Source organism: Bos indicus, chromosome 10 (genome assembly GCF_029378745.1).
Source record: "Bos indicus isolate NIAB-ARS_2022 breed Sahiwal x Tharparkar chromosome 10, NIAB-ARS_B.indTharparkar_mat_pri_1.0, whole genome shotgun sequence".
In the NCBI taxonomy this organism is placed as follows: domain Eukaryota; kingdom Metazoa; phylum Chordata; class Mammalia; order Artiodactyla; family Bovidae; genus Bos; species Bos indicus.
In genome coordinates, this window is record NC_091769.1 from 100220748 (window position 1) to 100364926 (window position 144179).

Below are 144179 nucleotides of genomic sequence, written 5' to 3' on the forward strand. Positions count from 1 at the left end.
AGCAAACTTAGGTGCAAAGTATTAAGTCTTAAGCTAATTTTAATATAGGAGGACATTTCTTAGGTAAATATAGCCAGTTATAGACACATCAGTTTTAGAAAAAGTAGATATGATAATTGAAGCTAAGAGAAGATAAAACTGGGACATATAAAAGACAGGACAGTAATAAAATGCCATATATATTTTAAAGTTAGAAACTTTACTATACTGGGAAAGTCTTTTGGTCAACAAATGGACACCATGTATAAGTAATGTCTTAACTCTGCACCTCCACTTCAAGGATTAGAGATCTTGAAACTGAACCATTAGAAAGTGTCCAAAATGAAGCATAAAGAGAAGACAGTAAAGAAAACGGAGCATGTAAGAGCTGTGAGGTGATGTCAAATTGTCAAGCACACGTGAGATTGGAGTCTCATAAGTAAGAAAAGAGTGAAAACAGGGATGAAGACACATTTGAAGAAACAATGTTCATAATTAATGAAAAATTACAAACCGTTGATCCAAGAAACTCAGAGAATCTCAAGAAGGGTATTAGAACTTACACACACGTACTCCTGGACAGATCACAGACAAACGACTGAAAAGAGAAAAGACAAAGAGAAAATTTCTGGAAAAAAAATGACATTCAGAAGAACAAAGATCCTAAAGAGTCTACCCCCCAAAAACTACCAGAGCTAATAAGTGAATTTAGAAGGGTTACATAAACAAGGTCAATATCTCAGCATTCTTTTTTACTAATGGCTATTGTAATTTAAAAATGGTTTGTTAAACTTCTTTGATGAAACATTAAAAGCAATGTGCAAGTAAATAGTCAACTTTGCAGAGGCATAATTCCTCTAAGACACTATAAAAGTTTTATGTACTCTAATCTGGATGACAATAATAAATGATTTAAAGCAGTATTTCTCATTCTGGGGCCTTGGATCATGAGAAGCCTGTGAAAGTAATACAATTTCAATTATAGAAAGGCCATTGTCTACTTTCCAGCACAAGCTAAAGTATCAACTCGTTTTGAACTAGACCTCACTTTGGATACAATGGTTACTTAATTTGAATATGAAGTCTTTGTGTTCTTCTCATTTTTAATTTTAACCTTGACATAGTTTTAGATGGTTAGAAATGATAAAAGAATTTCTCTATATTTTAATCTTTATCCATATTCCTGATGCCCTGAATATTAGCACTTACATTTTCCTTACCATTCTCTCTCCCCGTATGTGTGTATGGAAATATGTATATACACATACAGGTATATATATATGCATATGTGTGTGTGTAAACTCTCTCAGAGTAATCTGCAGACATAACTCCCTTTTTTAGTGTGTATTATTTTCCAAAATGACATTCTCTTCCATAATTATAGGATAATTATTAAAATCACCAAATAAACATTGATACAATACTATTGTTTAAACTATGAATATTATTTGAATTTTGCTTATTGTCCAGTTAATAGCCTTTATAGGAAAACTTTTAAAATCTGACCCAGGATTCTATTTACATGCTGTATTAAATTTTCAAGTCTCTTTAAATCTGGAAAAAGTTTCTGAATATTTTTCCATCATCTTGACACTGTGAAGAACACAGATGATTTATTTTGCTCAGTTGGTTTTATCTGATGTTTTCTCTTTACTAGATTCAGGTTATACATTCTTGGGAGTAACACAGAAAGCAGTGTTGTATCCATCTCAGTGCATCGTATGCAGAGGAAAAATGCTAACTCTGCATTCCATTTCTGGTTGACTTTGATGGCTTGGTTAAGGTGGTGGCTGCTGGGTTTCTCCTCTTTAAAGTAACAATTAATTAATTCCCAAGATATTAGTATCTTTGGAATAATAAAGAAATTGTAATATAAAATGTTTATTCATAAGCATTGACAAATAGAAAAATAATAACTATAGTTTGGTACACATAATTTCTCAAGGCATGCCTTGGATGAGGGGTGATTGAGGGGGTAATAAAAAGATTATACACTATTGCCTTATAATGTTATTTTAATCTCTGATTAACAAAAGCTTGTGGCAGCATCTTTAGTCTGTTTATGATGTTTATTAAATTCTGTAGACCATTCTCTATGAATGCACAGAATAAAAATCTCATTCATAGTAATCAACTTTGTTCAAAGGACAATCAGCTAATCGGTTACAGGTTGAAATTTTTTTTAAAAGGTCACAATGAAGTATTTTGAATACTCGCACATCTTAAAACACATTCATTCCTGCAAATTAATTTTTGCTGCTGAGAGGTTTTTTTTTTAATCCTTTTGTATTAATTTTTAAAGATCAGGCAATATGCAGGACTGTAAATAAAAATTTGGTTATAAAAAGTAACCATTAAGAATGTCTGATTGTTTCTGTTGACAAATATTTCAACAGGGTTCACACAGTGGAAGCTGTAGAGTCAGGGAGTTTTAGAAGCTGACAGGGTAAACAGGCTCCTTGAATTCATCATTCAGTGAGTCCTTTTTTTGTTTTTCCCTTTCTTTCCTGAGCAGGTCTGTGAAGAGGAAACTTTTTCATGTTGCTTTTTCTAATTGGAGGATAACAGCTTTACTGTGCTGTGTTGGTTTCTGCCATCCATCACCACGAATCCGCGGTGAATGTGTACACACGTGTACACACCCCCACCTCCCTGGGCCTCCGTCCCACCCTACACCTCTAGGTCATCACAGAGCACGCGGCTGAGCTTCCTGCTACAAGGCTGTGAAGAAATTTCAAGTTACAACGTGAACAAGGTTGAACAGTTACTCGGAGCATTAGCCTAAAAGCGGGGCTTCCCGGGCAGCTCAGCTGTAAAGAACCCCACACACCAGCAGCAGCCTAAAGAAATGGGCCCAGACTAGATCCCAGGGTGTGCAACAGTGTTAAAGCTGTTGTTGTTCAGCTGCTCAGTCGTGTCTGTTTTTTGACCCCACAGACTGAAGCCCGCCGAGCTGCTCTGCCCACGGGATTCTCCAGGCAAGAAGACTGGAGCGAGCTGCCATGCCCTTCTCCCAGGGATCTTCCGGACCCAGGGATCAAACCCATGGCTCCTGCATTGCAGGCGGATTCTTTATCACAGAGCCATCTGGGAAGCCCAGGGTTAAATTTGGGATATAAAAAATGCTGTGTAAGGTAGGACGGCAAGTATCCTCTAGAGGAATGTTAAGATTTAGTGAATAGACACAGTTTAAGCTGGGCCTAAATTTTGGTATGTAGATAACTGGTAAAGGAGAAGGAGGACATTCCTGGAATGTGTGAGGCTATTAAAAAGAATGGAGATGCACACGGGGTGGATGGAGACCAGAAGGCTGATACTAAATTTTAAAATTTACATTGTAAAAGTAGTACATTGATTTTCACTATAAAAATTGAAGATATATTAAAGGCATGCTCTTTTTCTCCTTGAAAGCTAAGTTTCTAAAACTGAGATTAAAAAAAATAAACATATAAGTAAAAGTGAGATCAAAGGTTTTCTGTATTTCAATCTTTAGATTATTTTCTAAAGAAACTGTCAGAATCTCCAGTAATTCTATAGGGCATGAAAGGGTTTCTTTGTATTCTAACCGACACAGTTTTTTATCTTTCTAACTTTTCCTAATCTACTGAGTGAAAAAGAAGTGCTGCTTTTGTTTTTATTTCTCTGATTAATAGGGAGGTGGATCAACTCCAAATATGTTTATACTTTATCTCCTACAGTTTTTTAGGAAAATGTTATTCTTAGTTTCTTTTGTTTTATAGGAGTTTAAAATGGGTTTTATAGTCAAATAAACCTATCATTTCAATGGAAATTTTTGGGTTTTGGGGCCTGTTTGGTAAAGATTTCGTCTACCCAAGATTAAAAAAAAAAAAATCTTCCTAACTTTTTTTCTTTTACTTTTGGAGTTTGTTTTAACCAAGAGATCTTTATTTTTGTACACTGGTGAGTTGACTCATTTTTTTTCCCCAAACGGAAAGCTAACTATCCCCTACACAATCTGCCGGAAAGGCTATCTTTTCCTTACTGTTTTGAAATACCATGTTTGTCATATGTTAAGCTGTCACATATCTGTAACCATATCTGGCTTCTCTATTTTGTTCCATTGATCTCTTTGTGAACCTGTTCAGATACATCCTTGCTGTAATTACTATAGCTTTACTGTAGGTTTTTGGGGTCTTGTAACGCAAATCCCCCTTATAATTATTCTTTCTCACTTTTGGGGGTGGGAAGATACTCTTCCTGATGATTGTCAGATTCAACTATTCTAGTTATTAAAAAAACACAGAATTTACAGGGTAATTTGAAGAGAACTGAAACATCAGTATCTGATCTTTCAATCTAGGACCAGGGTATTTATTTATGTTTCTTTTTTATATGACTTTCAGTAAAATTTAGTAGTGTCATTCATGTGGGAGTTAGTGATATCTTGCTAATTAGTATAAGTAGATGTCCAAAATCCAATTATGGGAGACAAAGAAATGAGGATGAAGGTATCAGTGTTCGTCAGCTTTGCTGCTGTAACAAATGATCCAAACGTCTCAGTAACTTTCAACAATCACCTTTCTTTCTGGTTCACATCGCACGTTGGCAGTTGTACAGAGCTGTGGCTTGGCTGCGCTTGGCTCCATCCGTCTTTTCACCCTAAAACTCAGGCTGAAGAAGTAGAGGAGAAAGAGTAAGAGACAACCATAAAGGCTCTAGAAGATTCTGATAGAACACAGAGTGTGTTTTTTTCTTCTCATAATCCATTGACCGCAGCAAGTCACGTGGCCAACCCCAATGTCAATGGGGCCAGGGCAGTCACGTGGCGGTGCTGGGTGGATGTTTAGCCTTCCTGCAAAGGAGGGGGTACATGGATAACCGGGGACAATAATACAATCTGCCACAGTATCCTCAGGAAAAGGAATTATGTAAGGGAATTCAACACTCTATAAATGCTTAAAACTTTGGAACGTCCAGAGTAAAGTGGAAAATTTTTCAGAATATGAGGGAGGGAAAAGGGGAATGCCAGGAAGTATAAATATGAGACTTTCACGAGAAGACAAAAATATGTTCCACCGTGCAGGAAAAGTTAACTCACTGCTCGACCTTCTCAGGTTCCAGCAGAGACTCAGGGATGGGCGGTCAGGCTGGGAACGAGAGTGGGTGTGCTGGGCAGATGACTCCTCTGGATTCCCTCTCATCGCCTTTCTCTCTGAATTCCATCTGGGAAGGACGCCATAGGGTAGCACTCTGTTACTGACTCAGGGCCAAGGCCAAGCATTGTGAAGAGATTGGCATAAAGGTGCAGAAATTCTTGAGATGACTGTTTTATGTTTGGTTTGATGATAAGGTATTATGTTCAGTTAAATAATCTATACTACCAAGTCTTAACGTTTATCAACATGCTAATTAATAGTTAGATCTTAAAACTTAAGTAGTAAACCAGAACTTGTATTACTTAGTATAATATTATAGGAAGGAAAGCTATTTATTCAGAAATTTGGTTTTTTTTTTTTGAGCACGTATTATGTGCAAACACTATTCTAGGCACTGAGGATGCAGTCAACTTTCTACTTTAGGTGCTTGCTTTCTGGGGAAGAGTGCGTAAGGGTAGAGAGAGAGGTAAATATATACATGCATACATGTAAAATATATCAGGTGGTTACAGATGCTACAAAGAAAAAAGTGGCAGGGAGATGAAATGGGAATGGTTTTCAGGGAGGACCTCTTTAATAAAGTGATATATCAGTGGGGAGTTTTATGAACGGACAGCGTGATGTAGATGGCTACCTCGAGGCAAATATACAGTGGCTGTCAGCAAACACTACCCTAAGCCCAGACAAGCACCAGCAAGGAGGCCAGTGAACCGAGTAAGCAAGTCAGAGGGGCTGACATACGGCCAGAGAAGCAGGCAGGAGCTAGGACCTGCAGGACCTTCAGATCTTGGTAGAGAGTTTGGATGGTGGTGTTAGAGCCTTTTAGAACTTGTTTTTTTTTTAAAAAGAGCAGTACTCTGGCCAAATCAAAGATACTGCCTTACTCACTGCCCTTCTGTCATAAGTGTATATAAGTGTCCTTGTGGTAGACCAAAGTAGCGAGCAGGGACGTAAGAATATAGTGCATATTGCACTTTAAAAACCAGTACTTTCAGTTTGCATTTAAACTTTTTATACCAGGATTCCCTGTAGATTTTGGTTTGATCAAAATGCCATTATTTTAGCTAAAAAAAAAACTAGGTTTATTTTTCTTTTTAAAAATAATTTAAAAAGGATCCTCATGACCCCTTCCCAATGAGTAGAAATAAGGCACTCTTTCAGATCATGTTCAATTGAATGAGGATGAGATGGAGCCAGAAGTGGTTGTCACATAAATAGAATTTATACCAACAGAGTTGTAAGCTTACTTCAATTGTTTAAATTAATTTGTTTTCAGACTTCAGAATCTGATTTTTGGAGTACAAGAAGCTTGATGGAAAAAGCAATTGAATGCAATCAGCCTGTCTTTATGTGCTTAGTTTAAAACTGTTTAGGCTGTCGTGTGTGATATGAATCAGAGAGACTCGGTAAACGTTCCTAAGAACACCTAGATGCTCACCTTCAGGGATGTGTAACTGCCTGCAAAATTCAGACTGAAACAAGCAAATTTAGAATAAAAGGGAACACTGAATCGTTGCATTTTCACGTTTCTGAGGCTTTGGCCAGGTGATGGCTTCACTGGAGAGTCACGAGAGAGAAGAAAACAGGTCTTGGCAGATGGTCAGTTATTTGAGGTCAATGTAAGGTCGCTCATGTACAGGAATCGAGAAGCATTTTATTTATTTTCAGGGAAGTCACTAGTTTTACAGTGTTTTTCAACTTGGACATTATAATGGCAGTAACAGAGTGAAGAGAATACATCCCATCAGTTTATGAAAAATTATCATTCAAGTATTTGAAATGCCAGTAATATTTGATTGTGACTAACTTCATGGTATAAAATAGCTTTTCTGCAAATAAAGGCTAAAATAGGCTTGAAGACGTGAGAAAATGTGAAGATTTATAAAGAGAGCTTTAGTAATTAAAGCTGTGATACACTTTCTTAAATATTGACCTTCATATCACTAGCCTTAAATAGACAATCCAGAAACAGCATTCATTCTATGCTATAATTTGCAATATAATTAAGGTAGCATTCAAAAATCACCGAATCAGTGTCTAGTAAACTATGGAATACAAAATACACATAAAAAAAAAAAAAAAAAAAACACCAAGAGCTTTCCTACATAACAACATTTCCTAGAAAGGCAATTATCTGCATTTGGCAAATAATAACTTTGGCTCTGCCCTTCCAATAGCCAAATGTATTATTATGTTCATGGCATTGACTATAATTTTCTGCACAATCTTAAATAATAGTGGTGCTAGCCTGTCTTGTCCCATCTTCTAATGGAGATGTATCTAAGGTTGTTCTGTGGAGTGTGGTTTAAGATAGGATACTCTAACAAGCCAAGGGGACTTCCTGGTGGCTCAGATGGTAAAAAACTGCCTGGAGATGCAGGAGACCTGGGATCTCTGAGTTGGGAAGATCCCCTGGAGAAGGGAACACCAACTCATTCCAGTATTCTTGACTGGACAAGACCATGGACAGAGGAGCCTGGCAAGCTGTAGTCCATGGGACTCCAAAGAGTCGGCCATGACTGAGCAACTAACACTTCCACTTTGACAACATGCCAAGGGAAAATCCTTATATTCCTGGTTTGTGGTGGTGGTTTAGTTTCTTAGTCATGTCGAACCTCATCACCTTATGGTGGGCAGACCGCCAGGCTCCTCTATCCAAGTTTACCAACAGCTATAATTTTCTCTCCCTTCCATGAGAGAGGAGAGTCTTTGCTACATCCCCATAGTTTAGAAAGTGTCTGGTACAGGTGGGCACTCAATAAATGCTTGGTGAGTAAATGAGAAGTTATTAAGAGGATTGAGTCAAGAAGACATGTGATGTGTCTATAAAATTATCTGGAAAAAGTTTGAGATCTTAAGAATAATTTATCTAACAATATTGGAATTATACCTATATCAAAGTTGTATTAGAAAAAATATATCCATTTTCTTAAAAGTAAGTGAATATTTTGATAGTTTGTACAATTAAGTTGCCTTTAAAATGCATAAAGATCTTTAAACTGTTTTTTTTGGCTGTTCTGGGTCTTCATTGCTGCGCGGGGACTACTCTTTCCTGCTGTGTGTGGGCGTCTCGTTGTGGTGGCTTTTCTTGCTGCGAAGCACAGGCTCTAGGGCATGTGGGCTTCGGTCCTCGTAGCATTTGGGCCCAGCACTGGTTCTGTGCAGACCCTAGCGTATGCAGGCTTTAGTCCCTGTAGCATGCGGGCCCAGCACTGGCTCTGTGCAGGCTCTGGGGCGTGCAGGCTTCAGTAGCTGTGGTGCACCGGCTTAGTTGCTCCATGGCGTGTGGTATCTCCCCAAACCAGGGATAGAACCCACGTCTCCTTAATTGGCAGGCAGATTCCCATCCACTGTAACCCCTGAGAAGTCCTAAACTGATCATTTTGAAAAATAAAGACAAAAAACCAACTTGTCTGATTTTTATCCCCTTCAAGAGAAAAATAACTTTCAAATTGCCTTAGGAAAACTATACTTACATAGACTAATCTTCAAAGGCTTTGGTATTTTAATGAAAAAAGTTATATAGCACTAAGTTTTTGAAATGGTTAAAATGAGCTCCTTAAATTGGAGAAGGCAATGGCACCCCACTCTAGTACTCTTGCCTGGAAAATCCCACGGACGGAAGAGCCTGGTAGGCTGCAGTCCATGGGGTCGCTAAGAGTTGGACACGACTGAGCGACTTGACTTTCACTTTTCACTTTCATGCATTGGAGAAGGAAATGGCAACCCACTCCAGTGTTCTTGCCTGGAGAATCCCAGGGACGGGGGAGCCTGATAGGCTGCAGTCTATGGGGTCGCACAGAGTTGGACACGACTGAAGTGACTTAGCAGCAGTAGCAGCAAACATTTAAATAGATGCCAAAGTGCATATTAAAGCATTAAATTATTTATTTCAAAATGTAACTCTTAGTTTTGCATTTAGTAAGAAAAGTATAGCATCTATTGAACTTAGCTAGTCATTCAACAAACATCTATGAGATTTTGTAAGGTTGAATAATATGAAAGTCTACTAGGAAGACACAAGCATTACCATGTAGCACAATAAGTTTTATAGGAAGAGTACTGAGAATATTTGCAGAGAGGTCTTTGGAGAATTGGAGTTCAAATAAAGTTGACATTTGGCTTGGATCTATACCAACCAGACAACAGGCATGGGGAAAGGACATAAAGACATCGCAGGTACAGACTAACAAGTGCAAAGGCACTAAATCCTGAAAGTGCATGAAGAGTACAGACGGTGCTATGTGCCAGAGTATCTTCTGCTTCCAAAAGTACACGTTGCACATTTGGTTGAGGGTGTAGGATCTTGGGGCCTCCCTGGTGGCTCAGATGGTGAAGAATCTGCCTGCAATGCAGGAGACCTGGGTTCAATGACTTGAATTCAAATTTGATTCTGCCACTTATGAGCTGAGCAAACAACAAAGTCTAATTCTCAGTTCTTTTCCCTGTAAAATTGAGATAATACCAAACTTGCAGGGTTAGTTAGAAGATTTAAGGGCAGATGTAGAACCTAATTCACCTACAGTAAGACTGAGTAAGTGTTAGTGATCATTATATTGGTATATAGATAAATGTCAGTGACTTCTTATTAAAGTAATACCAAGTGGTGATTTGCTTATAGATTGCTGAGAATTATTTATCTCGTGGCTTTTGTTTTAGCTTAAAAAGCAGAGTAAGTCCTATGCTAGTGCTAATAATGAGCCACCTTTTCCATATAGAGTCCGAGGGTATCACAGTATCACTTCTTCCTGAACAACAGGAAAAAAAACTGTATACCTGTTACCTCAGATAATATCCATGTTAGAAAAAGATTTCTACCCCAGAATCAGTGGTTTATGCAACTGCCAGTAATAGAACTCTATAACTTTAAAATTCCAAAAGAACATCTTTTGTTGTTCAGTTGCTAAATCCTGTCTGACTTCCTGTGACTCCATGGACTGCAGCACACCAGGCTTCCCTGTCCTTCACAGTCTCCCAGAGCTTGTTCAAACTCACGTCCATCGAGTCAGTGATGCCATCCAACCATCTCATCCTCTGTCGTCCCCTTCTCCTCCTGCCCTCACTCTTTCCCAGCATCAGGGTCTTTTCCAATGAGTCAGCTTGTTAGGAAGCATAGTACAAAATAGCCGTATTAGGAGAAAGTCCGTGGGAAAATGGCGAAGGGCCAGAAGTACCCCGGCTTTGTGTACTGCGGACAGAAAAACATCTCCTGCCTTTGGTTATGCTCGGTGCCAAGATTTAATAATAAATAGGGATGTTACTTGAGAAAACAGGTTATGGGATAAGCACAGGAGTCACTTAGAACACACTGTCCTTGAAATGTTTTTACTGATTGTGTTAACCCCATATGCGCTCTGCTGGCCGTATACTCTAAGCTCTTTGTTCCTGCTTCTGTAAAAAGGCTTGACTGCAGAAATAAACCGGTCAGTCCTTGCAAGAGACTGTCCTAGTGTCATTCTTTCAGGTTCATCGCTTCCAAGTCCCGGGTAAAATTCCCAACAAGTGGCGCCCGAACAGCGACTTGAAAGGAAGGCTGAACAAAGCGACGAGCCCTGCAGAAAGAGGCAAGCAGGATGGGACAACATAGCAGTAAGATTCCTTTCATTTCTATAATGCATCATTTTTTGAAACAAAATGGTATGTTTCAAGAGATCAATTGAACGACTGCTATCATATTTTACTGGAACAATTTATGGTTCCCAGAAGAGGGGACACTCAATCTAGACATATAGAAAAGGGTTAAAAATAATGTTTTGCGAGCATATCGGCAAGGGTTACATGGTCACTCATATGGGCTATCATAGAACAAATTGAAGGGCATAACGTTGATTTGGAAGCAAAAACTATTCAATCTTTACATAAACATGAGCTTAAAGAACAAGATATGCAAGGTGCTTTGAAATATAAGAATGTTATGCTCAATCAGACACAATCCTTAGAAAAACAACTTAGAGACATATATATACAGGATGTGTCAAAACTGAAGCCACTTAGAACGGAGATCATTTCATTCAACGGACAGCCCAAATCTGAGGCTTTTCCTTCTGCTCTGCCTGTAACAGCAGTTGCTAACCTTGCTCGTACTAACCACTTCACTCCTCCTCCAGAGATGCCTGCTTGTGCTTTCGCTTTCCCAAAACAATTTGATCAACCCATCCAAGGTCAAAATTCTTGGGACGGTGTAGATTTTTGGCATGCTGTCTAACTTTAAGAAAGCCTGTACTCTGTATGGACCTACTTCTCCTTACTGTATAGAATTTCTCAGAGGATGGGCTGACCATTGGACACCATATGATTTTTTTCAAGTAGCAAAGATGGCTTTAAATCCTCAACAGTTACTGCAATGGCAAATATGGGTTAATGATGAGGCCCAACAGCTGATGATTGACCAGAAACCTCATGGTAACCCTGCCAATTTAACTTATGGTATACTGACTGGAACAAAGACTATGGCCGATGTAATGGCGCAATTAGCTGAGATATTACATTTCATTAAAGAAACTGCCTGCAAGGCATGGGCAAAGGTTGATAGTGCTAACTCTGATGGTTCATTTGTTAAGATTATTCAAGGACATGAGGAGGAATATTCTCAATTTATAGTAAAATTAAATGATGCAATTGAAAAATCTATTAAGGATGTAACTTTACAAAATATTATTTTAAAACAACTTGTTTTTGAAAACGCTAATGAGGAATATCAATCCATGCTTAGACCAATTCGAGAGACTAACTCTCTTATGGAATATTCGAAAGCTTATAAGGATATCAGCTCTAATTCCCATAGAGCAAAATTGGCGACACTGGAAACCTTTGATGTACAAAAAACTGCTAATGCCAAATGTTTTAACTGTGGGAAGCCCAACCATATGAAAAAACAATGCCACATACCAACACAGGCCAGAAAAAATAATACTACTTCTAATAAGAAGAAACCCCCAAGAGTATATCCAAGATGTAAAAAGGGGTACCACTGGCTGAATGAATGTCATTCTAAATTTGATAAGGATGGAAACACCTCGACCCCCGGTGCACAACAAAAACAACAGGGAAACTAATAAAGGGGCCGTCCTCTAGCCCCGCTACAAAAGGAGGACCTAGCGTTATGATGCTACAAGCAGCCCTCTAGCCCCGCTACAAAAGGAGGACCTAATGTTATGACGCTACAAGCAGCCCTCTAGCCCCGCTACAAAAGGAGGACCTAGCGTTATGACGCTACAAGCAGCTACATCTAAGAGTGCTTGCATTGATATACCTAGTCCTTATAATATGGAACTAATAGAATTATACAACCCCCACAAAATTCCCACTGGATATTATGGCCCGATTCCACCCAGGACAATGGGACTAATTTTGGGACATAATAGCTGCACAATGAGAGGTTTAATGGTATTGATCGGTGTTATGGACAAAGATTATGAAGGGGAAATACATATTATGGTAAATGTTATGAAAATGGGAAATATATACTTACAAAAAGGGGAACATTTCGCACAATTATTACTTTTACCATATGTCAAACCAATGAAGGCATCTAATAAATTTCGGCAGGGAGGCTTTGGCAGTACCAACCTTACTGCTGCACTATCCACCTTATTAAAGGAACATCAGAAACCCATGCTTACTTTACGCATACAGAGAAAAAATTTCACAGGCATGTTAGATACCGGAGCTAACATTTCAATCATTAGAGCTACAGAATGGCCCCTTGATTGGGGTAAGGTTATGGCTCCTTCTAGACTATTAGGAATAAATAAAGCTAATGCCACACAAACTTTTGTCAACACATCCTATTTACAAATGTATGGCCCTAATCAAATTGTAGCTTATCTTAAACCATATATTACTAATATCCCAATCAATTTATGGGGACAGAATTTTCTCGAACAAACAAAAGCCACAATTTCTTTAAATGAACCTTTTTAATGGGGGCCATTGAGTTAACACCGCTACCCCTCGACTGGGAATCTAATATCCCAATATGGACACCTCAATGGCCCCTAACTAAAGAAAAATTGGCAACTCTTATGCAATTAGTTAATGAACAATTACAAAAAGCTCATATAGAACCTTCATTTTCCCCATGGAATTCCCCTGTTTTTGTAATAAAAAGGAAATCAAGAAAATGGCGAATGTTGGTAGATTTAAGAAATGTTAATAATACCATGTTACCTATGGGGCCCTTACAACCCGGATTGCCCTCCCCTTCTATGGTACCAAAAGGATGGTCTGTAATTATTATTGACTTACAAGACTGCTTTTTTACTATACCTCTGCACCCTAAAGATAGAAAACGTTTTGCCTTTTCAGTTCCTTCTTTCTATAAATCACATGGCTCCTGTTAAAAGATTTCAATGGAAGATGCTACCTCCGGGAATGATGAACTCTCCTACCATTTGCCAATATCTCATATCTGTTTTATTACAACCCATTAGAGATAAATATCCTACTACATTTATAATTCATTACATGGATGATATACTTCTGTCTATGGAATCTGAACTCTATTTGCAACAATTATACAATGAAATTACTACTACTCTTCAAAATCATGGCCTGCTTGTTGCGCCAGATAAAATTCAATGGAAAGCACCCTTTAATTATTTAGGACATGTTATGGAAGAATCTAAAATCAAACCTCAAAAAAATCAAATTGCTATGCAGTCTCTACACACGTTAAATGATTTTCAAAAATTGCTAGGAGGTATTAATTGGCTACAGCCATCTGTCAGCATCCCCACCTATGCCTTACAAAATCTATTTAAAATTTTAGAGGGATCCCCTGACCGTAATGGCCCTAGGCAACTAAAAAAAGAGGCCAAAGAAGAACTGGCCTTAATGGAAACACATTCAACAATCGTCTTCAACTCAGCTAGATTATGATCAACCAGTTTCTTTATATATATTCCCCACTGAACATTCGCCTGCTGCAATTATAGCTCAGCATAGCCCAATAGAATGGGTATATTTACACACTAAACAGTCTAAAAAATTTGGATCATATATTGAAAAAATAGGGCAATTAATTATGTCAGGAAAAAGCCATATACAAACTTTGACTGGCTTTAATCCATATGCAATACACGTCCCCTTGACAAAAAAGGTTGCAAATTGCCTTACAATATAACTTGACCATGCAAATGGCATTAAATGATTTTCAAAATGTTATCTCATTTCATTTGCCGAAAGGAAAATTATGGGACTTTCTACAATGTACTAAATTCATTATAACTAATATCATTGCATCCCAGCCTATTTCCAATGCACCCACCTATTTCATTGATGGCAACAAAAAAGGCCTGACAGGGATTGTCAGCCCTGATATCAAAGAGAAATTACCCACTACCTATTCTTCAATACAAAGAGTTGAGTTGTATGCTTTATATGGTCTTTTATCACTTCAACCATTATCCTTCAATGTATATACTGATTCCAAATACCTTGCTTCCCTTTTTCCTGATTTTGTTACTGCCTTTTTATACAACCTAGATGAAGAATTATATACTCTGTTTTCACAGACTCACTCACATACGGAACCTTTCTTATTGCACATATATGTGCTCATTCAGGTTTACCTGGCCCTCTGGTTGCAGGAAATGATGCCCTTGACAGGCTCATAGCTCCCATTTTTACGTCTGCCAGTGATGAACATGCTAATCTTCATACCAATGCCAACAGATTGCACTCTAAATACCATATTCCTCTCACTAAAACACGGCATATTATTAAAACCTATGATGTCTGCACCCCTCTGCATTTACGGACTACAATTTAAAGAATTAATCCCTGGGGGCAACAACCTAATTCCCTTTGGCAATCTGACTTCACTCACTGCTCCTTAGGAAAATTTTGTTTACTTTTTGTCTCAATAGATACATTTTCCAACTTTATCTGGACAGTACCTGTCTCTTCAGAATCCAGTAAACACACCATTTTCGCACTCTTACTCACCTTCCCCATTATGGGGATTCCTTCTGTCTTGAAAACAGACAATGGACCTACATTCGCCTCGCATTCGTTTCGTTCATTTTTATCAGAATGGAACATAACACACATTACAGGAATACCCTATAATCCTCAGGATCAAGCCATTATTGAAAGAGCCCACTGCACCCTAAAAACTCATTTATTAAAACAGAAAGGGGGAATATGGAAGAGGAGATACACTTCTTATCCCATGAACCCTGAATTACTATTATCTTTAACTCTTTATTCCCTAAATTTTTTAAACTTAACAAAAAATAATTCTAATACTCGTGCAGATAGACATTTTGCAGAAGACAAAAACAGCAAATTAGAAATCAATACACCAATATGATATAAGCAATTTAATCAATGGCTACCAGGAATCTTACAACTCCTAGGCAAGGGTTATGGTCTTGTCATTGCAGATGGAGAGGAAATCTGGGTTCCCCTTCGCCATGTCTGTTACCGAGAGGGGCCCCAAGACCGGACTCCCTTGGGAAGTGACGAAGTTGACGAAAAGGGTCTCATCAATGACCTTGGAGGAGCCAATGAGGAAACGCCACCGTCTGAATCCTTACCCAACATGGGCTCAAGTGAAAAACATGACTCGTCAGGCTGAGCAGACACTGAAGAACACTGGAACTCCTATGACTCCAGAGAAGCTGTTTCTGGCAATGTTAGCTGTTCTTTCCTGTTCCTCTGGGGTAAGTGCAAAATATGTTTATTGGGCATACATACCCAACCCACCACTTCTCCCCATAGTGGATTGGGTAGATGAAGCCCCTGTGATCTTTACCAATGATAGCATGCATTTTCCAAGTCCCTCGTCCATAAAGCGACCAATCCATGAAGAAGGTGAGGGAAAGCCAATCGATATTTCTGTGGGATTCAGAACCTTGCCTATCTGTTTCGGATCTCATCCCCTTTGCATGACTATCTTCCCACAGTTGGTGGGCATACTCTGCCAACAATGGGACTGCTTTACGTCTGGGAATGTTTGCTGTGGCATCTTTGTTACTTAATGGCTCCAAGCGACATTATCCAGGCCAGACAGCCAACTATTCGAACTCACTTTTTCAACCAGAGGAACCTACATGTCATACTGTATCTTGGAAAAGAAAACAGGAGATACAACCGTTACATTGGTCTGATTGTTGAGGCCAATTTGGGAAAGTTTCTATAATTCAGCAAAATCATACTAATCATACACTTATATTTGTTGACTGGGGACCTCACGGGTTGTTTGTGAACTGTTCTCAAGAGCAGGAGGAACATCATAACTGCTCCTGGTTTAATAGATCAAGCATTGGAGGCTTTCATAAATCTAAGACAAGTTTCTGGACTGATAAGGACATATTGCTGAACTGGTATAATGGGGGCTTATCACCCTCATGACCCAGGATTGTCATCCCCATTGTAGGGCCAGAACAATGGCACATTTGGAAAATTCCAGTAGCTTTAGAGCACTTTGTTAATGTTTATGGGACTATGGGTGTGTTTCGTCCTTCTAATTATACCTTCCTATACAATAGTACTGGCTATATTCAATCATGTATTCACCTTCCGTACTTATTTATTGTAGGGCATTTTGATATCGACTTATCGGCCAAGATTGTCAATCGTACTGCATGTGCGTTGTATACCTGCCTTAATCACACCATTTCATATCACAATGCTAGCATTGCACTAGTTAAACAAAAATCTGAGTTATGGCTTCCCGTAAACTTAACTGAACCTTGGACTGATTCTGTATTTCTTTCTGTATTGTTGAAAACTGGGCTTAGGCGATCTAAGCACATCATTGGGTGGATTATTGCAGGCATCTTAAGCCTTATCTCCATTGTGACTGTAGGAACTTTGTCTGTATGGCTTTACATAATTCTATACAAAATCATGATTTTATCACTGCTTGGCACAAAGACTCTCATGATCTGTGGACTCGACAAGCTCAAATAGGTCAGCAATTACAAACACGAATTAATGAGTTACAAACTATGTTTATCCACTTAGGAGATCAAGTGCAGCAACTGACTTTCCAAACACGTATACGCTGTCACTGGAATTTTACTTCTTTTTGTCTGACTAACATGCCCTATAATAGCACTGAATATCCTTGGGATAAAGTTAAAGCGCATTTGCAGGATCTCACAGATGACTCAAGTTTAGACATCAATTTGTTGAAACAACAAGTTGCTAATTTTCAAGTTAGGGTACCTAAAGAATTATATAGCACTCAATTCTATGATACCTTAACCAAAACCCTATCGTCTCTAGACCCTAGAGCTTGGTTTTCAGGAAGCAATATTTTTATATATGTATTAATCACCCTGCTCTTTTTGTCATTGCTTGTAGGATACAGAAGTCTCTACTTAAGACTCCATGCTTCCCACAATGGAGTCCAACTAGCAGCCGCTATGCTTAAATTAAAAACAAAAGGAGGATATGTTAGGAAGCATAGTACAAAATAGCCATATTAGGAGAAAGTCCTTGGGAAAATGGTGATGGGCTAGAAGTACCCTGGCTTTGTGTACTGTGGACAGAAAAACATCTCCTGCCTTTGGTTATGCTCGGCGCCAAGATTTAATAATAAATAGGGATGTTACTTGAGAAAACAGGTTATGGGATAAGCACATGAATCACTTAGAACACACTGTCCTTGAAATGTTTTTACTGACTAGGTGTTAACCCCATATGCGCTCTGCTGGCCATATACTCTAAGCTCTTTGTTCCTGCTTCTATAAAAAGGCTTGACTGCAGAAATAAACTTGTCAGTCCTTGCAAGAGACTGTCCTAGTGTCATTCTTTCAGGTTCATCGCTTCCAAGTCCCAGGGAGAAAATCCCCAACACACCTCTTTGCATCAGATGGCCAAAGTATTGGAGTTTCAGCTTCAGTCCTTCCAATGAATATTCAGGACTGATTTCCTTTAGGATGGACTGGTTGAATCTTCTTGCAGACCAAGGGACTCTCAAGAATGTTCTCCAGCACCACAGTTCAAAGGCATCAATTCTTTGGTGCTCAGCCTTCTTTATGGCCCAACTCTCACATCTGTACATGACTACTGGAAAACCATAGCTTTAACTAAATGGACCTTTGTTGGCAAAGTGGTGTCTCTGCTTTTCAATATGCTATGTAGGTTTGTCATAGCTTTTCTTTCAAGGAGCAAGCGTCTTTTAATTTCATGACTATCTATTATGTGGTAAATTGCCATAAAGTATAACACATCTTTGAATTCATGCATGTGCCTGTGGATTTACAAGTATTTTAAAATCATGTGCACAACTGTCCCTTGAAAGAGTAAATTGTATTTATATATCTATTTCTTTAGGTCTGTGTTTTGCTTGACTTTCTGGGACAGCCAGGTAGAGATGTTCTGCTGATAACTGGAGACAGATACATGTCAGAAACCATAGAAAGAGATCAAGGAAAGATAAAATTTGAGACTCATCTCATCATATATCTGCTCATTGAAGGCAATGGATGAGACCCCATGGAGAGTCTGTGGAATGAGAAGAGAAGAAAGCCAAAGAGAGAACCCTGCAGGCCTGTGATATCCAGGGGCAGGTAATTAAAAGACGAAGGATGAAACATATCAAGGAGAAACAGATGCAAGAGAGCAGATGTTGATCGAAACGATATCTCATTTTACACTTTGCTTTTGTTTTGGGTTAAGTTTAAATGGCCTGCTGCTGCCGCTGCTGCTAAGTCACTTCAGTCGTGTCCAACTCTGTGTGACCCCATAGACGGCAGCCCACCAGGCTCCCCCATCCCTGGGATTCTCCAGGCAAGAACACTGGAGTGGGTTGCCATTTCCTTCTCCAATGCATGAAAGTAAAAAGTGAAAGTGAAGTCGCTCAGTCGTGTCTGACTCTTAGCGACCCCATGGACTGCAGCCTACCAGGCTCCTCCGTCCATGGGATTTTCCAGGCAAGAGTGCTGGAATAGGGTGCCATTGCCTTCTATGTTAAATGGCCTGAGTGATTTCAATTTAACATTTAAGAAAATTTAACCTTTCACATTTAAAGTTACACTGACCTCGGTATCTGATTAACTGAATTAACCTAAAGAGATACCCAGTTGCTAGAGAGCAAAAAATAAGGATCCCTGAACTGAAATCTAGCTCTCATTGTGAAACTGACCTTTCAAAAGAGATTAAGTTTTTTCTCCAGATTTAGGTCCAGGAATGGGGTCGCAGGATCATATGGAAGCTCTATTTTTAGTTTTTTAAGGAACCTCCACCTGGGTTCGATCCCTGGGTTGGGAAGATCCCCTGGAGAAGGGCAAAGATACCCACTCCAGTATTCTGGCCTGGAGAACTCCATGGGCTATACACTCCATGTGGTCGCAAAGAGTGGGACACAACTGAGAGACTTTCACTTTCACACTGTCCTTCATAATGACTGTGCCAGTTTCCATTCCTGCCAACAGAGTAGGAGGGGTCCCTCCTCCTCCACCCTTTCCAGCACTTTTTGTGGATTTTCGATAGCTATTTTGACTGGTGTGAGGTGATATCTCGTTGTAGTTTTGACTTGCAGTTGTCTAATAACTAGCGATGTTGAAAATCTTTTCACGTGCCTCTTGCCCATCAGTATGTCTTTCTTGGAGAAATGTCTGTTTAGGTCCTCTGACCATTTTTTGATTGGGTTGTTTTGTTTTGATGATATTAAGCTGCATGAGCTGTTTGTTAATTTTGGAGACTAATCCCTTGTTAGTCACATCATTTGCAAATATTTTCTCCCATTCTGTGGGTTGTCTTTTCATTTTGTTTATAGTTTCTTTGCTGCGCAAAAGCTTTTGAGTTTAATTAGGTTCCATTTGTTTTTATTTCCCCTTCTCTGGGAGACTGATGGGAAAAGATATTGCTGTGATTCATGTCAGAGAGAGTTCTGCCAAAGTTCTCCTCTGAGAATTTTATAGTGTCCGGTCTCACATTTAGGTCTCTTTAACCTGTTTGGGTTTATTTTTGTGTGGTCCAAAAGGATATATGCAACCTCAGTGTTCAGTGCAGCACTGTGTACAAGAGCCAAGACATGGAAGCAACCTAAATGTCCACAGAGGAATGGATAAAAAAGACGTGGTACGTATACACAAGGGAATATTACCCAGCCATTAAAAAGAATGAAATAATGCCATTTACATCAATATGGATGGACCTAAAATGAGAGTAGGAGGATGAGGTGGTTGGATGCCATCACTGAGTCAACAGACATGAGTTTGAGCAAATGCCAGGAGATAGTGAAGGACAAGGAAGTCTGGCATGCTGCAGTCCATGGGGTCACAAAGAGTGACTGTGACTGAGTAATTGAAGAACAACTGAAATCTGAATAAATTGTGGAGTTAATAGTAATATTCTAATATAGGTTCCTTCTTTGTGTCATATGAGCCATCCGTTCAGTTTAGTCGCTCAGCTGTGACCGACTCCTTGTGACCCCATGGACTGCAGCATGCCAGGCTTCCCTGTCCATCACCAACTCCTGGAGCTTGCTCAAACTCATGTCCATTGAGTTTGTGATGCTATCTAACCATTTCATCCTCTGTCGTCCCCTTCTCCTCCTGCCTTCAATCTTTCCCAGCAGCAGGGTATTTTCCAATGAGTCAGTTCTTCGCATCAGGTGGCCAAAGTATTAGAGTTTCAGCTTCAGTATAAGTCCCTCCAATGACTATTCAGGACTGATTTCTTTTAGGATTGACTGGTTTGATCTTGCAGTCCAAGGGATCTAGTTTCCCCACCAGCTATTGAACCAGGGTGCCCTGCATTAGGAGTATGCAATCTTAGCCACTGGACTGCCAGGGAAGTTCCCATATGAGCCATAGTAACGTCATTAACAGCAGGGGAACCTGAGTGAAGAGGATACAGGAACTCTCTGTATTATCTTTGTAACTTTTCCATGAATCTGAATATATCCTAAGGAAAGACTGAAGGTGAGAGGAGAAGGAGATGACAGAGGATGAGATGGTTGGATGGCATCACCAACTCAATGGACATGAGTTTGAGTAAACTCTGGGAGTTGGTGATGGACAGGGAGGCCTGGTGCCCAGCAGTCCATGGGGTCACAAAGAATCAGACATGACTGAGTGACTGAACTGAACTGAGTGTTTAGAAAATCTGTCTAAAGTGGAACAAGGGTTGAGAATCAGTTGTAGAGAAACCACTTACATTGCACCAGAAAAAAAAAAAAGTGCCCCATGAAATACTGAGTCCAACTGCCAATTCCAGCATACACAGTCCTAAAAACCTGAACCCTAGAAGCAATGGGCTTCTGCTTTGGAACAGGTTACATTTCTAGAGGCACTTCCAGGGAAACAAAAATGGAGTAATTGCAATAAACATAACTGGAATAATCACAGTTCTGATAATTAATTGCCTCTAAGATACAGAAATTCAAGAAACACTGCTTAGTAAAGGAGAAAAAAACTACCCACAACCCATTCCTGAGTTTAGAAAGGTGTCATTTTGATATATATGAAAGGTATATATATCTGGATTCAATATAATGTCATTGTGGTACCCTCATGCTTTGAGAAAATTATCATTTATCTTTGCTAAAAGCTGTTGTCAGTTTGCTTTTGATCTCTAAAGGAGATTTAGATCTGGTCAGAAAGTTCTTCAATATTGAGTTACCATTTCTTCTCCTGCCTCACCCATTGTGGTAGGAAGAAGGCAAGGAAAAAAGATCCCCTGGCCCTACATAATGAAGTTAACCTGGATTTAGCTTGGTCTCACACCTCTTTTCCTAATCATTAAAGATATTTGTCATCTGTGTAAATTTCTAGAGGAAAGTTAGAACTGTATAAAGAAATCATTGTGCACAAGTAAACATTTGACAAACAAGTGCTTGGAGATGGCATTTCTAAAAGCTCCTTAAAAAATTTATTTTTTGCATACATTATTTTGTTTAGTAAAAATATCTGATTTATAAATCCAGAACCCCAAGGCATCTTCAAATTAACAAATGGTATTAGCAGTTTGTAATGATCCAGATAACAATCCAGCTCCTTAACTCCATGTGACAGCACATTAATAATTTCTCTGAGCCCATCTCAGTTTCTCATCTGTAAAATGAAAGATTTGAGAATACATTGAGAATAAGCAGTTCTTCTCCTTTTCGGAGAAGGCAACGGCACCCCACTCCAGTACTCTTGCCTGGAAAATCCCACGGACGGAGGAGCCTTGTAGGCTGCAGTCCATGGGGTCGCGAAGAGTCGGACACGACTGCGCGACTTCACTTTCACTTTTCGCTTTCATGCATTGAAGGAAATGGCAACCCACTCCAGTGTTCTTGCCTGGAGAATCCCAGGGACGGGGGAGCCTGGTGGGCTGCCGTCTATGGGGTCGCACAGAGTCGGACACGACTGAAGCGACTTAGCAGCAGCAGCAGCAATGTACCTTTTCATTGGGACACAAGAGACTCGGCGAGGACTTAAAGAAACAGACTGGAGTGTTTGCGGATTTAGGGCTTAGAGTTCTGGTGGGCGGGATAGTGCTGAAGAAAGGTGTTCCCTGTGTTTCTGAAGTCGGAGGGGTAAGTGACAGAGGTATAGGAATTACTGAAGTGGAAGAGCAGGACAGCTACTGCTGGACGATCAGTTCCCGGGACGTTTCTGGCACGGGCGGAGGACGCGCGTTAGGTTGCTAAGCAACCGGGGGTCCTCGGGGCGGGTGGAGGACCCCAGTAGAGGTGTCTCAGTCAATGCCTGCCCGTTTGGGCGCGGTACCGGCCTCGAAACTAACGAAGTAGGTCGTCTTTTCAAAGGTGCACGGTTTCTGGAGCCAAGACTTGGCAAGCCCCAGGGCCGAGTTCCGCCCGCGGCGCGTTCCTCTGACCCCGTCCTCGGGCGCGAGGCGGGGCGCCGCTCGGGCGAGGTCCCCGCCGCCGAGCGTTGCTGGGCGGGACCCGACGCCGCCGCCCGCGCCCTCCGCCCGCCCGGGTCCGGGCCCGAGCCCCCCGCGCCTGCCGGCCCGAGCCCTGCGCCTCCCCGGCCGCCCCGGTCCCGGCCCCCGCGCCCCCCGCGTCTCCCGCCGGCCCGAGCACCCCGCTCGCAGGCCCGTCCCCCACCAGCCCCCCGCCCACCGGCCCCGCGCCCCGCACCCGCCCTGGCCCCTGGCCCAGGCCCCGGCCCCGGCCCCGCGCCCCCGCCCGCGGGCGCGCCGGCCTCGGACATGGAGCCGCTGCTCCTGGCCTGGAGCTACTTCAGGCGCAGGAGGTTCCAGCTCTGCGCTGATCTGTGCACGCAGATGCTGGAGAAGTCCCCTTGTGACCAGGTACCGGCCGGACCCCGCCGGGCCTGCGGGTCTTGGCAAGAGGGCTCCCGGGGCTCCCCGGGACCCCATCGGGAGGGGGCTGCAGGGAGGAGGACGCAGGGCGAGGGTGACCCTGTGGTCAGCACGGACGCGTGGAGCCCAGATCCTCTGGGACCGCGGCCGCTGGGTCCTGACTGCGGTGGCCGCGCCCTCTGCTAACTTCGGCCGTTGAAAGATGCTGAAAGACAGCAGCTAGGAGACCAGCCTCAGATGTCGCTGAAAAGATGATGAACTCTGTTAGGTCCTGTATTCTTGCGTATCAGTTCAGTCCAGTCGCTCAGTCGTGTCCGACTCTTTGCGACCCCATGGACTGCAGCACGCCAGGCCTCCCTGAACATCAACTCCCGGCCATCGAGTCGGTGATGGGTATATTCTTGCGCAGGGGTGGGCTTTTAAGCTCGCTGCCTGTTACCTCTTAATTTCCAAAAGAGTTATGTATAAACTTAAAAATCTGTAACTCCCCGCTCCCCGCCCCTCCCCCCATTGAAATAGCTGCCTTTTTTTCTTTTGGATCAAACGTATAACCCTTCCAGTTCATCTTAAGACGGTTGTCCAAAAGTGGGGAGCTTTGGATTCTGAGCCTTGAGTGCAGCTTGAGGCAAACAATTCAAGTTAGAGGAATGAGAACCTAGGAAGGGAAAAGATACATTTATTATTGGGAGGGAAGGGTGAGAAAAATAATCCCCCTAAAAGAAGGCAATGATGGCATTGATTGTAGCTTACTAATGCTCTCTTAAATAAAGTACAGTGTTAAATAAGTGAGTGAAAACAGTAATATGCTGCTCGTGAGAGGGGCACCACTGCGGTGGTCAGGTAGTTCTGGAGGAGACCTAAAAAGGAGAAAAGTGCCTCTAGTAAATGCAAAATGTACTCGTGGAGTTCGAGTTCCCCAGCTTTTCCTCTAGTGCTGTTGGCTTGCGGGTGTTAGAGAGAAAAGGAAAATTGATGAGAGTTACATTCACGGAGCTGTGACAGTTGTTGCTCCGCTCTGCCTTAGCTCCCAGCAAGCTTAGCACATCTCCCTCAGAACAGTCTACCTTAGTGAGAATGCTAAACTAGGTTCTGTTTGGGTTAGTTCCTATTGGTTAATAAGACTCTCATTTCCATAGGCAAGCATTTTTCCAAGTGTGTTTCTTAGCACAGTCGTCCCACAAATGCTGCTAAAAAAAAAAGATTCCACCCTCAGGTTTGTTTGGGAACCATGACAAAATATGGACCCCTTTACAGTTTGTACAACCAGAGTTTGTTACACACCAGTGGTGTACCAGACATTGTTTTTCCGTTGAGTCAGGGTAGTTTCCATTCCACAGAACAACAGTCCCCGGAGGAAGAAAATTTCCTCATTAAATGCATTTGGGAAACGTGTATTCCCTACTTAGAGATTCATTCTAAAGGCTCTGAGAATTTCTGCAGAAAGAGACTTAACTTTGCCTGATTCTGATGAATACAATATTTATGAAATTTAATTGACCACCGATTCCTTTTGTGGCTGTGGGCAAGGGTCAGATCACCCTAGAGAGATGTCGCATTGGGAAATGTGTTATAGGCAAAGCAGCGGTGTTTTCTATTAATAGTTAAGACATTGTAATCTTATAAAAACCATTTTTGTGTTAGTTTCAGATGTTAGAGTGAAGTGATTCATATGTATATATTTTTCAGCTTCTTTCCTATTGTATAGTTTGTTACAAGATATTGAATATAGTTCCCTGTGCTATATAGAAGGTCTTTGTTGGTTATTTATGTATAGCAGTGGGTATATGCTACTGCTTAAATCCTAACTTATCCAACTCCCAGCCCACTTCCCCTTTGGTAACCATAGTTTGCTTTCTGTGTCTCTCGTCTTAATGACATAGTCACAGTGAGGTTCAGTATTGCAATTCAGGTTTCGTTTGTGCTGGGCACTGTGGTTGGGTCTTTACAGTGTTCAGTGACCTTTTGTAGAGTGCTTACTACTTGCCAGGGATAAATTCTATAAATCATGTTTATTTCTTTGCTGAGAATAGCCTTGCAAAGTAGGTAACAAATCGCTAAAGTTTATTGAGTATTCATTGAGCCTCTGTCAGGCTTGATTCAGAGGGTTTTCTGTTATCTCATTTAATCCTCAGCTAGTTTAGGAAGTTGGCGCTTTTTGCACCATTTTGCAGGTTGAGCCCAGTGAAGCACAAGGCCTTGGGCCAGCCTTTCAGTGCTGTGCTATCTCCCTCTGCGCTTTCCTTAGCACCGATTTGTGCATGTTGTATCCAATTGTTATTTCGTTTTGGAAATATCTTCCAGTATGATTTTCCCCACGCTTAAAGAAAACGTGCTTTTTTTTCTTAATTCATTAAAAAGAATTTAAATATTTATGTTAGAGTGCTGATGGAATTAATGAAGAGCCTTAGGAAGCTTAAGGAGGTTTTCCTATGATTAAAAGCCCCCAGAATTCTTCCTTCCTCTTAGCATGAGTCCAGGATGGCAGGTCTGCGTGTGGAATGGCAAGGAGTCTGGCACACGGGTGCCCTCATTACTTGATATTTGCTGAACGAGCGCAGCAGTCGTACTCATACGTGCATTTGGTGCATGCGTTTGGTGTGTGCCAGCTTCCGCTGTGTTTACCAAGATCACCCTAGTTGCCTGATGGCCTCTGCCTCTCTCTCTCTGCCCCCATCTTAATTCTCAGCACCATAGGCCCCCCTTTTTTTTTCTCTTAATACTTATTTTTACTTATTTAATTATTTGGCTGCACCGAGTCTCAGTTTGCGGCACGTGGGATCTAGTTCCCTGACCAGGGATCAAACCCAGGCCCCCTACATCAGGAGCTTGGAGCCTTAGCTTGGACCACCAGGGAAGTCCCACTGGAGTTTCTTAAATGCATTCACCTTTTCAAATAAGTGTGATTGCATTATGGGGCATTCTTACTTCATTTCTTGTTTCAAGGATGAATTTTTTTTTTTTTAAACCAGTTGAGCAGTTTCTTCCTGGGTCCTTACAGGAGAGTATTTCTGGTAGTAATTATCACTGGTATTTCTTACGACTCTCTCGTTGTTCCACTGGAGGAAGTTCAGAGACTGGCAGTCAGTGAAGGGCTAATAGAAATACATGATCAGAGCAGAAGCAGATGGTCCTCAGCCCGAAGTTAGTGGGTTTATCTTCGCCTGTCGCTTTAGCCTCATGGGCTTTGTTTTTGTTTTTTGAGGCATCTATATTTTAGACTATTTTTCCTGTGCAGCTCCTTGAAGTACCATTTCTATGCCACCCAACTGATTTTAGTACAAACGAGTGACTCTGAAGCAGTGCTTGGACACATGGAAGAGAAAGGAAATTAAAATATTTCTCCTGAGTGCCAAATGGATTCATTTTTGCTCTTGCTTTTATTTTTTTCCTCCCAGAACAAAAATAGCTTTTGTTTTTTATGTTAATTTTCACTTTTTAGCTTTGCTTATTTTTCTCCCGGATGAGGAAAACCTCTCTAAAGTGATTTTCTCTTTGTTAATCTTTTTATAAGCTGGTCCAGGGAGCTTCATGAAGATAACATTTCAGTCGTGATACATTATTAATCTTTGGAGATGAAGCCCACCTCTAAGACTATTTCTTCTACATTTAGTTGTCCTTTAAGAGATAACATTTTGGTGTCATCTCAGAAATAATGAGTACTTTGTACTTTTTGTTAGGGCTTTCCAGGTACTCAGTGGTAAAGATTCCACCTGCCAATGCAGGAGGCATGGGTTCCATCCCTGGTTCAGGAAGATCCCCTGGAGGAGGAAATGGCCACCCATTCCACTATTCTTGCCTGGGAAATCCCATGGACAGAGGAGCCTAGTGGGCTACAGCTCATGGGGTCACAGCGAGTTGGACACAACTGAGCGGCTGAGCATGCACACATACTTTCTATTAGCATGTATGTATTTAGTTTTGATTCTTGCTAACGTCAGAGTAGTCAGGTTGGCTGGAGAGGTATGATATGCTATGGACTAGCTTGTTTCCTTAGAGTAAAACGTTTGTATTTGGATACAGAAGGCCTGAAGGGTAGGTTGAAGATGATAAAGTGATGTTTGGCAGTGTGGAAGGGCTCCTGAAAAAGATGGATTCTGAACTGCTTTTCCAGATGCAGAGTGGTGAGGGATAGAGGATAGGGTCCGTAAGCACGAAGGACTAAGGTGCTGACCAGTTAAGAATAAAAAAGGACAACCGATGAATTCATCAGACTTTTCCCATTTGACAAAAGACAGTAAGAACAATCAGTTCATAGGGAAGTGTTGTCTTTTTTCAGAGTTTTTTTCTAAATCATAACTGGGAAAGTGGTTAAAAGTCGTAAGATATAAAAAAGAGAAATGCAAAATGGCCTTCCATGCAGCAACATGACCTAGAGGGAATGCTTGCATTTACAGCTCATGTCGGTCATCCTGATTAGTTGCTTAATCTGATTACTGTTCTTTGTGTTCCATATGTCAGATTCATGGCTTTTAAAAAGGCAGCCCCGATTTTAGCTCCAGTATAATTCAGCAGTTATGAAACATACAGGTTTTTCAGGTAGTGGTTTTTTTTTTTTTAAAGATAATATACTTTTCTTAATGGGGTAGATTTCCAATAAAGTTTTAAAGTATTAGAATCAGTGATTCTGGGAGTGGGCGGGTGAGCTGTGATCAGAATGGGGGTAAGTCACATTTTCCTTCCCCACCACCAATCTCTGCTTATAATGAGAGATGTTGCAGCGGAGAGTTATGACTGTAAATGGTCCGAATGTGGAGAAAAGGCCGAAAGCCGCTGGCTTAGATGAACGGGAGGGAAGGAGGGGTCCCCAGTGAGATGTATGTGAGTAGTTGGTTGAGACAAGGATCTGGTGCTCCAAGCCAAATAAACATCTTTCTGTGTGATTACCTAATTTACTTCCTCACTGGGGCCATGGAGACTTACAGCCAGACAATCTTTTGATTCGAGACACTGCAGAGCAGTTCACTTTGCTGAGTTTTACAGATTACACTCGCACTTGGCTCCCTGGTCACTAAATCTCGCTAAACCTTCTGAAATCCGTTCATTTCTCTCTTACATTCTTTCCCTTCCTGTTATTGCTAAATTCTGAATGATGACCCCGTGGTTTATGAGTAGAGCTGGTTAGACTCATTAGCCAGAGTAGGTATTGATGGCAATTAGGAAGTCACATTCAGAACTAGCTGGAGATTTTAATTCCCTAAAGTAATAGCAACAACCTAGGGAAAGCTGTACCCTCGGGAGGAAGGAAGCCGCTGCTGTGAGTTGAGGTTTATGCTCATGAGTTTGCCCAGGTTCTAGGCAGAGCCCCTCCATTCTCCGTCTTCTTACTCACTCACTTCGAAGGAGATTCAAAGGGAAGCTTTGATTTGATGCGCCATAAATTGGGAGTCAGTTCTGAGTTCTGAAGAAGGAAGTAATAGAGAGCTGGCTGCTTTCCTGCTCATTAGATACATGTTTTTATAAGGAAATTCTGTGTGGTTGATACTTGTTGAAAGTGCTACCACCTTATACCTCATGAACTAAGATAGTATATGTAAAAGAACTCTGAAAACTATGAAATGGTCTTTAAGATGCCAGGTTTTATTTTTCAAGCTCTCCTATAAAGTAGGCGCTAGGGCTCTTGAGAGGGGTCTGAGTCATGGAAGTCGCCCGACTTGTTCAAGGTCCTGTAGCTGAGTGGCTCCCTGGGGGTCAAGCTGAGGTCTTCTGACGCTGGTGCTGCTGCTTTCTACTCAGCTGTGCTGACACCCCTGGGAATAATCCGCTAGACCAAGTGAACCTAACTTGTGGTTCCTTATGTGAGTGGGTTAATTTAAACCATAAAACTATAATTGACAGAGACCCAAAGATCAAGGTCTCAGTGATTTACAAAGAGTTTTGCCCTATCTCTAAATTAAAATATCCTGACTCTTTTCCTGCATTGTCCTGCCATTCCTGATGGGTCTGCAGACTAGCCTTTGTCTTCCACACCCTACAGTAGTCTGCTTTCCAGCCTTGCTATGATCTCAATACAAAGCTAAGTGCATGCTCTTGACTGACAGTGTCTAGGCTCATTGGAGAAGGGAATGGCAATCCACTCCAGTATTCTTGCCTGGAGAATTCCATGGACAGAGAAGCCTGGCGGGCTACAGTCTGGGGTCGCAAAGAGTCGGACACGACTGAGTGACTAACACAACAACACAGGCTCAAATATTCCCTGTACACTTTGACCTCTGAGTTTTCTCATCCATCAAATGGCCATGTTAATATGCCTGTCTCAAAGGACTGTTGTGTGGGCTAAGTTCATCAACACGTGTAAGTGAGCTCTTATTCTCTCTATACAGCTAGAGATAGGGAGAAGGAAATGGCAGTCCACTCCAGTATTCTTGCCTAGAGACTTCCATGGACAGAGGAGCCTGGTGGGCTGCTGTCCACAGGGTCGCACAGAGTCGGATGCAACTGAAGCAACTTAGCATGCGTGCATGCATTGGAGAAGGCATTGGCAACCCACTCCAGTGTTCTTGCCTGGAGAATCCTAGGGATGGAGGAGCCTAGTGGGCTGCCGTCTATGGGGTTGCACGGAGTCGGACACGACTGAAGCGACTTAGCAGCAGCTAGAAATATTTGCAGGCAGGATTCTGCCATTTGTATTTGTCTTAAAGGATTGTTGGTAATCTGGAAACCATCTGTGAGGAAAGTGCTCAGTGAAATGGTGATAAAATGATGAATATAGCTCATAGATCATTGGCACTCAGTAAACTTCCAGAATCATCTCTCTCTTCTCTGATCTCCTTGTCTCTCTTGTCGTGCTTTTCTCTCATCCTTCTAAGGCATCAACAGTTGGTTCAGGGTTGAGTATAGCATTTACCACATTGTACTGTAGTCTATTTAATTGTGTGCCTTCCCCCATAGGAAGTTTTCAGCGCCTGTCCAGGGAAGCCAGGAGAATGTGGAATCAATGTTTTCTCTGCCTCCCTTGTGGTTCAGCCTCGTCTCCATCTTCAGCCACGTCACCTGGACCAGCTCTGCGCCTTTCCAGCCTCCAGGCCTCTGATTTTCTTCTCCTTTCGCGTCGTTTCCCTAATGTCCTTTACTCGCACAGGAAATCGTCCTTGTGATCCCCAGAGACAGAGAGGCCCCGGAGGCCTTCATCAGTGAGCAGAGCGCTCAGGCTGGGCTGCTGGCGCCAGTTTGGGCTGCTGGAGGAATCTTCGTGCCCTTGGCTGAATAGCAGGCATCCCGCATTTACTTCCTCTCCATGGTCCTTTTTCCTTTAACTTTTCTTTTCCTTGTCAGACGTTGTCTGCAATCACCTCTAGCGAACATTTTTACCCCTTTCTATACGGAACTTATCTTGTACCTCTCCTTCACTTTACCTTTCAATCCTGCCTGGTTATATCCAGCTCATTTTTTATCTCTAAGGTGGACTGGCAATTATGAGCTCTGGCTTCTTTGTGAGACCTTGAGCAAATTACATGACATCTCTGAATTTGTTTCCTTATCTGTAAAATGGATAGTAACACTTACCCGCCTCCCTGAGATGGTGGTGGGACTCATGAGGGAATGGGTCATTTAGCCATGTACACCAATAAATAAAAGGAAGAATAGAGGGGTTATTTCTTCTGTCATCTCATTGCTTGTATTGGTATCTTTCTCTAAATACGGACTGTGAGATCTAGGAAATCTGTTCTTTTTCCAGTTCTTTCTTATGCACACTGGCATTCAGTTCAGTCGCTCAGTCGTGTCCGACTCTTTGCGACCCCGTGGACTGCAGCACGTCAGGCTTCCCTGTCCTTCACTGTCTCCCGGTGTCTGCTCAAACCCATGCCCATCGAGTCGGTGATGCCATCCAACCATCTCATCCTCTGTCGTCCCCGTCTCCTCCCGCCTTCAGTCTTCCCCAGCATCGGGGTCTTTTCCAGTGAGTCAGTTCTTCACATCAGGTGGCCAAAGTGTTAGAGTATGAAAGAGTATGAAAGGCACTGGCATTGAAAAGCTGCAGTTGCTGTGTCTTATAAGTTGCTGTTTTGTGTTTGGTTCAGCTAATTGCCAGTGTTAGTCGCTCAGTCGTGCCCGACTCTGCGACCCCATGGACTGTAGCCCACCAGGCTCCTCTGTCCATGGAATTCTCCAGGCAAGAATACTGGAGTGGGTTGTCATTTCCTTCTCCAGGGGATCTTCCTGACCCAAGGGTCGAACCGAGGTCTCCTGCATCGCAGGTAGATTCTTTACCGTCTGAACCACCAGGGCCTCACTGGACTCTCCCTTTCTGGCCTAGTTTAGCCTTTTCCTCTCATGTTGCTGTTGCGTGTCATCCTAAGGAAATTGCTTATCCTTGCCTGGTGACCAGATGGTTTACACATTGCTTCCACACATATTCTTAAATATTTTAGGGTATTCTTTTTGGATTTTAGAGCTGTCGAAAGCAAGGTTCTTTTTTTTCCTTTCTTTCCTTTTTCTGTTTCTTAGTAACTTTCCTGGTAAAACATGCTGCAGATTGAGTGTTCAGAGGTTGCTGACTATAAACATGTGAGTGTAGATCTTTTATAAATAAATTTGTTATGAATCTGTTTTTTTTTTTTTAAACCAGTGGACTTCTATTTAATTTGGGATAGAAAAAACCCCGAGTTTTTCAGCACCTGGCACCAATATATATTACATAGTCTATTTACAAACATTTCTCAGAGGACATTACAGTCAGAATTAATTTCTTATCTTCAGCCACTAATCCTATTATGTTTATGCAGAGCAGAAGGGTTTATAGTATGTGGATTTTCCTCCTCCCCAAGTGATTAAAATCTGAATGTTTTAACCACCATCAACTATTTTTGAATATAAAAAAATATTTACTTGGTATAGTTGTAAAATTATTTTTAATTCCTAAGATACTGAGACTTCATTAAATACATAGATATCTTCTCTGTGCTCTAAGTGAGGTTAATTAGAATTTTCTGATAATAGAAAATTTAGCACTCCTCCCTGGATATTAGTTATACGGAACTCTTGAGTGCACTTTTGGGGAAGGATTAGAGTTAATGTTTGGGTTTTTATTGAATGATTTTTTTTGTTTTTACATTTTTTTTAACTTTTTTTAATTTTAATTTTTAATTTATTTATTTTTTTACTTTACAATATTGTATTGGTTTTGCCATACATCAACATGCATCTGCCACGGGTGTGCACGTGTTCCCCATCATGAACCCCCCTCCCACCTCCCTCCCCATACCATCCCTCTGGGTCATCCCAGTGCACCAGCCCCAAGCTTCCTGTATCCTGCATCAAACCTGGACTGGCGATTTGTTTCTTATATGATATTATACATGTTTTAATGCCATATTGAATGATTTTTAGTCTACCTACAAATACTTGGTTAATCATTAAGACTTTTTATTTTAGAAACTGTATTATCCTAAAGATGTTTACTACCTTCTTAATGCTTTCCAGGAACCAGATCCTGCATTGCCAGTATCTCAGGTAAAGGTTTAGCTGCAATATTTAGTTCAGAGCATAGTTTAATCGCTATTACTTAGTTGTTGCTATAGATTAGTAAGTTTGCTGCCTATCTATTGTGCTGTTATAAAATTAGCTAAATCTACCAGGCATTCTGTACCTTTGTACATAAATATAAACTTGTATTTCCAATACTTTTGTGTCTATAGGTGTAAAACTAGGGCACTCTACTCGTGAAGACTTGGAGCTTAAATAGAAATGACCAGTACTGACCCAGAGGATGAGATGCACAAGAGGAGGCAAGGGGAGCCAGGGGCTTAGAAAGGGAGCCAGAACATCCGCAGAGCCAGGAGTGTCCGGAAAGACTGATGGATGGGATTGTCGGTCCTGAGTAAGGACGAGGCTGACTCTGCTTGGAAAGATCTTGTCTTTTAGAGAGAGGTGCCTGCCACCATGAGGAGGAAAGGAAGACTTGGCCAGACAGCCGCATCTCCTGAATCAGCTTTGTTAGAAGTGGAGAGGCAGCTAGAAAGAGCTGCTGACTGGGTGGGACGGTGGGTGGGTCGGAAGGGAACCGAGGAAGAGGAGGTCTGGGTCGGGGGCTCCTGGCCAGTGAAGTTTTTAGCCCAAGAGTGTTTCTAGTAAGTCTGGGAATAGGAGAGGGGATGAGAGAGCTGTAAATCAGAGAACTTAAACATTACCAGGTGTTTGCCCTGCCAAGCGAGAGAAAACTCTGTCTTTTAGGTAAATAAACAGTTTGAATCTCATGGGGTTCAAATGTGTAATCATCAGACCTTTTTAGAAGAAAGTGGTATACAAAATACTCTGCAGGAGGCCTGTGTGGTATCAAACAAAGACGGTAAATAGGTTAAAATGTTGTACTCTCTTCTTTAAAAGAATGACATTTGTCATTGACTATTCATTATAGTTTCTGTATTGATAGATGTGCAAAACTATTTTTTTGCATAATATATGTACAAGTCATAAGAGGTACCTAAAGTATAATAAGCAGAGTAAGTAATGTGCCTTTTGTTTTCAGTAATTTTGCAAGATTTTGATTAAAATTAAGATTAAATTAAAACATCAACCGTTTGCATTGTTGGTCTGGTTTTAAAACTTTACGTGGGATTTGAAAGTTTCAAAACCAGCACAAGGACTTGGTGAAGGACCTGCATTTGGTATGTCCTGTCCTGTTCCTGTTGACTTAATTGGACCGTGATCTAAAAGAATCAGAAGGGAGCAGGGCTGACTGGATTCTTTTGAGCTCACTATTCAGACTTTGCGCCTTTGCGCTCTCTCAGGTTTTAACCAGTTCAAAGTGAATGAGGCTTTACAATAACAACTCAACATTTTGTGCCTGAGTTTTCATTCTCATAGAGTAGGCAGAGTGTCAGTTGTTACTGATTGTCGTGATGTCTAAGTGAGGTTAGACAGACCGTTCTTTTGGTGGCTTTATCCTAAGAATAACTTAGGAGAATTGTTTGTCACCAGCCTTAGGCCTTACACGGCTTTGCGTTCTGTATGAAGAGGAACAGAACAATTTAAACATGTTTTACTCAGTCAGTAGAGTTTTAACCTTTTCATTTGTCTATTTTTATCACTAAAATTGGGTTAACCTCCCAGAATGCAGTACAAGTAAGTCAATATTTTCCTGATGTTAGCAGGCAGATATTTGCCTCTAGAGTAATGTCCTGTAGACTAACTCAGTAGGTGAATGAGTTGGGATTATGTTTCACAGATAAAAAGGGAAATAATTGATGTGATAATTACTCATTTATCAAGGAGAATCTCTGTTTTTCTATGAAAAAACTCCTAAGCATCTGTTATTTTATCAATTTCACAGTACTTCCAATTTATCATCAGTATTCAAATTTATTTGCATAAACCACACAACCCTATCATTTATTAACGAGTTAAGTGTATCTGATAAAAACAATTTGCAATTTTATTTAGATTCTAGTGGTAGTGTAGGATTACCAATTTGCTTTGTTATGCATTTTATTTCACCAGTTAGTTTTGAACTTAAAAATTTAAACAGGCAGAGGAATTCAGAGTTGTAAAACGTACGTGGCTTTCCTCCAAAATAAGATGTTTTCATTAAAATTGCATGAATTGTTCCTATTGCCCAGAGCAGTTCCTTGAATACAATCTGATGTTTAATCAAGCAGTGATATATATGATTTTCAAGGGCATTTTTTGTCAGGATAGAAGTAAAGTTAGGAATATTAATATTCTCAAATACTGATAAAATTTAAAATTAATTGTTTAAGATTTTATTGCAGATATTTAAATATCAAGAATTCACATGATTATTTCTACTTAAGAATGAGATTTAGGAAAATGAAACAAATATAAATCTATTTACTTTTTGGAAAAAATGAATTCTTATGGAATAAAAATTTAAAAAATAAATCTTCCTATTTGGCTTCTGAAGCATATATTCATTTGCTGAGGGGGGAATAGTGGATTTACTTTCCTATCCTTATATAAAAAAAGCTGCCCTTAATATTTGAGAGTTTAGTAGGAGGATGGAGGTCAAGAAGCCTGATGGATTGGACTCTGAGGTGACAGTATGCGTATGAAAATGGTTTTACAAAATATGTGTATTGATAATTAATATCCAACTGTCTCAATGATAGTACACTAATAAAAACTTGACTTTTAGAAAGTTAATTTAACTCGGGTTCCAAATCATATGTTATGCCCCCTACACACGAGCCTTTGGGTTGTGAACCTGCAGACGTGCCATCGGGCGCATGTGTGTTCAGTTGCGTCAGTGTGAGTGACGCTGCGTGAGCGTGACGCTGCGTGAGCGTGACGCTGCGTGAGCGTGAGTGACGTCAGCATAGGTGATGCTGCGCCGCCGCAGCTCCCGCCCTGACGAGCCTTTCAGCTCCGCCCTCTTCCGCTTCGTCTACCTCCTCCGGGTGGTAACTCCACTTGCCTGTTGACTCGCTGCCGGCCCTTGAGTGCCAGCTGCTGTACTACTGTCCTTTTCAAGGTCCTGTACTGTAAGATTAAAGCTGCTTTGTTTTTTTACGTGTTATTTGTGTGAACAGCATCATAAAGCTACGTAACAGCACAGTACTTTATAGCCGGTTGTGTTCGCTGGGTACCTAGGCTAACTTGTGGGACGTAGGAACAGATTGGACCTCTGTGCTCTTGGGACTAAACTCCTTCGTACGTAGGGGACTCCCTGTCCTCCTGAAATTTTACTAGCCCCTCCTCAGGGGGGAAGTCCGCACCCCTCTCCGCGCACACAGGGTCCCGCGTTTGCCCTTGACTCTCCCTCCAGCTTCTTGCCAAGCAGCTTCTCCTCAGCTGAGCCCGGCCCTTTACTTTGTCCAGATCAGCTCCAAAGTGGGGCTTCCTCCTCTTCCTCACCTGTGTCGCCTGGCACTCGCTCTCGTGTCTTGGCCTGGGTGCCGAACTCTTCACCTTTCCCCCCACCCCAAAGCATCCGGTCCCATCACTTCATGGCAAATAGATGGGGAAACAGTGGCAGACTTCATTTTTTGGACTCCAAAATCACTGCAGATGGTGACTACAGCCATGACATTAAAAGACGCTTGCTCCTTGAAAGAAAAGTTATGACCAACCTAGACACCATATTAAAAACCAGAGACATTACTTTGCTAACAAAGGTCCGTCTAGTCAATGCTATGGTTTTTCCAATAGTCATGTATGGATGTGAGAGTTGGACTATAAAGAAAGCTGAGTGCAGAAGAATTGATGCTTTTGAACTGTGGTGTTGGAGAAGACTCTTGAGAATCCCTTGGACTGCAAGGAGATCAAACCAGTCCATCCTAAAGGAAATCAAGCCTGGGTGTTCATTGGAAGGACTGATACTGAAGCTGAAGCGCCAATACTTTGGCCACCTGATGCGAAGAACAGACTCATTTGAAAAGACCCTGATGCTGGGAAAGACTGAAGGCGGGAGGAGAAGGGGACAACAGAGGATGAGATGGTTGGATGGCATCACCAACTCAATGGACATGAGTTTGAGTAAACTCCGGGAATTGGTGATGGACAGGGAGGCTTGTTGTGCTGCACTCCATGAGGTTGCAAAGAGTTGGACGTGACTGAACGACTGAACTGAACTGACAAGGCATTTGGGTGCCTTTCTCTGCCATGTTCCAGATTTTTGTTTTTATACCCTGCCTGTAACACTGATATCAATAACCTCAGATATGCAGATGATACCACCCTTATAGTAGAAAGTGAAGAGGAACTAAAAAGCCTCTTGATGAAAGTAAAAGAGAGTGAAAAAGTGGGCTTAAAGCTCAACATTTAGAAAACTAAGATCATGGCATCTGGTCCCATCACTTCCTGGGAAATAGATGTGGAAATAGTGGCAGACTTTATTTTTGGGGGGGCTCCAAAGTCACTGCAGATGGTGATTGCAGCCATGAAATTAAAAGATGCTTACTCCTTGGAAGGAAAGTTATGACCAACCTAGATAGCATATTCAAAAGCAGAGACATTACTTTGCCCACAAAGGTCTGTCTAGTCAAGGCTATGGTTTTTCCAGTGGTCATGTACGGATGTGAGAGATGGACTATAAAGAAAGCTGAGTGCAGAAGAATTGATGCTTTTGAACTGTGGTGTTGGAGAAGACTCTTGAGAGTCCCTTGGACTGCAAGGAGATCCAACCAGTCCACCCTGAAGGACATCAGCCCTGGGTGTTCATTGGAAGGACTCATGATGAAGCTGAAACTCCAGTACTTTGGCCACCTGATGTGAAGAGTTGACTCACTGGAAAAGACCTTGATGCTGGGAGGGATTGGGGGCAGGAGGAGAAGGGGATGACAGAGGATGAGATGGCTGGATGGCATCACCGACTTGATGGACATGAGTTTGGGTAAACTCCCGGAGTTGGTGATGGACAGGGAGGCCTGGCGTGCTGTGATTCATGGGGTCGCAAAGAGTCGGACACAACTGAGTGACTGAACTGAACTGAACTGTAACACTGAAATTCTTAGAAGCTAGAACCTGGGCTGTGGCCTACCCAGCTCAGTTCTTAGGACCTTGGGTGCAGTGTGTGCCCCCTGGGAATGTGAGAAGGAACCAGTGAGGCCCGTGTCTTGCTTTCCTGTGTGAAGAGAAAGTGCCGCAGTCCTTCCCGTCTGCCAGAGGGTGCTGAGCGAAGAATACCCTTTTGAAAAAAAGCCTTCCGATACTTGGAGAGCAGCATAAACTGTGAGGACTTAAAGATAAATCAGGATTACTTTCTTTCATCCTCAAAGTTAAACCATAAGTCCAAGCCATCAACAACTTCTGTGACCCCTGCGGACAGCTGTATAGATCTGGCAACTTTCCTCATCTTTTTTGTGTGTGAAAATCTCAGGTTTCTACCCTTTGGTGGCTCTCACAGTTAGATGCAGTTCCAACTGAAACTGACTTTTTCTAACAAACAAATCAGTTCTTTGGGCCCATGTTTTGCCCATTTAATTGTGCTGAATTTATGCATAACATTTGAAATATTTTATTCTAAGTTATCTGATAAGAATCCAGTAAACCTCAGCCAGAAAAGTACGAGCCCCAAATCCCACAATCTAGTTACATGTAATTTCACTCAAGGAGCCTAAATATGTTGTGAAGTCAGCCTTCTTTGTTCCCATTAAAATGAAAGCCTGAGGAGTTTCTTTTATTCTTTAAAAATTGAAAAAAAAAAAAAAATTCCAGTTCCTTCAGCCCACAAGAGCAGCTCTGCTTTCTAATTCTTGTAAAACTATTTTCCATGTCGCACATTTGTCACATGTCATGCGCTCCTTGGCCCTGTTGTTTAATCCAGTAGGTGATACCTTCAGGGAAATTAGGATCCATGTTTGAAGGTGCTTGTGTTTCCTTCTCGGAACCTGTAGCACAATGCTATGTAATGAGGCGCTCCATCAGTACACGCTGATGACTGAGCACATCTCGAGGTCTTGATAAGGGCCCTTTGGACATCTCATTGCCTCTGTCTGTTCCTCTCTCTGTCCCTTTGTCCGCCTGCAGCATGCTTCACAGCCCGGTTCCTAGGGTGATGAGGAGTAACCCCTCTCCTTGCTGCTACCTCCTCTCCACTTTATTTTTTCTTTTTTTTAATTTTTCCTTTCCACTTGAGAGTCTGTCCTGTACTGCTGCTTCAAGGGTGCCCTTCTCCCCACAGCTTCCACAGGGTACCAAGCTTTACTGCTCTCTGCTTCTATTGAGGCAGAAAGGCAAACTTTTCTGCTGAAGCAGTTTTAAGTGTTTAATAAATGTTTGGGCTTCCCTGGTGGCTCAGACGGTAAAGAATCTGCTCTCAATGCAGGAGACCCGGGTTCAATCCCTGGGTCAGGAAGATCCCTGGAGGAGGGCATGGCAACCCACTCCAGTACTCTTGCCTGGAGAATCCCATGGACAGAGGAGCCTGGTGGGCTACAGTCTATGGGGGTCCCAAAGAGTCATGATTGAGTGACTTTCACTTTCACTTTTCTATTGAGGCAGAAAGATAAACTTTTGTGTTCAGGCAGTTTTAAATGTTTAGTAAGGTATTCAGTTGTGCACAGCTTTACGTCTGATTTCTCAAGGTAAAGCAAAGCTGGTAAGATATTTTCTAAACTCCTTAATTATCTTTTCAATTTTTTTTTCTTCCACTCTCTAGCAGGGTTTCTACTGACTAGATCACAAAACAACTGAGATTGTGTTGATTAGTTACTAAAAAGTGGCAAAAATTGATCTTAGTTCAAGTCAACAGTTTTGAAACACCTATTATGTACAAAAACCATAGGTGTTACGGAAAATTCAAAGTGAACAAGGTAAAAAAGCTTGTGTTCTGGGGAAAGGGAGGGCAAACAGATGCCCAGGGAATTAGAGTGTTTGTCAAATACGGTACATACATAATAATATAAGTATCAAGAGACTGCTTTATGAGAAAGGTAAGAGGGAAGTAGGTTTAGAGTTCAACCATCAGGAAAGTTTTCGTGAAGGGTGTAGCTCTGGAGGGGGAAGACAGGACCCTGTGGTTGTAGCTTTATTCATTTGTTCTGAAGTTACTATTCTAGTAAAGCTTTCTATAAAGCTCTTCTTTCACTTCTAAAAAGGCGTGTTAGAAGAGCGCCAGGCAGTCGCCTCCCTGCCGTGTTTTAGGTAGTTGATACATACAGGTTGTTTCTTGGTGAATAATGACCCTGTCTTCTTGTGTTAGCCTCTCGACATCGCCCTTTAAATCAGTATTATGCACTGTGTGGTAAATATGCTTGGTAAAATTAGACAATGATGAAGGGTGGTTAGCTTCCCAGGCTTTGCACTACTTCCAGTGCGAGTTAAGATATGCTCTGTCTTATCCATGCTTATTAGGCAGCCTGGATTTTGAAAGCACGAGCACTGACTGAAATGGTGTACGTGGATGAAATCGACGTAGATGAGGAAGGAATCGCAGAAATGATACTGGATGAGAATGCTATTGCTCAAGTTCCCCGTAAGTATTGATTTTTCAGTTAAGTAAATGAAATGCCATTAGGAGGCGCAAAATGCTCTGTATATGCTTTTGTTTTTGGTAATAAAAATAAGACATTATATACATGAAGTGTGTATATGTGAAAAAATACTACCTCAAGTAAATGGCCTCTATTCTGCCTAAACAGTACAAAAGCACAATTCAATTGTATTATCTCAAAGTATGAGACTGATGTTTAACTATTTTTCAATAGAAATTATACGTTTTAAAAATGTTTTATAAAAATGCATTCAGTCTGATCTAATATAACGAAAGATTGTTTATCCAAGAGTCTGTAAACACAGGAAAGCATCCAAACAACAGCAGTGTTCTAAAAGGATTTTTAAACATTGACCATATGAAAGCATCACTTCCTTGTAGTAACTGAAGATGCTTTGCTGTGATGCATGATGTGAGGTGGTGGAGTGATTGATTGGCTTGGCAGAGAATGCCCATCACGACTGTCACAGTGGCCTAGTCCCAGCCCGCAGGTGTGCTGCTGTGAATGGCATTGGGTGATTACCATGACATCTGGGGGTCTTGCTAGGAATTTCTTAGTTGTGACAGTGGTCAGTCATTTATACATGTTTGGAAGGTAATAGCTGTTTTAAAGTGTCTCTTTTCCCTATCATTTGGTCTTTTGGAGTTAAAATATCTAAATTCTAGATATTGGGGGTAAATGATCTTTTCCTGGGAGAAGAAGTTTGCATGAAAAATAAACAATGAGTATGCTGCTGCTAAGTCGCTTCAGTCGTGTCCGGCTCCATGTGACCCTGTGGACTTCAGCCTGCTAGACTTCTCTGTCCATGGGCTTCTCCAGGCAAGAATATTGGAGTAGGTTGCTGTTTCCTTCTCCAGGGGATCTTCCCAACCCAGGGATTGAAGCAGGGTCTCTTATGTCTTACCTTCTTTGGCAGGCAGGATCTTTACCATGAGCACCACCTGGGAGTATAGAACTCTCTTTTTAATGCGTCAGAGCTTTGGACCCCGTCTTATCTTGAGTGTGAATGCTGGCTCTGCTAACAGGTTGACCTGTTTACCTAAGTCTCTAAGCCTTTGCTAAATGGGTTAGTACTATGTACCCTACAGAATTAGTGTGAAGATTAAATGTGATAACAAAAGTAACATAGGTACTCAGTAAATATGAACCAAACACATCTTACTAGGTTCAGTTCTTGTTGTTAAGGTCTTTTCCGTCAGGCCAGCGCACTCGTGAAAATTGCATTAGCGGACAGTTTTTACAGATTTATAAATAATACGTGAATTGAACTTGCCGTCTGATCTCCTAGGCCCTGGAACGTCTCTGAAACTCCCCGGGACTAATCAGACAGGAGGGCCGAGCCCGGCTGTCAGGTACGGCAGTGCACTCCTGTTTCATCCACCCCCGCCGCCACCGCCAAATACCGGCCAGACTGTGTGAGAGCCTTCCTCTCTAGATCTTCGTCGGACACTAACGATTTACAATCTTCGCAGGCCAGTCACTCAAGCTGGAAGACCCATTACAGGTTTCCTGAGGCCCAGCACGCAAAGCGGAAGGCCAGGCACTATAGAGCAGGCCATCAAAACGCCGAGGACCGCCTACACCGCCCGCCCCATCGCCAGCTCGTCCGGGAGGTTTGTCAGGCTGGGAACGGTAAGTTCCGGCAGCTGCACCGTAGCCTTGGATGACCAAAGTAATTTATGTAATGTTGCATCATTTTCCACTCTTTTTATAGTAGGGAATTATATGGAAGATTTTTGAAGGTGATTCTTTTTTACCTGTGTTGGATTTATAATTTTATGAATGTTAAATTCAATTTTTGTTTCAAGAGAAAGTTTCAGTTTTTCTTGTTCTGTCATTTCTCCCCACAGGCTTCCATGCTTACAAGTCCTGATGGACCTTTCATAAATTTATCTAGACTGAATTTAGCAAAATATGCCCAGAAACCTAAATTGGCAAAGGTATGTACTTAAAGTTATTTTATGTTATGAAGTGATGTTCAAAGTGAAAGTTAAAGTCGCGTCACTCAGTCGTGTCCGACTCTTTGCAACCCCATGGACTATACAGTCCATAATTCTCCAGGCCAGAATACTGGAGTGGGTAACCTTTCCCTTCTCCAAGGGATCTTCCCAACCCAGAGATTGAAACCAGGTCTCCTGCATTGCAGGTGGATTCTTTACCAGTTGAGCCACAGGGGCACCCCAAGAATACTGGAGTGGGTATAGCCTATCCCTTCTCCAGCTGATCTTCCTGGCCCAGGAATAGAACCAGGGTCTCCTGCATTGCAGGTGGATTCTTTACCAACTGAACTATGAGGGACTTATCATAATAGCATTGCAGGAAATGGATAAAAATTTGTGAAGAAAAAAGACTTTGCCTTGATTGAAATGGAAATGTTTAATTAATATCTGAACTTTCTTTTAGTATTAAGGAAAGTCAATCAGAAATAAAGCATATATACTATCATAATAGGAAGTTCATTTTCTCCTAATAAAGAATAGCAATTCGTAACAAAGCAGATACACAGCACCATCTTTGGGTAATGACGTTTAGGGTGTCATCTGTATGTGTGTGTATTTTTCTTTTTTAGCTTGGACTATTCTCAGAAAAATAATTTTCTATCCTTGTAGGATTTTAGAACTGTCAAAAAGAAGATAGAAAAATGTTCTCTTTCTAATTAGTAATTAATCTGACATCTCAATAAAGATTACTTAAGCCAGACAATGGCAAGCCAACTAACTATTAAATTCTTTTCTAAATTAAAGACAAAGAGTAATAGAAAGAAAGGGGAGGGGGAGGAATATAAAGAAGGATGTTCCTGACCTTTCCAGTAGAAAAGAATTTGAAGGTGAGCATAGAATAATTCAGAGCCAGGAGCAGTTAGTTTCCAGAAACTGGTATAAGCCTAGCTCAGGTTTTTAGCTGTAATTCTGTGAATTCTGTGCATGAGTGCTGAGCTTGTTCCTATTATTAGTTCTACTGGCGTTTAACATTTACTAAATGTTAAACATTCTAGGGACTTTCCTTGTGGCTGGTAAAGAATCCGCCTGCAAGGCAGGAGACCTGGGTTTGATCCCTGGGTTGGGAAGATCCCCTGGAGAAGGGAAAGGCTACCCACTCCAGTGTTCTGGCCTGGAGAATTCCATAGACTGAGTAGTCCATGGGCTCACAAAGAGTTGGACACGACTGAGCGACTTTCACACACAAACATTCTAGGGAAGGCGAAAAAGAACTCTAGCCATACAGACTTGAAACTTAAGTCAGAAAAAAGAATGCTAGCTGGTAAACAGGAAATCAGATGGTAACAATGCCAATGATATTTTTCTTCATTTCTTATTTGATAGTGGTCTAGTCAACTTGATTTAGTAGTCATAAAGTTTTACTTATTTCTTTTACCTTTATGAGGAATATCTGATTGCTTATCTTTTCAGGCCATTTATTAGAGGTGGCTCATTGGCTACTTGATACCATTGCTGTTTTCTAACCAGGGATTGTAGTCAATGGAGGCATTTCCCTCAATTAAATTAGGATGCTTCCAGGACAGACCTGGTTTATGTTATGAAATTCAAACTGAACTAGATTTTGCACTTATTTAATGTGTTGTGGAAATAATGCCAAGTTTCTCTGTCTTTGGTCTCCAACTTGCCTTGACTTAACTTATCAGGACGCAAGCTGTACTCATAACCTTTTAAAAAATAATTGAACAAATGGAGAATTAGGAATAGATTTTTTAAAGAGGGCTTTATCTTGATTTATTTATTCTTTTTTTGGTTGCTTTCAAGTGATCTCTCTTAATAACCTTGATATTTTCCGGGGGTAGAAGTGTACGCTTTGCAAGTGTGAAATAATGGTATTTATGGATAAATATAGTACCACCAAGAGGCAGTCCGGTAGATGCTTATTTATCCAGATGAGTTGGGGGCAGTATTAGGATAATGGTTCTCAGCCTTGCTGCACATAGAGACATCTGCATATCAGGAAAAACATCTTACTTTGCAGTTAAACTCTGCTTTGTTTCAGAAAGAGCTTCCAGATTTTCCCATGTCTGAGGTGTCATTATTAATATCACAATGACTGTATAATACATGCAGTTTTATGACACTCCTAAGGTTGGTCTTTTCATTTGTCTGTTTCTGATAAAATAGCATGTGTAATATGAAAAAAACTGGTGAGCTGTCCAGTTCGTATTCTTGAACTTTCCAGTTCCTATTTTTAAAAACAGGCATCAGTTGTAAGTAGCCTTGTTTTAAAATGAGTGATTGTAACAAATGTATGGATATACCCTTTACTTATAAATTCCAGGCACTTTAGAGGACTTTGTTATTTTGGTTCAATCCAGCTGCTATCAAAATAGCCTTTGGGTTTTGCTATAACAATAGAGCACCTTCATTAAAATAAAATGTAATGTATTTTTTTTATTCTTTCTTCACAGGCTCTGTTTGAATATATCTTTCATCATGAAAATGATGTTAAGACTGTAAGTTTTGAATTTGCACTATTTTTTAATGTAATTTTTCTGATTTGGGGGATTTAGATTTGGAAATGTCCTATTTATTACCGTATAAACAGCTGGAATTATTAAAGATTGGAGAATTACTCATACTTTCAAATCCGTTGTTCGTTTCAGCAGGAAAGTTTGTATAACTATAGAAGTAGTAAGACTTATGCCTGATCGGTGGAGCAATCGATCTCCATTAAAGGGCAAGGTATGGGTAATCGAGAACGCTGCATAATATGTTTTCGTTAAAGTTTATTTTTACCCTAATAGCATGGTGGGTCCCTTTTCCTCTTTGGTGTGAATAGTGATTATAGTTTCCTGACACCTGTATTGGACGTCCTGGCGGCGTAGTGGTAAAGAATCTGCCTATTGATGCTGTGTTTCTGGGTTTTTTTGGTAATGTTCCCATCTCTCCCGTTTAACACTTTGTGATAGAAAATTTCAAACATGTGCAGGTAGAATGTATAATGCGAGTGTAATGAACTCGCATCAATCATCACCCAAATTCAACAGTAATCAATAATCAGTCATCTTGGTAGCCTTTGAACAGAGAATTTCAAGGTTATGTGCATATGACTTCTCCATTTGTGGTAATTTTTACATGCTAATATGCAAACGAGTAGTAACTGCACAGATTTTGTGAGATCAAATGTAGTTAATTCTATACTGTCTAATGATAGTGTTTTTTGTCATTCTTTATTCACAGAAAAAGCTTTATACCTATGTATTTAGTATGCAGGGAGACAAAAGCGTTTTTCTCAGTTGTGTTTTCTATGTGTCAACCATTATGCTATATAAAAATACGTTTTTTCCTGCCTCTTCTAAGCCATGTAATCTAGCTGAGGAAATAAAATTGACACAATGAAACAGTTAGAAAGGTAATTGTGAGGTTCTGATATTATTACCAGATATCAAGGGGAAAAATCAGGGGATGATATTAGTAAAAATCCAGTAAGATTTTTTTGGAAAGGGAGGGAGAAAATGTAAAAGAAGGGTAAAAACATGAAGAGGATATGGAATGAGAAATAAATAAGCCATATCCTAAATAGTGGGAGCATTTTGAGGCATTGTCAGAAAGAAGTGACAGAATGTGATGCTGGATTTGGTGTGGAAGATGCTGTGAGAGCGATTGTTTTACTAACAGACATGGGATTGTTAGGGAAGGAGGTTAGATTGTAAAGAAGCTGAAAGGCATTTTCAGTTTGAAATTGTGAAAGCCGATCCAAGTGGAGATGCCACTGCATGTATCAGAAGCTGTGCCCCTAAAATGTAGGTGAGAGCCCGGGCCAGATATACTGAGTGTGGTGGTTATCTGTAAGGGAGTGATGGTGGATGTGGTCACATAGAGAAAAGAGAAACTAAGGCTGGAATGACTGAGAAACTGGGCACGTTGCTGTAAATAAAAGTAAGTACAGTTCATGCCATTTTCACTCAGTATAAAGCTGGTCAGAGCATTATAGAGTGATATATGAAATCACATAGTTACATTGTCAGTAAAAAGAAACATTCACATACCATCCCCTTTTATAAATGAGTAAATGTTTGTAATTACTAGATCATAAGTTTCTTGACTTGTTGAAGATTGATTCATTTATTGCAGAGATGTTTATTTTTTCTTCCTGCACATTCTCAGCCGCCACAGTGTGCCAGGCACTGTTCCAGGCCCTGAGACCACAGGGTGAAGCGAACAGACAAAATCTCTGCTCTTTTGGAAATTACGTTCCGGTTGGGCAAGGAACGGAGACAGTTAGCAAATTTTAAAAATATATAAAATGTCATGGGATAAGTAATATAAAAATAAAGCAGGGAAACCAGGGAAGGGAATAGATGATGACATTGAGGATGATATTATTTTAGATGAGGTAGAAGGCGGCTGCTTTCCTGGTGGGTCAGATGGTAAAGCATCTGCCTGCAATGTGGGAGACCTGGGTTCGATCCCTGGGTTGGGAAGACCCCCCTGAAGAAGGAAATGGCAACCCACTCCAGTATTATTGCCTGGAAAATCCCAGAGACAGAGGAGCCTGCTGCGCTACAGTCCACGGGGTCGCAAAGAGTTGGACACAACTGAGTGACTTCACTTTCACTTAGAAGGCGGTTGATAAAGTTCACTTTGAAAAGATGTTTAAACAGAGGCCTAAAGGAAGGAAGACGAACCACGTGGTTCGGTGGAAGAAGAGCACGTTAAGTCAGAAAGACTGACCGCAGAGGCCCTGGGTATCAGCATTCTTGGGTCGTTTAAGGAACGTTGAGGAGGCCAGTGTGGCTGGAGTGAAGTCTGAGAGGGGAGAAGTTGTAGGCGGTGGGTTCAGAAAACTGATAGATCATATGCCAGTTATGGGTCATGATGATGATATCCTCATGAATAGCTTCATCTTGAAGATGTTCTACATCTTGACATTTACATAATAGTGAGAAAAGGAGGTACATTGAAAAAAACGATTTGTTTTATGGAAAAATGTCTTTTTGCTTTTGGGTTCTTAATAAGTCTTTCCCTTCCTCTCCCTTTTTGGGGCAGTGTTGGCAATATTGACAGAACTGAAGTGGCATGTGGATTGGGGATTCTGAGATCTTTATCTCCATAAGCTGTTGAATTTCATCATGCTGACGTTGTCACAGCTCTCACAGTAGTGAATGGAAGACTGTTTGTTTAAACTTCGGTGGTTGGGGGCACTGTGTCCAGCTATCACTAGGAGCGTCTCTGGGACACCTAGTTGGACGTATTCACAGGTGTTTTGTTGTCTGGATCTGCCAAGGCTCCCTGTTCATAGGGACTTTTATGAACTTATTTATAACCTTGCAGGTCTTTATTAAAAACCAGATATTGGATTGATTAGTTTATTCAAAGATCCTAAGATATAAGTATCTAGTCATTTATTTTAAAAAGCTGGCAAAGACTTTAAAAAAATACAGCTCTTCGGTCACCTCTTTAAAATTTAAAAATGTTAACAGCCTTTAATTGTGCATCTTATTACGATGGCAGTTGTGTTTGATTCCTAAGCTATTTTCAGCATAAATCAGAAGTAAAGAATGAAATTAATTCCTGAGGGACTCAACAACACGGCACCATTCGCGAACAGCAAAGCCGCTTAAGAAGCGGGCGCCTGTTCCCAGGGGATGCAGGGTCCATTTCGAATCATAATGGTGGTTTTGCCTAGTGCAGCCTCAGTCATCGAATGAAGAGTGATCATTAACATGTAATTTTTGCCATTTTTATTCTATATCTGTAATTCATATTAATTTCCTTGATTGGCTTAGACAAATATGTGGGCATGTGAGTCATATACGGGAACCATATCTGAAAGCAAAATCAACAGCCTGTAGTCAGCACTAAATCTAATCTTGGAAAAATTAGAATATGTAAAAAAAATTCAGAATGACATATTTTTATGAAAAATAGAATGTTATATTAAGTCTGAAAGTGAATCTGATCTGTTTGCTTTAACAGGTCTAAAAGATTAAGTTAAAAGGAATATGACTCAGATATTTACAATGTACTCCTGAACTGAGCTGATTGAAATATGGTTTTCTGGTATTTCTAGAGATAATTGAAATGATGCCTTTTTTCCCCCTCATTTTTCACTTCCACTTTTATCTCTGGATTCTTTTTAATTTCCATAGCTTTCAAGTAGAGATGTTGATTTTTCAAGTCCATTAGAACCTCAGCATGTGACACCATTCCTTTATAAATAGTTTGCATATTTAGAAGTCTCCCCTGGAGTGAGGGAAGATGGGAAACACAAGGAAAGTTATTAATTTTGCAGCAGGAGCTTCAAGGAACTCTTTTGGCGTTCATTTCAGATAAGAGTTAATATGAAGAAATGAACAATGATATGGGATACATTCTGAGATTATGGGCGTCCCTGGTGGCTCAGACGGTAAAGAATCTGCCTGCAATGCGGGAAACCTGGGTTTGATCCCTGGGTTGGGAAGATCCCCTGGAGAAGGGAACAGCTACGCACTCCAGTATTCTGGCCTGGAGAATTCCATGGACAGAGGAGCCTGGCGGGCTACAGTCCATGGGGTCACAAAGAGTCGGATATGACTGAGGGACTTTCATTTCACTTCTGAGATTATAGAACTGAAAATCTAAGAGTTACTGTAACTGAGCTATTGGATATTGTGATAATGTTAACACTGACTAAAGCATAAAAGGTTTTCAGCCTTAATAGAAAGGATAGTAAGTATTATAAAAAATCAGAATTCTTTTAAAACTAATAACCAAATCTTTACATGAGTTTCAGATTCCTGTGAACTTTACATTTGTATAAAGATTGATTTGCTTCCTCTCTGTCCAAATGGTTTCTGCTTTTTGAGTATAGAATCCTAATTGTTAATTAGGTATTTTTGTCTAATCTTGAATAATCACTAGAAGGAACAAACTAGAAGACAGAGGGAAAGGGATAAGCACACATAAAATACGAAAGCAGTTAGCTCTTTTTCAGTCCATCGCAAGCAAAGCCTGACCTTTAGGATTACTGGAACGTAAGGTGACATCAGAATAACTTAACAGTGGTTGTTAAAGATGGCAGTCACCCAAGCAATCAGTTCTTCTTCATGACCCTGTTTTTAAACCTTTTTCTGCCTCCATACTTGATCTTTCCCTGTTTCTCGACCTCTGTCTTTAAAGTGGGGCCTGAGCTTGGGCCTACTTTACACAGTAAAGGCTGGACTGCCACTAAGTTTGGAAGCATTTTGGTGGGGTAAAAACTTACAAATTTTTAATACCAGTTTTGTACTTTGTATATTAAAGCTGTATTCAGATAGACTGTACATCTGCTTCCCTTTGATCAGTGTTTGCTTCTCATCTGCTGTCAGCCCTCTGGTCTGGAACTGATTATTTAGGGAAAATTGGTGGGGCCATCTGGAGACATGAGCAACTCGAGTTTCTATCTGATTTCTAATGCATGTTTTGATTGATGCTAATTATATGGTTTATTTCATTATTTATTGTTTCTGCTTATTGTCAGAAGAGAAAATCCTAATTGAAGATGAATTGTTTTTCAAAGGCTTTGGATTTGGCTGCCCTTTCCACGGAACATTCGCAGTACAAGGACTGGTGGTGGAAAGTGCAGATTGGAAAATGTTACTACAGGTAAAATTCAGATTCTTTTCAAAGGCTGAGAAACGGCAATGTATTTTAGGGCCTCAAATCCAGTAACTTTTTCTGGGGGATGGATTTCCTCATGAAGAAGAGAGCAAGGTATCGCTGGCTTACTTGAGAGAGCATTTGCTTAGCAATCACGTGATGGCTTCCTGCGAGTGGTAAAGAATCAGCCTGCCAGTGCAGGAGACTCAAGAGACACGTGTTCGATCCCTGGGTTGGGAAGATCCCCTGGAGTAGGAATGGCAACTCATTCCAGTATTCTTGCCTGGAAAATTCCACAGACAGAGGAGCTTGGAGGGCTACAGTCCATGGGGCCACAGAGAGTTGGACATGACTGAGTGACTGACTACACACATACACGATGGCAGTAAGACACCTTTACAATAGTGAAATTTTAGATGTGGGAAGGGGAAGCTTTGAGACCATCACACCCTTCTCAGATGAAGAAGCTGAGGCCAGAGAAACTGATTTGTATCAGGAACCAGTTAGTAACAGACCTGGGATTAGAATCGGGTCTGTTGGTTCTCTGCTCCTCTTGACTCACATCTTTATTTCTTCTTCTGCCTCACATCTGCAAAGTGCTTTACAGTTAAGCGAGAACTGGTCCACACATCACCTTACCTCAGTTAAATCTTACGGCATTTTGGAGGTAGTTGCTATTAGTAGCCCTTTGTCCAGATGAGAAAATGTGAGCCTCAGAAGGATAAAGTGACTTTCCCAACTTCATGGAGCCTGTAAGCGGCAGAACTAGCCTTTGAGCTCAGCTTTCTGATGCCAGTTCTTTTACTGTTTGCACAATCTCCTACTGTTTCCCTAGGATCTGAACATTCTTACACAGTTCACTTAACCTTTAAACACATTTTTAAGCCAATTGAGAGATTTAAAAAGTTATAATGAATATTATGAATATTATACAACAACTGGTAAACAGGATCTGAAATGATTGCTTAATATGGAAATGCACTTGGGGCATTTGAAAAATAGAAACAAATGAATAGTTATATTTTATAAAGATAAATGTATTTTATTATTCAAAAACAAGGTAGACTAGTCACTGTGAACATCATTCTGTAGTTAACTAACTTTAGTTATTGAACACTGAGGAAAAGGAAATATATAAATAGAATAAAAAGGATGCTTATTTTTCTACTGTTGAAATTAAGACTATTTTCCATTTAGATATTTCACATAGAACTCTAAAGTATTTTTTCCTACTGTTAGATTGAGGAAGTATTTTCTGATAAAAGGTAGTTCTGGATCATTATAACATTAAGGTTTTATGAATGTAATTTCTGAGGACAAGCTTGGAATCTTGAGGTTCTAAGCAAAACTCTCAGAAATCTGTAATAATGAAAGAAAAGCATAACTTGATTCCTTGTTTCCTTCATGTAAGATGGTATTTAAATGAATGTATTTTGTTATATCAATTATTATTCTCCTCTGTTTCCTTGGTCGCTTCTCATCTTTGTGTATTGAGCATTCATTCATTTGTCCACTCACTCACAGTAAAATGTTTAATGAGAAGCTCCTTTAAACGGTTGACAACTGAATGGAAGAGAGCGGACAGGAATCATTTGCAAATGTGGGTCCCGTTTTGATAGAAGCAAGTGCAGGGCTCAGGGGGAGCCCAGAGAAAGAGCCCCTTCCTCTCGGTGATGAGGTCAGGGATGGGTACCAGAGGGAGCACCCAGGGCAACTTCACTCTCTCTGCTCCTGACAGTTAAGGCCTCATGGTTCTTCCTGGGCAGTGGCTTTTACAGTTGCTCCCTTACTAGCCATCCCCACTCCAGTGCCCTGTTCCTGGCTTTTCGTGTCATTTGTTTGAATTGCTACGTTAGTTTCTTACCGAGGTTTTCTGCCTCCATTTTCTTGCCTGATCAATCCTTCCTGTGTACTACTGTCAGAGGGACTGTTGCAAATATTCTTTGGTTGATCTCCATTACCTCTAAAGTGAAATCTGTATTTTACATGTGGCATCCATGAGCCTGTCCAAGTCTGTAGCTTTGCCCATGTGTCTCACTTCTCCCATTCTGTCTCGTGTTTTCCTTTTTGGTTAAACCTAACTACTCGGCATCCCCCTAACATGCTGTGGACTTTCCTTCTTGTGTGCTTGTGCACCCCAGCCCACCCTACCTCACTGTCGAAATCTTGCCCATTCCTTCCTCGCTGGAACTTAGTTCGTTCCTCCTTTGTGCTCTCAAAGTACGTTTTTTCCTCATTGGCCATAATGCAATTAGATTTATTTTAAAATATGTTTTGTTTCAGTCTTAATTGGTGCCTTCAGTACATGGTTGTTATCTTCATTTTTGCAACTCCTTAACATCATTAAATGTGCATGCGGTTGGTCCTTGACAATGTTTATTGAATTAAATTGGAGAGAAAAACTTGGCAGTTGGTGGAAATTATCTCTGGACTCTGACTCTTTGATATTGTCCTATGTTTATGAACTTGACTGATGTTTTCATTATCCCTAGACGTTCTTTATACATGGCGCCCACTCCATTTCCTTTGCACAAGAACCCATGTGGTGAATTCCTTTTTGATAGGATTAGAGGAAATGATCTCTTAAGGATATAGTAATAAAACACATATGACTCATCCTTCTTTCCTTTCTTTGGTTTCCAGGTACTTCAGTAGCTCTGATTGCTTGTTTTTTAATTTCTTTATTCTTCATTGTTTTTTCTAAAATCTAGTTCTGTTTTCATATTCTTTTTTTATATGTATCTTTTTATTGTAATCCCTATAAAATTATTTTTTGCAAGAGACAACTTATTAGTTAAAAATATGCAAACTAAATAGGTGTTTATGGAATTCAGTGATTGAACTTCAGCCATGTATTTAAGACTTAAATGTTCAGTTGAAACTCTGTATAAATATGCTGTTCTTCAGAACTTCAGAGTTCTCTGATAACATTTTATGAACATTCCTTGTAAAAGTTGCAGGGCTTTTGAAGCAATAGGGGCTTGTACCACATCATACATCTGCTAACTTTAGGCCAGACTGTAGGGTCAGTTTAACTTCTTTGTCCCACATTGTCCAACATCTCTTTGGGTATAGTTATACCAGTGCTTAAGGTTTAGGTTAGGAAAAAAGAACACAGCTATTCTTTCAAGCCTTTAAATGAAAGTAACATAATAGACCATATTGTATACTGTTTTGTCTTTATTTCATAAATAAAAGCATTATCATAAAGTGCCTAAGTAGCTCCCACATGTCTGGGATGAGTAGTTATGAGAAAGCCCAACAGATCTATTAAGGACAGGCTGAAGTGTGCTTTAGCAATTGATTTCATGGTAATAAAATGTTCCCTGGGCAGAAGTGGGTGTTGACATCAGGACAGTTGTATTTAAGCAAGGAACAAATCTCAGATTCATAGACTAGGACAATCAGTATCAGAGACAAAAAAAGGGAAAGAAAATGTTGTGGAATAATAAAATGGTATAGCTATATTACTCAAGTGGAAGTTAACTGATTACCTCAAAATTGTTTAGAGTTTAAAAATGGGCTTATGCAGAGTCAAAAAAGGTAACTTGAAACAAGTGAAAACTGAAATTATAACACATCAAAACTTATGGAATGCAGCAAAAACTGCATCCTAAGAGAGAAGTACCGAGCAATAAATGCCTACTCAGGAAACAAGAAAATTCTCAAATAAGCAACCTAACTTTGCATCTCAAGTAACTAGAAAAAGAAGAACAGATAAAGCTCAAAGTTAGTAGAAGGAAGGAAATAACAAAGATCAGAATGGAAATAAATGAAATAGGACCATGAGAAGGATCATGATTATGAGTAAGTGGGATTATTCCAGGTCTGTAAGGATGGTTCAGCATATGCAAATCAATGTAATATATCACATTAACAAAAACGTATAAAAATCATACAATTATCTCAATGGATGCAGAGAGAGCATTTGACAAAGTCCAGCATCAGTTATGATAAAAACTCCTAACAAAGTGGGTGTAGAAGGAATGTACCTCCACACAGTAAAGGCCGTGAATGACAAGCCTGTAGCTGAAGTCGCACTCACTGGCATTGAAAGCTTTTGCTCTGTAAGATGAAGGGTAAGATAAGGATGCCCACTGGCTCTGTTTTTACTGAACATACTATTGGAAGTCCTAGACAGAGGAGTTAGGCAAGAAGAAGAAATAAAAGGCATCCACATCGGAAAAGAAGTAAAACTGTCTGTTTATAGCAAGTGTGATGCTATATATAGAATATCCTAAAGACTCCACCAAAAAACTGTTGGAAATAATAAGTAAATTCAGTAAACTTGTAGGATACAAAATCTGTTGCTTTCTATACCTTAATAACAATGAAATTAAGAAAATAGGCCCATTTACAATTCCATCAAAAAATAAAACACCTAGGAATAAATTTAACCAAAGAGATGAAAATACTTGTACACCAAAAACTAAAATATTAATGAAAGAAATTGATGAAGCCGTAAGTAAATTGAAAGATATTTCACATTCTTGGATTAGAAGAATTATTATTATTAAAATGCCCATAGTGCATGAAGCAATCTACAGATTCAGTGCAATCATTATCAAAATTATAGTGGCATTTTTCACAGAAGTAGAGCAAGCAGTTCTAAAACTTGTATGGAACCACAGCAGACCCTGAAGAGCCAAAACAATCTTGAGAAAGAAAAACAAAGCTGGAGGCATTACATTCCCTGATTTCAAACCAATTACAGAGCTATAGGGACCAAAACATCACTACGAACAAAGTTAGTGGAGGTGATGGAATTCCAGTTGAGCTATTTCATATGCTAACAGATGATGCTATGAAAGTGCGGCACTCAATATGCCACCAAATTTGGAAAACTCAGCAGTGGCCATAGGACTGGAAAATGTCAGTTTTCATTCCAGTCCCAAAGAAAGGCAATGCCAACGAATGTTCAAATTACTGCAAAATTGCACTCATCTCACATGCTAGCAAAGTAATGCTCAAAATTCTCCAAGCCAGGCCTCAGCAATACATGAACCGTGAACTTCCAGATGTTCAAGCTGGTTTTAGAAAAGGCAGAGGAACCAGAGATCAAATGGCCAACATCCGCTGGATCACTGAAAAGGCAAGAGAGTTCCAGAAAAACATCTATTTCTGCTTTATTGACTATGCCAAAGCCTTTGACTGTGTGGATCATAATAAACTGGAAAATTCTGAAAGAGATGGGAATACCAGACCACCTGACCTGCCTCCTGAGGAATCTGTATGCAGGTCAGGAAGCAACAGTTAGAACTGGGCATGGAGCAACAGACTGGTTCCAAATAGGAAAAGGAGTATGTCAAGGCTGTATATTGTTACCCTGCTTATTTAACTTATATGCAGAGTACATCAGGAGAAACGCTGGGCTGGAAGAAGCACAAGCTGGAATCAAGATTGCCAGGAGAAATATCAATAACCTCAGATACGCAGATGATACCACCCTTATGGCAGAAAGTGAAGAAAAACTAAAAAGCCTCTTGATGAAAGTGAAAGAGGAGAGTGAAAAAGTTGGCTTAAGACTCAACATTCAGAAAACGAAGATCATGGCATTCAGTCCCATCACTTAATGCAAATAGATGGAAACAATGAGAGACTTTATTTTGGGGGGCTCCAAAATCACTGCAGATGATGACTACAGCCATGAAATTAAAAGACTCTTGCTCCTTGAAAGAAAAGCTATCATCAACCTAGAAACCATGTTAAAAAGCAAAGACATTACTTTGCCAGCAAAGGTCCATCCAGTCAAAGCTATGGTTTTTCCAGTAGTCATGTATGGATGTGAGAGTTGGGCTATAAAGAAAGCTGAGCACCAAAGAATTGATGCTTTTGAAATGTGCAAGGAGATCCAGCCAGTCTATCCTAAGGGAGATCAGTCCTGGGTGTTCATTGGAAGGACTGATATTGAAGCTGAAACTCCGATACTTTGGCCACCTCATGCGAAGAGTTGACTCATTGGAAAAGACTCTGATGCTGGGAGGGATTGGGGGCAGGAGTAGAAGGGGCCGACAGAGGATGAGATGGTTGGATGGCATCACCAACTTGATGGACATGAGTTTGGGTAAACTCTGGCAGTTAGTGAGGGACAGGGAGGCCTGGTGTGCTGTGATTCATGGGGTCGCAAAGAGTTGGACACAACTGAGTGACAACTGAACTGAACATATACAAAAAGTGTTAACATACACAAAACATATATCACGAACTCACGAAAATTAATAGAAAAAAAAAACAAAACTAGAGCACTGTCATTAAAAAATGGGCAGAGGCTCTGAAAAGACTTTTTTTCTAAAAAAGACAAGAGGCCCAACAGGTACATGAAAAGGTGCTCCACAACTAATCCTCGGAGAAACGCAAGTCAAAACCACAGTGAGATTGTCATCTCACATCGGTTAGAATGACTGTTACTGAAAAGACTAGAAATCACAAGTGTTGGCAGGATGTGAGGGAAAGAGAACCCTCATGAGCTGGTGGTGGAAGTGTGAATGAGTGCAGCCACAAGGAACACAGTATGGAGGTTCCCGAAAACATGAAAAATGTGCTTGAAATTAACATTTTAAATTAATTAAATTTTAAAATTAATTTTAAGTTAATTAAAAATTGCTGTACCATGTGCTTCAGCAGTTCTCATTCTGAATATCTGTCTGAATAATGAAAACACTGACTTGAAGAAAAGATACCCGCATCACCATGTTCATTGCAGCATTAATAGCCAAGATATGGAAACAATCTAGTGCCCATGAAATCTTGCTGTTCGAGATGGCATGGATGGGTTTGGAGGGCATTATGCTAAGTAAACTAAGTCTCGTAGAGAAAGACAAATACCCTATGATCTCCCTTATATGAGGAACCAAAAATAATTAACAAAGTTTATAGATACAGAGGACAGATTGGTAGTTGCCTGCGGTTGAGACTAGAGGTGGGCAGATGGGTAGCAGAAGTCAAAAGGTTCAAACATCAATTATAAAATAAATAAGTTGTGGGAATGTCACATAGAGCATGGCAGCCTTGTTAATAATGCTGTATTGTGTGTGCAAAATTTTCTAACCAAGTAAAACTTAAACGTTCTTATCACAAGAAAAAAAATTCTGTAACTGTGTGTGGTGATGGATGTTAATTAGACTTATTGTGATCATCTTGCAATATGTACAAATATCAGATTATTATGTTACATGCCTGAAAAGTTGATATAATGTTATATGGCAATTATATTGAGTTGGCCAAAAAGTTCCTTCTGTTTTTTAAATTAAAAATAAAAGACACATTTTTCAAGACCAAAATAAATGGAAATCCGAAGGTGGAATGTCTGGTCAATATGGCAGAGAAATCAGAACTACTCAGCCACGCTGTAACAATTTTTGCCTGGTCATCAAACAAACGTGGTCTTGCACGATCTTGATGAAAGACTGCATTTTCTGTTGACTAATTCTGCACGCTTTTTGTCGAGTGCTGCTTTTAGTTGGTCTAATTGGGAGCAGTACTTGTTGGAATTAATCATTAGGTTTTCCAGAAACAGCTCATAATACAGGACTCCTTTCCAATCCCAGCATATACACAACATCAGCTTCTTTGGATGAAGACTGGCTTTTGGTGTGGTTGGTGGTGGTACATTTCACTTGCCCCACAATCTCTATCATCCCACACGATTGTACAGTATCCACTTTTCATCACCTGCCACAATTTGTTTTAAAAATGGAGCATTTTCCTTATGTGTAAGTAGAGAAGCACATCAGAAATCCAGTCAAGATTTTTTTCTGCTCAACTTATTTGGAACCCAAACATCAAAATGATTAACATACCACACTGGTATAAATGATTTTCAGCACTTGGTTTCAGCATGTCCTGTGAGAAATCTCCAGCACGTAACTTCAGAAACCACTTTTGACTCATTTGATCAGTCACAGCACCTTCTCTACATGCTGCTTTTTTTTTTTCTGCATTTCAGTTGCATTTTTTTTATCTTTCTTGAAATAATAAAGCATAGTATTCTGAAAATGTTGCTTTTTTTCTTCTATCTTTAGTATTAAAATGACTGTACAAAAATTCACCAGTTTTGATTTTTTTTTTTTAATGCACACAGATATGACAGCTGTCACAACCTAACAAAATTGTTTTGAATGAAGTTAAAGGATGAGATGGCTGGATGACATCACTGACTCCAGGGACATGAGTCTGGGTGAACTCTGGGAGTTGGTGATGGACAGGGAGGCCTGGCGTGCTGCGATTCATGGGGTCGCAAAGAGTCGGACACGACTGAGCGACTGATCTGATCTGATCTGAAAGACAATTAAGCAAATGGCACTCCATTCCAGTACTCTTTCCTGGAAAATCCCACGGACGGAGGAGCCTGGTGGGCTGCAGTCCATGGGGTCACTAAGAGTCGGACCCGACTGAGCGACTTCACTTTCACTTTTCACTTTCAGGCATTGGAGAAGGAAATGGCACCCCACTCCAGTGTTCTTGCCTGGAGAATCCAGGGACGGGGGAGCCTGGTGGGCTGCCATCTATGGGGTCGCACAGAGTCGGACACAACTGAAGCTACTTAGCAGCAGCAGCAGCAGAGCCATCTTAACGAAAAAAACCGAATGAACCTTTTGGCCAACCCAGTACCTCAGTTTTTAAAAATGGGCTTTTATTCTGGGAGGTGGGTCATAGAGGATCCTGCTGTGATGTATGTCAGAGAGTGTTTTGCCTATGTTCTCCTCTAGGAGTTTTATAGTTTCTGGTCTTATGTTTAGACCTTTAATCCATTTTGAGTTTATTTTTGTGTATGGTGTTAGAAAGTGTTCTAGTTTCATTCTTTTACAAGTGGTTGACCAGTTTTCCCAGCACCACTTGTTAAAGAGATTGTCTTTAATCCATTGTATATTCTTGCCTCCTTTTCAAAGATAAGGTGTCCATACGTGCGTGGATTTATCTCTGGGCTTTCTATTTTGTTCCATTGATCTATATTTCTGTCTTTGTGCCAGTACCATACTGTCTTGATAACTGTGGCTTTGTAGTAGAGCCTGAAGTCAGGTAGGTTGATTCCTCCAGTTCCATTCTTCTTTCTCAAGATCGCTTTGGCTATTCGAGGTTTTTTGTATTTCCATACAAATTGTGAAATTATTTGTTCTAGCTCTGTGAAGAATACTGTTGGTAGCTTGATAGGGATTGCATTGAATCTATAAATTGCTTTGGGTAGTATACTCATTTTCACTATATTGATTCTTCCAATCCATGAACATGGTATATTTCTCCATCTATTAGTGTCCTCTTTGATTTCTTTCACCAGTGTTTTATAGTTTTCTATATATAGGTCTTTAGTTTCTTTAGGTAGATATATTCCTAAGTATTTTATTCTTTCCGTTGCAATGGTGAATGGAATTGTTTCCTGAATTTCTCTTTCTGTTTTCTCATTATTAGTGTATAGGAATGCAAGGGATTTCTGTGTGTTGATTTTATATTCTGCAACTTTACTATAGTCATTGATTAGTTCTAGTAATTTTCTAGTGGAGTCTTTAGGGTTTTCTATGTAGAGGATCATGTCATCTGCAAATAGTGAGAGTTTTACTTCTTCTTTTCCAATTTGGATTCCTTTTATTTCTTTTTCTGCTCTGATTGCTGTGGCCAAAACTTCCAAAACTATGTTGAATAGTAATGGTGAAAGTGGGCACCCTTGTCTTGTTCCTGACTTTAGAGGAAATGCTTTCAATTTTTCACCATTGAGGATAATGTTTGCTGTGGGTTTGTCATATATAGCTTTTATTATGTTGAGGTATGTTCCTTCTATTCCTGCTTTCTGGAGAGTTTGGAAATAAAAGCAAAAATAAACAAATGGGACCTAATTAACCTTAAAAGCTTCTGCACATCAAAGGAAACTATCAGCAAGGTGAAAAGACAGCCTTCAGAATGGGAGAAAATAATAGCAAATGAAGCAACTGACAAACAACTAATCTCAAAAATATACAAGCAACTCCTACAGCTCAACTCCAGAAAAATAAATGACCCAATTAAAAAATGGGCCAAAGAACTAAATAGACATTTCTCTAAAGAAGACATACAGATGGCTAAAAAACACATGAAAAGATGCTCAACATCACTCATTATCAGAGAAATGCAAATCAAGACCACTATGAGGTACCATTTCACACCAGTCAGAATGGCTGCGATCCAAAAGTCTACAAATAATAAATGTTGGAGAGGGTGTGGAGAAAAGGGAACCCTCTTACACTGTTGGTGGGAATGCAAACTAGTACAGCCACTATGGAGGACAGTGTGGAGATTCCTTAAAAAACTGGAAATAGAACTGCCTTATGATCCAGCAATCCTACTGCTGGGCATACACACTGAGGAAACCAGAAGGGAAAGAGACACGTGTACCCCAATGTTCATTGCAGCACTGTTTATAATAGCCAGGACATGGAAGCAACCTAGATGTCCATCAGCAGATGAATGGATAAGAAAGCTGTGGTACATATACACAATGGAGTATTACTCAGCCATTAAAAAGAATACATTTGAATCAGTTCTAATGAGGTGGATGAAACTGGAGCCTATTATACAGAGTGAAGTAAGCCAGAAGGAAAAACACCAATACAGTATACTAACGCATATATATGGAATTTAGAAAGATGATAACAATAACCCTGTGTACGAGACAGCAAAAGAGACACTGATGTATGGAACAATCTTATGAACTCTGTGGGAGAGGGAGAGGGTGGGAAGATTTGGGAGAATGGCATTGAAACATGTAGAATATCATGTATGAAACGAGAAACCAGTCCAGGTTCAACGCACGATACTGGATGCTTGGGGCTAGTGCACGGGGACGACCCAGAGGGATGGTATGGGGAGGGAGGAGGGAGGAGGGTTCAGGATGGGGAGCACATGTATACCTGTGATGGATTCATTTTGATATTTGGCAAAACTAATACAATTATGTAAAGTTTAAAAATAAAATTAAAAAATAAATAAATAAAAATGGGCTTTTATCTCAAAGTAGATGTTTTTCAAAAAAATGTCATCTTCAGTTCTTCCAATAAAATGGAGGCTCTGAGCATTTCTTTTTTTTTTTTTTTTTTTATTTTATTTTTAAACTTTACATAATCGTGTGACATGTCAGCTGACACAAGCAATTTGGTTGGTGACTCACTGGCATCCTGCTCTGATTAGGCTTCAGACAGACTCTACACCCCATTTAAGTGTTCAGACAGTGAATATGGGAATGCCGGCATCTTTTGTCTAACCTGTATAAACATGCATGTGTGCATATAACATTGCCTTCATGGTACATGCTTACTCTTAAACAGATGTACTTTGTCTCTAATTCATATCCTCGGTATGAATGAATGCTGGTAGTATTTGTTTTAAATTGATTGTCTAATTTTTAAAATGGTTGTTCTTAGGTTAGGATTGTATCGGGAAGCAGAGAAACAGTTTAAATCAGCCCTGAAGCAGCAAGAAATGGTAGATACATTTCTCTACTTGGCAAAAGTAAGTATTCTTAAATTGAGTGGAATTTGTCTTCTCTGGATAAATGTTTAAATTCCAACCAGCACATGGGGAGAGTTGCCAGTTTCTGTAAGAACAGTTGGCAAGTTAATGTGTTCGGACTTAACATTTTTTTTTTTTAATGGTAAGGGAAAAGGTGAGAACATTCGGAGGATAACCATCTCAGGAAGAATCGGTTGCCAGGGAAAGTAAGACAGCCTCTTTGAAATATTACCCGTTCGATTGGGAGAACATACTACAGGCCTACTATCCCCAGGGGTCACAAGCCCTAGAGAGGTGTTTTTCTACAACACATTTGTTTCCCGTGTCAGCAGACTATAGAGAACAGGATTGTTTTTATGTAGGTCTTTCACTTTTTGGCTCTGTCATTATAACAAAAACAGTATTTCCCCTTTATTGAGCACCTACTCAGTGTAAGGTATTTTATCAAGTCTTTTCCACATGTAATTTAATTAAACTTTCTTAGCAACACTGCTTTAACATTTCCTTTGTACTGTTGAGGAAAAGGAGACTTAAGAGGATAAGTGAAGATTTTCAGTCTCACTTGCCTGTTAAGAGCCAGCATTCAAACCCAGGGGGCTTCCCCAGTGGCTCAGCAGTAAAGAGTCTGCCTTTCATTGCCGGAGACTCGGGAGATGGGAGTTCAGTCCCTGAGTCGGGAAGATCCCCTGGAGATGGAAATGGCAACCCACTCCAGTATTCTTGCCAGGAAAATCCCATGGACAGAGGAGCCTGGCGGGCTACAGTCCACAGAGTCACAGAAGAGTCAGACACGACTGAGAGACTAAACAACAACAATTCAAACCCAGGACTTTCTGATTCTAGAGCCTGAGTGCCACCCACAGCCACAATAGAAGTGAAGGACCACCTGGAATTTTCAGTATTGGAATAAGTGACTACTTTACCCTCACCAAGGCTACTTTAGAAGAAGCATTTGATGAAGTGGTGGTTAGGACATCATCTTGTATTAATATATCTTTAAGAATTTCTTAAATTTAAAAAGTGTTGTAAAGGAGGTTGAAAAGAAGGCAGAAAAGGAAGTGCATCTGCTGCTGCTGCTGCTAAGTCACTTCAGTCCATGGGATTTTCCAGGCAAGAGCACTGGAGTGGGGTGCCATTGCCTTCTCCAAAGGAAGTGCTACTATTTTCCAAATATGGTATTAATGTTAGCATACTAACAGAATCAAAGGGAAGTTCTGCCATATAAACTTACTGTGCTGGCTTAGTATGTTTATAGTAGTTTTTAAAAAATGTTTGAAACTCTAATATCTAAGTGTCTTTATACATTATATGTTAAATTCTAAAAAGGTTTCTAAACATCACAGTAAAGTTTTCTGACAGCTTGAAATTATAATTCAGGTTACAGTATTTGACTATTATCTTCTTAATTGATAATTACTTGCCATGTGGTTAAAAATGTACTTTTTATTTTAACTATTGTTAAATACATGGTTTGATTATTTTTTCATAAATTGATTTGCTTAACTCTGTTGTTGCCTATGTGACTATATAGGGTTACAATTTACTTGTTTTTTTTAATATGTGAAGGAATTATTGCTAAGTAATTGGAGACCAAGCAGATTTTAGGAACCACGTTATTTCTTATAATTTAAGCTTGTTAATTTAAGAATTATTAAATATTTTATATTACTTCACATATGGAATTATATTACTTATTATATTTTAAAAAGCAATTCAGAAGCATGTAAGGTAAAAATTGAAAAGTTTTCATCCATACCCTTTCCTCTAGTCTCATTGTTTATCAGTAAACACTGCAGGCAGTTTTGTGTGTCTCCATTTGGGCTTCTTCAAAGCACAGTCTAAATGTTTAGGAAGAAATGGAGGATCCAAGATCATGAAGAAAATAAAATGTCATCATCTTATGTTTCTATACACAGAACTGTAGTTCTCCTTTTAGAAGTTCCTAATAGGTTGTGGTTTATCCACGCTGAATATCTCATTGCTAATTAAGTGGTGGAAACTGTTAAACGGGAGTATCGAGTGCTAACCCTCTCAACTCCCTGCCCCTCTACCCTGCACATGTGTTTCCTTCTACTTCTCAGGGTCCTTCTCCCCAACTCCTCCAGAGGCTTCCCCAGCTGCTGCTCCTCAGACTTTCCCCTGGGGCATGCCCTCTTTCTCCAGCATCTTCAAAATCAGCCTCACAATTGGCCCTTCGTGCCTGCCTGTAGACACACTTAGGTCTGTCCTATCCTAAAAAAGATTTTCCCCTGATCCTCTCTTTTTTAAAAATCAATGTATTTTAATTGCAGGATAATTGTTTTACAGCATGTGATAGTATTGGGCGTACATCAGCATCCTTTTCTAGTTACTCTCTAGTCTGTGTGACGGTAGTAAGCCCACAGTAAGTGTTTGCTGAAGGAATAAATGAATAAATGTGTCACACACAGCATGAGGAGATATAACTATACATCATTATTGGAAATTAATCCTACGCATTTCTGAAAAATGTTTACTGTAATATCTAGGAGATAATTTGTTACTAAGCAATAATTTTAAGTTTGTCATAATGAAAAAAATAATAATAAATTTGTCATAATGAATACTGTTATTTTAAGTCCTTTTGTTGAAGTGTATCCTGGTTTTAGGTTTACATCTCATTGGATCAGCCCTTGACTGCTTTAAATCTTTTCAAACAAGGCTTAGACAAGTTTCCAGGAGAGGTAACCCTACTTTGTGGAATTGCCAGGATCTATGAGGTAAGGTTCCTATCTTTCAAAAAGTTGACATACAATTGAGGTTATATGCTACTTAAGTAAGTTCATAGTCCCTTGGGGTCTTATAAAATGTAACATTTTGTAAAATTATGATTGTTGGCCAGTGATTTACGAACAGAATAAGAGATTTTAGTGTATACATTAAACAAACTTAACTTTTTATGATGAAGTATTTCAAACACACAGAGGGTATAGAGAATGGTATGAGATAGGAATTTGAATTAGTGCCTCCCTCTGCATAGTTGGTTGTCCCAGCACATTAACTGATCCTCCTCTCAGGTCTGTACTGTCAAGCAGCAGGGTTTTTTTCTGTGTATGTGGTAGATATGTTTTGGGTTTTCTATTCTGTTCTGTTGGTCTGCTCGTCTATCCTTACACCAATATTATACCATCTTAACTCCTGTAGCTTTATTATACTTACTCTTTGGGAGGGCTTTGTTCATCTTCATTAGGAATGTCTTGGCTATTTTGGACTTTTGTTTATTCTGGTAAATTTTAGAGCCATTTTTGTCAAATTTCATGAAAAGCCCCATTGAGTTGTTCTCGCTGCTGCCTAATTAAGGTAGCTTCATAATAATTCTTGATGTCAGGTGGGGAAATTCTACCACCTGTTGTTCCCAGTTGGTTATGCTTGGCCCTTTGCTCTTCCATATTAAAAAACCCTGTTGGCATGTGGATTGGAATTGCATTGAATGTAAGAATGATGGGGGTGGAGGGTCTGCTTTTCTTCCCAAGGGGGATCATGATATAACTTTCCATTTACTTTAGGCCTTTTGTTGTTGTTGTTGTCTTTCAATGAATATCTTGTAATTATCTTCATAAATGTTTTGTTGAGAGTCCCCAAAACCACTGTGAGGTTCAGTGATTTATTAGGTCTCGGGACTCGGCACACAGTTGTACTCATAGCCATGATTTTTTGTAGCAAAAGGATACAAAGCAAAATCAGTAAAGGGAAAAGGCATGTGGGGCAAAGTTCAGAGGAAACCAGACACAGGCTTTCAAGAGTTCCCCTCTCACCCACCCCGACCCCTGGTGGTTAGGGTTACAGAGGACACATTTGATCTTCCTGCAAGTTGTGGCAACATGTGTGAAGCACTGTCTGCCAGAGAAGCTCATCAGAGACCTGGGATCCATCACATAAAGAAGGCTGAGCGCTGATGCTTTCGAACTGTGGTGCTGCAGAAGACTTGAGAGTCCCTTGGACCGCAAGGAGAGCAAACCAGTCCATCCTAAAGGAAGTCAGTCCTGAATATTCACTAGAAGGGCTGATACTGAAGCTCCACCTGATGGGAAGACCCGACTCATTGGAAAAGACCCTGATGCTGGGAAAGATTGAAGGCAGGAGGAGAAAGGGATGACAGAAGATGAGATGGTAGGATGGCATCACCACCTCAATGGACATGAGTTTGAGCAAACTCCGGGAGATAGTGAAGAACAGGGAAGCCTGGTGTGCTGCAGTTCTTGGGGTCTCAGAGAGTCGGACACGACTTAGCGACTGAACAACAACAATCTGTTACTGGGGGCTGGCCATAGAGGGAGGCACCGTCTGCCTATCACGTACCAGGACCCCAGACTCCAAGAAGTGAAGCAGGTGTTTGTACACCACATGCAGGTGTAGTGAGCCACGCTATCATTTGGGGAAAGTTATATAAGCATAGGGCACTAGCTGGGCTTCCCAGGTGGCGCCAACGGTAAAGAATCCGTGTGCCAGTGCAGGAGATGTAAGAGACACAGGTTCAGGCCCTGGGTTGGGAGGATCCCATGGAGGAAGGCGTGACGACCCAGTCCAGCGTTCTTGCCTGGAGGATCCCAAGGACTGAGGGGCCTGGTGGGCTGTAGTCCATAGGGTGGCAAAGAGTCAGACACGATTGAAGCGACTTAGCACTCACGCACGCACACACGCACAGGGCGCTAGCCAGGTTCTAAGTTACTGACCAGGGGCCAGCCTTTCAAGCAGGCCTTTCTAAGAGTAGCAGTCCCAGGCTTACTGTGTTAACTCTTTTCTGCACAGATGTATTTGTGGGAAAATTGTGAATGAACTGCTCTTTTTTTCTCTTGTGTTTTCTATGGTCATTTCTGGTGAGTGGTAATGTAGTAATTTAAGTTGATTTGATACTAAAACTTGGCTAAATAGTCTTTTTAATAACATCATAGATTCTCTTAGATTTTCTAAGTAAATAAAACAATCATCTGCAAATGTACATAGTTTTATCTCTTAATTTCAGTTATTTTACTTAAAAAAACTTAATTTAACAGAAGCATCTTTGTTCTCTTTTAAATTTCTTGAAATGCTGGGTATGATCTTTTAAAATTATTTTGTTAGAAAAAAGAATGGAAAGTATTAATAGTTTCCATACCTGGGTAGTAGTGTGTGAATGGTTTTTATTTTATTTTCCAGATTTTCTGTAATTAACATGTATTACTTGTAATATGAAAACAACAAATATTTTCCTTAAATTGTTTAGAAATAGCTTCTCCTTGTGAAATGTAATTTTGATAAGCATATAAATAGAAACGTTTGACCATTCTCTAAAAAAGCAATATCAGTATCTCTGTATCTTTAGTTGTGTAACCTTAAATTGAACATGAACAAGATTTTGACCAAGAAGCTTAGGAAGGAAATAGAGTCCATTCTGAAAGCTGCAAAATTCATGGTGGTGACTGTCTTGATGCAGTTGGAATTGTTTGTGCCTTTTGTTCCTTCTGCCCTTCTCAGGTGGAAGCTGCTGTTAGAAGGAACTGGTGGGAAGGATTCCTTCCACGCTCCCATTACAGTGATCGTTGCTATGGCTGGGACAGGGAGCGGGTCTGGAGTGGATTCTTTAACCGGCTACCTTCTTCCTTCCCCTGCTCTGGGTCTGGCCGGGACTTGGAGGAGCACATTCTTTTATAAGGGTGACAGGGGAAGGCTTTGTGAGAAAAAGTAGAATCTGAATTTTTACTCAAAAGAAGAAAGAAGTGAAAAGAGAGCATCCTAGTTTTGAGGATGACATCGTGTACAAATAGGGTGTCCGAGGACTGAGCACAGACTTGGAACAGCTGGACGCAGCACTTCCCCTTGAATTTACATGGTTAATTTCACTTATGGCAAAGTTTGCCTTACAAAGATTTCCATTGTGTTCCTTTTCTCCTTATGTAACAGTGGATTGAGGGTTAATTAGTAAAGTTTGGTTCTTAGCCTTGGAGCTTACACAGCATATGCCTTTAGGGATTTTTGTATATCATACTTTTCTCTGGAGGGAGTTTTTTCCTTTATGTTCTTTTTATTTTTTATCACTTTCATTTTGATCTTGTTTTTTTTAAATGAGCATGTTGTGCTGCCTATTATTTATTGATTGTTCTGTACAGAATCTTGTTTTAAATGATTTATCCTTGCTAAATTTATTTGGTTGTGGTTTTACTTTTTCTTGGGGCCTTTTGTTTATTCATTTGAAAGGCAGGCCTTTATTTGAACTATTCTGTGTTAAAAGGTTCAAATAAAGGCCTGTCTTGCTTCCCTGGTGGCTCAGACGGTAAAGAATCCGCCTGCAATGCGGGAGAGCTGGTTTGATCCCTGGGTTGGGAAGATCCCCTGGAGGAGGGCATGGCAACCCACTCCAGTATTCTTGCCTGGAGAATTCAATGGACAGAGGAGCCTGGCAGGTTACAGTTCAAGGAGTCGCAAAGAGTTGGACACGACTGAGTGGCTAAGCACAGCACGCTGCAAATGTTAAAAGGTGTTTGAAACTGAATAATTACCCTAGGAAATATTGTTCTCATGGTCCTTGAACTTTATTGTATATAGAAATGACTTTGGGAGTGTTTGAGAGTGAGGCCCATCTTCCTCCTCCTGACTCACACGTCCTGGAAAGTGGGATACAGGCTTTTGTCTGCTGAGCAAGCTCACAAGGTGATTCTGATATATAACAGAGTTTGAGAATCATAGCAAAATTCACTTCCCTAAGTTATTTACAGTTTTGTTTTAAATAACTAAAACCCAGTGTTGATATTCTGTTCAGTTCAGTCACTCAGTCATGTCCAACTCTTTGCAACCCCATGGACTGCAGCATGCTAGGCCTCCCTGTCCATCACCAATTCCCAGAGTTGACTCAAACTCATGTCCATCAAGTTGGTGATGCCATCCAACCATCTCATCCTCTGTTGTCCCCTTCTCCTCCCGCCTTCAATCTTTCCCAGCATCAGGGTCTTTTCAGATGAGTCAGTTCTTTAATTTAACTCAGATGATATTCTGTGGATTAGTTTGAAAAATAACCACTAATAACTACTGTAATAATCACTTAAATGATAGTTGAAGTGATATTTGTATGTTTGAAAATATTATTTTAAATCTACATTTATAAAATTTATTCTTAAGCTACTATAAACAGTTCTAATGCTGGAATAGATTAAAGAAAGGACAGAAATAGAATCTGTGTGTATTCATACATATGAAAATTTATGTGATAAAGACTGTCAATTAAACCAACTGGATTATTGGATTTTTTAATAACTTCAGAATAGAGCTGGATGAGTAATGAGTTCTTATCCTGAAAGAACACATTGCTGGGACTTCCCTGGTGATCCACACTCCAAATGCAGGGGGACTGTGTTTGATCCCTGGTCAGGGAACTAGATCTCACCTGCCTCAACTGAAGAGTTCAGGTGCCGCAACCAAAGACTCTGCATGCCACTATGAAGACCTGGGGCAGCCAAATAAATAAATACTTAAAAAAAAAAAAAAAAAAAAGAACCCATTGCTACCAGGTGACTAGAAGATTTAAAACCATGAATGTTTCAGAAGAAATACAGATGAATTATTTATATAAACTTGAATTGGGGAAGACCTTTCTAAACATGATACTAATTCAGAAAGCCATAATAGAAAAAATTTATCAATATGAGAACATAAAGGTTAAATTTTCTATGCTGTAAAAACGAAAATACAAATAAAAGCAAACCCTAACAAAACAGGTAAAAATATCAAACAGGGAACATATTTGCCATACCTGGGACAGGGAAGAAAAGGGTACTTTTACTCTCTTCACTTTATATGTTGCTCAACAATTGCTGGGTTTCAGGTGGTTTATAGATTGATGGGAGAATTACACACCGACACATAAGTGTGCACATCCACGCTTATAAATTCTCATTTTGGTCAAGAACATAAGCATGGAAACCAGAACAGGTATTTCCTCAGAGCACTGGTGGGGGTGAGACCATGGTGTGGCCCTTGTCTTTGCAGCCCACACGGTGACCTGGCCCCTCTCCATGCACGTGGTCGCTCCAGAGCTGAGACAGCAGCCAGACTCCGGCCGCAGTTCAGCTACACCAGCGCCCTTTCGTCCTGGTGTTGACTGACACACGCCTGGAAGGACTCAAGCAAACCACCTGTGCTTTCCCTGTGAAGGGAATGTTCACGAACACGTGGCCTTCCTGGGTTGTGAGCGCAAGTCCGCGTCAGCACGCGTTCATCGTCAGGGAGGAGAAAGCAGGCAGTGCCCAGTGACCCTGGAGCCACAGCTGTGTCTCCAGCTCTCCTGAGCCCCAAGGGCAGTTTCCCACCCGAGCCCCTCACACAAACCAACAATGAGAAGACAAGAGCTGGGACCGCAAAGCTGACAAAAGGCGTGAATCCGCAGTTCGCAGGGAACAAGATGTGTGGTGTGTCGAGTGCTAACCTCAGTGATAATTAAGGAAATGAAAGCTGAAACAACAGTGTCACTTTTTACTTAAGGATGACTAAGTTTCATGGCATTTAAGGTTGTCGAGGGCGTAGAGGAACAGATGTCACATATGAACATTATTGCTGGGCGCGTACACTGGTACAACCCATTTGGAGGCTATTTGCAGTTACTTATGAGATTTTTAAATGTGCATTTAAGTTTATTTAATATCAGCACATATTTTATAACAACTTTGAGAAATTTCATATAAGGTTGTCAAAGACATGTGTGTCTGTTCAGTCGCTAAGTCGTGTCCAGCACTTTTGCAGCCCCTTTGAATGTAGCCCGCCAGGCTCTTCTGTCCGTGGGATTCTCCAGGCCAGAATAGTGGAGTGGGTTGCCATGTCCTTCTCCAGGACATCTTCCCGACCCAGGGATCGAACCCTCATCTCCTGCACTGGCAGGCAGATGTTCTTCACCACTAAGCTGGTGGGGAAGCCCCAAAGACATGTTAGTTTCAGTCTAAAATTCCTAGAGATTACATAAGTTAAGTCCATGACCATCAATCAAGCATGCAGACATTCTAAGGCATTTTTTAAAAACTGAAGTATAATTGTTTATAGAAGTGTCTTAATTTCAGGTATGCAAAGTGGAAACAGACTTACAGACATAGGAGACAAACTTAATGGTTACCAGAGGGAAGAGGGGGTGGTGTGGGTGGCAGATATAGACTTCTGAGGTAGTTTTATTGAACCAAAGCCTTGAAACGGCTGACCACTAGGGCTGGAGTCTTTTTTGAATTGGGTGTTACCACCTGTGGCAGACTGAATTTTCTGCCTCCCTACCCACGCACAGTCTTAGGTTGAAGCCCCAGCCCCCTGTGGAGGGTGTCTAGAGACAGGGCCTTGGGGAGATAATTAGGGTTAGATGAGCTCATGAGGGTGGGTCCTCATGATGGGATTAGTGCCCCTATATGGCCAGACACCATTCCTTCCCCACAAATGGGTCTGGATTCCATATATATGCGTTAATATATGAGATTTGTTTTTCTGACTTATTTCACTCTGTATAACGGGCTCTAGGTTTATCCACCTCACTAGAAGTGACTCAAACTTGTTGTTTTTTATGCTAAGTAATTCTCCATTGTGTATACATACCCACACGCACGTATCGCAGATGTAGAGAATGGACTGTGAACACAGTGGGGAGGGAGAGCGTGGGACAAACGGGGAAGTGGTGTCAACATTTATACAGTACCATGTGTAAAAGGGGTAGCTGGTGAGAGGCTGCTGTATGACACAGGAAGCCCAGCCTGAGGCTCTGTGATGACCTCGAGGGCTGGGATGAGGGGAGGGGTGGAAGGTTTGGGAGGGAGGGGATAGATATATAATTATGGCTGATTTGTGTTTTATGCAGAAACAAAAACACAACATTGTAAAGATATTTTTTAAAAGACCCCAGAAAGCAGTTGAGTGCTCTCTCTCTCTCACACAAGGACACAGTGAGAAGGTGGCCCTCTGAGCCAGGAAGAAAGTCCTCACTAAAACGCTATGACGTCAGCTCTGTGACCTTGGACTTCAAGCCTCCAGAACTGTGAGGACAGAAATTCCTGTTGTTTAAGCCACTCCGTCTATGGTAGTTTGTTACGGCAGCCTGAGTAGACGAGCACACCAAGTTCGGCACCTCTGACACTGAATGAAGCCTTGCGCTGTGGAGTGCTGTTGCTGTCTGAATGTCCTCTTTGGAAAAAAAACCTATTCAGGTCTTCTGTCTGCTTTTTAATTGGGTTATTTGTTTTTTGATATTGCGTTGTATGAGCTGTTTATATGTTTTGGATACTAACCACTCATCAGTCATCTAATTCGCATATATTTTCACCCATTCATTAGGTTGTTTCTATTCTGTCAATGGTTTTCTTTGCTGTGCAGAAGCTTTTAAGTCTATTTAGGTCCCATTTGGTTATTTTTGCTTTTTCTTCCTTTGCTTTAGGAGACAGATCCAGAAAAAGTAGTGCTATGATATATGTCAGAGACTATTCTGCCTGTGTTTTCTTCTAGGAGTTTTATGGTTTCTGGTCTTACGTTTTGGTCTTTAGTCCATTTTGAGTTGCAGCCAGCAGGGGCTGCTCATCCTCACCGTGTACAGGCTCCTCAAGTGGTGGCTTCTCTTGTCGTGGAGCAAGGGCTCCAGGCACGCGGGCACAGGAGCTGTGGGACGTGGGCTCAGGAGCTGTGGCGCGCGGGCTCAGTAATGGTGACACACGGGCTTAGTTGCCCTGAAGCATATGGAATCTTCCCAGACCAGGGATCGACCCCCTGTCCTCTGTATAAGTAGGCAGATTCTTAACCGCTGGACCACCAGTGGTTAAATCCTTGACTTTATTTTTGAATATAGTGTGAGAGAATTTTCCAACTTCATTCTTTTACATGTAGTGCACCAGTTATTGAAGACACTGTCTTTTCTCCACTGTATATTCTTGCCTCCTTTGTGGTAGATTAATTGACCATAATAAGTACGTGGTTTTACTTCTGGGCTCTCTGTTCCAATGATCTATTAATATACGTCTCTTTTTGTGCCAGCACCATACTGTTTTGATTATTGTAGCTTTGTAGTGCAGTCTCAAATCAGGAAGCATGATTCCTCCAGCTTCTTCTTCTTCTTTCTTCATATTGTTTTGACTATTCAGGGTCTTTCTTGTCTCCATACAAATTTTAAAATTATTTGTTCCAGTTCTGTGAAAAATGCCATTGCTAGTTTGATAGAGCGGAGAAGGCAATGGCACCCCACTCCAGTACTCTTGCCTGGAAAATCCCATGGACGGAGGAGCCTGGTAGGCTGCAGTCCATGGAGTCGCTAAGAGTCAGACACGACTGAGCGACTTCACTTTCACTTTTCACTTTCATGCATTGGAGAAGGAAATGGCAACCCACTTCAGTGTTCTTGCCTGGAGAATCCCAGGGACGGGGGAGCCTGGTGGGCTGCCGTCTATGGCGTCACACAGAGTGAGACAGGACTGAAGCAACAGCAGCAGCAGCAGTTTGATAGAGATTGAATTGAATCTGTAGATTGCCTTGGGTGGTATAGTCATTTTAACTGTATTGATTCTTCAAATCTAAGAATATGCTGTATCTTTCCATCTGTTTGTTTTGTCTTCAGTTTCTTTCATTAGTGTCTTAAAGTTTTCCAGGTATAGGTCTTTTACCTCCTTAAGGTAGGTTTGTTCCTAGTATTTTGTTCTTTTTTATGTGATGGTAAATAGGATGTTTCCTTAATTTCTCTTTCTGATAGTTTGTTGTTAATGCATAGAAATGCAATAGATTTCTATATATATGTTTGTATCCTGAAGTGTTACCAACTTCATTGATGAGCTCCAGTAGTTTTCTGGTGGTATCTTTAGGAATTTCTATGTATAATATCATGTCATCTGTAAATAGTGATAGTTTTATTTCTTCCTTTCCAATTTGGATTCCTTTTATTTCTTTTTCTTCTCTGGTTGCTGTGGCTAGGACTTCCAATACTAAGTTGAATAAAAGTGGTGAGAGTGGGCCTCCTTGTCTTATTCCTGATCTTAGAAAAAATGCAGAAATCCTCAACAAAATATTAACTGAATCTGACAATACGTTAAAAGGATCATACACCATCATCAAGCAGGATTTATCTCAGGGATGCAAGGATTTTTCAATATTTGCAAATCAATCAATGTGATATCCATCTTTACAAATTGAAGAATAAAAACCATATCTTAATAGATGCAGAAAAGCTTTTGAGAAAATTCAACATCCATTTATGATAAGAATTCTCCAGAAAGAGGTCATAGAGGAATCATACCTCATCATAATAAAGTCCACGTATGACAGATCCACAGCTGACATCAGACTTAATGATGAAAAGCTGAAAGGCCTTCTTCTAAGACAGCAAGTGTTCACGTGCTTGTCTTCCTACCAGATGTAACCTCCTTGAGGACAGTGCCGCTGTCTTTCTGTGTCCAAGGGGGATTGGTCCCAGGATACCCCTGGGTTGTCAAGATCTGTGGATGCTCCAGTCCCTTATATAATGTGGCAGAGTATTTGCATATAACCTGCCCACATCTATCTGTATACTTCATTTATTTAAAAATTTTTATCTGTCTGTGTTGGGTGTTAGTTACTTCACATGGGATCTTTCACTGTGGTGCGTGGGTTCTCTCGTTGCAGCACATGGCCGTTGTTGCTGCACAGCCTGTGGGGTCTCCCTGCATTCCCTGCATTGCAAGGAGGATTCGTAACCCCTGGGCCTCCGGGAAGTCCCCATGTGTATACTTTAAATCACCTCTAGATCGCTTATGATGCCTAATGCAATACAAATGCTATGTAAATAGCTGGAGATGCAAAGTAAATGGTATATAAATAATTTCCAGTGCAGCAAACTCAAGTTTTGCTTTTTGGAACTTTCTGGAATTTTTTTCTAAATATTTTTGATCTGTGGCTCACCGAACTCATGAAAGCGAAACTACAGATGCGGGGCGGGGGTGGGTGGTGACTGTAATTTTATCCTTTTGTTCACATTGTGTCCCCAGGGCCTAGAACAGAGTCTGGCTGTGGTAGGCTCTTACTGAATATTGAATTGGAAAAAATACTGAATTGAATAAAATAATGTAAGCCAGTCATCACTAACAATTTCTTGTTGAATATTAATACAGTATTGCTCTTCCCTCTTGATGGAGAATAGGAGATGAACAATATTTCATCAGCTACTGAATACTACAAAGAGGTTTTGAAACAAGACAATACTCATGTGGAAGCCATTGCGTGCATTGGAAGCAACCACTTCTACACTGATCAGCCAGAAGTAGCGCTCCGGTTTTACAGGTGCACTCTACGTTCAGTTTGTAAAACTGCTTTCCTGTGAAATAGTGATGCAAAAAGTGATACAGATGGACGAAGATGCAGGGAAATAATGTGTGGGCCATGTTTATATGAGACTAAGAAGTGATACAGATGAACGAAGACGCAGGGAAATAATGTGTGGGCCATGCTTATATGAGACTAAAAAGTGATACAGATGAACGAAGACGCAGGGAAGTAATGTGTGGGCCATGTTTATATGAGACTAAAAATTCAGGCACCCAGATGGGAAATAATGTGTGGGCCATGTTTATATGAGACTAAAAAGTGATACAGATGAACGAAGATGCAGGGAAATAACGTGTGGGCCATGCTTATATGAGACTAAAAAGTGATACAGATGAACGAAGACGCAGGGAAATAATGTGTGGGCCATGCTTATATGAGACTAAACATTCAGGCACCCAGGTGTTTTATGACTACTGAACCTATTTCTAAATAATTTGGAAATGCAGAAGTATTTAGCATCTTGCAGAAACACACCTGGATAAATGCCTACGTTTAACACCATGTCCGTGTATGTGAATTGGCCATTTTGTCATCAACCAATAGCAACAGTTACCAGAAGCTTCCACGTCACTGCCTCCACTGATATCACTGTTCAGTTCAGTTCAGTTCAGTACCACTGTCCATAGTGTCAAAACCTCAAAGGTGAAATAATAATGTGATTTGTGAAGAGTAGTGGACCCCAGGCTCTAAAGTTGTGATGAGCACCTTAAAACAGAATCCCACAAATACGTTTGCAAAATCTAAATAAGTTATGTTCACTGGTTCTTTGAGCACATACTTATTTTATCCTATAGATGGTTTCTGAGATTAATTTTTAAATTATGACTTCCTCTTCAGCCCTTGGGTAATAAACAGGGAGGTAACTGGCAGCTGACAGGAGTTCTTTCTAAGTATATGTTGGAGCACAAAAGAGAATAATGTGAATCCCAGCCTGTGCCCACACAGCCGTCTCTACTCCCCTACCCCCGGAGCGGGTCACGGGTTCCTCAGGGCAGCTGGGATGATTTTGACATGCTTGTCGGAACTCTCTCATCCTTCGGGATTAATGATGAATAGAAGCAAAATAGGGTTCTTGAGCTGCAGCGTGAAAGCTAAACGGGGAACATCGGGATCCCCCGACAGTCTTGTCTTCCTGAGTGGGAGCTCACTGGAGGTCACTGGATGTAGCTGAACCACACAACACAACCAGAATCCAACTCAGCCGAAAACTCGGGAGGCTAAACAGAGGCCTCGAGCTTGGTTAGAAGGTCTTAGAAATTTCCCTTCCGAGCCTGAGGACAGAGTGTGCAGGGGTTTTACTTTATGTGACTATTTATTTATTATTTTGATACTCTAGCAAAGCTTTTGGGGGGGAAAAAAAAGTCAGTTATTTCTGACTTTGCCTCTGGATACATTTCTCATGACTGGAACCATTACAAAAGACATGCTTTTGAATTTGCTTTAAACTCTTTTTCATTTACTATAATACTTTTTGTTCTTTGGAGGCTATTAAAAACGTATAAAATGAATTCATTTCTAACTTTGTAAAAAATATGTCAATATCTGTAAAGTTGATCTGACGCCAGAGAGTGTGTGTTCTTTTCAAAAAGGCGACTCCTCCAGATGGGTGTTTACAACTGCCAGCTTTTTAACAACCTGGGGCTGTGTTGCTTCTACGCCCAGCAGTACGATATGACTCTGACCTCGTTTGAACGTGCCCTTTCTCTGGCTGAAAATGAAGAAGAGGTAGCTGACGTCTGGTACAACTTGGGACACGTCGCTGTGGTACGTTGTTTCCCTGATATAGTTTCTGTTCTAGAAAAGGTAGCCACACGTTAGTCTTGAAGACATTTTCGTGTACTGGAAATCCAGGTTTGGTTACAGTCCTTATACCAATTTATAGAGATTTCTGGGAGTCACCCAAAGTCGTTTTACATCCCCAGGTTAATCCCCTTACGTACAAGTCACAGCCGACTCCTGTGCCGGGATGTGTCGTTTTCTCTGCGGTGGCAGGAGAGATGTGTGTGGGGTGAGGAGGTCGGAGGCGGCGGGAGCAAGTGGCCGGATTTGTGTGTGCGAGTTTGCGCTCTTCTCTTACAGGGAACAGGGGACACGAACCTGGCCCACCAGTGCTTCCGGCTGGCTCTGGTGAGCAACAACCAGCACGCAGAGGCCTACAACAACCTGGCCGTGCTGGAGATGCGGAGGGGCCACGTGGAGCAGGTCAGCCAGCCCTGTGGGCTGCACACAGCCTGCTTGCTCCCCAGAGCAGCAGCCGCGTGCAGCCGTCTTCACACGTGACAGTTTCAAATGAGCTCTGGGGTCTGACTGCCCAGGGTTTGAGTCCCAGTATGGGCAGCGTGACCTTGGACAAGTCACTTAACCTTTCAGTGTCCAAAACAGAACGCTCGAGTTTACTGGGGCAAAACTGCACCTCCCTAGCCTGTCCTGTGGTCGTGAACCGCTGCACCGTCCACAGCCCCCCGACCGCCACCCCGCTGCTCAGGCCCGCGTCCTAGGACCACCCCCTACATATCCTAGGACCCCCTCCCACCCCCCACCCAGAAACTTCTCTTTTCCAACTGCCCCTTCCCCACCACCCGCTGCCTCTAGTGAACCCCGTCCGTGCCACGCACACATCCTCCACTCTCTGCCCCTCGCCCCCTCCTCCAGGCCGCTGTCATTTCCTGCCCGGGTAAGTACGAGTCTCCTAGGCATGGTCTTTGTTTCCGCTTCCATCAGCAAGGAAGTGCACCCTGTAATGTGTTTTCCTCAGGACAGCCTTAAGGGTATGTTTTTAAAACAGGATTATTTCATCACTGCTTTGCTTAGCATCCTCCAAAGGCTCCTCCCTGCAACTCAGAATATGTGAATAGTTTGAGCTTCAAACCTTAGCCTTCAGGGCCCCACATGGTCTGGCCTCGGGGCCCCCCTCAGACCAGGCTTTGCCACCAATCCTTCCCCCACCCCACCCCGGCCATCAGACGCGTGAGCTGCTGGCTGCTGGGCGGGCCCGTTCCTACTGTGGGGCCTTTGGACTCCTTTCAGATCCGACAGGACCCTTTTCTTTTTATCGTTCGGGTCTTCACTTAATTACCACCTCTTCAGAAAGACCCACTGGACTGTCAGTCTAAAGGAGCCCTCAGTATTGTCTCCTGGTGTTGTCTCCTTCACAGTACTTGCCATTTTATCAGATACTTTCAGTCTGTGTGTAGAATGCAGAATGCTAGCTGTGTGAAAGCAGGGACCTTCTCTGCCTTCTGACTGCTGTATTTTCAACATCAGAACCATTGCCCGACCCTGGGGAGGTGCTTAGTGTGGGTAGACTGAGCAGATGATAAACAAAATAGAGTCATCACAGCAGCTGACCTGAAGGGGTTCTTGTGAAGGTGAGCCGCTTGTGCGTGTAAAGCACTTGGAATAGTAAAGTCACATGATAGATGCTTAATACATTATATTTTGCTGTTATCATTTACCTAACAGGAAGTTTAAAAGCTAAATACACGCATACCATATTAAATGACAATCAAGACAAATAGCTGTTCCATTCCCTGTGTTAGAGATGAGGAAACAGACTAGAGGAGGGTAAGTAGCTAACCAAGGTCACAGACCCTGTGCGCACACGCCAGGACGGTGACCTCCAGCCTGGCCTCCGAAGCGCGTTGCTGAACCTGAGAAAACAAGCAGAGAGGCCTCAGTGGGTGCTGCTCTCGCTGCACAACATTTTCCCAACGAAATAAAGTGGCTGTGTGTTTGTAAACAAAAGCTAACTGCTCTAAAGTGGGAACTTGTTCTGTCCTGGAACTTTGTATCCATTTGAAGCAAGTGCTTTTTATGATTTTCTCTGTTTGCATGTTGGTGATTTTCTTTCCCTCCTACTTATTGTCCTTTCTATAGTATGCAGTTGATTTGAAATGTTTTGGTGAAAGGTCTCACTGTTATTAAAAATTATACTTCAATTTCCCTGGAGAAGGACATGGCAACCCACTCCAGTATTCTTGCCTGGAAAATCCCATGGACAGAGGAGCCTGGCGGGCTGTGGTCCACGGGGTCACAAAGAGTCGGACACGACTGAGCACACACACACACATACTTCAATTAAAAGAAACTAGCAAATCATAACATTAATATCTACCATCTTATATAAACTGTTGTTTTCCTTTAAAAAAAAGATTTAAGAATTTGTCCTCGGGGTCATACGTAGAAGTTTAGCTACACGTTGAAAGGCTGTTTTGGCAGCTTAGGAATGCTGAGTTTGTGGTCTTAACAGTGAGTGTACAGGCTACTCATGTCTCTCTGTGGTCTCTGCAACGAGTGATCCTGTGAGCCTGCAGGCGACAAAGCATGATGTGAGTTTTGTCTTTTGAGTGCTTTAGAGAGCGGAAAGCTTGTCATTTTCAGTTGCCTTCAGCTGTCATTTTCAGGTCAGCAGTATACTAAGTGCTTGCTCATTGTCGTCCAGCACAGAACATGGCGATCTGAATTTGCAGTGGTTTTTTGATGGCTTTGGTTGTTGCATTACAGAAGGTAGTTGAAAGCCTACTAAATCAATCAACACCAACAGAAACTGGATTGATAAAACTTTTCTCTTTAGCATTGAGAGGACTATGTTTTGAGTTGTACATCATATTGAAATATAAACGATAAGAACAGTGGTTCTCACATAACTTTCAATTCTATTCTTTTCTCCATATTTTGAAGCATTTTATTTTTAATATAATTTTGACAAGATATAAGTAGTTAATTGTATATCTGTAAATTGTATTTCACAGAAATTCATCCATGTTTATCACAGAGTCATGTTTTTTAAAGTCCTTTCCTGGGTAAAGTATTCTTCTACCAAAAAAAAAATCACCAGTATAATGCTAATATATGCTCATATGCCTTTGGTCTCTCTCCTTTTTTTCTTTTCTAAACAGGCAAAAGCACTGTTACAAACCGCATCATCTTTAGCACCCCATATGTACGAGCCACATTTTAATTTCGCAACAATTTCTGATAAGGTATCCTCTTTCTTTCTCAGTTTACCATCTGACCTGTTTGTTTTCTTCTTTTGTGTGTGTGTGTTCTTCCTTGGTTTTAAAAATTGTACAGATAAATAAGGACGTTCTAACCATAACTTGCTGAGAGAAATGATTTTTTAAACACTTGATTATTTACACCTATGTCTTCATTTTAAGGGAACGTTTAATATACTTTAAGTGTATGTATCACTGAATATTAGCTAAGCTTAATACCGTTATGGATTGCAGAAGAATTATTTTATGTTTTAAAAGACATTTAATCATTGAAAAACTGCTCATTAACTCCTGGTTTGGGGAGGATTTAGTAATCAGTGTTTTTTTACAGGGAAATCCTGTATATCATTTATAGATCATATAGTCACCAAGTCTAGCATGATGCTATAAAATTGGGGATATTAGTGAAAGCCATTTCAGCAATGAGCAATATAGGAAAGAAGCAACTGTTAATACTGTGTTACAAGTCAATTAACATCCAAGAGCTAAAAGAAATTGTGTGTCCTTTTACAATAAGAAGAAAGAAAGAAAAGTCATCTAATAACTTTTACTTGCAAAACTTCCTTTAACATGGAAGATGAGTTTTGAGGATAAGGAAATGGCTAAAAATCTTTGCTGATGTAAAGACTCTTTCTTTGTAGACCCAAAAAGTTATAAAAATCATTTTTCATAACATGAATGTGAGCTTCTCTCTCTTGGGTTTTGAAAATAAAATATGCTGTTTTTTATAAATTGTCATTTTTGAGAGCTTTTTAAGTGCTAGTCACTGTTCCGGGTACTCTCCACACCTCTAATTCGCTCAACACCCCTGCAATGTAGGTAACCCTTACCTTCCCTATGCGTTTTTTCATACAACTGATGTTCCGTTTGTTGAACTTGTATGAACAGCTGCTACATACCAGGCACTGCTGTAGGCACAGAAGATGTTAGTAGTGAATAAATCAGGCAGAAACTTCTGCCTCATGCAGCTTACATTCTAATGGAAGCCAAGGCTTTGGAACTTGAAAGCCTTGTCTGGAGCTCCATGGCAGTGGCCGATTCAGATCCATGCCCGGCTCCCACGTGTTTCCCCATGCGCTGTGCTGCCACCGGGCGTCCCTGGCGGCTCAGACGGTAAAGGACCTGCCTGCAGGCAGGAGACCCTGGTCCAGTCCTGGGTCAGGAAGACCCCCTGGAGGAGGGGATGGCTACCCACTCCAGTATTCTTGCCTGGAAAATTCCATGGACAGAGGAGCCTGGCGGGTTACAGTCCATGGGGTTACAAAGACTCGGACACAACCGAGGAGCTAAGCATGCAGGCACATGCTGCCAGTTAGTTAAACCACAGAGGAGCCTTGATTACTTTCTTTCAGGAGTGTTACTAAATTTTAATAATATTTAATGCAAATGGAATATTTCTGTTAGCAAAAGTCTACACTTCCATAAAAGAAAATACTATGTTAAAAAGAAATGCTATGATTTAAAAAATAAAAGTTTTCAGTTCATATGTGTGTTACAAAAAAACTACCAGAAGTGAATGATCTGTATTTGTGTGTGTGTGTGTGTGTGTGTGTGCACTGCAAAGCTCTCTCCTTTTAGAAGTGTATACATGAATCAAGGTACATTCAGATGGATTCAGATACTGTATGTGTTTTTCTTTGGGACTGGATTTTAACAAAAAGTTTATTGAAAATCAAAGATACCCTCAATGAATTTTAAAAACTGGATATCTTCCCAACATTACTATGTTAGCAACCTTTTAAAAGCTCCCAGAGCATGTTATTATATCTTAAATACAATAGTTTTTACTTGTTTCCTGTCTTAAGAGATATTACCATAACCAAAACATCATTGTCTGTGGTAAATTACAGACTGAACTGAGTTGGCTGTTTTAGCATGTAGATGTCAATTTATTTTTATGAGACTATCAGTGACAGGAAAAGAAAGCAGGTTTCTGAGTTCATAACTAGACAACCATAATGGAGCAGAAATTATTTACATGACTGGTTATTTTTCTCATACTTTTTCATGACTGAATTGTAATCTAGGTGAAAAAAATTTTTATATCAAAGTAACACAGTCAAGTAATTTACCTTGGGTTTTTATGTTTTGCAGATACTATGTTTTTTTTTTTTTTAATTCATTTCTTATTTTTTATGGTCCTCATTCTGTGGTCTTATTCTGGTCTGCTTTCCTTACAGATTGGAGATCTACAGAGGAGTTATGCTGCTGCTAAGAAGTCTGAAGCAGCATTTCCAGATCACGTGGACACTCAACACTTAATTAAGCAGTTAGAGCAGCATTTTGCTATGCTCTGATTTTTCCTCAGTTAAATATATGTGTGTGTGTATTTAGGGAAAAAGTAGTATTATATATGTATATATTTGTAATACAAACCTGTGCCTGCTATTAGTGAAAGTGACGTAGCGGGATTTAAACCAGAATGTTTAAAACTGTATAATAATAACTTTATAAGACAATATCATAAAAGACAAGATTTAATCTCTTGTAAGCAGATCATGAACTCTCCCACAGTATATGGTAGATGTTTGTTTACAATGTTTACAAAAAATTTTCATGAATTTCTTCAAATTCTTAAAAATACACATTGTTAATGTCCTTTAGTTGGCCATTAGCTAGCATGTAGCTTAAGAGGTGTGAAATCTGCCTTTAAAGTTGCACTTTTATGGCTAAAAATTATATACTTACCCTTGGTACAGACTTTAGAAATTAAAGGTTGTATTTCAAACTATTTTTTATGAAATGCTTTGTGAGACATTCTACATTTTCTTATATATTATGCTTTAAATAAATGTGTATGAAACACCATCCTTCTGTTGCTTTTCATGAGTCTTTGTTTCAATCATCTCAGATGAAACAAGTTTTCCAGAAATGAAGTCTTAGAAATCAAGTCATTATCCTAATTTTATTTTAAATGATGTACCATCAATTTTGCTTTTTCCTGAGAAGCTATTTATGGGATATCACGTTGTCAGCCTAAGAATATCAGGATTAGGAGTGGAGTCATAAGCCACAAGTCCCTCGTGGTCAGCCCCAAGAAGGTTAGGGGGCATCCGGTACCGTGAGTGGTAACATCCTAGGAAGGTCTGCTCCAGTGTTTCCTGGACCGCTCACTGACAGCTTCTCACAAGGAAGTGCGTTCACGGGCCTGCTTTGGAATCTGTCCACGGTACTTCTCAGCGTTTTAACTTTGAGAAAACCGTTTCACGGGTATTTTGTTCTGTTCCATGCATATAAATTGTACTGCTGAGCTGATGGAACACAAAAGGTGTGGATGCAGAGAATAAGATTGGTAGAGGCTGGAAGTAACTTCAGAGAATGTGTCAATGAATCTCCTCGCGGGGAGGAGGCCAGGCCCTGCCCTTCAGGCTGGAACCTCCCCTGGTTCTCCATGAGAGGCTACCACTTGTTGGGCTTGCGAGAAATTGCTCAAGTACTGTCAAACTTCCTAACACTATTCAGTATTTAGGTTCAAATTTTATATTGGGAATTGTTTTCTTAGTTAATTTAAAATAAGCACTGGTAACAGAGGCTAGCATTTACCAAGGATGTTGTGTGTACTGAGCACTGCTCAGACCCTGGGTGAGGAGTGACATTTCATCCCCGTTGCAGTCCTGTGAAACGCTGTTATTCCCATTTTTCTTGTGAGAAAAATGAAGTGCAGAGCAATCAAATAGCTTGCCCACGTTGTCAGGCTCAGCAAGTGGCAGAGCTGGGATTCAAATGCACATTTACTCTAGTGGTTAAGAGCACATACCCGGGAGCCAGGTGCACAGTATTGGTAAAGAAATGGGCATAAGGCAGACCACAGACTTGCATGTGGCCTCTGAGTATGTGTTTTTAACTACTGTGTCAAATCTCTTAGTGTCTCTTCTGTAAATAAAGCTATCATTTAAAATGAATGGTATATGCATTAGTAAAATTGAATAAGGGGATATTAACCACTGTGATGAACAGTATTGCATAGGAACCTGGAATGTTAGGTCCATGAATCAACATAAATTGGACGTTATCAAGCAGGAGATGGTGAGAATAAACATTGACATCTTAGGAAGCAGTGAACTAAAATGGACAGGAATGGGCGAATTTAATTCAGATGACCATTATACCTACTACTGTGGGCAAGAATCCTATAGAAGAAATGGAGTAGCCCTCATAATCAGCAGAAGAGTCCAAAATGCGGTAGTTGGGTGCAACCTCAAAGATGACAGAATGATCCTGGTTCATTTCCAAGGCAGGTCATTCAGCATCACAGCAACCCAAGTCTACGTCCCTACCACCGATGCCGAAGAAACTGGAGTTGATCAGTTCTGTGAAGACCTAGAAGACCTCCTGGAACTAACACCAAAAACAGATGTTCTATTCATCACTGGGGGCTGGAATGCAAAAGTAGGAAGTCAAGAGATACCTGGAGTAACAAGCAAGTTTGGCCTTGGAGAATAAAATAAAGCGGAGCAAAGGCTAACTGAATCTTCCAAGAGAATGCTTTGGTCATAGAAAATACACTTTCTTAACAGCATAAGAGAAGACTTTACACAAAGACATCACCAAATGGCCAATACCGAAATCAGTTTGACTACATTCTTTGTAGCCAAAGATGGAGAAGCTGTTTACAGTCAGCAAAAACAAGATCTGGAACTGACTATGGCTCGGATCATCAGCCTCTCATAGCAAAATTCAGGCTTAAACTAAAGAAACAGGGAAAAACCACTAGGCCAGCCAGATACGACTTTAATCTCCTATGAATATGCAGTGAAGGTAATGAATAGATTCAAGGAATTAGACCTTGTAAACAGTGTGCCTGAAGATCTATGGAGGGGGGACTGTAATATTGTACAGGAGGCAGCAAACACAACCATCCCAGAGAAAAGCAAGAAGGTAATGTGGTTATCAGAGGAGGCCTTACAAACAGCTAAAGAAAAAAGAGAACCAAAAAAAAAAAAAGCAAGGGAGAAAGGGAAAGATATATCCAACTAAATGCAGATTTCCAAAGGACAGCAGGGAGATACAAGAAGGTCTTCTTCAATGACCAGTGTGTAAAACTAGAAGAAGACAACAGAAGGGGAAAGACTAGAGATGTCTTCAGGAAAATTGGAGACACCAAGGCAACATTTTGCCCAAAGATGGGCACAATAAAGGACATAAAAGGTAGAGACCTAGTAGACACTGAAGAGATCAAGAAGAGATGGAAAGAATACATGGAAGAACTGTATGAAAACGTCCAGATGAACTGATGACTATGAAGGTGTGGTCAGCCACCCAGAGCCAGACATTCTGGAGGGCGAAGTCTACTGGGCCCTAGGAAGCACTGCTGTTAAAGCTAGTGGATGTGGTGGAATTCCAGTAGAACTATTCAAAATCTTAAAAGATGATGCCATCAAGGTGTTGCATTCAATATGTGAGCAAATTTGGAAGACCCAGTAGTGGCCTCAGGACTGGAAAAGGTCAATCCTCATCCAGTTCCCAAGAACAGTAGTACTAAAGAATGTGCTAACCATCGGACAGTTGCACTCATCTCCCATGCTAGTAAGGTCATGCTTAAAATCTTGCATGCTAGACTTTAGCATTATGTGAACCAAGAACTTCCAGATGTCCAAGCTGGAGTTAGAAAAGGAAGAGGAACCAGAGATCGAATCGCCAGCATTCACTGGATCATAGAGAAAGCTAGGGAATTCTAGAAAAACATCTACTTCTGTTTCATCGACTACGTCAAAGCCTTTGAGTGTGTGGATCATAATAAACTGTGAAAAGCTGTTAAAGAGCTGGGAATACCAGACCATCTACATGTCTCTTGAGAAACCCATATGCAGGTCAAGAAGCAACAGTTAGAACCCCGTATAGAACAACTGATTGGTTCAAGATTGAGAAAGGAGCATGACAGGCTATCTGCTGTCACCCCGTTTGTTTAACCTATACACTGAGCACGTCATGAGAAATGCCAGGCTGGATGAGCGACAGGCTGGAATCAAGACTGCTGGGAGAAACATCGACAGCCTCAGATATGCGGATGATACCACTCTAATGGCAGAAAGTGAAGAGGAACTAAAGAGTCTCCTGATAAGCGTGAAGGAGGAGAGTGAAAGAGCGGGCTTAAAACTAAGTATTAAAAAACCTAAGATCACAGCATCCGGCACCACTACCGCATGGCAAACAGAGGGGGCAGATGTGGAAGTTGTGACAGATTCCCTCTTCTCCGGCTCCAAAATCACTGCAGATGCTGACTGCAGCCCTGAAATCGAAGATGACTGCTTCTTGGCAGGAAAGATAGCTTGTTATAGGACAAACCTAGACAGTGTGTTGAAAAGCAGAGACATTGCTCTGGTGACAAAAGTCTGCATAGTCAAGGCATGGTCTTCCCGGTGGTCACATACAGTTGTGAGAGCTGGACTGTAAAGAAGGCAGAGCACCAGAGAATCGATGCCTTCGGTTTGTGGTGCTGGAGAAGACTCCTGAGAGCCCCTTGGGCAGCAAGGAGATAAAACCAGTCAATCTTAAGGGAGATCAACCCTGAATACTCATTGGAAGGATGGATGCTGAAGCTGAAACTCCAGTATTTTGGTTTTTGGATGCGAACAGCTGACTCGTTGGAAAAGTCCCTGATGCTGGAAAAAACAGAGGGCAGAAGAAGAAGGCATCAGAGGATGAGATGGCTGGATTCAATGGACATGATGCAATGGACATGAACTTAGGCAAACTTTGGGAGATGGTGAGGGAGGGGAGGCCTGGTGTGCTGCAGTCCATGGGGTCACAAAGAGACACGACTGGGTGACTGAACAGCAAATTAACACAGCAAAAAATGAATGCGTCAGTATTCCTGAAGTGATACGGAGAGATTTTTTTGTCTTGAATTTATGTTAATTCAATGTGAACACCAGTGCAAAGAATGACTCAGGACGGCTAAGGGCAGAATGATGACATAACACTGCATCAGGGGTTACATACATCTTTGTAACAAAATTACCTCAGGGATGCATAACTTCTGGCTTCCATGCCAACACTGCTATATAAGGAAGGTTAACAACTGTCCTCTACCGTGATTAAAAACATGTCCAATCCATGTATAAATTGTTCAGCCAAAATTAACATGATTGAGCTTCCAGCTGATGAAAATGAGATATGGCAAGAAGACCGCCTGCACTGAAGGATGGCTGAAGTTACAAGTCCTTCCTTCTCGGTGGGTCCCGTCTGAACCAGCCCCTGTGGCTCTGCGGCTCTGTTACGTTTCTGACGTGTTCGCCAGGATCGGAGCCCCATCAGGATATAACTTATGGCCTAGACATAGGAAAATTAATAAAGATAGCTCATTACTTTTATTTTATTTTCTGGCAATAGTGACAATGTTTTTATTTATTTATTCATTTTTCTATTTGCACTGGTGATTTCTCCTGGGAATTTTCCTTTTTTTTAAATTTTATTTTATTTTTAAACTTTACAATATTGTATTAGTTTTGCCAAATATCGAAATGAATCTGCCACAGGTATACCTGTGTTCCCCATCCTGAACCCTCCTCCCTCCTCCCTCCCCATACCCTCCCTCTGGGTCGTCCCAGTGCACCAGCCCCTAGCATCCAGTACCGTGCATCGAACCTGGACTGGCATCTCGTTTCATACATGATATTACACATGTTTTAATGCCATTCTCCCAAATCTCCCCACCCTCTCCCTCTCCCACAGAGTCCATAACACTCATCTATACATCAGTGTCTCTTTTGCCGTCTCATACACAGGGTTATTGTTACCATCTTTCTAAATTCCATATATATGCGTTAGTATACTGTATTGGTGTTTTTCTTTCTGGCTTACTTCACTCTGTATAATAGGCTCCAGTTTCATCCACCTCATTAGAACTGATTCAAATGTATTCTTTTTAATGGCTGTGGTACATATACACAATGGAGTATTACTCAGCCATTAAAAAGATAGCTCATTACTTTTAATGTACCACCAACTCTTTATTAAAATGAGGGATTTCTATTAAGAGCTTTCAACTGGGATTGATTTTAAGCATTCAGAAAAACAGCAAAGATTTTAGAACTGATGCAAGAGGACTCAACCTTGGAAAAAAATGAATGCAGAAATTAGGGAAAATGCCACTCCTGGATGGTTTCAAATTCTAGGGAGCAGGCGGATTGAAATGGTCCATGGAGATGTTCCAGAGTTCCAGAATAGTTACCTAGGCTCAGATATCAGGGGGAAAGTTTATCAGTTTGAAAATAACTGCAGTTTTACATCCTTCCATGTTGATGGCATTAGTCCTATTTTTGGCTGACTAAAAATTTGACATTTTTGACAGATGCTGCCTTTTCACATCCTTGATATTAAAGCCCAACTCTTGAGATTAAAGAATAAGGATTAAAGATGAAATCGTAATCCTTAAGGACTCAGTTGGTAAAGAATCTGCCTGCAATGCAGGAGACCTCGGTTCAATTCCTGGGTAGGGAAGATCCACTGGAAAGGGATAGGCTGCCCACTCCAGTGTTCCTGGGCTTCCCTGGTGACTTAACTGGGCTCTGTTTCTTACAGTGGACTCTATTCCTTACAGCGTGATAAAACGTGAATAGAGGACTGTATTTCTTATAACGTGACCCTTTCCCTTACCCGAATCCTGACTGATAAGGAGGAGGTGATTGGTGTCATGTCAACAGCGCTAGTGATAAAGAACCTGCCGCCCAGGCGGGAGACAGAAGAGACTCGGGTTCCATTCCTGGGTCAGAAGATCCCCTGGAGGAGGCATGGCAACCCACTCCAGTGTTCTTGCCTGGAGAACCCCATGGACAGAGGAGCTTGGTGGACTTCGGTCCACGGGGTCATAAACAGCTGGACACAACTGAAGTGACTCAGCACAGAACACAGCACAGATGACAGGAACTCTTGCAGAAAGCAGCCATGCTATCTTAGTGAAGAAAAAGTCACACTTAGATACTGGGAAGAACAATCTTTCCTGCTTTAAATCAGAGAAGATAGACCCTCTTCCAGTGTTTGAAACTCAAGTTTCAAATGCCGGGCACCAGCATTTTCTCTCTACTGAAGTGTGTCTCTCATTCCCCGTTTAAAACAAGCAAAACCAGCGCCTTTAAGCCCGCCCCTTTATAGCACTGCCTTACTCCCTTTGTCGGAACAGCGTCACAGGGCAGATGATGCTTGTTGCCTGCTTCCTCATCGTCCCTGTGTTTCCTGACCCTCTTCAGTCTGGCTTCAACTCCCACCCCTACTAAGCAGCTCTTGCTGAGGTCACTAACGACTCTCATTAGCAAATCCAGAGTTGTGTTTTTTTTACAGTTATTTATTTTTTATTGGAGTGTAATTGCTTTACAATGTCGTGTCCATTTCTGCTTTGCAGAGTGAATCAGCTACATGGATATATATATGCCCTCCCTCCTGCATTTCCCTCCCACCTCACCACCCCCATCCCACCCACCGAAGTCATCACAGAGCAACTAGCTGAGCTCCCTGTGCTCTACAGCGGCTCCCCACCAGCTTTCGATTTTACACACTGTTGCTGCTGTTGTTCAGTCACTTACGTCGTGTCTGAACCTCTGAGACCCTATGGACTGCAGCACGCCAGGCCTCCCTGTCTTTCACTATCTCCCGGAGTTTTCTCAAATGCATGTCCATTGAGTTGGTGATGCTAACCATCTCATCCTCTGCCACCCTCATCTCCTTTTGCCTTCAATCTTTCCCAGCGTCAGGGTCTTTTCCAACGAGTCAGCTCTTCACATCAGGCGGCCAAAGTATTGGTACTTCACCTTCCGCAACAGTCCTTCCAATGGATATTCTGGGTTGATTTCCTTTAGGATGGACTGGTTGGATCTCCTTGGGGATTCTTGTGGCTTGTGAAGTTGCTCAGTCGTGTCCAACTCTTTGTAACCCATGGACTGTAGCCCACCAGACTCCTCTGTCCATGGAATTTTCCAGGCAAGAGTACTGGAGTGGGTTGCCATTTCCTTCTCCAGAGGATCTTCCCAACCCAGAGATCTAACCTGGGTATCCCACATTGCAGGCAGACGCTTTACCATCTGAGCCACCAGGGAAGCTCTGGGGATTCTGACGTCCCCTAAATTTTGACTGGTTTGATCTCATTTTGCACATGGTGGTATATATATGTCAATCCTAGACAAGGACTGAGAGCGAATGGAAAAAATCCCTGCATGAAGGGTCAGTAGGATTTTGAGAGCCAGAGAGGAGAGAGAGGCTGTGGCAAGACATCCCAGGCCGGGCCTTGGGGGCCATGAGAACGTGAACTTGGCTGGATGGGAGCTGGGCAGTAGCATGCTGGTCATGAGAGCTGGGTTTGGAGGCTCAGGAAGGACCAGCATGTAGAAAGCTCTGAATCGCAAGTTAAGGAGTGTAAGTTTCACCTGAGGGTTGCCAAGCAAGCAGGTGTTTTGTAGGAATTGATTTGGAGACAATGTTTAGGATCAGTTGGAGAACACAGAGTTGGATGTAGATTTTATTTATTTATTTTGGATATAGATTTTAAATCAAGTTTTCTAGGAAGAGTGTGAAAATGAATATATTGACACTAGATAATAGATACAACTTTCTCGGCTGCACCACATATGCAACCGATCAGATAGTTCACGCCACACTTCTGCTTGGTTTCACCCTTTCCTCTTTCCCATCTGTCCCCCAAAGCAGAAAAAATGGCCTAGTCACAGCTCGTGCAAAGAACACTGAATGTCACAGATGGTGCTTTATTAATTACACATTTCAACAAATAGTTTTCTTAACAAGATTTCTGTCTTTTCACCAAAGTGGGTCTATGAGTTAAGTGACATTTTTATACTTCATGAAATAGGAATTTGGAGGAAAGAAAAATATTAATACTGTGTACAATTTTCTCCACTATAATCTTTGTTTCAACAGTGTCTGTGGCTAGGCTATGGGGATTCTGATGTCCCCTAAATTTTGAGAACCATTTTGCTACATGTTTTCTAAGAGTATTTTCACCACTAAATTCCTCAAGAAGAAATGTGTGTGTTACTCGCCCAGTCGTGTCCGATTCTTTGTGACCCCATGGACTGTAGCCCACCAGGCTCCTCTGTCCATGGGATTCTCCAGGCCAGAATACTGGAGTGGGTTGCCATGCCCTCCTCCAGAGGACCTTTCTGACCCAGAGATCAAACCCACGTGTCTCTTGCATTACAGGCAGATTCTTTACCACTGAGCCACTGGGGAAGCCCTCAAGATGAAACAGATAACCTGAATAGTCCTGTATCTATGAAAGAGTCTGCCTGTTAATACCATTTGAATACAGTGCCAATGGGAGGTGTCCCAGATCCCTTGAGAGAGGGCTTTAAATTGCAGGATTCAGGCCATCTTTTGAGACCCTCATGAAATACCTGTGAACAGAGGTGGAGAGAAAGGGCATCCAAATAATAAGTAATTATGTTACTATTGTTATTATATATTAAGTGCCTGCTGCTTGTCATCTTTGCAACTCTACACTATTATGATTCCCATTTTCCTGGTGACAACCTCAGAAAGGTTACATCATGGTCCAAGGTTGCTAGATAGTAAAAAGCATAGCTGGGAGTCACAGCGTCTGGACATGCTATCTTCCTTCAACCAGTTAAGAATAGGCAAGCTAGCGAAAGTAGGAGACGAAGCGGTAGCTCTCAACGAGTTTGGGAAATGAGATGGGATGGAAACACGTGGGTCACAAACAATGAGGTCTCACCTATCAGAATGGGTCCTGATGTTCCCACGGGTTCTGTGGGTCATGATCTCGTCTGATCCTTTCAGCAGCCCTATGGGACTAGTGACCCAGCAGTTCGTATCCCCATCCTCTAAATGAGAAAAACAAAATTCCGAGAGAGAATCCGATCCATTTACAGTCACCATTTACAGCTGCCAAGAGACACATTAAGGGACTTAACAACAGGTCTTCTAACCCCTTCTACACCATGTATTTCCACTTTCCCAACCACGAAGCCTTTGAATAGCAGAAAGAGGAACTGAAAGACAAAATTGCATGCGTTAAACTTTCCAGGCAAAGGAGAGCTGTGTTTAGAAACAGTTAGCTCAAATACTTCTGAGCACGTCTTTAGATACGTTATACTGAGTAAGCATGGACGATGTCCAGCACTTCCGAAAGAAGAAGCGGAAGATTCCAAACGGCTCTGACAGAGGTGGGTTGTGTTCCAAGCCCCGCATTCAGACCTGTGCGAGCTCACAGTGGGCTTCCTGTGGTTTTATAATCCCTGCTAAGGTTTCGATCAGAAAAAAACGTCTGAAGAGCTTCGATCGAAAAGCACCTGTGTTAGCACTGAGCTGTGTTCTGATCCTGATTTCCCAACACAAGGCTTCTTGGTTTCCTATCCATGAAGCTCACCGGCAAGCAGCTTTTCCAGGTGTTACAGTGACTCGCAATAGGAGGAGAGGAGGTGACCGAGCTGAGAAAATCCGAGTCCAGGTCACCACCCAGGAGGCCCATCGCAAGCAGAACATTTGCAATTGGAGTCTCCCTTTGAAATAGTGGATGCAGAGATGATGATACTGCTGCTGCTACTGCTGCTGCTGCTGCTGCTAAGTCGCTTCAGTTGTGTCCGACTCCGTGCGACCCCATAGACGGCAGCCCACCAGGCTCCCCCGTCCCTGGGATTCTCCAGGCAAGAACACTGGAGTGGGTTGCCATTGCCTTCTCCAATGCATGAAAGTGAAAAGTGAAAGTAAAGTCACTCAGTCGTGTCCAACTCTTCATGACCCCATGGACTGCAGCCTGCCAGGCTCCTCGGTCCATGGGACTTTCCAGGCAAGAGTACTGGAGTGGGGTGCCATTGTCGTCTACTACACACAAAATAGACAAACAGGCTGAGAGGCCAGCAGCAAGGCTGTCTGTGGAATTCAGAAGGTGGTTCCAGGGAACGTGGCTCAGCAGGTATCATATACTGCAAATGATCACGTCTGTGCCCTGGGAACCGTTTTTCAGGGGTGGGGACCGGAGTTTGAAGGGTGTCTGTTGGAAGACATTCCCCAACTTACTGTCAACAAGTGTCACATCCTCACCCCCGTCCACCTTCAGATTACAGTTTGAATTGTTGCGCTGTATATAAAGGGGAAGGGTGCTGAGAGCGAGGGGGGTAGTGTGTGCAGGGGGGCAGGATGCTGAGAGCGAGGGGGGCAGGAGGAACAAGCGAGGTCTCTATGCTGCCTTTCTCTCAAGTTTGCTGCAAACATAAAACTGCTTTAAAAAGTAAAGTCTTGAAAAAATAAACAGGGACCTCCTGCATATTCAATATCTTATCATGACCTATAATGTAAAAGGAATTGAAAAAATATATATTTATAGGTACAAGTGTAGCTAATATCTGGGCTTCCCTGGTGGCTCAGACCATAAAGAATCTGCCTGCAATGCAGAAAACCTAGGTTCAATCCCTGGGTCCGGAAGATCCCCTGGAGAAGGGCGTGGCCACCCACTCCAGTATTCTTGCCTGGAGAATCCCCATGGACAGAGGAGCCTGGTGGGCTACAGTCCATGGGGTCGCAAAGAGTCGGACACGACTGAGTGACTAAGTACAGCACAGCATAGCTTATATCTATACATCCACACTTGAGTATATAGATAAATAACTGAATCAGTGTGCTGTACTCCCGAGACATTGTAAATCAACCATATTTCAATAAAAAAAAGTCACCTGGATTTTGCCATTAACCCCAAAGCAAATCTGTATTTGTTTTAAGATAAAAATAATACAATCCTCACTTCTTCACATAAAGCAGCTGTTCAGGGCAAAGGTTTGTAATTTGGCCCGCATTCTCCCCAGCATTTGCCATTGTTACTCTATCCTTCCATTCTAGTTTTGTGTAGAAGAACCAAGTGACTGAAGTCTGCCTTGTTTAACGCCTCGCCCTCCCCACCTCTCCCTCTGGCTCGCCCAGCCTCCTTCCCATTCTCAGGGCTTGGGTTCTGTACTGTCCTGCTCAGCTGCATCTCCTGTTCTGGACCTTTATGTCCCTTCACCCAAATTTGCCCAGTTCTCTGTTGCCAACAGGAGAAGGCGATGGCACCCCACTCCAGTACTCTTGCCTGGAAAACCCCATGGATGGAGGAGCCTGGTGGGCCATGGCCCATGGGGTCACTAAGAGTCGGACACGACTGAGCGACTTCACTTTCACTTTTCACTTTCATGCATTGGAGAAGGAAATGGCAACCCACTCTAGTGTTCTTGCCTGGAGAATCCCAGGGACGGCGGAGCCTGGTGGGCTGCTGTCTATGGGGTCACACAGAGTCGGACATGACTGAAGTGACTTAGCAGCAGCAGCATGTTGCCAACAAAGCTCCATCTAGTCAAGGCTATGGTTTTTCCAGTAGTCATGTATGGATGTGAGAGTTGGACTATAAAGAAAGCTGAGTGCCAAAGAATTGATGCTTTTGAACTGAGGTGTTGGAGAAGACTCTTGAGAGTCCCTTGGACTGCAAGGAGATCCAACCAGCCCATCCTAAAGGACATCAGTCCTGGGTGTTCATTGGAAAGACTGATGCGAAGCTGAAACTCCAATACTTTGGCCACTTGATGAGAAGAGCTGACTCATTAGAAAAGACCCTGATGCTAGGATAGATTGAAGGCAGGAGGAGAAGGGGACGACAGAGGACGAGATGGTTGGATGGCATCACTGACATGATGGACATGAGTTTGGGTGGACTCTGGGAGTTGGTGATGGACAGGGAGGTCTGGCGTGCTGCGGTCCATGGGGCACAGAGTTGGACATGACTGAGCGACCAAACTGAACTGAACTGAACTGATGTTGCTGTCTAATGTGAACACTTTTATGTGTTGCCCCCTCCTAAGGAAAAACTATGGCTTCCCATGGGATTTCAGGCATCATGGCAGACTTACATGAGCTATCTGGGGCCAAGAAGAGCTCCATGGCGTCCCTCAGCTCACAGGCTGAAAGCAGCTGTAACAGTGACGAGCAAACCTGACTCCATATTGGATGCTTCTTTTACTTTAACCTTTGTATTCTGTTGCTTTTGCTACAAGTTCATCACTAAAAGGATGTTGCCTATAGCTTAAGGTACAAGTAATGGCCCAACTCTGGGAACGCTGCCTCCCATGTGTGAGAGTTAAGCTAAAATACCTTTGTTTAGCTCACAAGAAAATCCTGACCAGGGTGTTTGAATGGCTGTGAAGAGCCGCAAGAAAGAAGAAGCTAACACATCCCCTCTGGAGTCCAGCCAGAACCAGGAAGTATTTGCAACAGCTTATCATCCTTTGTAGTTACCTCCTCACCCCACGCCTTCTTTGCTCTAGAACAGAAGCTAGCCTCCCAACCTGGGCAAGATGGTTCTTTGGGACACTAGTCCAGCATCTTCTCCATCTGCTTGCTCCTTCTTGCCCCAGCAACCCATCTCCCATTCAGTGAGCATTACAAGCCTGGATAACTAAGCATAGCCAACTCAGCGGGATACTGCTCTTCTAAATCCCAAAACCGTGAGAGTGGCTGGTGAAGTTTGAGCAGAAAGCCAGAAAGCATTAGAATCTAGGCATTTACATAGACTTCTGGGGTTTCACCATGGTATTGCTTAGAGCTATCCTCTGTGGGGTTTAATTTTCAAATCTGACGGAGGGGTATGACAACAGGACAGCAGAAGTCAAAGGACGAGCCCACACCACGCCGGGCTCCAGAATCCCAGGAGAACAGGAAGTGGTGGCCGCACTTGGTCTATCCTTTGGGCAAAGCACGGCTCACTGGGGTTGGAATCTGTCTCTAGCACGTCCTGTGAAAATGCTCAGGACCTACTCTCCCCTGAGTAACAGTGTTAATTACAGTTTCAAAGCTGTGAACGCAGCACAGTGTTTTTGGAACGCAGTGGGAGGGTGAGTAAGTGTTTGGAGACACCTTCTGTGCAGGCTTCACTCACACACCCATTTCTGCCCACATGGTGCCATACAGATTATACCTTTGGGGTGCTGTGGGGTGGTTTCTTTGTGCATTCGTGTGTGTGTGTGTGTGTGTGTAGGTGTATATAGTGGAGGACATCATATTCTTTTTTTTTTTTTTTTATTGCAAGTTAATCTCATCCTGAGAGTTATGCTGTAGGTGCCATTTGGGAAATCAGAATTCTCTATTTGCTTTTAATACAGAGATAATCTTTGCGGTCATGGGACCTCTCATTAGTGGCATCAGTCAGCCACATGAAAGAGGTGCACCTGTTCTGAATCCAAAGACACTGTTAAAACAGCATGACCTTGCCCCCACCCCCCACTGCCTCAGCTGGGGGGCGAGGAGTAGCAGATTCCCTGGCTGGCTCTCTCAAGTGGTGGTGTGAACTGCAAAGGCAGAGGAGAGCTAGCGTTGCCCTTGAGGAGAGTCAGAGAATATTCCCTTCAGCTTCTCTCTACTGGTCTGGAAGTCTCATAATCTCTTTCTGTGTCTTTAGTAGTTATTCTTAATATTGAGACATACTCAATTTAAGTCTATTTAAAATTTAATATTTCCACCCTTTCCCTGCATAATTTAAAATCCTTTTATCTTACATGGCCACATATTACAAGTACTCAGTTCAGTTCAGTTCAGTCGCTCAGTCGTGTCCAACTCTTTGCGACCCCATGAATCACAGCACGCCAGGCCTCCCTGTCCGTCACCGACTGCCGGAGTTCACTCAAACTCGTGTCCATCAAGTCAGTGATGCCATCCAGCCATCTTATCCTCTGTCATCCCCTTCTCCTTCCCCCAATCCATCCCAGCATCAGAGTCTTTTCCAATGAGTCAACTCTTCGCATGAGGTGGCCAAAGTACTGGAGTTTCAGCTTTAGCATCATTCCTTCCAAAGAAATCCCAGGGCTGATCTCCTTCAGAATGGACTGGTTGGATCTCCTTGCAGTCCAAGGGACTCTCAAGAGTCTTCTCCAACACCACAGTTCAAAAGCATCAATTCTTCGGCGCTCAGTCTTCTTCACAGTCCAACTCTCACATCCATACATGACCACTGGGAAAACCATAGGTTGGCCAAAAAGCTCACTGGGGATTTTCCAAAGCTGTAATGGAAAAACCCGAACGAACTTTTTGGAACCCCCTATCAAATTTGAGTCTCACTTTATATCTCTATCTCTTAAAAGAGTCATTTGTTACTATTGTTGTTAATGCTTGCCCAGATATACCTATGTGATGACCAGTTTCTTTGTTCACAGTTCTTGTGATTCATGGCGTATAAATTTTCAGAGAGACTTACCTTACAGTTGGTATATGTTTCCATGAACAGAAAAATATCTATTCTCTAGATATGAGAAAATCAGACTTTTTCTCTTTCTCTAATATACAAATCATTTTTTCTATTAAACATTTATCTTACTTTATTCAATGTATCTGTGTTCTCACTGCCTTTTTTATCTATTAAATTTGTCAGATTTAAAAAAAATTATTTTAATTGGAGGATATTTACAATATTGTGGGCTTTACAATATGGAGGACTTTACAATATTGTGATGGTTTTTGCCATCCACCAACACGAACTGGCCACAGGTATACCCGCGTCTCCTGCATCCTGAACACCCCTCCCCTGCCCCTCCCCACCCCATCCCTCTGGGTTGTCCCAGAGCCCTGGCTTTGGGTACCCTGCTTCATGCATCAAACTTGTGCTGGTCATCTGTTCTACATATGGAAATATACATGTTTCAGTGCTAGTCTCTCAAATCATCCCACCCTCGCCTTCTCCCACTCAGTCTGAAAGTCTGTTCTTCACATCTGCGTCTCCTTTGCAGCCCTGCACATAGGCTCGTTGGTACCATCTTTCTAAATCCCATATATATATATATATACACACACACACATATACAGTATTTGTCTTTCTGTTTCTGACTTACTTCACTCTGTATAATAGGCTCCAGGTTCATCCACCTCATTAGAACTGACTCAAATGTGCTCCTTTTTATAGCTGAATAATATTCCCTGTGTATATGTACCATAATTTCCTTATCCATTCATCTGCCGATGGACATCTAGGTTGCTTCCATGTCCTAGCTATTGTAAACTGTGCTGCAGTGAACATTGAGGTACACGTGTCTCTTTCAATTCTGGTTTCCTTGGGGAGTATGCCCAGCAGTGGGCTTCCCCGGAGGCTCAGAGGGTAAAGCATCTGCCTGCAATGTGGGAGATCCAGGTTCGATCCCTGGGTTGGGAAGATCCCCTGGAGGAGGAAATGGCAACCCACTCCAGTATTCTTGCCTGGAGAATCTCATGGACGGAGAAGCCCGGTAGGCTACAGCCCATGGGGTTGCAAAGAGTCAGACATGACTGAGCGACTTCCCTTTTCTATGCCCAGCAGTGGGATTGCCGGGTTGTATGACAGTTCTGTTCCCAGATTTTTAAGGAATCTCCACACTGTTCTCCACAGTTTGCATTCCCACCAAGAGCATAAGAGGGTTCCCTGTTCTGCACCCTCTCCAGCATTTGCTGTTTGTAGACTTTTTGATGAGGGCCGTTCTGACGGGGGTGAGAAGACGCCTCACTGTGGCTTTGATTTGCATTTTCTCTCACAGTGAGTGATGGTGAGCATCTTTCCATGTGCTCATTATTTGTCAGATTCTTGACAGCATAGTATCTGATAGGCTGTCTCACGTGGTTTAGATCTGGGTCTTCAATAAGATTATATCTGTTTACATCCCAGGTATCTAGCTCAGTGCTCATCTGTTGAGCCAGGGTGGGCTTGATCTCTTTCCTTCTCTTTCTTCTCTCACAGTGATCTAAGATTTTGATGGCCTATGGTATCATGTACAAGATGAAGAACAATATTGTCTCACCTTAATATAATTTTATGTGGGGAATCCCACAGTGCTGGAAGCGAGAAGTCCCAAGCCCAGTTCTCAGCAGGGCCATGCTCTCTCTGATGGCCTCGTCCTGGGTTGTTAGCTGCTCTTGGCATTCCTTGGCTTGTACCCGCATCATCCTAGTCTCTGCCTTTATCATCACCTCCTTCCCTAGGAGGAGTAGCCTCCTTCCCTAGGTGTCTATGTGCCCTCTCCTCTTACAAGGACACCTGTTATTGGATTTAGGGCCTACTCTGATACAATATCGGAGAAGGCAATGGCAACCCACTCCAGTACTCTTGCCTGGAAAATCCCCTGGATGGAGGGGCCTGGTAGGCTGCAGTCCATGGGGTCGCTAGGAGTCGGACACGACTGAGCGACTTCATTTTGACTTTTCACTTTCATGCATTGGAGAAGGAAATGGCAACCCACTCCAGTGTTCTTGCCTGGAGAATCCCAGGGACGGGGGAGCCTGGTGGGCTGCCGTCTATGGGGTCACACAGAGTCGGATATGACTGAAGCGACTTAGCATCAGCAGCAGCTGATACAATATGACCTTGTCTTAACTTATTGCACCTGTAAAGACCCTATTTCCAAATTTCTGAGGTTCTGGGTGGACATAAATATTTGGAGAACACTATTTAACCATCAGAAGGAAGGTCTTCTGAACCTCAAGTTCTATGGGAAATAAATGTCTGTTCTTTATGTCACCTGGTGTATGGTATGTTATTATAGCAGCTCAAGATGACTAAGACAGCCTTGTAAGCCCAGTCGCTCAATCATGTCCAGCTCTTTGCAACCTCATGGACTGTAGCCCACCATGCTCCTCTGTCCATGAGATTCTCCAGGCAAGAATACTGGAGTGGGTAGCCATTCCCTTCCAGGGGATCTTCCAAACCCAGGGATGAAGCCCAGGTCTCCCACATTGTAGGCTGATTCTTTACCATCTGAGCCACCAGGGAAGCCTGAGACAGCCTTCTTATCCCTAAAAAATATATACATTTTGCCAGAGTTTTGTTATAAACTTTTTTTCTATTATTTCAAACAACTTTCTTCATTTGACTTCATTCTCTAAGGCAAAACAAAAGGAAAAAAACCAAAATGGAATTTGAAAAATAAAAGTCAAGTCCAAATACTAAAAAGCAAAGAAATGACAAACAAATAAAACCTGAATGACAAAGATAATTGAACCCTAGTGACCCTGTTTCCTTATAATTGGCATAGTAAAGCTCTAGTAAATTTAATGTGGGTACTTCTGAACATCTGTGGATGTAAATAACAGGAACAGAGACTCTCTTAGATCTTTTCAACAGAAAATTTCATGATTTTTTTAAATTAATTTTTTGGATGGTAATTGCTTAACAATGTTGTCTTGCTTTCTGCTGTACAACAGCATGCATCAGCCATAAGTATAGATATATCCCCTCACTCTTGAGCCTTCTTCCCACCCCTATCCTATCCCTCTGGGTCATTCGGAGCCCCAAGCTGAGCTCCCCGCACTATATACAACTCTTGCTGCTGCTGCTGCTGCTAAGTCGCTTCAGTCGTGTCCGACTCTGTGCGACCCCAGAGACGGCAGCCCGCCAGGCTCCCCCATCCCTGGGATTCTCCAGGCAAGAACGCTGGAGTGGGGTGCCATTTCCTTCTCCAATGTACTTCACATTAGCTATTAATTTTTCACGTGGAAATGTATGTATGCCAGTGCTCAGCTCATCCCACCCTGCCCTTCCCACCTGTCTGTTCCCCACACCTGTATCTCTATTCCTGCCCGGCAAATAGGTTTATCAGTACCATTAAAATTCCAAGATTTTTTTTTTTTTTTTTACTGTTTGAAATCCTTAATTTTATCTACAAACTATAACTGACCCATCAGATCAGATCAGATCAGATGAGTTGCTCAGTCCTGTGGGACTCTTTGCGACCCCACGAATCGCAGCACGCCAGGCCTCCCTGTCCATCACCAACTCCCGGAGTTCACTCAAACTCACGTCCATCAAGTCAGTGATGCCATCCAGCCATCTCATCCTCTGTCGTCCCCTTCTCCTCTTGCCCCCAATCCCTCCCAGCATCAGAGTCTTTTCCAATGAGTCAACTCTTCGCATGAGGTGGCCAAAGTACTGGAGTTTCAGCTTTAGCATAATTCCCTCCAAAGAAATCCCAGAGGGTTATTCTTTTTCAGGGGATAATTAGCCACAGATTTAGTTCCGTTCCAACAATTAATTCAATTCCATCCATTTCTCTGTAGCCCAATATAACCATACATGTAAAGATTTTATATCTTCCACAGAAAAATGTATAGGCGTATCCCCGTAAGGCAAAGTAGCAAAAGTTTTCATAAAATCTATATTACTTCTTATTACAGCTGCCCTGGAGACTTGGAGATATAAAAACCCATTTCTTATGCAATCTCAACATCAAGTTAGGAGATTGAACTTTCAAATGAGAATGCATGTCTTTGCCCAAAAATCATTATTGCAAGGTTTCTGAAAAAATAATGTCTATTTTCATATGAACCAGACTGGAATTAACTTTTTTTTGCCTGCTTGAGCATATGTTTGATATTCAGGGGTTAGTGGTTTCATATTAGTTATTTGTTCATAAGTATTCTAACCATCCCTGCATGAAGAAGATGTATATGAGGAAACTGTGGTTCTGTAACTAACCCAAGGGCACAGCCTTGAATGGCAGACCCCACTGCAGCCGCTCAGGGGTAAAGAATCTGCCTGCCAAGCAGAAGATGCGAGTTCTATCCCTGGGTCAGGAAAATGCCCTGGAGAAGGAAATGGCAACCCACTCCAGGATTCTTGCCTGGAGAATCCCATGGACAGAGGAGCCTGTGTCCACGAGGTCACCAAGAGTCGGACACGAGTTGGTGACTAACAACGATGACTACCGAAGCCACACTTTGCTGCCCTCGGATCAGCGGGCACTCACTGGCATGTCACGTGTGCTGACGGAGGCAGCCCTGCTCACAGGGCAGCTTTTGGAAGTACTGTGCCTCTCCCAGTGTGCTGCAAAGACTATAGGAAAGAAAATCCGTTTGGGGAGAGGGTGCTTTTTAAAAACACAGATTCCTGGGCCCTATATCCATCTTTCCTGAATCAGATTCTGGGGAATAAACGGTCCTAGGAATAAACATTTTAGACATGCTCTGTAGCTGATGTTTAGATTTACAAAGCAGTAGGACTGTTTTTAGAAGGGACATTGACTCACAGCTGAGTTATCACCATAGCAACCGAAGAACCTATGACCTGAGCTACATTCCACACGCTTTCGTGTTTACTGTCTTCTACACTAAATGATAGACCAGAGAGAAAGGAAGCCACCAAGATCTGGTCAGCAAGGCATCATTTACTCATTAACAGAGCTCCAAGTCCAGGAAGCTGCCTGACATGACAACTTCTCTCTCTTGCTTATGCTCCCCTCCAGACAGTAGAGTGACAGGGTCACGGATCCCCTTCAACAGAGTGAGCTGTGCTTGCCCCACGGTGCCCTCTTCAGAGACACCCCGTCATTCTGCCAGCCTTGCCAACGTGTGACATGGGGGGTCACTCCCAAGGGAGCCGCTCTGTGCTAATTCTATCCCAATCCGTCACCTCACAAGCACTCATGAATCAGACGGCACGTCAGAGAGAGAAGTAAAAGGCACTCAGAATAGTTTAGGAGGAGAAGGGATGGGCCTTTTAGAACTCCAGAATCAAAGCATGAGAAAGGAGGGGGGGGAAAGAGAGAGAGAGAGAATATGAATGTTCCAACTTGCATTTTCTGAGGTTGTCTGCAGCTCACTCCTGAGAAAGCAGCTTGGAATAGAGCTCAGGTGATGGGCCTCTGGTTGCCATGGCAATTCCTCAGCTGCGTGCAGGCCTGACGCGTCGCTGATTTCCCTGCAGAAGTGCACACGAGGTCAGCAGAGGACGGCGCGGAGTGCCTGCCCCGGACTCCTGGGGACAGAATTGGTCTCTGCCTGTCACATGATCCCACTGTCTTTAAAATTCACTCCATGCCTTAAAATGTTAGTGCTTGCTTTGACATGAAGTAAAACGAGGCAGTCTGGAGCTTCGGCATGTAGAAATACAGTTTTATTTAGACATAACTCAACTTAGTTATGATTATCCTTTATCCCAGTGCGGTGGTGGGAAAACTTAATGTCTTGTGGGACCACTTCACTTTCTTAGGCTTGTATGGAGGTTAGGGGTGGGGGGCTCGGCTCCTTGTTGTCGGGCATGGGGAGGGGGCGTCTGGGCAGGTGGTCACTGAGACCGGGTTCCTTTCTGTCCTGCTTCTGTCTGCTGCTCTGCTGACTCTTGAGTGGCTGACTCTCTGAAAGGCCCTCTGTGGTCCTTTCTGCATGGATGCAGCACCCAGGCATCCCGCTCAGGGGCCTGTAAAAGGCAAGACACAGACTTCACTCTTCAGAGCTCACCAGACCCTTCGGTCTCATCACTCTTTCAGTCCCCTCAGATATTTGTCTAGTACATGAGCGGGAGATCTCCTTCTCCCTTTTGAGTAATTTCCAAACATTTTGGCTACACCATACCCTTTCTGTTGCCAAAGGCTTAGAGTTTTAGAAACTCAGGAAGACTTCCTCTATTTTCTGCCCAGCTGTATTTCTCCCTTGAGACCTTTATTCATTTATTGAGCACCTCTTCTGCTCAATTCGTGTCTGACTCTTTGCCACCCCATGGACCACAGCCCGCCAGGCTCCTCTGTCCATGGGATTCTCCAGGCAAGAATACTGGAGTGGGTTGCCATTTCCTCCTCCAGGGGATCTTCCTGACCCAGGGGTGGAGCCCTCGTCTCCTGCATTGGCAGGCAGATTCTCTATCACTGAACCACCTCATTGAGCATCCACTACTCTACATTAAATACTGTTCTAGGCTATGAGGATATAGTGGGAAAAAATACGCAAACTGCTTGTGAGTGTGGGGCTTATTGTGTTCAAGAAGGGGAGACAGACAATAATAAACAAATGTGGACTTTCCTGGTGGCCCAGTGGTAAAGAATCTGCCTGCCAACGCAGAGGACACCAGTTCCATCCCTGGTCCGGGAAGATCTCACATGCCCCAGGGCGCTAAGCCCGTACACCAGAGCTACTGAGCCTGAACACTCTAGAGCCCATGCTCCGAAAGTAGAGACTACTCCCTGCTTGCCGCACCTAGAGCATGCCCTCGTGCAGCCGTGAAGATCCCAACACGGCCAAAACTGAGTTAAAAAAAAAAAACAAATGACCTCACTTGGGTTTAAAAAGAATCTCTCTGGCTGCTGTGATGAGGAGACCACAGAGGATAAGACTGCAAACAAGGAGATGTTAAAAAACCATTACAGGACCCAAGGTGTGAGAGGGACCAGCAGGTGACGAGGAATGGTCAGAAAGGGGGTGAACAGTTACCTCTTTCACCTCCACCTTCACCGTGTTCACTAAATTTCTCCGTTTCCCCCACTGCTCGAAGCAGCTGCCAAACCCATTTTTACGTACAACATGTGATTGGTTTTCCAGGAGCTCTTCTTCTTGACAAGCAGAACCCCCTTCAGGGATAGTGCGGGCCAGCATTTGTTGCCGGGGTCCAGCCCCGGTGGATCCAGGGAAATTCGAAGGGAGACGGCTTCGGTGATCAGGATACGATAGCTTTAATCAAATATTAATTAGAGATATAAAGAGTAATAGAATGAGGACAGCTCAGTAGGAAAATTCAGTGGAGAAAAGAGGCTGAATAACTTGGTTTACGTGGAAAGCTAATAAAATTCCAAGGCAAGGAATTTGCGTCACCTACGTAGGCCACAGGCGTCCTCCCGTTCTCCCGAAGGAGAGGAGACACTAAGGCCTCCCCGCTCAGATCTTAGAAGCCCAGGCATAATTACTAGGCTTGACGAGCCTCCACGTTCCAGATGGGGATTCAGCCAGAAGGTGAGAGAAAGAACAACATGGGGAGACCAGTCTTTCGAGGAACTGATCCCATTTTTTATTTTTCCAGGGTCTGTTTGTATACACTGAGATGTTATACAAAAGTCACACAGGGACAGCAGTCCTGACTTTTATTAAAGTCAGGTGCTTTATACAAATGTATACAGAGGTCTTAGGGGTGTTACATCATCTTCTGGCCAGGGGGCCTGCTGACAATTTATGACCCTCTCCTTGTGACAGTGGTCAGTCAACCAGAACACTTATTTCTCCAGGGGTGATTATTCTTAAGACGCCACCTTCCAAAGGTACCAGATAAAGTTACATTCCTATAGGGTGGGGGTGTAGTGGGTTTTAATTAAGGAAAGAATTTGCTTAGCCTAAAATATCAAAGGTTAATACTTATTTCTTCTATATATTCATTAATGTGTGTAAGGGCAGGGAATGTGGAGACTTAGCAACAAACATTGGCTCAATAAATGAAAAACCCTTCACCAATACAATTTCTAATCAGCCCACTATACTATACTAATAGTTTTCTAACTTCTCTAAAGAACCTGTTTTTAGAAGGTTTAAAGCATCTCATGCCTCTCACAGTTGGGAGGCTGTGAACAATCACATGTGGCCAGACAAGCCTGTCAGGCAGGCTAGAGAACCTTCAGAGGAGTTTGTAGGTTGAAACACTCCTGCCCAGGAATTATTATTAACTGGAGCTGTAAGTTAACTCCTTCTCCGAAAGAGGTGGTGGGGGACAGCCCCCTGTAAAGTCAGAGGTGTAGGTGAGAGCACAAAGTAGTAAAGTAGGCAGGCTCTGGTTTTGGGGGTAGATGCTCGAGGATTTCCAGGGGGACTCCTGAGGCTCGATCCCGCCTTTACGTATGTCGAGCCTCCTTGCTCATGACCTTTGCCACGGGCGGAGCTCCTCACGCCGGCCCCCAGCAATTTGTGCCACAGTCCCTCCTGGTAACGTGAGTCGTTGCGAAAGACGCTGTCTGGTAACTTGATGTGGCCAATGGCCTCACACCTTTATACACATAATCTAAAGTGTTTTAAATCCTGAAAGAATGTTTACCAATCAAGTCCCCCCAACCTGTCTTTTTAAAAAAAAAAAAGAAAAAGGAATTCAATTTATATATTCGGTAGCAGTTCATGTCTTCTAACAGCTATATCCCATGGGCGGAGGAGCCTGGTGGGCTGCAGTCCATGGGGTCGCACAGAGTCGCACACGACTGAGCGACTTCACTTTCCCTTTTCACTTTCATGCATTCACTGGAGAAGGAAATGGCAGCCCACTCCAGTGTTCTTGCCTGGAGAATCCCAGGGACGGCGGAGCCTGGTGGGCTGCCGTCTGTGGGGTCGCACAGAGTCGCACACGACTGAGCGACTTCACTTTCCCTTTTCACTTTCATGCACTGGAGAAGGAAATGGCAGCCCACTCCAGTGTTCTTGCCTGGAGAATCCCAGGGCGGGGGAGCCTGGTGGGCTGCCGTCTGTGGGGTCGCACAGAGTCGCACACGACTGAAGCGACTGAGCAGCAGCAGCAGCAGCAGCAGCAGCAGCTATATAACAGCCCAGCTTTTTATCTCTGGGGGCCTTCTATGACTTTAAAAAAAATTTATTCTATTTATTATTTTTGGCTGCCCTGGGTCTTCATTGCTTGCACGGGTTTTCTCTGGTCACAGCCGGCGGGGCTGCCCTCTAGCTGTAGGCTGCAGGCTCCTCACTCCGGCGGCGTCTCTTGCTGCCGAGCATGCGCTCTTGAACCCGGGCACAGTAGTTACGATGGACAGGCTCCGTCGCCCCGCAGCATATGGGATCTCGCCAGACCCTGGATTGAACATGTGTCTCCTGGGTTGGCAGGCAGATTCCTAACCACTGGCCCACCTCGGAAGTCCCACCTATGACCTCTGAATTACATCTGAGCTATTTCTTGTGCTCCTACCAGTATCCGTTGCCTGCAACTATTAATACTTGGATATTATTGCTCTGGTTTAATCTACAGGAATATAGGCAGTATCGGAGAAGGATGGGCTGGCATCTGACTACCATTTCAGGGGCTGCTTTTTGTTAACATTCATTCTGAATAGAGGAATTCCTGCTCAGGAGCCTTTTAAAGTATAGCTGCAAATCATATATCCTTGGAAGAAAGCTTACCTGCTTACTGCCACTGCTTCGAGTTCTTCAGGTAACAGTCAAATATCTTGGGTTTTGTTTTTTTTGTGTTTTGTCTTATTTTGTGAATCTCTTTATTAGGTGCTAGAACAGCCAGGGTTCCTGGCTGTGTGGAATTGAAATGGTGGTTTGGTCGCCAAGTCATGTCCAACTCTTTGTGACCCTGTGGACTGTGGCCCACCAGGCTCCTCTGTCCATGGGATTCTCCAGGGAATATAATTGAAATAACACAAGTTAACTTGAGTGGACAGTGAATGTATCAGAAGGAGGTGAGATAGATCACAGAAATGGAGAGAAGGCCAGAGAACCAGGCTCCACGGGCAGGCGGGAGCCTGGAGAGAAAAGGGAGGGTGAAGGCCAGTGCAATGGACAGAAAGTTTGACCACTGGACCACCGGGGAAGGCCCCACTGGTCTTTAAGTGCTGTGACTTGATCCTCAGTGACCGTGACACTGCGCAGGCTTAGCTTGTCACCGGCACTGCCATCTCAACTTCCCTTGTGGCTCTTTGGCCACTATTCCCCGTGTTCTTAGAAAATGAAACAAACCCGGTTTCTTTGTTGAAAATGGCAGCAGACTAAGGAGAAAATAGAAATGAAAAGTCAATGAGGGTCTGCCCAGGAAACCTGTGGTTCTCAGTGAACACATTATCCATATTTCCAAATTTGAGAAGGCCAAAGATCTGCAGATACTGTCTTGCTGACTGTCAAAGGCCTACTCCACTGTGACTTATCATCCTTAGTATCGTCCGATTGGCTATTTGTTCAGCTAAGTAATTAGGTCCTTTGGGCTTCCCAGGTGGCTCAGTGGTAAAGAATCCACCTGCTAATGCAGGAGCCCCAGGAGGTGGGGGTTTGATCCTTGAGTTGGGAAGATCCCCTGGAGGAGAGCATGGCAACCCACTCCAGTATTCTTGCCTGGAGAATCCCACGGACAGAGGAGCCTGGCCAGCTACAGTCCATGGGGTCGCACAGAGTCAGACAGGAGCTACCAACTCACATATACTATACACACACACACACACACACACATACACACACACTTGACCATCCATATTGTGGGAGGAATATCCCATGATGTAAATCCCTCCCCACCAATTTCCACAGAAGCCAGCCTGTCTTTCTCAGCCTCCCTTGAAGCTAGGGTACAGCCTGTGGTCCTGACTTCTACAATCATTCACCCACATAACACTTGAAATTGGAAGAAAGCAATGTGAGTAATCAGTTGCTTCCCAGAATCCAGTTTTCGGAGAACAAGGGGGGCGAGGTGTCCACCTATTTAAAGCAGAGGAAGACGGTCGTCCCTGGTGGTCCAGTGGTTGAGACTTGATGCTTTCATTGCAAGGGCTTGATCCCTGGTCAGGAACTAAGATCCTGAGTGCTATGGGGTATGACCATAAAATAAAATTAAAAACAAAAAGCAAAACAACCAGAGGGAGAGGGCTGGCACCCAGAACCTGGGCTTAGCAGAGGACCGTGGATCTGTATCCCCTGACCGTCTTTGCCTGAGCTGCCCTGCAGCATGACTCACACATTCATGAACTTTCAGTCTGACTCTGGCCCTCCAGGAATTTCTGTGACCTCATATCCTTTAATGCATTCCTTTTTCTATGTAAACTGATAGAATGCCTTCTATTTTTCTCAACTGAGAACTCTGACTGATTGAGGCAGGGTACAGGAAGCAGGGACATGTTCAGTGAAGTGTTAGGGTTGCAAATGAATTAGGAATTAAAAACAAAACCTCTGTAAGTTATGATTTAAGTCAATGGGGGGGATGATGGCTGATTTATCAAAATCCAATTTGCTCACACACTCTTGGAGAGCAGAGCTATTGAAATAACATTGCTGTTAAGCAGAAGGCAGGTATTTGGCAACTAGAAGCTTGTAAAGACATTTGGGCTGTAAAATACCCCAGCAGGATGCTGCGTAAGCATGCACAATAAAGCTCTTAATCCCTCTCACTTACACGAGCACGCTGCTCGATGGTATTATATTCTGTCCCAGTGTGAGCCGTCTCCTTTTCACCCTCAGAGCCCCAAGCGTGTGTAATGCCACGGGAGTGTTTCTACATTGAGTTTCTGGCGACTGAAGGGGACGTTTTGAAACACTTGGCAGAAATGGTATTCTTGTATAGTAAGTCTCCTACATATGAGTGAGTTCTGTTCTGAGAGCATGTTCGTGAGTCCTAAAACACACAAACTTCACCATTCTTTGGAAAACAGCAAAATCTAGACACGACGATGTAGCACGCACAAAGTTCAGCATCCAATTAAAAATTGGTCAACGATATTGTAGAGCCTCCCTTATATGTGGACTCCAAAAAGGAACGATGCAAATGAACTTACAAAACAGAAAGGGACTCACAGACGTAGAAAACGGACTGAAGGTTGCCGAGGGGAGGGACCGTCAGGGAGTCTGGGAAGGTCACGCACACGCTGCTGTGTTCAAAATGGATAACCAGCAAGGGCCTCCTGTGCAGCACATGGAGCTCCACTCAGTGTTATGTGCCAGCCTGGATGGGAGGGGGGCTTGGAGGACAGTGGGTACATGTATATGCAAGGCTGAGTCCCTTCGATGTTCACCGGAAACTACCTTAATATTGCTAATCAGCTATATCCTAATAAAAAATAAAAAGTTTAAAGTTTGAAAAAAAGAAAAACTAGTCAACACATTAACAACAAGGAAAAGGTGAACAATACCCAGGAGAAAAATCAATCAAGTGGAACAGACCCAAATGTGACAAAGGTAATAGAATTAGCAGATAAAGACTTTACAAAAGAGCAATTATAAACACAAGTCCCCTACACAGAAATGAGTTCTGGCCTGAGGTCATTTGTCAGTCCAATTTTGTTTGTTAAATCCAACAAGTCAGCCTAGGTACTGAACACAATCAGCATCTTCCCTGGTGGCTCAGAGTTTAAAGCGTCTGCCTGCAGTGCAGGAGACCTGGGCTCGATCCCTGGGTCAGGAAGATCCCCTGGAGAAGGAAATGATAACCCACTCCAGTATTCTTGTCTGGAGAATCCCATGGATGGAGAAGTCTGGTAGGCTACAGTCCACAGGGTCGCAAAGAGTCAGACACAACTGAGCGACTTCACTTACTCTCTTACTTACTTACTTACTGAACACAATCGGCTACAGAGTACTGGACTGTAATGGGTTAATAATACTTTCCACCTTTTAAAAAGTTTAACATACTTTTGTGTTGTTTTACATGCGTGGGTTCAGGAGGGCCTAGAGAAGCTATCCCACGTTGAAGATCAGGAAGGGCGGCGGTGAGGAGATACCCTTTGTCCAAGGTAAGGAGCAGCAGCTGCACTTTGCTGGAGTAGCCGTGAAGAGATACCCCACACACAAGGTAAGAGAAACCCAAGTAAGAGGGTAGGTGTTGCAAGAGGGCATCAGAGGGCAGATACACTGAAACCATACTCACAGAAAACTAGTCAATCTAATCACACTAGGACCACAGCTTTGTCTAACTCCATGAAACTAAGCCATGCCCTGTGGGGCCACCCAAGACAGGCGGGTCATGGTGGTGAGATCTGACAGAATGTGGTCCACTGGAGAAGGGAATGGCAAACATTCCAGGAATCAGAGAACTAAAATCAGAGAATCAGAGAACTAGGTGAATTTAACTCAGATGACCATTATGTCTACTACTGCGGGCAGGAATCCCTCAGAAGAAATGGAGTAGCCATCATGGTCAACAAAAGAGTCCGAAATGCAGTACTTGGATGCAATCTCAAAAATGACAGAATGATCTCTGTTCGTTTCCAAGGTAAACCATTCAATATCACAGTAATTCAAGTCTATGCCCCAACCAGTAACACTGAAGAAGCTGAAGTTGAACGGTTCTATGAAGACCTACTAGACCTTTTAGAACTAACACCCAAAAAAGATGTCCTTTTCATTATAGGGGACTGGAATGCAAAAGTAGGAAGTCAAGAAACACCTGGAGTAACAGGCAAATTTGGCCTTGGAATACGGAATGAAGCAGGGCAAAGACTAATAGAGTTTTGCCAAGAAAATGCACTGGTCATAACAAACACCCTCTTCCAACAACACAAGAGAAGACTCTATACATGGACGTCACCAGATGGTCGACACAGAAATCAGATTGATTATATTCTTTGCAGCCAAAGATGGAGAAGCTCTATACAGTCAGCAAAAACAAGACCAGGAGATGACTGTGGCTCAGATCATGAACTCCTTATTGCCAAATTCAGACTTAAATTGAAGAAAGTAGGGAAAACCACTAGACCATTCAGGTATGACCTAAATCAAATCCCTTATGATTATACAGTGGAACTGAGAAATAGATTTAAGGGCCTAGATCTGATAGATAGAGTGCCTGATGAACTATGGAATGAGGTTCGTGACATTGTACAGGAGACAGGGATCAAGATCATCCCCATGGAAAAGAAATGCAAAAAAGCAAAATGGCCGTCTGGGGAGGCCTTACAAATAGCTGTGGAAAGAAGAGAAGCGAAAAGCAAAGCAGAAAAGGAAAGATATAAACATCTGAATGCAGAGTTCCAAAGAATAGCAAGGAGAGATAAGAAAGCCTTCTTCAGTGATCAATGCAAAGAAATAGAGAAAAACAACAGAATGGGAAAGACTAGGGATCTCTTCAAGAAAATTAGAGATACCAAGGGGACATTTCATGCAAAGATGGGCTTGATAAAGGACAGAAATGGTATGGACCTAACAGAAGCAGAAGATATTAAGAAGAGGTGGCAAGAATACACAGAAGAACTGTACAAAAAAGATCTTCACGACCAAGATAATCACGATGGTGTGATCACTGACCTAGAGCCAGACATCCTGGAATGTGAAGTCAAGTGGGCCTTAGAAAGCATCACTATGAACAAAGCTAGTGGAGGTGATGGAATTCCAGTGGAGCTATTCCAAATCCTGAAAGATGATGCTGTGAAAGTGCTGCACTCAATATGCCAGCAAATTCGGAAAACTCAGCAGTGGCCACAGGACTGGAAAAGGTCAGTTTTCATTCCAATCCCAAAGAAAGGCAATGCCAAAGAATGCTCAAACTACCGCACAATTGCACTCATCTCACATGCTAGTAAAGTAATGCTCAAAATTCTCCAAGCCAGGCTTCAGGAATATGTGAACCGTGAACTTCCTGATGTTCAAGCTGGTTTTAGAAAAGGCAGAGGAACCAGAGATCAAATTGCCAACATCCGCTGGATCATCGAAAAAGCAAGAGAGTTCCAGAAAAACATCTGCTTCTGCTTTATTGACTATGCCAAAGCCTTTGACTGTGTGGATCACAATAAACTGTGGAAAATTCTGAAAGAGATGGGAATAGCAGACCACCTGATCTGCCTCTTGAGAAACTTATATGCAGGTCAGGAAGCAACAGTTAGAACTGGACATGGAACAACAGACTGGTTCCAAGTAGGAAAAGGAGTATGTCAAGGCTGTATATTGTCCCCCTGCTTATTTAACTTATATGCAGAGTACATCATGAGAAACGCTGGACTGGAAGAAGCACAAGGTGGAATCAAGATTGCCGGGAGAAATATCAATAACCTCAGATATGCAGATGACACCACTCTTATGACAGAAAGTGAAGAGAAACTAAAAAACCTCTTGATGAAAGTGAAAGAGGAGAGTGAAAAAGTTGGCTTAAAGCTCAACATTCAGAAAACGAAGATCATGGCATCTGGTCCCATCACTTCATGGGAAATAGATGGGGAAACAGTGGAAACAGTGTCAGACTTTATTTTTCTGGGCTGCAAAATCACTGCAGATGGTGATTGCAGCCATGAAATTAAAAGACGCTTACTCCTTGGAAGGAAAGTTATGACCAACCTAGACAGCATATTCAAAAGCAGAGACATTACTTTGCCAACAAAGGTCCGTCTAGTCAAGGCTATGGTTTTTCCTGTGGTCATGTATGGATGTGAGAGCTGGACTGTGAAAAAGGCTGAGTGCCGAAGAATTGATGCTTTTGAACTGTGGTGTTGGAGAAGACTCTTGAGAGTCCCTTGGACTGCAAGGAGATCCAACCAGTCCATTTGAAGGAGATCAGCCCTGGGATTTCTTTGGAAGGAATGATGCTAAAGCTGAAACTCCAGTACTTTGGCCACCTCAGGCGAAGAGTTGACTCATTGGAAAAGACTCTGATGCTGGGAGGGATTGGGGGCAGGAGGAGAAGGGGACGACAGAGGATGAGATGGCTGGATGGCATCACTGACTCCATGGACGTGAGTCTGGGTGAACTCTGGGAGTTGGTGATGGACAGGGAGGCCTGGCGTAATGTGATTCATGGGGTCGCAAAGAGTCGGACATGACTGAGCGACTGAACTGAACTGAACTGTGTTGTTTTACATAAAAAAACAAGCTCAAAAATAACCAGTTTTAATCTTACGGTACAGGACCTTGAAAAGGCCAGCAGCGCAGTACCGGGGCTGGCACACGGGCTGGCGTCCAGTGAAGAGGCAGGAAGAGTGACTGATTGGAGGAGGGGGGCGGGTGGGAGACGGCGGGGCTGGAGGGCGGTCCGAGACTGGGACGGGTGCGTGCAGCTCTCACGCCTGCGCGGATGACGCAAGTGCTGGTTCCTTGCTGGATTCAGTTCTGTCTACCCTCTCGAAAAAGATGACCCAGTGACGTCTGCGTAGTGGCTCTGTCTCGCCTGTCGTAGATGACACGGTAGCACCCGATCGCATTCTAAACTGCTGCTGCAGTCTTCGTTACTGTTCTACGTTCGGGTCCTGGGCCTCAAAAACTCTCATTGCCTCCTTGGAAGGCAAAGAACATCCCCTTGGAAACAGTTTCAGAAAGGCAGGTGTTAGCGCTTCTCCAAATATTTGATAGAATTCACCTTTGAAGCTGACTGAGCTGGACTTTTGTTTGCTGGGAGTTTTTAAACCAGTTTCCAGTTTAGTACTTGTGATGGGTCTGTTCGTGTTGTGTGTCTCTTCCTGGTTCAGAGTTGGGAGCATATACCTTTCTAAGAATTTGTCCGTTTCTTCCAGGTTGTCTGTTTTATTGGCATAGAGTTGCGTGTAGCAGCCTTTTATGATCCTTTGTATTTCTGTGGTGTCAGTTGTAACTTCTCCTTTTTCATTTCTAATTTTATTGATTTAAGCCCTCTCCCTTTCTTTCTTGATGAGTCTGGCTAAAGGGCTATCAATTTTGTTTATCTTTTCAAAGAACCAGCTTTTGGTTTCATTGATTTTTCTATTGCTTCTTTAGACTCTAGTCCATTTATTTCTGCTCTGATCTTTGTGATTTCTTTCCTTCTATCAACTTCTGCCTCTGCCTTTTCTTCTTTCCCTAGTTGTGTTAGGTGTGAGGTTACGTTGTTTATTTCAGATTTTTCTTGTTTGTAAGATTGTCACAATGATCCCTACCTTGTCAACCTTATGAATTGTAATAGGACTTAAACAAGATAATTAAAAGATTTTAAAAACCAAGAGCCATTAAAGAAATGGATGATACATATTTTTAAATACTATGTAGTTTATTTATTTTTTAAAAATTAGTTAATTTTAATTGGAAGATAATTACTTTACAATATAATGATGGTTTTCGCCATACATCGACCTGAATCAGCCACGGGTGCACATGTGTCCTCCCCTCCTGAAATGGACGATACATGTTTTTACCAGTCAGGGTTATCAGTCAGAAGACAGAAAACCCCTCTAGGTCTTTAGATGGAGAGAAATTTTACAGAGGAATTAGGTCACAAGATGTTTGGGAGGGCTGGGGGAGCAGAAAGCAGTAGGCATGATGCTCTCTCGAGTCCAAAAAATGCAGAAATCTGCTGCTGCCCCCGAAGGGGTGCCCGTGTTCCTGGCGCTTCCGCTGGGTAACCAGCAGCAGGGCCACTAAGGGATGGCGCGACCTCCCTCCCCCTCACCTTGGTGAGTCCTTCTTGCCAGTGGGAACAAAAGGAATTTTTCTGCTTTTGCTGAGGAGAGCTTACGAAGGTGGTTAAGGACCACAGATCATGTGTTTTTGCTTTAAATTAATTTTTATTGGAGTACCGCTGCTTTACAATGCTGTGCTAGTTTCTGCTGTCCAGCAGAGTGGATCGGCAACACGCGTGCATCTTTTTTGGATTTCCGTCCGCTTTAGGTCACCACGGAGCACTGAGCAGGGTTCTGTGAGCGATACAGTAGGTCCTCGTTAGTTACCTATTTTATACATCGTAGCCCAATATGCCAACCCCAGTCTCCCAATTCATCCCACCCCTGCCGTTTCCCTCTTGATGTCCATACATTTGTTCTCTGCGTTGACCACAGATGATATTCAATCCAAGCGCAATGTTTAATCCAAGTTTTCTCCTCTGTACCAGGGCCCTATTACAAAAACAGTGTCTCTCTGGCTCCTGCTCCTTCCATAGTTATGGGTCTTTTACTCGCTCTAAAATACCCTCCTGGGTCTTCTGGAGTGTTTCCGAGTGCTGCTAAATATCATCTTTCAGCCGATGGGGTCTTCTCTGGGGCTCTGCTTCACAGTATCTGCCCTGGGGGCTTCTGAGGCTGGTCCTCCCGTGGCCTTCCTGTTGGCTCTGCTGCTAAAGGGTCTGGCACCCTTGAAAGCTCAAGAGCCTCCGTGCATGGCTGTGCCTGCCGCTCAGGCTGCTGCCGCCATTGACCACAGGAGCTCCAGTTCCACCATGACGCACCGCTGCAGGGGACAGCATCAGCTGCGGGAGCTCTGCCCTAGCAAGGTGCCACCGCCACCATCTGCTGAAGCTGGCACCAGGTCACCACCCAACACTGCTGGTCATCAGTTCCATCCTCCACACACGCTGTGGATGTCACCGCAGTAACCTCCCACCCACACCACACTCTGCTTCTTTATTCTGGAGGTAGCCGTGTTTGTTGCCCTGAACTTATTGCCACATGTGACCCTGTTCCCATATGACACAGAATTTTCTTGTTGGAAAATAGCACTCCTTTAGTATTCTGGGTTTTTAAAAATTAAATATAATCTCTCTTTTTATCGAAGTAGTCCATGAATACAGGTCTATTTATCTATTCATTTTATTTCCTGGTGGAGCAGCAGGGCGTGTGGGATCTTAGTTCCCCAACAAGGGATCGAACTTGTACCCCCTCCAGTGGAAGGGCAGAGTCTTAACCACTGAACCGCCAGGGAAGTCCCAGTACTCTTTGTTTCTGAAGTTCACTACTCATCTTTGCCTAAGGACCAGACCACAGCACAGAACATGATGCCCATTCACTCGCTCATTCCTTTGGGTAGCAAATGTTTATCGAGGCCTGACATTGCCAGCCCCATTCTAGGCTCTAGAGATAAAGCAGCCAACAAGACAAATAGAATTTTGGCCCTTGTTGAGCTCACAGTCAGGTTGGAAGTTGACAATAAAGGCAGACCTCAGACAATAATTTTATAATGTTATCGGGGGTGATGAATGTCATATCAGAATAGGGAAGACAGTGATGTGTGTGTGTGTGAGAGAGAGAGATATTTCAGCAGTGGTTAGGGAAGACCTTCATGTAAGGTGACTTTTGAGCTCTGCCTTTGCTATGGATTGACTGAATATCTGCGCCCCACACGCCCACCCAATTCATATGTTGAAGCCCTAGGCCCCAGTGAGAAGGTATTTGGAGGTGGGACATTTGGGAAGTGATTAGATCATGAGGACTGAGCCCTCATGAGTGGGATTAGTGCACTTATAAAGGAGATACCAGAGAGATAATCTCTCTCTCTCAGCCATATGTTGTTGATGTTCAGTTGTTAAGCCGTGTCCAACTCTCTGCGACCCCATGAACTGCAGCACTCCAGACTTTCCTGTCTTTCCCTGTCTCCCAGAGCTTGCTCAAACTCATTTCCATTGAGTCAGTGATGCCATCAAACAATCTCATCCTCTGTCGTCCCCTTCTCCTTTTGCCCTCAATCTTTCCAGCATCAGGGTCTTTTCTAGTGAGTCAGTTCTTCGCATCAGGTGGCCAAAATATTGGAGCTTCAGCTTCAGCATCAGTCCTTCCAATGAATATTCAGTGTTGATTTCCTTTAGGTTGGACTGGTTGGATCTCCTTGCAGTCCAAGGGACTCCCAAGAGTCTTCTCCAACTCCACAGTTCAAAAGCATCAGTCCTTTGGTGTTTCAGCCGTCTTTATGGTTCAACTCTCACATCTTCACATGACTACTGGAAAAGCCATAGCGTTGACTGTATGGACCTTTGTTGGCAAAGTGACATCCCTGCTTTTTAATGTGTCCTCAACCACATGAGGACACAGCAAAAACGGCAGCAGCCTGCAGTCCGGGAAGGACTGCATCAGCTGCTGAATCTGCGTCTTGATCTTGGACTTCCCAGACTCTGGAATTGTGGGAAATAAATGTCTGCTATTTCAGCCAGCCCGTCCATGCTGGTTTTATCACAGCTGCCCGAGCTGCCTGAGACAGCTATTAACTGACTGTTGCCACCAACGCTGTTTCTGTCCTCATGGAATCATCTCAGTGACCCTTCAGCAGCCGGTCCTCGGGATGCTGCTGACACAATACCCCTTTGGTCAAATAGAATACTAGACATGCACAACCACAGCTCCAATAATCAGCGTACTCTGATCATCTCCTGTGTGCCAGACACTGTTCTCTGCTTTGCATACGTGATCTAATTTAATCCTTATCTTAGTTCTCTGTGGAGAGTACTATTATTTCTCTCTCGTGATAGGAAAATGGAGACAGAGACGGAGTTCCTAGTTGACATGCCATGTCTGGATCAACTTTAAGTGGACCACCTTATAAAGACAGCTTCCCCGCCGTAGCACTAATACCTCCTTACGAGCACACTGATGCACCTGAGTTGGCTGTCTTAGTTAATTAGGCTGTTAGAAGCCAAACTGCACTGGGAAAAAGTGCAGGCTCCACTTAGGTGCCAACTCGTTGAAAACTTGGCCCTTCTAGACTGTAATCATGAGAGAAAGAGCCCACAATTGATCCAAACAGAATAAAGGAGCAGGAGAATGATTCGAGGGCCAAGGGGCCTGGGAAGGGTCTTCTTATTTTTTAATTCTCTTGTACCCTTTTAATTTGCTTGTTTATTTTTGGCTGTGCTGAGTTTCCATTCCTGTGCACGGGCTTTCTCTAGTTGCGGCGAGCTGGGGCTACTCTTCGCTGCGGTGCACAGGATTTTCCGAGGCGCTTCTTTCCCTTGTCTCCTAACATCTCAGCCAGGGGCAGCCCCTAGTCCTCGGGAGCTGCCTCCAGCCTTGTGGTCCCTTCACTGAAGCCCCAGGGTGCAGGGGGTTAGGGAAGAACTCACATCCAGCGCTGGTGTGAGTGGGTGAGCCTGGGGCCCTGCTGAAACTGTAGGATGAATCACAGTGGGCGTTTCCCTACTCTCCGCCTCCGCATCCAGGACTTCAAGCCAAAGCAAAGGAGGCTGCCCTGAATGTCAAGGTCAGTCTTCAGAGGAAACAGCGAAGTGTAGAATAACAGGAGTGGAGGTGGCAGTCTGTTACGAGGCGTTTCCTGCTGCAGTCCTGTGGAGCTGGTAACCTCAGTCCCTGATGTACTTTCTCTAAAAGAAAGAAGATACAGCTGAAGCAAAGCTGGCCGGGTGCTGCGACACCCAGAGCTTCTGTCGAGGCCCCCAAATGACTTTCACATCACGCTCAATTCCCCCACCCAACCCCTAGTTCTGAGCAGAGGTGCCTGTCGCCTAGTTCTTGGTGTTCCCCACTTCCAGCGTGTTCTGTGATGGTTGCGGCCCACAGAGGACAGCTGTAAGACCCAAAAAGGAAGCCCAGTTTTCCTTTGTCTCCTCTTCCCATTTTTGATTTTCAGTTTAAGATGCAGAGAAGAAATGAACTCAACCGGCTTGATCACTAAACGCAAAAAACACTTGCAGGCAGGTGAGTGGCCAGTACCAGCTATCTGAAGGGTGGGGTGTGTGGGGGTGTTGGGTCACGTCTCACTGTCTCCCCGGTGTCTGTCCAGACTGGGATCACTCTGTCTTAAACCAGGAAGTGGTGTCTTTGAACCTCTTGGTGTCATCTGAACAAGTCGTCTTGGCTGCTTCTCCTATACATTGTAGGGAAGGGTCTCCCTCAGAGAAGCGGGGCAAGCTTCCCAGGTCAGATTCCACAGTAGGCAACACTGAGGAAGATGCATCTGGGCCTTCAAAATAAGACTCTTCCAAATAAGTCCTAAGTTATATTGGGAGCCAGGCGATCTCCTCACAATCTCCACACCCAGCCGTGAGCCAGGAAACGTTTAACAACTGGCTCTCTGGGGGCAGGGAGCCCTGATTTATTGCCTGTGCCAACGGCTGCAGTGTAGGTTGTCCACCACGGCCAGCTGCGAGCTTTCCAGTGTGAGGTCACTGAGTGTAAAGTCGAGAAAAGATGGTTGTTATTGGCTCCCGTGAGTCACCGTGACCTCAGCACACCATCAGTGTTCCGTGGTCAGTGACGGGAGGGCATGCGGACTTCAACTCTCAACTCTAATTAAAGCCGTGGTGAGACCCAGAGAAGTGGTATAGGGACACACAGCTTGACAAGATGGGCAGAGATCAGTTTCTCTGCATGAAAAAAAAGAAAAAAAGCAAAGAGACATTGGGGAAGGTCTCTGTAGTGGGTGGCCAGGAAGAGAAAGACTTAAGAAGAAGTATATGGGATATTTGGGTGGTGTTCGGGGTGGGAGGCAGATAAAATCCTATTTGCCATTTATGACTTGTGTAATTGAAAAGTGAAAAAGGAAATTAATATTAAAGGTGCTCTTTGCTATGTAACATAAGCATCCCTTTACCATCCTTTAAGAAACCTTCAGTAAAATCTTCAGATGGATTCTTCACTTACGGTTATCTGAGTGGTTGTGCTTTGGGAAGACAGAATGAAGTGCTTGGCTCCTCTGTGATGCTGCCATAGAACAGATTGCCTATTTATGGGACAGCAGCCATGCCTGGAGAATCCCAGGGATGGGGGAGCCTGGTGGGCTGCCATCTATGGGGTCGCACAGAGTCGGACATGACTGAAGCAACTTAGCAGCAGCAGCAACCATGTCTAAGTCCATCTGATAAGGATCTCTTACATTTTCTCAAATAATCGGTAGACGGTAAGTTCCATGAGAGCAAGAATTTGGTCATTTGCTCACCTGCGTATCATTGTCTGGCCTGTGGTACATGACCACTATGTACTGAGTGTTGTGAACAGCTCTCTAGCATCGCAGTGATGCTCTAACACAGCGAAGTGCAATAGGACTCTCGGCGGTGACGGACATGTCCTCTGTGCTGTTCAATATGGGAGCCATCAGCCACGGGTGGCTACTGACCCCTTGAAATATTGCTGCTGCAATTAACTGGATTTGAAATTAATTTAAAGTCAAAATGGCCACACATGGCCAGTGGCTATCATAATGGGCAGCACAGCAAACAGCCCGCGACCCACATTGCCATCCACGGACCAGCGGCTTTGGCGTGACCGGGGAGCTTGTGGGAAATTCAGAACCTCAGGCTCCGCCCCTGAACTACGGAATCAGAATCTGTTTTCCATTCCTATGGATGTGTGGGTGCGTGCTAAGTCGTTTCAGACGTGTCTGACTCTGTGTGACGCTATGGACTGTAGCCCTCCAGGCTCCTCTGTCCGTGGGACTCTCCAGGCAAGAATATTGGAGTGGGTTGCCACGCCCTCCTCCAGGGGGTCTTCCTGACCCAGGGATAGAACTCGCGTCTCTTAGGTCTTCTGCACTGGCAGGCAGGTTCTTTACCACTAGCGCTACCTGAGAAGGGCTATGTCTGTGTAAATGCATCCTTGTCTGAGAAAGTGAAAGTCACTCAGTCATGTCTGACTCTTTGAGACACCATGACACCGTACAGTCCATGCAATTCTCTGGGCCAGAATACGGGAGTGGGTAGCCTTTCCCTTCTCCAGGAAGCTCTGCTCTAAAACAAGCATTTTCACAAGACTTGACTTCATTTGATTCTCACAGAAAGTCTGGATTGTGGTCATCACTCTCCCTGTTTTATAGATGACATATTCAAGCCTCTGAAAAGTTACATGATTTGCTCAAAACCACAAAATGGAACGGAGAGCCTGGGTTCCAAGCCCAGCATTTCTTCTCTTTTGTTCTCTGTACTGTTGGGATGGAAGCAGCAAGTGAGCTCCGGGCAAGCTTAGGACCACTGCTTCTTCCAGTACCGTTCTTAAGTGGTGTAAGATTGCAGCACTTTACTGCTGGAAACATGAGCTCAAGACTGGTGATAGTGGAGAGGGGCTGTGGAACGACATGGACTCAGAGGGGAGGGGAGGGAATTAGCTACCAGCTTCTAGTCTCTTCCTCTGGCCGGTTGAGTGAGAAGGAGCTAAGACATGGTGCGGTGCAACGCCAGGCTGGCTTTTAAGCAGAAAAAGTAGTCCTTTTGTTGTTCAGGATTTATTTCTATTCACAAAGCCAGCTGCAACTGTCTGTTTTTCTTTTGTTTGTTATTTCATCATGTGGAAAGGTTGGAGAGATTTTTTTTTTTTAACAATCTGCAGATTAACTATTGATTGGTTTGTTTAAATTTCCCAAAGGAAATCTTTAAGAGTAAGGGCAAGGGGACTCCCTCCAGGATGGCTGAAGGTGAGATACAAAGATGGAGAGAATTTAACAGTGGTTTCAAATAGGAACCCTGAATCAAAAGAAGTTCACAAGGACCGAGATGCTAAATTATGACTTGTTTTGTTGTCTAGCAGGTGCTCATGGAAGCATCTCTCTGTAAGAAGCTTCAGGTTCATATTAAATAAACACACACATGTAATTAAAGGTGGTACCTGAGTGTTCTCAGTGAAGTTAAGAAGTCTGGTCTGCAGTCTGTACGTGCCGGCTAGTCAGCGAATTGTCAGTGTGGTGACTTTCCTCTTCAGATCAATTCAGTTCCCATCCTACACTGTTTCATTGGCCTCATCTCTGTAGACCTCACAGCCTCAAGTGAGGGGCCATGTTACAAAAAGTGGCTAAAATTAAATGTGTGTACTCCTGGCTGGCTCACCAGTAGTGAGAAAGAATAAGAAAAGGAACAGATAAGTGAGCAAATGAACAAAAGTAAAACAATGATGGTTCAGGGTTGTCAACCATGCCTTGAAATGATAAGCATCACCTCCTCCTGGCCCACCCTCCCCATGACCTGATTCATCTCTGTTTCTTGGATTGGAGAATGGTTACTCCTTCACACAGACTCCTGAACCAGGAGCCCTGCCATCACTGTGGATTCCTTGACTCATCTCTCTCTCACCCTTCACATGTAATTGATCATCAATTCTCATGAACTCTAGCTTTGAAGTAACTCCATGATATCATTTCTATTCTTAGTCACACGTCACATCTTTATCATGTTACCTGGAATTCTGCCTCCTAACCACTCCCTCCCAACTCTGCCTTTAGAACAGCTACCCACTCCAGTATTCTTGCCTGGAGAATTCCATGGCCAGAGGGGCCTGGAGGGCTACAATCCATGGAGTTGCAAAGAGTCAGACACCGCCAACGGACTAACACTTTCACTTATCAATCTACTATTTCTGCAGAAAGAGAAAGCCAATTCCCAAGGATAATCCAACAGTAATCTCTATTTCCATCATCCGGAACTGTCATACGTGCAAGTCTTTTCTAAAATTATGTCAAAGTTCTAGATAACATTCCCTTTATTCACTGACTCCTGTTTGCATTCTTCTTTTCTGCTTGTCCAGAGGCAGTCACCCTAGTAAGTTTGGTGTATATGGTATATTGTATTATTTTTTCCACAATAATTTGTTGCCGCCTCATCTTGTGCTCTTCTTGGAGGTGGGACACAACCTATCACAGGCGAGCAGAGCCTGGCAGAGCTGAGCAGAGCCTGGCCAGCCTGCAGCCCTCGTGCAATGTCAGTAAGAGTAAACATCCGTTATTGTAACCCACTAGGATACTGGGGTTATTTGTTATGCATCAGAAAAATATGACATTCAAAATACTTTTGCCTGTGAAAGTTTACATATCTCGCTGTACATACACATGTACCCACAAGCCACGTGTGGCTCTGTTCGGTATGTGTTCCAAGTTTACACAGATGGCTGCATTCTAGATGTATTTTTCTATATCTCGCTTTTTACACTCAAGATCCGTTTTGGATAGCTCTCCATGTGGGTGTGTACCGATCTAGGTTATTCGCTTTAACAACTGTCAGAGAAATGTTTCTAAACCACAGAGGTGGAGCTGCCAATTCTTTGCCTTGAAGGGCGGACAGCTGACGGTAGTCACCGTAGCACGGGGAGCAGCTGGACCATAAACCCTCACGGAAAGCAAACAGGTGATGCAGCGCAGCGACGACCCGTGCAGTGGGGTCCACGCTTCATGCCTTCCGCAGCTCGGGGGCCTCTTTCCAGACAGAAACTTAGAGAGGAAGGTGAGGAAGGCAAGCCAGGGCCCCTGCTCTTGCATCTGGTCTTAGAACCACGACTGGCATCCATCATCTCTCTGCCATCCATTCCAGCTTCCTCTCGCCCTCCGCCACCACCCTGGCTGCTTTGATGGCTTGTCTGGTGGTTTGACTCAGATTTGCATCCCCGAGGGGTCTGTGTCCCTCACCTTGCCCTTTGTAGGCTGGGCTTGCTGCACTCAGGTGTCTACTGTCCAAATGGTACAGGTGCTAGAGGTGCTCCAGTGGGTCACCTTGGACCTCCTGGTCCCTGAGGCGTGGCAGCAACCCAAGTTGGTTTTGTACCGAAAAAGGAAGTGAAACCCAGGAGGCTAATTCTAAAACATTTCCTGACTCCACACTCAGATGACTAAGTCCATTGATTTGATTTCCTTTCCATTAATCAAACTAGGCTTATTTAAAATTTTGATTATTATTGCATTATCAGTTCAGTTCACTTCAATCACTCAGTTGTATCCAACTCTTTGTGACCCCATGGACTGCAGCACGCCAGGCCTCCTTTTCCATCACCAACTTCTGGAGTTCACTCAAACTCATGTCCATTGAGTTGGTGATGCCATCCAACCATCTCATCCTCTGTCGTCCCCTTCTCCTCCTGCCCTCAATCTTTCCCAGCATCAGGGTCTTTTCAGATGAGTCAACTCTTCACATGAGGTGGCCAAAGTGTTGCGGTTTCAGCTTCAGCATCAGTCCTTCCAATGAACACCCAGGACTGATCTCCTTTAGAATGGATTGGTTGGATCTCCTTGCAGCCCAAGGGACTCTCAAGAGTCTTCTCCAACAACGCAGTTCAAAAGCACCGGTTCTTTGGTGCTCGGCTGTCTTTATAGTCCAACTTTCACATCCATACATGACTACTGGAAACACCATCAGATCAGATCACATCACATCAGTTGCTCAGTCGTGTCCGACTCTTTGTGACCCCATGAATCACAGCACGCCAGGCCTCCCTGTCCCTCAACAACTCCCGGAATTCATTCAGACACACGTCCATCGAGTCAGTGATGCCATCCAGCCATCTCATTCTCTGTCATCCCCTTCTCCTCCTGCGCCCAATCCCTCCCAGCATCAGAGTCTTCTCCAATGCGTCAACTCTTCACATGAGGTGGCCAAAGTACCGGAGTTTCAGCTTTAGCATCATTCCTTCCAAAGAAATCCTAGGGCTGATCTCCTTTAGAATGGACTGGTTGGATCTCCTTGCAGTTCAAGGGACTCTCAAGAGGCTTCTTCAACACCATAGTTCAAAAGCATCAATTCTTCGGCGCTCAGCCTTCTTCACAGTCCAACTCTCGCATCCATACATGACCACAGGAAAAACCATAGCCTTGACTAGACGAACCTTTGTTGGCAAAGGTTTTGCTTTTGAATATGCTATCTAGGTTGGTCATAACTTTCCTTCCAAGGAGTAAGTGTCTTTCAATTTCATGGCTGCAGTCACCATCTGCAGTGATTTTGGAGCCCAGAAAAATAAAGTCTGACACTGTTTCCACTGTTTCCCCATCTATTTCCCATGAAGTGATGGGACCAGAAGCCATGATCTTCATTTTCTGAATGTTGAGCTTTAAGCCAACTTTTTCAGTCTCCGCTTTCACCTTCATCAAGAGGCGCTTTAGTTCCTCTTCACTTTCTGCCATAAGGGTGGTGTCATCTGCATATCTGAGGTTATTGATATTTCTCCCAGCAATCTTGATTCCAGCTTGTGCTTCTTCCACTCCAGCGTTTCTCATGATGTACTCTGCATATAAGTTAAATAAGCAGGGGGACAATATACAGCCTTAACATACTCCTTTTCCTATTTGGAACCAGTCTATTGTTCCATGTCAGGTTCTAACTGTTGCTTCCTGACCTGCATACACATTTCTCAAGAGGCAGATCAGGTGGTCTGGTATTCCCATCTCTTTCAGAATTTTCCACAGTTTATTGTGATCCACACAGTCAAAAGCTTTGGCATAGTCAATAAAGCAGAAATACATGTTTTTCTGGAACTCTCTTGCTTTTTCCATGATCCAGCGGATGTTGGCAATTTGATCTCTGGTTCCTCTGCCTTTTCTAAAACTAGCTTGAACATCAGGAAATTCACAGTTCACGTATTGCTGAAGCCTGGCTTGGAGAATTTTGAGCATTACTTTACTAGCGTGTGAGATGAGTGCAGTTGTGCGGTAGTTTGAACATTCTTTGGCATTGCCTTTCTTTGGGATTGGAATGAAAACTGCCCTTTTCCAGACCTGTGGCCACTGCTGAGTTTTCCAAATTTGCTGGCATATCGAGTGTAGCACTTTCACAGCATCATCTTTCAGGATTTGGAATAGCTTAACTGGAATTCCATCACCTCCACTAGCTTTGTTTGTAGTGATGCTTTCTAAGGCCCACTTGACTTCACATTCCAGGATGTCTGGCTCTAGGTCAGTGATCACACCATCGTGGTTAACTGGGTCATGAAGATCTTTTTTGTACAGTTCTTCTGTGTATTCTTGCCACCTCTTCTTAACATCTTCTGCTTCTATTAGGTCCATACCATTTCTGTCCTTTATCAAGCCCATCTTTGCATGAAATGTTCCTTTGGTATCTCTGATTTTCTTGAAGAGATCTCTAGTCTTTCCCATTCTGTTGTTTTCCTCTATTTCTTTGCCTTGATCGCTGAAGAAGGCTTTCTTATCTCTTCTTGCTAGTCTTTGGAACTCTGCATTCAAATGCTTATATCTTTCCTTTTCTCCTTTGCTTTTCGCTTCTCTTCTTTCCACAGCTATTTGTAAGGCCTCCCCAGACAGCCATTTTGCTTTTTTGCATTTCTTTTCCATGGGGATGGTCTTGATCCCTGTCTCCTGTGCAATGTCATGAACCTCATTCCATAGCTCATTAGGCACTCTATCTATCAGATCTAGGCCCTTAAATCTATTTCTCACTTCCACTGTATAATCATAAGGGATTTGATTTAGGTCATACCTGAATGGTCTAGTGGTTTTCCCTACTTTCTTCAATTTAAGTCTGAATTTGACAATAAGGAGTTCATGATCTGAGCCACAGTCATCTCCTGGTCTTGTTTTTGCTGACTGTATAGAGCTTCTCCATCTTTGGCTGCAAAGAATATAATCAATCTGATTTCGGTGTTGACCATCTGGTGATGTCCATGTGTAGAGTCTTCTCTTGTGTTGTTGGAAGAGGGTGTTTGTTATGACCAGTGCATTTTCTTGGCAAAACTCTATTAGTCTTTGCCCTGCTTCATTCTGTATTCCAAGGCCAAATTTGCCTGTCACTCCAGGTGTTTCTTGACTTCCTACTTTTGCATTCCAGTCCCCTATAATGAAAAAGACATCTTTTTTGGGTGTTAGTTCTAAAAGGTCTAGTAGGTCTTCATAGAACCATTCAACTTCAGCTTCTTCAGCGTTACTGGTTGGGGCATAGACTTGGATTACTGTGATATTGAATGGTTTGCCTTGGAAACGAACAGAGATCATTCTGTCGTTCTTGAGATTGCATCCAAGTATTGCATTTCAGACTCTTTTGTTGACCATGATGGCTACTCCATTTCTTCTGAGGGATTTCTGCCCGCAGTAGTAGATATAATGGTCATCTGAGTTAAGTTCACTCATTACAGTCCATTTCAGTTCGCTGATTCCTAGAATGTCGACATTCACTCTTGCCATCTCTTGTAGACCACTTCCAATTTGCCTTGATTCATGGACCTGACATTCCAGGTTCCTATGCAATATTGCTCTTTACAGCATCGGATCTTGCTTCTATCACCAGTCACATCCACAGCTGGGTATTGTTTTTACTTTGGCTCCATCCGTTCATTCTTTCTGGAGTTATTTCTCCCCTGATCTCCAGTAGCATCTTGGGGACCTACTGACCTGGGGAGTTTCTCTTTCAGTGTCCTATCATTTTGCCTTTTCATACTGTTCATGGGGTTCTCAAGGCAAGAATACCGAAGTGGTTTGCCATTCCCTTCTCCAGTGGACCACATTCTGTCAGATCTCTCCACCATGACCCGCCCATCTTGGGTTGCCCCATAGGCATGGCTTAGTTTCATTGAGTTAGACAAGGCTGTGGTCCTAGTGTGATTAGATTGACTAGTTTTCTGTGAGTATGGTTTCAGTGTGTCTGCCCTCTTATGTCCTCTTGCAACACCTACCCTTTTACTTGGGTTTCTCTTACCTTGGGTGTGGGGTATCTCTTCATGGCTGCTCCAGCAAAGCGCAGCCAATGCTCCTTACCTTGGACGAGGGGTATCTCCTCACTGCCACCCTTCCTGACCTTCAACGTGGGATGAAGCTATGGAAAAACCATAGCTTTGACTAGATGGACCTTTTTTTGGCAAAGTAATGTCTGTGCTTTTTAATATGCTGTCTAGGTTGGTCATAACCTTTCTTCCAAGGAGCAAGCATCTTTGAATTTCATGGCTGCCGTCACCATCTGCAGAGATTTTGGATCCCAGAAAAATAAAGTCTGCCACTCTTTCCACTGTTTCCCCATCTATATGCCATGAAGTGATGGGACTGGATGCCATGATCTTCGTTTTCTGAATGTTAAGCTCTAAGTCAACTTTTTCACTCTTTCCCTTTCACTGTCATCAAGAGGCTCTTTAGTTCTTCTTTGCTTTCTGCCATAAGGGTGGTGTCTTATATGTGTATAAAAATAAAAGTGTTTATATGCATATGCGCATCTATACACATCAGGGGCTATAGAAAAATAAAAAGGACACCACAGAAATCACCCACAATACCACCATCCAGGGGGCAATATTGCTCTCTTTTGATATCTTTCTTTGTAGTTTCTTTCTCTATATATTTCTTTGATTTTTCTAAAATGAAAACGATAGGTATGTATATATAAATTATTATCCTGCCTCTTTAAATAAATTGAATAGTATATCATGGCTATTTCCCAACCCTTCTGTCTTTACACTGTATTCAAAAAAGGGCAAAAGAATCAGACTGATTGTGATTACTCCTCAATAACATTCTCAAAGTAATTTTTATAAGAACTGGCTAGCTTTGAAGAATTAAAACAAAACAATTTCTCTTAGAAGGTAGAAAGCAGCATGCATAATATACAGCATATATAATAGTGACTGCCAAGATAATAAACGTATTATATTAGTTAACTCAACAGTCATATTATGAGCTCAGTATATATTTTTAAGGAATTTTTTTTTTTGATGTGGACCGTTTTTTAAGTCATTGAATTTGTTACACGATTGCTTCTGTTTTATCTTTTGGGGGTTTGGTCACGAGACCTGTGGGATCTCAGCTCCCTGACCAGGCATCAAACCCACGCCCCCTGCTTTGGGAGGCAAAGTCTGAACCCCCGGACCACCAGGGAAGTCCCTGAGCTCAGTGTGTGTTATGGGTCACACACCTAGAAACCTGAACCAAAGTTCGAATCTAGACATCCTGCCCTCAAATCCCACACTCATATCTATGAAAGGCGGTTAAGACAAATTTGTGCTGCTAAGTCACTTCAGTTGTGTCCGACTCTGTGTGACCCCATAGACGGCAGCCCACCAGGCTCCCCTGTCCCTGGGATTCTCCAGGCAAGAACACTGGGGTGGGTTGCCATTTCCTTCTCCAATGCATGAAAGTGAAAAGTGAAAGTGAAGTCGTTCAGTCGTGTCCCACCCTTAGCGACCCCATGGACTGCAGCCCACCAGGCTCCTCCATCCATGGGATTTTCCAGGCAAGAGTACTAGAGTGGGGTGCCACCCATTTTTGTGGGGGAGACAAAAACCCAGGAGGCAGGAGGAAGTCCAGCTGAGCAGGGGAATTGTGAAGATGGGGCTGGGCCAGAGCGTCTGTCGGGCTGGGTGGCTGCCTCCAGAGGGCTCTGCTGAGGTCCCGGGACCTCTGACCTGCAGGTGAGTGGGAGAGGATGTTCAGCACCTCAGCCCAGGACCTGGAGCCCCAGGGAAACTCAGGGCGGAAGCCCTGGCTTGGGTAGGAGAGAGCCCCAGGTATAAGAGATGTGGAGGAGGGAGGTGGTTGGGGAAGGAGAAATGTGGGGGCTAGAAGTCAGGCAGTGGGGATCCCCTTTCCTTCTCCTCCTCACCCACCTCCCGCTCTGGGTTACCCTGCCTCACTGTAACCAGGGGTAGGAGGCTCGTTTTTAAAAAAAGGAGATTAAAAGCCATACACAACAGGAGCGACTAAACACACTCACCAAAAGACGTGTGCCAGAAAGTTCCTAGCAGTCCTGTTCAAATGGCCCCAAGCTGGAAACTACACATGTCCATGCAGCAGGATGCATGAATAAACCGTGGTATAATCGCGCTGTGGAATACTACACAGCAGGGAGAACGAACAACCAAATTGCACACAGCAGTCAGGCGGCCAAATCTTGCAAACCCGGTGTCAAAGGAAAAAAAGACACAGGACCATACATTCAGTAAGATTCCAATCATGCAAATTATCAAAACAGTCCAAGCTCTTCTGTGCCCCTAGAAGTAAGGTGGGGGTGGTGACCGGCAGGGTCACGACGGGGCTTCTAATCTTAATATTTTAATTTGGGGTGCACGTAGTGTTTGTGGATTCTGATTATTTCGTCTAAAACGCAAACACAGGCTTATTAGATTAAAAAAAAATAAGAAAAGAAGGAGGAAAAAATGACCAAGAGCAGCAATGGCAATAGGCTAACCCAAATCACTATGATGAAAACTTTTAATTTCACACAACTTCCATCTATAGGTAGAAAATAGTACACTTTTGGCAGGTATTTCTATACAGTTACCCCCACCCCCCACCCCCAAAGCATCCTAGCCCAGTGATCATAAGAGAATCAGCAAAGAAGTTTCAGGCTCTCAAATAATTCATGATTGTTCCAACCCACTTCGGAAGATTCACAGCTCTGGGCTGCAGGGCATGGTTCCAACGAGCTTTGAAGTCCTATTGCATTATTTCTATGTAATGCAAATTGACAAGGTCTCTAAATTAGGCAACTAAGTAGAAAATGAGGTCTGAAAGCCTGCTTTATTAGCAGCCAGGGACCTGGTCTAAAAGATTTATCTGTTTGTGGTCAGGGCAGGGGTGGAGAGAACATTTTCTACACAGGGACTCAGGGAGACAGGAGGAGGGAGGGAGGGAGAGCAAATGGAGAAGCCAGGGGGTAGGTCTGGAGGTTGCCCATTTTTCTAGGTTTTATTTGGCAAATATTTATAGAGCCCTTTCTTGGCGCCAAACACTAACTACACACTCTGTGAACAAAGACTCGTTTAACCCCTACAACAAACGTGTGAGGTGTACGTCTTAGCACCATCCTGGTTTTTAAGTTGAGGAAGCCGAAGCACTGGGAGGTTAAATGATAATCGGGAGAGCACACAGCTGCCAGGCGGCAGAGCCAGAGTCCAAATCCAGCCACGCTGCTTATTCCGAGAACGGCGGCCCGACTCGAGGGTGATGACTCTGCTTTTCTCGCCGGCGTCCGCCTCAACAGACCTGCTGCTGGACCCACTGCCTGCGCGCTGTGCTTCCAAGATGGCTCAGCAGGCACATCCTCCCTTCATCCCCATCCAGCGCGTCCTTCACGTGCTGCAGTGTCGATGCCTAAACCTCCACCACTGGCATTTATCCTTCTGGGTACGTGCTCTGTAAGCTGGGCTTCCCTGGTGGCTCAGATGGTAAGAAATCTGCCTGCAGTGCAGGAGCCCCGGGTTCAATCCCTGGGTCCGAAAGATCCCCTGGAGAAGGGAAATGGCAACCCACTCCAGTATTCTTGCCAAGAATGTCAAGGACAGAGGAGCCCGGCGGGCTGCAGTCCATGGGTCACAGAGTCAGACAGGACAGAGCAACGTTCGCTCCCTGCCTCCCGTGCTCCTTATAAAACGCAGATGCCCCTGCAGGACGTCTGTGAACCAGGTCTGACTGCAGCTTCCCCCAGTTTTCTGAGAAGGGGCGAGCTGAGAGTGCCGAGGGCTAGCGGGGTGAGAAGATACCCAAGCCAGGCGGGGTCTGAGTGCCAGATTCACCGAGCTCACTGTTCCGCCTCAGCACAGCAGGTCTGCAGCTGTCCAGGGCACATCCCTTTATCCATCCATCCCTTTCCCACGTTTGATCCTTGATCTAAGTGGCGTGCGGGGTATAATGGCTTTATAACCCTCAGTATCCCTTTAGGTGTTATTCATGTTTTAATTCACAAAACTCTTCTCATGTGATCCTATAGGGTCACTATTATTATCCCCAAGTATCACTGAAGAAAGTTGGGTTCAGAAAGTTTCTGTGAACTTCCCAGGGTCACTGTGTTTGTGTTTAGCAGGAATCAGGACCAGACCTTCAATTCATCGCAGTGGAGTAGCTGAGGAAAAAAAGGGGGAATTACTCAACAAGTACTCTTTTTTGTTTATTTATTTGTTTTTATTGTGAAAAAGTATGCATAACATACCTAACAACAGGCTGCTCAGGTGGTAAAGAATCTGCCTGCAATGCAGGAGACTTGGGTTCAATCCCTGGGTTGGGAAGATCCCCTGGAAAAGGGAATGGCGACCCACTGCAGTATTCTGGCCTGTGAATTCCATGGACAGAGGAGCCTGGCGGGCTACAGTCCATGGAGTGGCAGAGCTGGACACGACTGAGAGACTAACACACACAAAATTTACCATCTTAATAATTTCTTAAAAAACACTTACATATTGTTTATTCTGTTTTATATTTTATTTTATATATTTATTTTTTGGCCACACCTCACAGCACATGGAAATTTCTTGACCAGGAATTGAACTTGTACCCCCCAACCTTAACCCCCTCTCCTGCAGTGGAAGCCGGAGTCTTAACCACTGGACTGCCAGGGAATCCCTTAATCATTTGTGAGTTCCAGCTCAGTAGTGTTAGGTACCTTGACACTGCTGTGCAAGCCAACTCCAAATTCTTTTTAGCTTGAAAAATGGAAATTCTGTACCCACTAAGCAGCAACGCCCCATTCTCTTCCTCCCCATCCCCTGAAAGCCCCACGCCACTTTCTGTCTCTGTGGATTTGGAGCCTCTAGGACTTCGTGTAGGTGGGGTCACAGCGTTTGTGTCTCTGTCGCTGCTTTCTTTCACTCAGCACAATGTCCTTTCTCAGGGTTCATCCGTGTTGTAGCGTGGGACAGGACGTCTTTCCTTTTAAAGGCTGAATGGTGCTCTGTCGTGTGTAGGGATCATATTTTGCTTCTCCTTCTGTTTGGTGGTGAGCACTTGGGTTGCTTTCAGTTCAGTTCAGTCACTCAGTCATTCCGACTCTTTGTGACCCCATGAACTGCAGCACGCCAGGCCTCCCTGTCCATCACCAGCTCCCAGAGTTCACCCAAACTCATGTCCATCCAGTCGGTGATGCCATCCAGCCATCTCGTCCTCTGTCGTCCCCTTCTCCTTCTGCCCCCAATCCCTCCCAGCATCAGACTCTTTTCCAATGAGTCAACTCTTCGCATGAGGTGGCCAAAATACTGGAGCTTCAGCTTTAGCATCATTCCTTCCAAAGAACACCCAGGACTGATCTCCTTTAGGATGGACTGGTTGGATCTCCTTGCAGACCAAGGGACTCTCAAGAGTCTTCTCCAACACCACAGTTCAAAGGCATCAATTCTTTGGCACTCAGCTTTCTTTATAGTCCAACTCTCACATCCATACCTGACCACTGGAAAAACCATAGCCTTGACTAGACGGACCTTTGTTGACAAAGTAATGTCCCTGCTTTTTTTTATTTATTTTTTTGTCTCTGGTTTTTAATATGTTATCTAGGTTGATCATAACTTTCCTTCCAAGGAGTAGCATCTTTTAATTTCATGGCTGCAATCACCATCTACAGTGATTTTGGAGCCCAAAAAAATAAAGTCTGACACTGTTTCCACTGTTTCCCCATCTATTTCCCATGAAGTGATGGGACCAGATGCCATGATCTTAGTTTTCTGAATGTTGAGCTTTAAGCCAACTTTTTCACTCTCCACTTTCACTTTCATCAAGAGGCTCTTTAGTTCCTCTTCACTTTCTGCCATAAGGGTGGTGTCATCTGCATATCTGAGGTTATTGATATTTCTCTTGGCAATCTTGATTCCAGCTTGTGCTTCCTCTAGCCCAGCATTTCTCATGATGTACTCTGCATATAAGTTAAATAAGCAGGGTGATGATATACAGCCTTGACGTACTCCTTTTCCTATTTGGAACCAGTCTGTTGTTCCATGTCCAGTTCTAACTGTTGCTTCCTGACCTGCATACAGATTTCTCAAGAGGCAGGTCAGGTGGTCTGGTATGCCCATCTCTTTCAGAATTTTCCACAGTTTATTGTGATCCACACAGTCAAAGGATTAGCTTTACCTGTTGGCAATTTCGAGTAGCGTTGCTATGAACTTGGGTGTAGAAATATCTGAGTCCCCGCTCTCTATTCTTTTGGATCAACAAAGTGTTTTTAAAATTACGTATGAACTTGAAGATTATTAAGCCTGCGATAAGACCTTAGAGAAAGTGTTGTGAAAGCCGAGGTCTGTTGATAAGAGTGTGATCGAGCGTTTGGGGATCAGGCTATGGGACCCAAGGGGGTGTGGTCAGAGCAAGGCTCCTTCCTTGTGTGTGTGCTGGTGATCCCACCCTCCACCAGGGCGAGTCCCCAGCCTGGGACTTTATCCTCCAGGACTGGGTAGTGCCTCTCTCACAGTTCAGCACCCTCTGCTCTGAGCAACTTGTCCATCTGAAGATCTAGTCAGGACCCCAGATGCCGCCCCGGACACCTTGGCTGCGGTCTAGTCCCGAGGACCAATCCTCGATCACCTGTTTCGAGTCCCAAGTGGCTGATCCATCGCGTCCAGCCTGGTCCCCAGCCATAGTCCACTGTTGGGTGTGATGTTTACTGAGCTGGCAGTCCCTCAGTGAAACCACCACAGAGCTCAGGGTCCAGATTAGCGGTACCCAAGGGCCACCATCCAAGCTAATGTTATAGTAGGGCAGAATGCTGGAAAGGACTAGCACTTAAATGGCAAGAGGAAGAGAAAAAAAATAATGCTTTCACCTAGCCCTGTGTTATCTGTAACGGGCATGTTTTAAGACTCCCGTTAGGCCCATCTGATCTCAAACACAAACTGTCTCATGGTGTAAATGAGCCAGCATCACATTTCCCATTTCTATCTTGGCCACTTAGCCTGGCAGGGAGAAATTCGCCTTTTTCACCATCACAGACTTAATAGAAAGGCTTGGAGTCAAGGAGCAGGTTGGCGTGGTGGGGAGGGAGAGGGCTGAGCGTGGACGGCTCACCAGCATGTGCAGAAAACCCCAAGCGCCCATCCTCCCAAGAGCCAGGGATGCTGGGACTTTATAAACCCTCTACTCTTTCGCCTGGACGCATGAATGTGGTCTCATTTGGGTGTGGGCTCGTAGAAGTCAGGAATCACAGCCATTTGTCCTTTTCATCTTAGGCAGACTTTTTCATCTTATCTCATGACAAGACCCAAGCTTTGTGGCATCTCTGTAGCACCTCAGCATGGCAAATGGCCCCAGAAAGGACAGTCTATAAGGGGTTTCCATTTTGGTTCAGAAGTCCCAAGCGATCAGTTTTGGTGGGCATTTTGATCAAGGGCTGGTCTTTGATGTACAAGGGCTGCAGAATTGAGGCTGACGTTCACACTTCCTTCCCGTGCAGCTCTTCTAACGCCTCAAAAGTGAATCATCAAGACCCCCCTCTGCAGGCAAAGGAGAGCCTGCAAGGAGGACAAGGAACCAAGGGAGAATTGTCTGGTTATGGATCAAAGGAGTGAAGGTCCGAGGCTCCATCCCTCATCAGAGGATCGGGCTTTGGGTCCTCAGCCCATCTCTTTGTCTGACTGTTCTTTTATGCAGTGGAAATACAGTTTTCCGGAAGCCGCAGCTGTAATAATGGGCTGGAGAAACGCTGCTCCGAGCGGCATCTGTGCCACATGGGTGACCATGACCGCGCCTCCATGAAATCATGGGGGTTGTTTCACAGGCTTCCCCCACCCCACCCCAGTGTCTGTAACTCTCATTAGTCTTCTAATGTAATACTCGGAGGTGGCTGATTTGTCATGTCCAGAATGCGTGTTTATCACCATCTTTTCTCGAGCAAAACAAAGAATAACACTCAGGTCAAAGGGAGACAGAACCTCTGTGGGAAGTGAGATTTAAATAAAAATCGGAAATAGATACTTTGAGAAAGGGCACTTTATTTTTAGGAAAGAAAAGGAATTAGGAGAAGATAATGGTTGCCATGGTGACGGCAGAGCACTGCATATATTCTATAGGCCTGGCTTTAGCCATGAAGTGGGGAACAAAACGGATTCCCTGGTGACTTTCTGAGAAAAATACAGACAGAAATAAAAAGGCTGCCCAGAAACAGTGTCTTACATTAGTTCAACTGCCATTTCGCTGCGATTTAATAGGCTCTTTACTCCAAAGCCCTGTATTAACGTCAAAACCCATTTTTAATGTTTGGCACAAAATCCATGTTAAAGGAGAGTCTTCATCTCATTTTCCTTCCCCATTTCTAATTGTGCTGTAAAAATTGAACTGAGAGGAGCAGGCTCAGGAGCATGGCTTGGAAACCCAGGATTCTTAACTCAAACAAGGAGGTGATGTTGGCAGCACTGGCAAGCCTTTGCACTCGACCTGGAAGGACAAGCGAGTTCATTGCTGACGTCTTACACCTGGAGGTTGCACGTAAAAATTAAGTGTTCGGTCTTCTCTTACAAACTTTGGCAAACTGACCCTCCCAGATCCTCTTTTTCACGTGGTAAAAACCAGCCACGGCTCTCTCGCATCTCCACCACATTCCCTTCCGCCAATGCCTTTTCTATCACTGCCTTGTCTCCCTGGACACTGGATGGAATCCCCACCTAGCCACAGTCAAAGTCCTTCCTCCAGATCAGTGCTTCTCAAGCTGTAGCACACTCAGAATTACCCAGCGGACTTGCTGAAACGCAATCTGCTGGATCCTACCCCCAGAGTTGCTGCTTCCAAGGATTCGAGGTGGGCCAAGAATCTACATTTCTGACAAATTCCCAGTTGATGGTCTTGCTCCTAGTCTAGGGACCACACTTTGAGAACAACTGCCCTAGTTGAACAGTTCCTACATTTTTGTTAGCCAAGACCCCTTTTCTTTTCTTTCTTTTTATTTAAAAGTTGAAATGTAGTTCATTTACAATGTTGAATTAGTGTCAGGTGTATAGTGAATGGTTCCGTTTTGCATATACATATAAATGTATTCTTTTCCATTGTAGGTTATCACATGATACTGAATACAGTTTCCTGTGCTATACAGTAGGTAATTTTTGTTTATTTACTTTATATATAGTACTATGGATCTGTTAATCCTGAACTAATTTACCCTGCCCCTCCATTCCCCTTTGGTAATCACAAGGTTGTTTTCTATGTTTATAAGTCTACTTCTACTTCGTAAATGTTGCATTGTTTTAGATCCCACAAATAAAGAACACCATATATTTGTCGGACTTACTTCACTAGGTATGACAGTTCTAGGCCCATCCGTGTTGCTGCAAATGGCATTATTTCATTCTTCTTATGGCTGAGTAATATTCCACTGTATATAAGCACATATCTTCTTTTTTAAAAAAACGGTTTTTTCTGTCTTTATTTTTTTTTAATTGGGGTGTAGGGCTTCTTTGGTGGCTCAGATGGTAAAGAATCTGCCTGCAGTGCAGGAGACCCAGGTTCAATCCCTGGCTCGAGAAGATCCCCTGAAGAAGAAAACAGTAACCCACGCCAGTATTCTTGACTGGAGAATCCCCATGGACAGAAGAGCCTGGTGGGCTACAGCCTGTGGGATCACAAAGAGGTGGGCATGACTGAGCAACTGACACTTTCACGTTCTTTCTTACCTCACAACGTCGTGTTGGTTTCTGCTGTACAGTTGAAGTGAATCAGCTGTATGTGTACATGGATCCCTTCTTTTTTGGATTTTCTTCCATTTAGGTCACCACAGAGCTCTAAGTAGAGTTCCTTGTGCTATAAAGCAGGTTCTCATTAGTAATCTATTTTATAAATGTTCAGCTCAGTTCACTTCAGTCGCTCAGTCATGTCTGACTCTCTGCGACCCCATGGACTGCAGCACGCCAGGCTTCCCTGTCCATCACCAACTCCCAGAGTTTATCCAAACTCATGTCCATTGAGTCGGTGATGCCATCCAACCATCTCATCCTCTGTTGTCCCCTTCTCCTCCCGCCTTCAATCTTCCCCAGCATCAGGGTCTTTTCAAATGAGTCATCTCTTCACATCAGGTGGTGCCGGGGTCCAGCCCCGGCTGATCCAGGGAGTTTGAAGCGGGGACAGCGTTGGCGAGGATCAGGATACAATAGCTTCAATTAGATATTAATTAGAGATATAAAGAGTAATAGAATAAGGATAGCTCAGCAGGAAAATTCAGTGGAGAAAAGAGGCTGAGTATCTTGGTTCACGCAGGAAACCAATAAAACTTCAAGACAAGAAGTTCGCACCACTTACGTAGGCCGCAGGCGTTCTTCCGTTCTCCCGAAGGAGAGGAGACACTGAGGCCTCCCCGGTCAGATCTTAGAAGCCCAGGCATAATTAGTAAGCATGGCGGGCTCCGCACTCCAGATGGAGACTCAGCCAGAGTTTGAGAGAGAGAGACATGGGGAGACCAGTCTTTCGAGGAACTGATCCCAATTCTTTATTTTCCATGGTCTACTTTTATACACTGAGATGTTATGCAAAAGTCACGTGGGGTCAGCAGTCCTGACTTTTATTAAAGTCAGGTGCTTTATACAAATGTATACAGAGGTCTTAGGGGTGTTACATCATCTTCTGACCAGGGGGCCTGCTGACAATTTATGACCCTCTCCTTGTGACAGCAGTCAGTCAACCAGGACACTTATTTCTCCAGGGGTGATTATTCTTAAAAAAGACTCCACCTTCTGAAGGTACCAGATAAAGTTACATTCCTATAGGGTGAGGGTGTAGTGGGTTTTAATTAAGGAAAGAATTTACTTAGCCTAAGGTCTAACGTGATTAATATCAAAGGTTAATACTTATTTCTTCTATATATTCATTAATGTGTGTAAGGGCAGGGAATGTGGAGACTTAGCAACAAACATTGGCTCAACAAATGAAAAACTCTTCACCAATACAATTTCTAATCAGCCCACTATACTTATACTAATGGTTTTCTAACTTTTCTAAGGAACCTGTTTTTAGACGGTTTAAAGCATCTCATGCCTCTCATGGTTGGAAGGCTGTGAGCAATCACATGTGGCCGGACAAGCCTGTCAGGCAGGCTAGAGAACCTTCAGTGGAGTTTGTAGGTTAAAACACTCTTGTCATGCCCAGGAGTTTTTATTAACTGGAGCTCTAAGTTAACTCCTTCTCTGAAAGAGGTGGTGGGGGACAGCCCCCCATAAAGTCAGAGGTGTAGGTGAGAGCACAAAGTAGTAAAGTAGGCAGGCTCTGGTTATGGGGGTAGATGCTCGAGAATTTCCAGGGGGACTCCTGAGGCTCGATCCTGCCTTTGCGTATGTCGAGCCTCCTTCCTCATGACCTTTGCCATGGGCAGAGTGCCTCACGCTGGCTCCCAACATCAAGTGGCCAAAGTATTGGAGTTTCAGCTTCAGCATCAGACCTTCCTCTGAATATTGATGTCCTTTAAGATGGACTGGTTGGATCTCCTTTCAGTCCAAGGGACTCTCAAGAGTCTTCTCCAACACCACAGTTCAAAAGCATCAATTCTTCGGCACTCAGCCTTCTTCACAATCCAACTCTCACATCCATACATGACCACTGGAAAAACCATAGCCTTGACTAGATGGACCTTTGTTGGCAAAGTAATGTCTCTGTTTTTGAATATGCTATCTAGGTTGGTCATAACTTTCCTTCCAAGGAGTAAGCATCTATTAATTTCATAGCTGAAATCACCATCTGCAGTGACTTTGGAGCCTAAGAAAATAAAGTCTGACACTGTTTCCACTGTTTCCCCATCTATTTGCCATGAAGTGATGGGACCAGATGCCATGATCTTAGTTTTCCGAATGTTGAGCTTTAAGCCAACTTTTTCACTCTCCTCTTTCACTTTCATCAAGAGGCTTTTTAATTCTTCTTCACTTTCTGCCATAAGGCTGGTGTCATCCACCCTTACATCTAGGGGAAGAAAGAAACAATGCTCTGACTATAAAGGACGTGGCTCAACTTCTTGGCTGAGACCAGGTGAAAAATGAGAAAGGAACAAAGAAAAGAGGGAGACAGAGAAGAACGGGGACCTTAGTGTGAACTCAGTAGGAGGAGGTGTCCCTACCCATGACCCCCATCCCTGTGACCCCAAACCTTAGTGAAGTCAACTAAACCCACGCTATGCATGATGTGAGTGGACAAGTTGTGCATGGGTATGTGTGTATGTAAATGGCAACACGGCCTCAGAACGAAGTGGAGTTAAAGAAGAGGCAGTGTGGGAAACAGAGGGTGTGGTCACCATGGAAACCAAAGCCCCGAGGTCTGCAGATACCCCAGCGAAGGCTTTGGACTTTCTCACACTATGGTCTTAGGAGACCTGAGCTGGGTTTCCCCTAATCTCAGAGGAGCAGGGAGGCCCCAGCTGACCTCTGGCTGTCATAAATATGAAAAATGTCACCTGTGCTGTGGCTGGAAGGTTTGTATCCCCCCCAAATTTTTATGCTGAAATCCTATCCCCTAAGGTGATGATTCAAAATTGAGAAAGGAGTACGTCCAGGCTGCATATTTTCACCCAGCTTATTTAACTTCTATGCAGAGTACATCATGAGAAATGCCGGGCTGGATGAAGCACAAGCTGGAATCAAGATTGCTGGGAGAATATCAATTACCTCAGATATGCAGACGACACCACCCTTATGGCAGAAAGTGAAGAGGAACTAAAGAGCCTCTTGATGAAGGTGAAAGAGGAGAGTGAAAAAGTTGGCTTAAAACTCAGCATTCAGAAAACGAAGATCATGGCATCCGGTCCTATCACTTCATGGCAAATAGATGGGGAAACAATGGAAACAGTGAGAGACTTTATTTTTGGGGGCTCCAAAATCACTGCAGATGGTGACTGCAGCCATGAAATTAAAAGATGCTCACTCTTTGGAAGAAAAGTTATGACCAACCTAGACAGCATATTAAAAAGCAGAGATGTTACTTTGCTGACAAATGTCCGTCTGGTCAAGCCTATGGTTTTTCCAGTGGTCATGTATGGATGTGAGAGTTGGACTCTAAAGAAAGCTGAGCACCAAAGAAATGATGCTTTTAAACTGTGGTGTTGGAGAAGACTCTTGAGAGTCCCTTGGACTGCAAGGAGATCCAACCAGTCCATCCTAAAGGAAATCAGTCCTGGGTGTTCATTGGAAGGATTGATGCTGAAGCTGAAGCTCCAGTACTTTGATCAGCTGATGCAAAGAACCGATTCATTGGAAAAGACCCTGATGCTGGGAAAGATTGAAGGCAGGAGGAGAAGGGGACAACAGAGGATGAGATGGTTGGATGGCATCAGTGACTCCATGGACCTGAGTTTACACAAACTCTGGGAGACAGTGAAGGACAGGGAAGTCTGGTGTGCTGCGGTCCACGGGTCTGCAGTCTGTGCTGGGGTTGCCAAGAGTCAGGCATGACTTAGCGACTGATCAACAACAATGTGATGGTTTGAGAAGGTGGGGCTTTTGGAAGGTGACGAGGTCATGAAGGCAGAGCCCTCCTGAATGGAATTAGCACTCTCACAAAAGAGCCCCAGGGAGACTGCTTGGCCGTCCATGTGAAATTACAAGGGAAAAGATAGCTGTCTAGGGAGCAGGCTCTCACCAGACACAGACGTCTGCCCACACCGTGACCTTGGACGTCCCAGGCTCCGAAACTTGAGACACACCCGTTTGTTATTTATAAACCACCCAGTGTATGTCATTTTGTTACGGCATCTGAACATACTAAGACACGCTGAGTAAAAATGTGTAATTCATTTTGCCTATTTTAAAAAATTTATTTATTTTTAATTGGAGGATAATTGCTTTACAATATCGTGTTGGTTTCTGCCATACATCAGCATGAATCAGCCACAGGTACACATGTGTCCCTTCCCTCTCGAGCCTCCCTCCCACCTCCCACTCCATCCCATCCCTCCAGGTTGTTACACAGCCCAGTTTGAGTCCCCTGAGTCATGCAGCAAATTCCGATTCATTTTGCCCATTTTTAATCATCAAAGACACGAATGTGTCTGGCAAAGAATCCAAGGTCCTGTTCAGCATGAGTTAACACCGAGGCTGACTCAATTCCAGACAAAAGCAACAGCTCTTGACCTTTTGGATCGTCTGTGCAGGTTTTTACAGGGCCAACTCTTTGTTGGTCTTTTTTTTTTTGAAATACCAACGATAGCTCCTGGGACCTCATTATTTCCTTTGAAGGCCTTTGGAGATCTGGGGACTCCTGTGAATGCCTCCCGGGCTGGTGTGAGGTCTTACACGGAAGGGTCCTGTGACGATGGGTCCTTGGAGCCCCATGTAGGAGCCCTGGTGGAGGAACCATCAAAATGACCACTTTACTTGGTGGTTCTAATAAGTTTTGTTGTTACTGAGTGCACACAATTACACATATGAAAGGATTATGCAAGATGGTAAAATGTTGTTTAAATATCTTTTCAATGGGCACCTACTATGTGCCCAATGCTTATGGGCACTTTTTAGTTGAGTATTTTCAGCAACCCTGAATGAGAAGCATTTTATCCCTCTTTTACAGAAAGACACCAGGCTGAGAAAGATTTAATAAATTTCCAAAGACCATTCAGCTAATAAATGGTAGAGCCAGGTAGGATTTGAAGCCAGATCGGTCCAACTCCAAATTCCCTGTGGTTTTCTTATAATACAAAAATTAATTAATTAATTGGGCTGCATTGGGTCCCATGGCAGGGTGTAGACTCTGCAGCTGTGGCTTGTGGACTCCAGAGCGTGCAGGCTTAGCTGCTTGGATCTTACTTTCCCACCAGGAACGAATCCCCACCCGCACCTTGCGGGCGGATTCCTAACCACAGGACTGCCAAGGAAGTCCCCCTGCCATTTTCTTATAACCACCCTAGTGCTCCCTGATTTTCAGGCAAACGGGGATGTCTTTCTTATTTCTACACCATTTGAATGTGACAAGCAACAGTCTGATCCGCTTATGTTGTTCAGTGTTTGAAACCTGCTTCTCACCACCCGCCCCCCAAAGAAGCACAGAGAAAGAATTTGTGCTACAACTCCTTTGAATGGTACATAACATTCCCGAGCTTAAACTCTAAAAGAGGTCTTCTCTGAAATGCTGGTATTTGAAAATGGCTGTTTGCCCCAGGCCTCTGTAATTTTTTTCGGCAATCAGTTCCAACATCACTTTGAAAGTAAGAAAGCTCCACTTGGCTCCCAGTGAATTTAATCTCTCCATTTCCCTCTGGTTGTTTGGACACGCTAGAATGAAATTCAGATGAGATGCTAGGATAATACCCTTCTTCCGCGTGCCTTGCTCACAGCTGGGTTTCATTTATGTGCCCATAAACCAGCTCCTCTTGGGCCCACGGCAGTGACTAGGAATTGGGAAACCGAGCTAAACCAAAAATAGCAGCCAAACAGTCCCAGTTCTGCTGGGCTCTGAAGCTGGGAAAGCTTGAAGGCAAAAGGAAAAATGCGCGGCAGGGGATGAGATAATTAGAGAGCATCACCAACTCCATGCACAGAATATAAGGCAACTCCAGGAGGCAGTGGAGGACAGAGGGGCCTTTGGCCACAGGGTCGCAAAGAGTCGGACACGACAAAGTGACTGAAAACAATAACTAGTGTACAGATACTTAGACCTTGATCATGAGGCAGATTTGGAGATATTCCAATGGCCACTCACCTGGTTCCTTGCCAACAGCCTCCACCCACCACACTCTCCACTTCAGGGTCATTCTCCATGGCCGCCAAAGAGATCTTTCTAGAATGTGAATCTGAGCGAGTCTCGATAAGGGCTTTGAGGACCATATCCCTGCTGACTGTCCCATCTGTGCACCAACAGGTCTTCCTGCCCCCACGTGTTTTGGAGAGGCTGCACTGGGCCCTGTCACTCCCCTGCTTAGATTCTGCACCCCCGAGCATGCAGGCAGAATCCCAGCTCCTCACTCTGGCTGGTCCTGGAGAGTCTCTGTGACTCGCTCCTTGCTGTTTTTGAATGTCACCCCTCTCTCTTCTCTCTGTCCCTCATTCTACCAGCCAGCCTGGCTTCTGCGCTGCTCCAAGCCCACCTCAGGGCCTTTGCACTTCCTGTTCCCTGGACCTGGAGTACTCTTCGCCTGGATAGCGAAGTGGCTCCTTCCTTCAGCCCCTTCAGGCTATGGGCCCAGTGTCGGAAAGGCCTTCCCAGACCTCGCTTCAGAGACAGCAATGTTGGCTCTCTTACCTTTTTACCTTGATTTTGTGATTTTTTTCATTACACCTGAAATTGTACATATTTGTTGCTTCCTTTTTCTTATCGCTGTCTCCTGCATGAAAAAGCAGAGTCCGCGAGGGCAGTATCCCTTGACTGTAGACCGCTAGTGCCCCACAGAAGGCAGCACGCTACTAAGTGTAGAATGAATTCATCTCCTCCCAGGCTGCCCTCAGCATCACACGTTCTATTAGGTCCACAGCACTTATACCCCCCAAATTTGTCAGGAGATTTCACACCGTTGGACTTGAAAATGCTTTTCAGGGAATCCCCTGGTGGTCCAGTGGCTAGGACTCAGCACTCGCACTACCAACTCGTTTAGTCGCTCAGTCGTGACTTTGCAACCCCCTGGGCTGTAGCCCACCAGGCTCCCCTGGCCATGGAATGTCCCAGGCAAGAATGCTGGGGTGGGTTGCCATTTTCTTCTCCAGGGGATCTTTACAACCCAGGGACTGAGTCTGATTCTCTTGCGTCTCCTGTGTTGGCAGGCAGACTCTTTACCACTATCGCCACCTGGGAAGCCTTATCTTTCTCTATCTGACATTTCATTTAGCCTAATGCCCTCAGGGTCCATCTGTTGCTGAAAAGGTTTCTATTTATAGCTGAATAATGTTTCACTGTGTATATATATGCGCACACACACACACACACACATTTATATATGAGATGTTTTCTTTATCCATTGATGGGTACTTACGTTTTTTCCATATTGTGGCTATTGTAAATAAGCTGCAGTGAACATGAGAGTATAGATATCTTTCCATACAGTGACTTAGTTTCCTTGGATATAGACTATGCGTTAGTTCTTCCTTCTATCAGAGTCATACTTATCCTTAGCAGCTCTGAGTCACTAGATGGAATTTGGTAATTTATTCCTTAGGTGTCACTCTGCATCCAAGCTGACTGGCTGCTAAATATCTAACCAGCCCAGCCTTTAATCACTTTTTTCTCGGCCTTAATATCATTAGAACACATCTCTAAGGGTTTTAACTAAATTATATGGTGGCCGACCTCTGAAATAAAAATATTTCCCTAGTGGTAAACTGATCATTGTTTCTACTAAATTAG

At 42.9% G+C, this 144179-nt stretch overlaps 1 protein-coding gene and 1 long non-coding RNA gene across 3 annotated transcripts; one reads left to right on the forward strand and one right to left on the reverse strand.

Annotated features, from left to right (window-relative positions):
- Positions 1–23104: 23104 nt before the first annotated feature.
- On the forward strand, positions 23105–82355 carry TTC8 (tetratricopeptide repeat domain 8). 2 transcript variants are annotated; one of them, XM_070798006.1, is made up of 15 exons: positions 23105–23321; positions 32754–32783; positions 40083–40203; positions 41511–41574; positions 41695–41854; positions 42073–42162; positions 44634–44678; positions 49706–49791; positions 61173–61260; positions 63888–63998; positions 74366–74505; positions 76140–76314; positions 76630–76752; positions 79449–79532; positions 81728–82355. In XM_070798006.1, the coding sequence occupies exons 1-15, from the start codon at positions 23220–23222 to the stop codon at positions 81842–81844; spliced, it is 1536 nt and encodes a 511-aa protein (XP_070654107.1). In that variant the 5' UTR covers positions 23105–23219; the 3' UTR covers positions 81845–82355. The 2 variants fall into 2 exon arrangements, with proteins under 2 accessions (XP_070654107.1, XP_019824928.1); XM_019969369.2 differs by lacking the exon at positions 32754–32783 and having other exon boundaries at positions 23144–23321.
- A 4007-nt stretch (positions 82356–86362) lies between these two features.
- Positions 86363–92009, reverse strand: LOC139185421 (uncharacterized). The gene is made up of 2 exons (XR_011569050.1): positions 91228–92009; positions 86363–86819 (listed from the first exon to the last, which is right to left on the reverse strand). It is a non-coding gene; the product is annotated as an uncharacterized lncRNA (long non-coding RNA).
- Positions 92010–144179: the final 52170 nt, after the last annotated feature.

Coding starts and splice junctions, on each gene's coding strand:
- TTC8 (XM_070798006.1), top strand. CDS start 23,220: ATGGAGCCGCTGCTCCTGGCCTGGAGCTACTTCAGGCGCAGGAGGTTC. Junction 32,784..40,082: donor CTGCATTGCCAGTATCTCAG/GTAAAGGTTTAG, acceptor CATGCTTATTAG/GCAGCCTGGATTTTGAAAGC. Junction 44,679..49,705: donor ATGAAAATGATGTTAAGACT/GTAAGTTTTGAA, acceptor TGTTTTTCAAAG/GCTTTGGATTTGGCTGCCCT.